At 42.1% G+C, this 144,179-nt stretch overlaps 3 protein-coding genes and 1 pseudogene across 5 annotated transcripts in view; 2 read left to right on the plus strand and 2 right to left on the minus strand.

Annotated features, from left to right (window-relative positions):
* The first annotated feature begins 5,356 nt into the window (after window positions 1-5,356).
* On the plus strand, window positions 5,357-64,503 carry LOC310815256 (cytochrome P450 3A27-like; annotated as a pseudogene). The gene is made up of 9 exons: window positions 5,357-5,523; window positions 11,861-11,960; window positions 12,094-12,207; window positions 12,706-12,794; window positions 12,905-13,053; window positions 46,840-47,000; window positions 49,775-49,994; window positions 50,198-50,289; window positions 64,499-64,503. The product of its transcript is annotated as a cytochrome P450 3A27-like (transcript).
* A 1,480-nt stretch (window positions 64,504-65,983) lies between these two features.
* On the minus strand, window positions 65,984-67,523 carry LOC310815257 (uncharacterized protein; the record flags this gene model as incomplete). Its single annotated transcript, XM_083684994.1, has 2 exons — window positions 65,984-67,112; window positions 67,322-67,523. The coding sequence occupies 2 exons, from the start codon at window positions 67,521-67,523 to the stop codon at window positions 66,676-66,678; spliced, it is 639 nt and encodes a 212-aa protein (XP_083541120.1). The 3' UTR covers window positions 65,984-66,675.
* A 43,460-nt stretch (window positions 67,524-110,983) lies between these two features.
* rnf5 (ring finger protein 5) lies at window positions 110,984-132,761 on the minus strand. The gene is made up of 6 exons (XM_083684757.1): window positions 132,472-132,761; window positions 124,773-124,791; window positions 124,148-124,260; window positions 124,015-124,069; window positions 113,432-113,543; window positions 110,984-113,319 (listed from the first exon to the last, which is right to left on the minus strand). The coding sequence occupies exons 1-6, from the start codon at window positions 132,678-132,680 to the stop codon at window positions 113,201-113,203; spliced, it is 627 nt and encodes a 208-aa protein (XP_083540883.1). The 5' UTR covers window positions 132,681-132,761; the 3' UTR covers window positions 110,984-113,200.
* A 3,265-nt stretch (window positions 132,762-136,026) lies between these two features.
* utp23 (UTP23 small subunit processome component) overlaps window positions 136,027-144,179 on the plus strand; it is an 8,969-nt gene continuing 816 nt past the window's right edge. For both annotated transcript variants that reach the window (XM_083685391.1, XM_083685392.1), the window contains exons 1-2: window positions 136,027-136,407; window positions 136,521-136,695. In XM_083685391.1, coding sequence (XP_083541517.1) covers window positions 136,220-136,407; window positions 136,521-136,695 — 363 coding nt within the window. In that variant the 5' untranslated portion in view covers window positions 136,027-136,219. The remainder of the gene's footprint in view (window positions 136,408-136,520; window positions 136,696-144,179) is intronic.

The following is a 144,179-nucleotide window of genomic DNA, read 5'->3' on the forward strand; positions in this document are numbered from 1 at the left end:
CGCAGATTTTGTTGCCGTCATTTAAAAAAAGAAAAGAAAAAAGCATCGCAAATGATGGTTAAAACTGTTTGTAAAACACCACATTTCCTGACTCATGGCTCATTCTGAGAACTGGAATCATATACTTGAGGGCAGTCTAATGACAGTGGAAGTTTGTTTTTACTATACCTGAAAACTTTGTTTTGATTATGTCATTGATTTTATTATAACATGTGAAAAAGAGCTACTTTGAACACACATCCATCAAATGCAGCCCTTACATTACTAATTAGAGAGACAATCTACACAACACAACTCCATAGGCTCAAACACATGTGTTACAGCTTGATATGATATCACAATTATGTGATGTTCCATACGATGACATCATACATGGGTTGCCATAGGGTAGTATTGGGTATGTGAACTTCCCGGGCATCAGGTAGATGGAGAAAGACTCAGCATTGGTAAGTCCTCTGTACAACATTTTACAAACATTTCAGTCAAAAGGCCTTAATTGTTATAAAAATGTTGTCTTTGGTGTGAATTTCCATAAGTAATTAATGGTGAGCAACATGTATTTCTCTTGTTTTTGGGGTTAGGGTAATATGCATGAATTTGAAAACAAAACCAAAAAGACACTATTCACCCTCTCTATCCTACTAATTCAATCAAAAGCAATCAAAGGATCAACACGTCTAGGTTTGAGATAGCACTAAATCAGGACAAGTGGTATATTTTACGAGTGGTGTATTTCCTTGGTGTATATATCACTTGTACAAATTATGAGAACTGAAATCATCAACCTGTGAGGTGGTCTTATGGCAGTGGTAAATGGTTTCTACAGTACCCCAAACTACTTTTGGATTTAATTTGCTAATGTAATAAAAGAGCTTTTGCATAAATACTGCAATGTGAGTTCCACCAATCTCAGCCCTTGGATTAATACAGTTACAGTAACTACAGAGAAAATACCCAAACTGCATCTTTACAGGCACAAGTACAGTTTGATGTGATGTCACAATGATATGATGTCACAAACAATGCCATAGGGATAGAGTCATGGGTATGTGAACATCCTGGTAGTCAGGTAGTTGGAGAAAGACTGACCATTGACCAAATGTTCCAAATGTTTCATTGAAAAAGCAATGATTGTTATCAAAATGATATAATGTCCTGCTAAGTTGTACAGTATTGTGCACAGAAAATATTCAAGTTTTGTCTTGGTGTGCATTAACATTAATAAATCAATTAATTGGTAAGAAGCATGTATTTAACCATTGTTAGATTTGATGCAATCTGGAATTTGTAATCATTGTTTCTGAACAACTTGCGTTAATATGCTTTTTTGAAAAAAATATCTCTAAAAAGACTTACGAGTGTTCCATGAACATTTTGTTTGCTATATAATACATTGGTAGTACAAAGAGAAAGCTGGAAAAGTGTTTGCTAACAGACAGTTGTAGATAGGGTGTGTATTTGTTTTGGGCTGACTTATGGTAAGATCTATCAATATGTGTTTGCCACTAAAATGTCAGCATTACTGAGGGCATTGGAGGTGGTTTTATTGAAGGCCGATGCAGGCCCAGCCTAGTGCATGGTTGTATACATGGCTATAGTAATTTAAAATGTTCAGCGTGGAATGAACCTGCGTGCCACTGTTACATTTCATGATGTCACAGTGACATCATCAGAGGTGCCATGGTTATTATTGCTAGGAGATGCGAGATACAGATGAGATGCGAGATACAACAAATATGACAGAATATGTTGTAACACAGTGATATCACACAAGTGGTGACCATTTGACGCCGGCTACCATGGTAACCTACTGTAGGTAAAATTTTAAATGGCATTACACATATAGCACACTGCTTTTACACATGCAGTTCACTATAATACTGTAGGGAATAAGCTGTTATTGGAGATGTAAATTGTTACATTGAAAGTCATATTTTCATACCTAATATTAGAGAAAAGGTACTGGGCAAATGCATGGAATGTAGACCTACACATTTTTCATTCACATTCTGAGCTGATCATCAGTTCAATGGTGCTCGTAGAGTGAGTTGCAGGTCAAACTCTTTATTATTTAGCTACTTTATTGTAGTGGGTTGATGTAAATGTACTGCTTTTGACTATGTACTGTATTTTGGAGATGTAATGTACCGTTACTTTATGCAATGTTAATGTGCTTAAATGTGTCTGATTAATATTGCCTTTATGCACTTGACACCATAAACAAAGTACCTTCTGGAAAAATAAACTTCTTCTAATCCAAGCCAGCTCTGCGATATTCTAGAAGGTCAGAGTTGAGCAGTTAGCACAGCAACATTGTTGCGAAGAGGTTAGATGAGTAAGTAAGATATCTTTGAATGCTTTCATATGTATCAGGCCGAAAAAAAGTATACATATGATCAGTCTTTTTTCTGATAAAATAGTTGTTGTTTTTTTGTTTAACAGTACCACTTTGTCTGTTTTTCCATTTTCTTGAAGCATCTGCACTCGATTTCCAGCCAGCATCATAGTCATGACAGTGAAAGTATCCAAACAGGTGACATGAAAAAATATCAAAAGGGGGATGAGGAGAAGAAAGCGGATCTCCACACTGATGAAACATGGGCAGATGAGGAAGATACTAGCGAAAGAAAACAAAAACATGGAGAGTATAAGGCAGCTATTAAAGAGATTGACAACATTTGGATGAACTTTCGTTCATCTTGGTCTAATAATGGAAATAGTCTAGTCGTGGTGTGGGCCAGGAGTGACTGCAACCTATAATAAGCCTTCTTTACTTTGCTACAGCCATCACTGGCTGACATTGTCATTCACTGCCATCAACGGAAATCAATGTTTCCCACATTATATTTCATGCCAACGTCAATCAAAAGTAACCTCAAACCAAGTACTGTAACAAAGTGATGAAGGCTTATCAAAGGTTACAGATGCATAGTCTTGAACCAAAATAAGAAAAACATACAATAATGATTGAATGGGTGGACTATGGCTTTAAAAGACCCAGAAAACAACCAAAATATCGTATGATGAAAAGAAAGAGATTCCCCAGACTGATGAAGAATAATGGACAGATGCCAAAAATAGAAATGAGACATTTTTTTTAATATACTGTGAAGAGGAGGTGAAAGTAATAAAGGGAGTGGAGAAAACAAGGGAACAAAGCTTTAGTCACAGTGAAAAGGTAATTAGTGAACAGGAGAGAAGTGCCATCACACTTACTTGAGATTTTTTGATCATTTTGAGTTATAATTCTAGTGTTTCTTTTTTGTTCATCTGGTTCACTTTCTTACCTCTGTATCTATCTACAGTTTTCCCGTCTTTTCCAAGGGTAAACAGACCCGAGTTCAATACCCAACAGCCACACTTGGCAGAGTAGACAGCGAACACAATGCAAAGGTGGGCTAATGGAAAACTGTTTTGATAGATTCAACAGTTTAGATTGTAGATTCATTGATAGGTTGGTTGATTGATTTACATTGAGCAGGACCTCTCTCTTTATGTTCCTTCCTCAGATGTCTATCCACAGCTGGACAATGGTAATTTGCTGAAATGAACTGTGTATTAACAGTCAGGAGAATTCAAAAGGTAAGAGGAGACTAACAGCAAAAATATGTATAAAAAGTAGCTTGAGTAGAAAAAATGTGAAACAATAAGCCTACAACAAAAACCAAGTCACCAGCGTGGCTGAAGCCATATTTATTTTGAATGGCCATACCTGAATAAAGTATTCATGCAGTAAGTTATGGTTTATAATGTTTGTAGAGCGCACACATACACTCACCGGCCTCTTTATTAGGTACACCTTGCTAGTACCGGGTTGGAATCCCTTTTGCCTTCAGAACTGCCTTAATTCTTTGTGGCATAGATTCAACAAGGTGCTGGAAACATTCCTCAGAGATTTTGGTCCATATTGACATGATAGCATCACGCAGTTGCTGCAGATTTGTAGGCTGCACCTCCATGATGTGAATCTCCCGTTTCACCACATCCCAAAGGTGCTCGATTGAATTGAGATCTGGTGGCTGTGGAGGCCATTGGAGTACAGTGTCACTCATTGTCATTTGCCAGTTTGAGATGATTTGAGCTTTGTGACATGGCACGTTATCCTGCTGGAAGTAGCCATCAGAAGATGGGTACACTGTGGTCATAAAGGGATGGACATGGTCAGCAGCAATACTCAGGTAGGCTGTGGCGACAAAGAAAGAAACATCTGTTAATACTTATAGACACCTGTTCTGTCCTCATACATAGCTGAACACCTCTAAACACCTCCCAAGAGTCTGGAGACAGAATGTCAGTCTGACTTCAGGTTTATTGACTTAGAAAGAGTGAAACTGAGAAAGAGAAACAATAATCAATGATATGGTTTCACATCCACACATTGCCTTGCCATACATCACAGAGATGATCTAACAAAGAAATAGCGACATATAGCTACAATGTGTTGTATTAACATTGAAATATAGTATCCTCTCTTAGCTAACATAACCAAGAATACCCAATGTGTTCTTATATAATGCTAGTATGGTCTCACATGAAGAAATAAAAGGTAAGTTTACATAATCACCATGAAAGCCAATAGTACAAGCTAAACTAGCATCTTCCACAACACAAACACTTGTCTACAGTGGGATATTACTGATAGTCCTTTCGGTCCCTGCACTGATGGACACTATAAAGAATTATGGAGAACTCTCTGGTTATCAAATCAACCAATCAAAATCAGAGGCAATGATGTTAGTTGGACAATGGCCAATTCAAATGTCAGGAAGGCTTGATTTCCACTGGTCTCAAGGATTTAGATACTTGGGAATTACTATAACAACTGACCTATCAAAATTGTTTAAAGCCAACTATGGGAAATTGATGGGCCACATAAAAGGGGACCTTACAAGATGGGAAATTCTACCTAAGAATAGAAACGATAAGAATGAAGATTTTGCCAAGATTGCTTTTTCTCTTCCAATCACTACCTATCTATGTTCCTGCTTCCACCTTTACTATATTGGATAAATGGCTGTCCAAGTTTATTTGGCAAAGCAAGCGACCCAGACTTAAATTTAAAAGACTACTCTGCCCAAAAGACTGGGGAGGCCTGGACTTACCTAGCCTGAAAAAATATTATTGGGCAGCCCAACTCAGATCAATGATTGCTTGGATATCCCAAGACACTGACACTATATGGGTGGGAATGGAACAGAGTGAATGCCCAAATTTGCCTTTAGATTCAATACCATTCTTAAACCAAGACATATGGGGGAAAAAGAAAATTGCTAATGTATGGAGCAAGAACACCTTAAAAATATGGTCAATCTTGAGGAAAAAACTACAACTTCCCATGACCATTTCCAGAGCTATAATGATAGCAAACAACTGTGAGTTCTCTCCATCTAGGCTGGACAAGGGATTCCTAAAATGGAAGGAAAGGGGTTTAGTGGTTTTGGACCAGCTGTTTGACGGAGCAGTCCTAAAATCATTTGAACAGCTCAAAGAGGAATATGATTTACCAAACCAAGACTTCTTTAGGTACTTACAAATTAGACACTATCTACAAAGTCATAAAGAATGGGAACAGCTCTGTTCCTTACCAACAAAATTGGAACACCTCTTCATATCAACAACTAAAGGAATAGTGAAGACAAAGTTCATATCACATATTTACAAGATATTGCAGGAAGAGTTAAAAGAAGATATCTTAGATATTAAAGAAAAATGGGAACTAGAAATGAACACAATAATCCCAGATGAGCAATGGGAGACTTCATGCAGACAGGGACATAGGATATCCAGTAGTCCAAACTGGAAGGAATTTGGATGGAAAATGAAAATGAGATACTTTAGAACTCCACTTATAACATCAAAATGGAGCAACACCTCAGATCATTGCTGGAGGGGTTGTGACCTGGTGGGAGATCACACACATATATTTTGGGACTGCCCAAAGATATCAGAATACTGGCAAAATGTACAAAAAGAAATAAAAAAATGTCTCCATATAGATTTACCTCTTAAACCATTACACTTTATACTAGGGGTACTGCCAACTGATCTTGAAGAGAACAGTCAAACATACTTGCTGAGAATCCTCTTTTTAATAGCGAATAAGGTAATCACAGCCTCCTGGCTGAGGCCACACCCTCCAACAATTACACAATGGAGGGAAAGAATCCAAAACGTTTACAACATGGAATATACAACAGCATTATTACAACTGAAAGTAGATGTATTCCTAAATAAATGGTCATCCATTGCCCTACATTTTCATTTGATATGATTGAAATGCAGATTATTATTATATATTTTTTTAAAGATTATTGTTACTGTTATTATTATTGTTGTTATTGTTATTATTATTGTTGTTGTTATTGTTATTGTTGATGATGATAATGGTGATAATGTTGTTGAACATTACCTTATAATTTACCAAATGTAATCTATACTGTATGTATGTGGTATTGCTGAGATAATGATCATACCTCACATATATATTGGTTAAGATGAAAGATATCCATGGACTGTTAACCTTTCTGTGGACTTACCCGCGGCACCTTACTGTACCATCAAAAAGATTTGTTGTGACATACTGTATGACTGCAATTTATAAAAGGAAATGATAATAAAAAGTTAAAAAAATAAATAAAAAAATAAAAGTGTACTGTAGTAGTATTGTTGTAGTTGGCTACACCTCAGCCTATGATTCTCATGGGGCGTTAGATTGTCTCTGATAGAATCCTACGGTTCAGCTCGACATTCAACGACGATTTTCACCTTCTGAGCTAGCAGGCTAACCTGTGAGCTCTCAATTCTTTGTTATTGTTGAACCCTAGCTCAACAATAATTCCTCAGGTTATTATTATAACTTGCTAGGTCACATGTGTAGGCTACAGCTAGCACTTGGGACAGTCGGCTAACTAAGTTACTTGTTGTTTCCGGACAGCTGAGAACCTTGGCTAGCTTTGACAAGCTAATATTGAGAAATATTAGCACCCTGTTTGCAGGAGGGTTGGCCACCTTGTGTTTGTAGCCCTAGGACTACTGAGCACTTTCTAGTTTGACATAATTCCTAGCTAGTTACCTCGTATAATGATCTAGAACATGCCAGTTCTCTCTAGTGTGGGACCAGTGCCATATCTAACTATGCGGGTACCAGTTCCCTGTGGTAGCACGATGGTATAGCAATGCTGAGGTGTATTGTACCTGCTTGTTGCATCGTGCGCTGTATCTAAACTAACCCCACAACTAAGTCAACTAATAAACATGGGTTACGCATATCTTAAACATGCCTGTGTGTGTGTGTTTGTGTGTGTGTGTGTGTGTGTGTGTGTTTGCATACATGTGTTTTTTCGGGGATGCAGAGAAAGTCTTCCAGCTGTTCCAATGAGAACATCCATCCATCCATCCATACATAGACCTATGCATTTAATTCTGGTTTGTTTATAACTAAGAGGAAGACACAGTTATCATCAAAAACCACTAGTTATCATCAAAAATGATGGTCACAGTTTGCTAAAAAAAGTACCTAAAAAGCCTGCAGAGGTCTGCCTAAGTTTGGGGAAAAAAGGATCTGCCCAAGATTTACAGCATACCACCTCATCTGTGAAACATGGTGCAGGGGGTGTTAGGTTTGGGCATGTATAGTTGCCATTAGAACTTGTTAACTTGTCTTAATTGATGATTGTACCTGCTGACGGCAGCAGCAGAATGTATTCTGAAGTGCACAGAAACATCTTGTCTACTTGAGTGCAAGCAAATGCGTCCAAATGCATTGGATGGCGCCACACCATACAATAAAACAATGCCATAGCCAAAACACTGCCATAGCAACGAGTGGAAAGATCTTGATTGGCCAAGTCAATCTTCAGATTAAAATTCAATTGAACATGCATTACATTTCCCTAATGATAAGAATTTAGGCAAAAAGACCTCAAAACAAACAACAACTGAAGATGGCTGCAGTACAGGCCTAGCAGAGCATCACCAAAGAAGATGCTCAGCGTCTGGTAGGGTTAGTGGGTTGCAGACTTCAGGCAGTTATTGTCCACTAAATACTAGTGGATTGTCCACTAAATACTAAACATGACTGCTTCTTTTGGACATTTGATAAGTCTGTACCATTACTTTTGGGTACACTGAAATAGGGGGACTATGCATAAAAAGTGAGGTAATTTTTGAATGGTGAAACCAATGTGTACACAAATACCATCAAATAAAAGCTAAAAATCTCTACTTTAACCTTGTAGTAATTGTTTAATTTCAAATCCAAACGTTTGGAGTATAGAGCCGAAAGAACAAAAAATGTTTTGTTGTCTCATTACTTACACAGGCAGGGGTTTGGGAAAGTGAACAACATTTGACGGTGAATACATACTGTATGTCAAACCCCAGCCTGACCACTCCGTTCTTCCACCTCGGCTGGCCGCCTCTAAGAGGATGCAGTGGTCGCGCTCGTTGGTCACGGCTTTTCACTGTCTTGGTGCCCCGGTGGTGGAACGAGCTTCCCAGTGCGGTCAGGACTGCCAATGGCCCCTGGTCCTAGCATAGTTTTGTTTTTCTTATTGTAGTGGTGTCCGTGTACACAGAGGCAGACGCAGCGGTGTAGTGAGGGAAAGGTCCCGTTTATTCATACAGTCAGTAATCGTTCAATCAGAGTTCGCTTTCCAGCCTCGTCAGAGCGTCTCTCTCTCTCCACTGTCCGCTCTCCTCGCCTTTCTCGCCGTTTCCAGCCTAGCTACCGAAATGGCAGAAGCACACACATTTTAAACATTCGCCGACGAGACTTAATTCGCAGCAGGTGTGCAACAAAAGTCTCGCCGACACAACCCCGGCCACGGTCCTGTAGCTCCCTCTACAGGCCGAACGCTGCATGTCCCCCCACACTTATGATGACTGATGTATAGATGATTCACTTACTTGAGACAAATGTACTTGTTGTAAGTTGCTTTGGATAAAAACATCTACTAAATGTCAAAAATGTAAATGTAAATGTGATGAAAATGGGTGAAGTGTCTAGCCCCAAATTTACAAAAAATGGTTAGGGCATAAACCCAATATTTTCATGTTTTATTAATTTTTCCAGAGAACAGATTGGTGTTGAATTGTGGGATATATGAAGGATTGCCCCTTTTAAAAGGCTACCCATTTTTAATTGGCAATTATGGCACTTGAAAGTAGCCAAATATCCCTCTGATAAAAAAAACAACCTAAAAACTTGACATCAAAGATGAGCATGGAAATTAACAGGCCATGTAGCAATTAAGTTTGTTTTATTTTCTAGTGCATGAGGTTATTCGCAGGTTACCTAAATGTTAACCTCGTCCCCAGGCTATTGCTCACAGCGCATATAAGTCTGGAATAACGACGACTCAAACCTGGCCGTAGGGTGGTTACTGATTAAAGTATTTGTTATTATTTGATTTCAGCTAATCACACGGCTGCAAGGTGTAGCTTTTTATCAGAAATGTGTGGAATGTGCTGTGGAAGATGATTGATGCGAGGTAAAGCCCATGGCTATGCCCCGTCCCCATTTTTGACGCTCTTGCTCTTGGCTTAATGAAGGCCAATGAAGTTTAACGCATTGGTCCAACAGACCTTTTGGACATTTGGGCAGAAGTGTCTGGGAACGAGACTACTTAAATCTTAACATAATATTAACATAATCTTCAGCAGTACATGCTAAGCACAGTGTATCTATGAGAAGATATTCAGCACTTTGCTCGTACAAAAGTCCTACAATTCCGAAGCGAGTATAAACCAAGGCAATAATTAATATTAAATACATTTAACTACATTCATAAAGTTCTTCATAACCAACATCAGGGAGATGTGACCAGAGAGGTGGTGAGTGGATCCTGGCTATAAGGGCACACTCTTGCCAACACACATTCTGGTGTGACATGTGCGATGTCTTATTGATCTATGTTGCTTTGGCTGTCTCCACGTGTGGATCATTGTAATCAGGGGTGGGGCTGGCCTTTTAAACACCTGTGCTTTGTTTCATTCAGGGAAAACAAAGAGATTTTTAACATTTCTTTTAAAGAGACAACACACATTTTCTGCCATGCCTCTATCAATTGATTTGGCTTTAATCAATGGTTTCTTCTTGATGTTGTGTACATGTTTTCATGCCTATGTCACCTTTCAGAGGAAATCAAGGAACCTATCCAGATCTGATGTCGTATTAGATGAGTCAAACCCTGTCAGAACATAGTTTGCTTTTGCTAGATTATTTTCTTTTCTTTTGTCTAGTATTGGTATACATGGTCGAAATTATGCACTCATATTTAGTATTTGGTCGACACTACTTTGTATGCAAACCGTCTGGGACCCATTGACCCCACCAGGTGCTGGGTATTTTTTCTGGTGATATTCTGCCAGGCCAGCCATCTTCAGTTTTTGAGGTCTTTTTGCCCATAATCTTACCATCAGAAAATGAAATGCATGTTCAATAGGATTTAAATCCAAAGATTGACATGGCCAGTCAAGAACTTTCCACTTTTTCGCCCTGAAAATCTCCCTAGCTCCAATGGCAGTATGTTTTGGGTCATTGTCTTACTGTTTGATGAAGCGCCATCCAATGAATTTGGAAGCATTGCTTTTACTCGACCAGACAAGATGTTTCTGTACACTTCAGAATACATTCTGCTGCTGCTGTCAGCAGTAACATCATCAATTATGATAAGTTAGCAAGTTCTAGTGGCAGCTATACATGCCCAAACCATAGCATCCCCTCCACCATGTTTCACAGATGAGATGGTATGCTGTAAACCTTGGGCAGATCCTTTTTTCTCCAAACTTTCCTCTTGCAATCACTCTGATAATATTCACCTTATCTGTCCACAAGACTTTTTTCCACACCTCTGCAGGCTTTTTAGGTACTTCTTAGCAAACTCTAACCTGACTATCCTTTTTAAGGATAACTAGTGGTTTGCATCTTGCAGTAAAGCCTCAGCCATTTGCGATTGCTGAGCTCATCAGTGCTTGATTTTGGCAAGCCTAAGGTTTTGACTATGTTTCAGATTTTTCAGCTTTCACCATTTGTCAATTGCTTTGCTATTGTAATGTATCTCACACCTTGTCCTTTGTTGGGAATGATATTTAAGGAGAGGGACAGCGAGATATTCTTTGAGTTTTGGGTTAGGCCCATCACGGGCATCATTCTCCCGCGTTGGGGAAAAATAAAAAAGTTTTTATTTCAAATCCAAAAAGAAGAAAAAATGCTTCACTGTCCCATTACTTACGCACGGTACTGTATAACCTTTTGTGGAAAGGGTTCTACATGGAACCCAAAAGGTTTCTTCAAAGGGACAGTGGAAGAAGAACCCTTTTTGGTTCTATGTAGCACTTTTTTTCTAAGAGTGCAGGATCTGTGATGGGTCTGTCTGTCTATATCCACGGTATATTTGCTTGAATGCCACAGCCTATTTAAGTATTGTTGCTGACCATGTGCATCCCTTCATGGCCACAATTGACCCATCTTCTAATGGCTACTGCCAGCATGATAATGCACCATGTCACAAAGCAAAAGTCATCTTAAACTGGTTTCATGAACATGACAATGAGTTCAGTGTTCTTCAGTGGCCTTCCCAGGATCTGAATCCAATAGAACACCTTTGGGATGTGGTAGAACAGGAGATTCACATCTTGAAAGTGAACCTGAAAAATCTGCAGGAATTGAGTAATGCAATCATGTCATCATGGACTAGAATCTCAAAGGAATGTTTCCAACATCTTGTGGAATCAATGCCATGAAGAATTTAGGCTGTTTTGAGAGCAAAGGGAGGCCCTACCCAGTATTAGTATAGTGTTCCTCATAAAGTGCTCTGTGAGTGTATATCTAACTATCTTTGTTTTTGCTGGTCTGTAGGATCTATGATGGCCGTCAGCCCATCCTGTGTATCATGGACACAGCCATGATCAAAACCATCCTCATCAAGGAATGCTACTCCCTTTTCACTAACAGGAGGGTAATACGCTAAATTGAAGTTGTTGTATGGGGAAAAAAACATAAGGGCTCCTTAAATAGATAATATCATTGTTATTATAGCATTATTAATATTAGGTTAATCTTGCAGTATATAATTATTATTATTTTTCTAGAATTTCTATCTCAACGGGCCTCTGTATGACGCCGTGTTTATCGCTGAGGATGATGCATGGAGACGGATCCGCAGTGTCCTGTCTCCCTCCTTCACCAGTGGGCGGATCAAAGAGGTACAGTCCCATCTCTCCTCTCCTTCTTTCATTCATTCCTTTATACAACACAAATAAATGAATGACTAACAACTCTGACGCGTGTGTGTGTGTGTGTGTGTGTGTGTGTGTGTGTGTGTGTGTGTGTGTGTGTGTGTGAGAGAGTGTGTGTGTGATTTGTACTATGTGTATAGTGTGTATTCATTGTTGTTTGTTGTTGTGTGAAGCAGCAACTTTAATTAATTAATCCAAGAAAAATTTTCATCCCGGACAATAAAGTATATTTGATCTTATCTTCGATAAGTTCAATGGTCAGATGACAGAGTATAGAATAATAGTTCATCTTTGGAGTCACTTATTCCTTGACTATATACATAATGTATCCTGTATGAATGTATATTCTCAGGCAATATAAACATTTAAATAATTCCTGTTTCAAACATGATATTAACCCATGTTTTGCACATATTAATCCATGTATCAATCATGATATTTTTCCATGTATCCTTCCCAACTCAGATGTTCGGGATCATGAAGCAGCACTCTGGTAATTTGGTCAGCAATCTGAAGAAGACGACCGATAACGATGAGCCCATTGAACTAAAAGAGTGAGTATTTATCTCCGAGACGATAAGGTGAATTTGTCATTTCAGTGAACTCCCCCTTTAATTTTGTGGTTGTGGTTCTGGTGGTCAGAGATTGTGTGGTTGTGTTCCAGGTTCTTTGGACCATACAGTATGGATGTGGTCGTCAGCACTTCATTCAGTGTTGACATCGACTCCCTCCACAACCCCTCCTACCCCTTTGTGACCAACATCAAGAAAATGCTCAAGTTTGACATCTTCAGCCCACTGTTCCTCACAGTCGGTACAACTGCCCCCATATAGCTTTCAGTCATTTTGTGCTTAATAAATGAAGCTATTGATTTCATTGATTAGACTGACATAAACCCCACTGCCAATGGTTTGCGCTCTACTCATTTGACAAACACATGGGCCCTGTCCAGAACCAACCTCTAGTTCCTAAATGCTGGACACTTGGAGATCTGAGTGGATTGGATACAGACGTGTCTAGGGATAGAGCCTAGGAGTTCTTTCTGGACAGGGCTGTGCATTGAATAGGATTGGAGTCACGTATCATGGTATTTCCTGTTCCTGTTTGTAACTGTGGCATTTCCTGTCCGTCCAGCATTCTTCCCCTTCATGGGTCCTGTTATGGCAAACATGGAGGTATCCCTATTCCCTGCCTCAGTCACAGATTTCTTCTACGCTGTCTTTCAGAAGATCAAGTCCAATCGCGTGGCTAGCACCAGGAAGGTATGTAAATATAACTGATCAAATATACGATCTTCAGCCAGTATTGTGTAATACAATTGTAGAGATTTGGTAGCATCTGGTAGTTCTCATGTGATTTTGATCTGACGTAAGCCTGCTTCCAGAGTCGGGTAGATTTCCTGCAGCTGATGATAGACTCGCAGAAAGACAGCAACTCAAAGGGAGAGGAGCAGAGTAAAGGTGCCTGCCTTAAACACACACACACACACACACACACACACACACACACACACACACACACACACACACACACACACACACACACACACACACACACACACTGTATACTAGCATCTAACACACACACATACAGTACCTGCCTCAAACACCTATACCTACAAACACACCTACCACCCCATTTCTCCCATCATCATAGGATTGAGTGACCATGAGATCTTGTCCCAGGCAATGATGTTCATCTTTGCTGGCTATGAGACCACCAGGAGCTCTCTGTCCTTCCTGGCCTACAATCTGGCAACCAACCCTCACATCATGACCAAGCTGCAGGAGGAGATAGACACTGTGTTTCCCAACAAGGTAACCGCTCTGCAGACTCCTATATAGTACTATTCATGTGGAACAGGTGATAGTGACAGTGACAGTGTGATAGTGACATGATAGTGACAGTGTTTTAGAGGGTACTGATGAGTGTGTAACTGCTGTGCACTGCAGACTCCTACAGATGGTTAGATAGGTGACAGTATTTTGCAGTGTGCTAATGTGTCTGTAGCATCCCTGTGCAGACTTCTGCCCAGTATTATTCATTTGAAACAGGAAGTAGATAGGTGTTGTTGGAATCTTCAGAATAGTTAAAAGGCCAGTACCTGAGGACCTGAGGGATCTACAGGGTATATACCTTAAAAGCATGTCTGACATGCAGTGGTGTGCATGACCATAGAGTGATTTCTAAACTAATACAATTATCTTAAAATAAATTATAAAACTAACAGGTAATCAGTGCAGAGACTTGTGTGATATGTGCTCTCCATCTGACTCGTGCTGCTGCATTTTGTATCATTTGCCAAGAGCTTTCTTTGGTCGACCAGACAGGAGAGTGTTACAGTAATCAAGGCTGCTAGTAATACAAGCATGCATTCGTCTCTCAGTGTCAGCCTGGGAGAGGAAAGGTTGCACCTTTACAGCTGTGTTCTGTAAAGGTCCATGTAATATTCAAGCTTTATAAAAGCTTCCTAACGGTTGTAATGACTATCTTTAATCGGTAGCGATCAGGGAACAAGATCCCTTATAATAAATCCCTTATGAATAAATATTTCATTTACGAACGCTGTTTTGGTTCGGAAAACACGCTTTTTAAAATGCAGTGTCCTACCTGACATTCGGTTTGCATATAAACATGTTGTGAGTGCCAGGGGTGTTCTCGGGGAGTAGACTGACCTTTCTCTGGTGGCTGCCTCTCCCAATCGTGTGCGCATGTAGAAACACAACAGCTAATGTCCAACACTGCAAGTTCATTTCGGGGGGATATATTATTATTAGGGAGGATGTTGTTGTTTGGACAACTTCCGACAGAATTTCTCCACGATGGCAGATTTCCGGCAAACTTACTTACTCTTCTTTAAGTGATACAAATATGTTTTAGTCACATTCTTGATATGGGTTTCAAAATTAAGATCTGAGTCAATGGTAACACCTTGTTTTTTTGCCTGGTGCTTAGTGTAAGTAGTGTCTTTAAGTGTGCAGACAGTTTGACCAGGACAAGGACAAAGAGCATTTTGGCATCAGCATTAATTAATTAATTCTAAGGTCATTAAGAACCTCGTTAATAACTTAACAACATAGTGCTATCTCAGTGCTATGATTGGCACAAAAGCCAGATTGGAACATGTCAAAGGTACAGTTGGGAAGAAGGAGATTATTTAACAGTTTGAACACCTTTTTTTCAAGAATTATTATTTTTTTGCTTAAAAAGGGAAGGTTGGAGATTGGCCTAAAATCGCTAAGGACTGAAGAGTCGAAGTTACTTTTCTTCAGGAGGGGTTTCACCATGGTAGTTTTAGGTGCAGATGAACAGACCCCCACTTTGCTGAGCATTTCTGTATGACCACTGCAAAAGAGTTCATAGTGCTTCCATGTGGTGGAAGGTGGGGTAACAAGTCATCAAACACATCTTCAGGTCTTGCCTGAGTGATCCTCCTCACCTAATATTGGTTCTCTTATCTCAGAAGTATGTTGCAAATTCCTCACATTTGTAGGTGGAGAGCAGATCACCAGGTGTCTTGTGGGCGGGATTTATAAGGCTGTCAATCGTTGAAAAGAGCACTGTAATGATATATTCAAAAGCACCATGGTAATGTTCTCTGGGCTGTTCGGTGCTGCCCGGCCACAGTTAATGGAATGGATACCAAGTTATTCACATTTGAACCACCTGACAGTTTTCTTGTAGTCTGTCGACTGTGATAGGAAATAATAGACTATAGCACATTCAGTATTCCAAGCAGTCAATCCACTAAAAGCAGCCCAGTTTAGTGGCATTTTGACTTCTGATTGATCCTTGTGTACATCTATCATTTACATTGTTCAGTGGAATCTAAATGTATTTTCTTCTAACTATCAAGATAACATTATTTAGCGATTTTTTTGTTTATTCATGTACAACAAAAAAGCAAGTCACTATTACACACGTACATTGAAAGTAATGGCGTTCTGTATGCGGGTGTCATGAAATTAGGCTATGCAGATTAGAATAAGTACAGTACTGTGTTCATTTCCCAAAAAAAGAACACAAAAAACTAACAGCTCTTCAGATTTGCAACGAAAAATAGTTAGTTCTGGGTTTCGGCTACGTGAACGACCAATCACTAGTGCTCATGTGAGTGTAATATCCCTGTGCAGGCTCCTATCCAGTACGAGGCTCTGATGCAGATGGACTATCTAGACAGCGTGATCAACTAGTCTCTCAGGTTGTACCCCATCGACTTGAAAGAGTCGCCAAGAAATCTGTTGAGATCAGCGGCATCACCATCCCCAAGGGTATGGTTGTCATGATACCCATCTGGACCTTGCACCGTGACCCCGATGTGTGGGAAGACCCAGAGGAGTTCAAACCAGAGAGGTAATGGGCCACATCTTAACCACAACCACAATATCAATCACAACAGCAACGATAAGAGCAGTGTTCCACAAACAACCATAAAACAAACCTAAATGCGACGACCAAACACAAACAGGTTTCTTCAACCATGTATAACCATCATATTACTGTGATTTAATTGATATGTTCTTTAACCCCTCCTCCTCTGAACTCTCCGAGTGTAGGTTCAGTAAGGAGAACAAGGAGAGCATCGACCCATACACCTACATGCTGTTCGGGTTGGGCCCACGGAACTGTATCCGTGCGATTCGCTCTGGTATTGATGAAACTGGCGATGGTGGAGATTCTACAGAGGTTCAACTTCACCGTCTGCAAAGAGACAGATGTGAGACAAAATAATGATACAATGATTGTAAATATAATTTTGTACCTATGACTTTGTTGCGTTTCGATATGTAGCAGAGGTGATTTTGGAATCACACTCGCGTGATGAGGTAGCCCTGCCTGAGACATGTAAACTGAAGTGTCGCCCTCAGACCTTGAGGATGTCCTCTTGGCTTAATAGTAGCGTTTGTGTCTTCCACATGGGAGACCCGGGTTTGAACCCCCATACTACAATTCTGTACTTGCGTACTGCATGAGTATGTACTCCCCATTTAATTTCCCAGATTGCATTTTTCAGTACTAGGCGCCAATCATCCTCAGTATAGGCTACCTACTAAATGATGGAAGTGTGAGATTTAAAAAAAAAGCTATTTGTATTTCTGCAAAACTCCCTCGAGACTTCATAGGGCCATTTTAATGTATGTCGACCCAAGAGAGGTTGTCCAGGAGTTTGAGTTTATTTGAATTTATAGTGCAATGCTACCCGAACGTAACAGTGACACTGTATTAGGTAACATTCATAGTGTAACGCTGACATCTATTTTACTCGTTCCTTCATACTTTAACTGTGTGTCAACTCTCACCAGATCCCCATTGAGATGGACCTACAGAACACTCTGATGCCCATACGGCCCATCAAACTCAAGCTGCTGTCCCGCTGCCAGGAGTCCGACCACAACCAGCTCAAAGCAGACAGCCAGTGATGAGGACCTGCCCTGCTGCAGGTCTCTCAGTTATTATGTTACACATAGATCTAGGATCAGCCCCAACACTGGCTACTTTCAAAAATGGGCTTAAAAAAAAAAGGGCTTCGCTTTTGCCTTAAATTGAAACTAAATTGGCGCTAATAATTGCACTGTGACCCTAAAATGCACTGTGACTTTTATTCTTTTTTTATGTCTTTTATGCGTTTTTATTCTAATCTTTTTTTCATGCTCTTTCCTTTTTATCTATTTTACGTAAAGCACTTTGAATTGCCTCTGTGTATGAAATGTGCTATATAAATAAACTTGCCTTGCCTTGCCTTGCCTCGCCTCGCCTCTGGGCTCTGCTGCTACTGTATGCTGCTCTCTTTGTATCTGTCTATTAGTGGAGGTCCAGGACTAGTTGTACAGAGACAGTTGTTGTCTGTCGTCTGCAGTGCAGGGATTTGCATGTGACTTGTGTATGTTTTGTACTTGTCTGGTAGTGGGTCTCTATCATCACGCTAAAAACGTGTGTATAATCACAAACTAAATCATAACATGAGAATGAACAACATGCCATCAAAACATGACAATAAATAGGTGTTAGATTAGATTCAACTTTATTGTCATTGTGCAGAGTACAAGTACAAAGATAACGAAATGCAGTTAGCGTCTAACCAGAAGTGCAAAAAAGCAGAAAAGCAATATATGAGCAGTATAAGTAGTGCAGTATAAGCAGTATATGAGCAGTATAAGTAGTGCAGTATAAGCAGTATATGAGCAGTATAAGCAATATATGAGCAGTATAAGTAGTGCAGTATAAGCAGTATATGAGCAGTATAAGCAGTATATGAGCAGTATAAGTAGTGCAGTATAAGCAATATATGTATTAACAGTAACATTATAAGCAGAATAAATATAGAATGCAGTATGAACAGTATAAGCAGTATATGAGCTGTATAAGTAGTGCAGTTACCAATGTATTGGTTCTATCTATGGGTATCGTAGTGCAGCAGTAGTCAAAATGTACCTGCATTTTATCGGTTGAAGTGCCATCTCATCTGTCATAAGATTTGACTTGTAAAACTGAAAAGTAGGATACAACTAATAGCCTAAATGTATAAACACAGACCACAACCAAAAAACAACATGGGAAAATCGTTTATGCATCCTCTGCAGCAGGAACAGTGCAGAGAAAAAGTATGTACAGTAAACCCCATAACTGAATACACTTCATACGCTTCAGCGCGACACAGAACGCCTATACTGCAACAAAGTAAAAAGATGAGACAGACACGTGTCTTCAATAACTTGCATGTTTAATCAAAATACAAGCATTCGGCACATCGTTAACTTGTAGGAAAGTTTAATCAGGTTTTATCAATTGTATTATTTTAAATGTGAAATAAATATCATCAGTGCAGAGGCTATAACACACTACAAAAGTCACATTAAATCACGGAAAGTAGGCTAGGCTAATTAACGGAACTATATGATTATACAGCCCGAGCCCAGTCCAGGGTTCTGAAAGCGACAAGTAACAAGTGTGCCCATCAACGGTCTAGATATTAGGCCTATACGTAACATTTAGTCCTCCACTTTATATCACAGCCAGTATAACGTTTAAAATGACTACAAAACAAAAGCAATATAGTCTACAGTGAACGGCGCATTGTCCATTTGTCATACATGTCCAAACAGACCTGCACACTTGAATAGGAAAGTAGCGCGGCGGTTCGTTGCTTCAGCAAACCTCTCGATGACTTTACTGTTGAAATCCATCTGTCCCTGGATCAATGCATTTTCAATGGAAATCATGTCAAGGCCGTTCAGTCGCTGGTGTCTGTTCTGTTCTGACAGATGTATAATGTCTTTGAATCCAGCCGATGCCCAAATAGTCTCCACCAAAAATCATACATGGGAAACAGAACAGCGCATGTTTCGAGGTGGTAGCGGTTAGCCATCTCTTTTTGTCAAACCATTCCTGTTGGCCCTAAACGTTTTATCTCCAACTTCTCTTCCAAAGGCAATGTACTGAACCGCATGGTCAACAAATAATCTACACGATTCATTGTGAAAACTTTAGCTAGCTAGCATTAGCGATAGACGTACAGTAGATGAACTGAATTGCTTTGTGATTATTTCCTGTCATGTCAGACCACGTTAACGACATTAGCGTTTAATAGTTTTTCGCCACCTGTTGCTAGGCAGAATTCATACCCAATATAATTTGCGTGAGGTTTTCCCTGCTTACGCCAATCACGCTCACGTTGTTCCCCTCGCAACGATGGGGCAGAGTGCTCCGCTGCCCCACAGCAGAAAGACGGGACAGAGAGCGCAGTCCGCACACACTAGTAATTACTAGTAATTAGTAATTACTCCAAAAACAGCACTATACGGATTATGAGTCAAGTTTATTATATTTATACACACCAATTTCACCATTTAATCTATTTTGTATTAAATATAAAAGACTTAAAAAAAAAAAAATAGGACTAATAATTGTTTCGTATTTGTAATGTACTTTATGAGACTTTATGTTTGTAATGTACTTTATAAAGAAAAAAAACCTGTATATCCCCAAATTTGATTCTATGCAATATGTTTTTTCAAATGTTGTATTTGTCTTGTAGGCTACTTTTGTGTAAGCCGTATATTGTGGGTAAAATGCACTATAAATTCAAATGAACTTAAACTTAAATGTGTATTGCAGTGGAATCCTAACTCGAGATCCGCGTGTAAATCGAATCAATTTCCCATTGACATGAATGCAAGATTTACGCGCGCGGATTTGGAGTTAGGATTCCACCCAAAATGCGTTGCTATTGGTATCATTATGACGTTGATATGTACACAGAATTGAGAATGTTCTGCAATAATACACAAAGTTCTTGAACTTTTAGTTTAGTGGCATAACGAGCTAAGACGCAACCTGAACCTGTGCAATCAGTATTACCAGAGTGAGATATAAAGAGATTATAACCGGAAGATTCGGCGCTTATACACAGCCTACTGACTGAGGTAGGCTAATGTAGGCCAGAGATGTAGTATAGTTGACATATAGTATAGTTTTATAACACTTGTATTTGTAAATACTTGAGACGGCATAGGCCGACTACCTTTACAGCATTTGGACAAGGGACGCGTAAAAATGTCACTGAGAGATATCTGTCACTAGGAGATGATATTCCCATTAAGTCGAATTCAGCGTTGGATATTTCTATATGCCTAAAAACTCACATCTTTAGAAAGGCCTTCCTTTAGGTCCTGTCCTCTTGTTGTTGTTAGTGTTTTGTTTGTGTTTTTGTTTGTGTGTCTATTGCACTCAACTGCACAGGATTTGAAATTGTCGGCTACAAATGAAAAACACATTCCAAATAAAATATATTTTTTATTATTATTATGAGAGACCTAAATGCATGAATTGAATTAGGGCTATTTTAATTTTGCCGAGGTCTTCTGCTTATTAGCCTATAGGCTCCTACCTGTACCAGGCCGATTCCAGTTAATAAAATGTGCCCATTATATGGCCACTGATATTTGACCTGTTGGCCACAATTGTAGGCTATATTTCAAGGCGTGTCAACAAACATAGCCAGCCAACCCACACTGGAAGCTTTTGCTGACTCTAACATAGGCCTCTGACAGGACCAAGTCACTTCGAACCATTGCATCGAACGCTGATAAGAGTTGTTAGGCAGTGAATTACCATGATAGTCATTCCAAACCCATTATGACGCCAGCCGAACGCACATTATAGATAATAACATTTCTTTGCTGCCAATCGGTGTACTGGTATTTGTTGACTGATTCAGAAGGGCAAACTCAAAGATTGTTATACCATTCTCATTTGGGGAATCTTTCTGACATTCCTGTTGCATTATAGTATGGGTGTGTGGAGATTATTTCAATCATTTTTGTTTGTGTTCTATCTACTGTAGGTGCATAAAAACAATGGAGGTGAAAATATATATGAGTATTGAGGATATCAGGAAGGAGCATGAGAGGATTAAGACAGAGAAGGCAGAGTTTGAGAAAAAGATAGAGGAATATGAGAAACAAAAGAGAAGGGACCAAAAAGTTAGGCAGAGGGAGGAGGAGATCCTGGCCAGAAAGGCAGAAAGACTGCAGGAGGACAGGAATGAGTTCAATAGGGAGAGGGAGGAGATGGACAGTGGGATCAAGATCCTCATGATGGAGATTGAGAAAGAGAAGGAGTCCTCAAAGGAGATACTTAGAAAGGCTGAGAAGGCAGAGGCAGAGTTAAATATGATGAGGAAGGAGAGCGTGAAAATCCAAAGAGACGGACAGAAGGTGGAGCAAGAAATGCTCAGGATGTGGAAGGAGAAGGAGACATTTCTCAAGGCCAAGAAACAGATGGAGAAAGAGATGGAGAAAAATATGGTGGCAGTCAAGAGGAGAGAGGCCCTGGTGATGGAGGCCGAAGAAAGACTTAAACTGAGCCAGGAAAAGGAGAAGCTAGAGCAGGAAAAAGAGACCTCAATGGAGATGCTTAGAAAGACAGAGAAGGTCGGAGCAGAGTTGCAAATGATAAAGAAGGAGTGGATGAAAATCAAAAGAGACGGGCAGGATGTGGAGCGAGAAATGCTCAAGATGTGGAAGGAGAAGGAGACATTTAAAAAGGATAAGAAACAGATGGAGAAAGAGATAGAGGCCATCAAGAGGAGAGAGGCCCTGGTGATGGTGGCTGAAGAAAGAGCGAAACAGAGTCTGGAAAAAGAGAAGCTAGAACAGGAGAGGGAGACATTGAAGAAGGTGAGCATGGTGACGATTAGAGAGATGGTAGAGAACCTATAGACTAAGTAGATGAAGGTGATTGTTGCTAGTTTTACTATAGCATTTAGTCCATGACCTTCAACTCTCAGTTGAATTTGTCCAATTCTTGTCTCACCTTGCACTCCCCTCTGATGTTACTTTTTGAATTTCAGATGAACGATGGCTCCAGATATGCAGATATGCCCCAACCCTCATGTTCTCTGATGGCTCAGCTGGTACACAATCAGGCAAACCAGGGGACGAGCCTTTCTGTCAAAAGCCTTGTTGATGTGGCCCTGGCTGAGAGCGTGTGGGGGTGCAGAGATAAGACAGGGGACTGCACATGCCGACACCGTTAGCCTGGAAACCTCAACACAATTGGCCGCTATTTAGGGATACATAGCAAATCAATTTATATAGTTGTCTTAAGTTCAATAAATTAAGTTGAACATTAAATTAAATTGACTTCCTTTCTCTACCACTGTGACTGCTTGTGGCATTTATTATTATAGAAAGTCTTACTTGTGATGACCGTGATGTATGTAGCTGAAGATGAATGTAGCTATTTATTTTAAGTCGCTCTGGATAAGAGCTTCTGCTAAATTACTCAAACGTAGGCCTAAAGTACATCCGTAAAATAATGTATCCATTTCCTGTTAACCATCTCTAAACCCTAGATGGCAGTATTTACTCTTACACCAGAAACGTGACCAGTTGCACGTGTGGATGCAGAATAAATAGCCCTCCCAGTCTGTTTCTGCAAGGAACTTCTAATTTATGGATTCTCTACATATGTTGAGAGTCTTGTCAAGTCTGAATATGTTAGAGTTGGGGTTTGTCCTCTACCTCCAAATATAAACGAGGACAATCACTTTGTTTTTCATACAGGTACCACTAATGTATGTATTTCTATTATCAAGGTTTCTATTACTTTACCATACTATGAAACTAATTGAATATGTTTTTAAGCGTCCAAAAAGCATTGATACCATTTCCAAGCACTCCAAGAATCATTTTGCGTTGCTGCTACAGCAGCCGCGCAATGTCAACACTTTACACACGCACTGGTGTAGCATGTAACATTAAAATCCATCAACTTCATATCAAACCATTGATGATTGGTGAACTTGTTGGATCAGTTAAGGCCTGTGCCAGAAATCAGTACACACACCAATCACACAATGGGACTATAACAGACACATACAGTGCATTCTGAAAGTATTCAGACCCCTTCACTTTTTCCGCATTATGTTATGTTACAGCCTTATTTTAAAATAGATTAAATTATTAATCTAATCATTAATCTACACACAATACGCAATAATGACAAAGGTGCTTCAACAAAGAACTGAGTAAAGGGTCTGAATACTTATGTAAAGGTGATATTTCAGTTTTTTATTTTGAATAAATTAGCAACAATTTCTAAAAACCTGTTTTCACTTTGTCATTATGGGGTATTGTGTGTAGATTGATGAGGAATTTTTTTTTTTGAATCCATTTTAGAATAAGGCTGTAACATCACAAAATGTGGAAAAAGTTAAAGGGTCTGAATACTTTCCGAGAGCACTGTATTTACATCTTGATTCACAGAATCACGCCTTGTACACACTTGCAAGTGATAGCAACGCCCATCACCTGTCCCAATAAAGAGATGCTCCAAGCGCACCATTTCATCCTTTCCACTCTTCACTCTCTGACTGTCTGAAGTGTACTGTAGTTGTGTTGTTGTAGCTGGCTACACCTCAGCCTATGATTTTCACGGGGCGTTAGATTGTCTCTGATAGAATCCTACGGTTCAGCTCGACATTCAACGACGATTTACACCTTCTGAGCACCTGTTAACTCTCTGAGCTAGCAGGCTGACCTGTGAGCTCTCAATTCTTTGTTATTGTTGAACCCTAGCTCAACAATAATTCCTCAGGTTATTATTATAACTTGCTAGGTCATATGTGTAGGCTACAGCTAGCACTTGGGACGGTCGGCTAACTAAGTTACTTGTTGTTTCCGGACAGCTGAGAACCTTGGCTAGCTTTGACAAGCTAATATTGAGAAATATTAGCACCCTGTTTGCAGGAGGGTTGGCCAGCTTGTGTTTGTAGCCCTGGGACTACTGAGCACTTTCTAGTTTGACATAATTCCTAGTTAGTTACCTCGTATAATGATCTAGAATATGCCAGTTCTCTCTAGTGTGAGACCAGTGCCATATCTAACTATGCGGGTACCAGTTCCCTGTGGTAGCACGTGGGTGTAGTAATGCTGAGGTGTGCTGATATTGTACCTGCTTGTTGCTTCGTGCGCTGTATCTAAACTAGTCAACTACACTATCTACAACTACACTGTCTATCACAACTAAGTCAACTAATAAACATGGGCTACGCATATCTTAAACATGCCTGTGTCTGTGTGTTTGTGTGTGTGTGTGTGTGTGTGTGTGTGTGTGTGTGTGTGTGTGTGTGTGTGTGTGTGTGTGTGTGTGTGTGTGTGTGTGTGTGTGTGTGTGTGTGTGTTGCATACATGTGTTTTTTCGGGGATGCATAGAAAGTCTTCCAGCTGTTCCAATGAGAACATCCATCCATAGACCTATGCATTTAATTCTGGTTTGTTTATAACTAAGAGGAAGACACGGTTATCATCAAAAACCACTAGTTATCATCAAAAATGATGGTCACAGTTTGCTAAAAAAAAGTACCTAAAAAGCCTGCAGAGGTCTCGTAAAAATGAAAGTTTGGAGAAAAAAGGATCTGCCCAAGATTTACAGCATACCACCTCATCTGTGAAACATGGTGCAGGGGGTGTTAGGTTTGGGCATGTATAGTTGCCATTAGAACTTGTTAACTTGTCTTAATTGATGATTGTACCTGCTGACGGCAGCAGCAGAATGTATTCTGAAGTGCACAGAAACATCTTGTCTGCTTGAGTGCAAGCAAATGCGTCCAAATGCATTGGATGGTGCCACACCATACAATAAAACAATGCCATAGCCAAAACACTGCCATAGCAACTAGTGGAAAGATCTTGATTGGCCAAGTCAATCTTCAGATTAAAATTCAATTGAACATGCATTACATTTCCCTAATGATAAGAATTTAGGCAAAAAGACCTCAAAACAAACAACAACTGAAGATGGCTGCAGTACAGGCCTAGCAGAGCATCACCAAAGAAGATGCCCAGCGTCTGGTAGGGTTAGTGGGTTGCAGACTTCAGGCAGTTATTGTCCACTAAATACTAGTGGATTGTCCACTAAATACTAAACATGACTGCTTCATATGGACATTTGATAAGTCTGTCCCATTACTTTTGGGTACACTGAAATAGGGGGACTATGCATAAAAAGTGGGGTAATTTTTGAATGGTGAAACCAATGTGTACACAAATACCGTCAAATAAAAGCTGAGAATCTCTACTTGTAATAATTGTTTAATTTCAAATCTAAACGTTTGGAGTATAGAGCCGAAAGAACCAACAAAAAATGTTTTGTTGTCCCATTACTTACACAGGCAGGGGTTTGGGAAAGTGAACAACATTTGATGGTGAATACATACTGTATGTCAAACCCCAGCCTGACCACTCCGTTCTTCCACCTCGGCTGGCCGCCTCTAAGAGGATGGAGTGGTTGCGCTAGTTGGTCACGGCTTTTCACTGTCTTGGCGCCCCGGTGGTGGAACGAGCTTCCCAGTGCGGTCAGGACTGCAGAGTCACTACCTATCTTCCGCCGTAGATAGAAGACCCATCTCTTCAGGCTACATCTTGACTGTCCCTCCTAAAGACCTCTTCACCTTCCACTACCCACCTGTACAGTACCTCTAATGTAAAGCATTTTTAAAAAGCATTGTGACTACCAATGGCCCATCTGCTAAATGTCAAAAATGTAAATGTAAATGTGGTGAAAATGGGTGAAGTGTCTAGCCCCAAATTTACAAAAAATGGTTAGGGCATAAACCCAATATTTTCATGTTTTATTCATTTTTCCAGAGAACAGATTGGTGTTGAATTGTGGGATATATGAAGGATTGCCCAAAAAAGGCTACCCATTTTTAATTGGCAATTAGGGCACTTGAAATTAGCCAAATAAGCCACCTTTTTGGAGTGGTAGGGTCTCTCTCTGATAACCCCCCCCCCCCCCCCCCTAAAAAGTACCACATAGGTTCTTGACATCAAAGATGAGCATGGAAATTAACAGGCCATGTAGCAATTAAGCTTATTTTATTTTCTCGTGCATGAGGTTATTCGCAGGTTACCTAAATGTTAACCTCGTCCTCAGGCTATCGCTCACAGCGCATATAAGTCTGGAATAACGACTCAAACCTGGCCGTAGGGTGATTACTGATTAAAGTATTTGTTATTATTTGATTTCAGCTAATCACACGGCTGCAAGGTGTAGCTTCTTATCAGAAATGTGTGGAATGTGCTGTGGAAGATGATTGATCCGAGGTAAAGCCAATGGCTATGCCCCGTCCCTGTTTTTGACGCTCTTGCTCTTGGCTTAATGAAAGCCAATGAAGTTTAACGCATTGGTCCAACAGACCTTTCGGGCATTTGGGCGGAAGTGTCTGGGAACGAGACTACTTAAATCTTAACATAATATTAACATAATCTTCAGCAGTACATGCTAAGCACAGTGTATCTATGAGAAGATATTCAGCAGTTTGCTCGTACAAAAGTCCTACAATTCCGAAGCGAGTATAAACCAAGGCAATAATTAATATTAAATACATTTAAATACATTCATAAAGTTCTTCAGGGAGATGTGACCAGAGAGGTGGTTGAGTGGATCCTGGCTATAAGGGCACACTCTTGCCAACACACATTCTGGTGTGACATGTGCGATGTCTTATTGATCTATGTTGCTTTGGCTGTCTCCATGTGTGGATCATTGTAATCAGGGGTGGGGCTGGCCTTTTAAACACCTGTGCTTTGTTTCATTCAGGGAAAACAAAGAGATTTTTAACATTTCTTTTAAAGAGACAACACACATTTTCTGCCATGCCTCTGTCAATTGATTTGGCTTTAATCAATGGTTTCTTCTTGATGTTGTGTACATGTTTTCATGCCTATGTCACCTTTCAGAGGAAATCAAGGAACCTATCCAGATCTGATGTCGTATTAGATGAGTCAAACCCTGTCAGAACATAGTTTGCTTTTGCTAGATTCTTTTCTTTTCTTTTGTCTAGTATTGGTATACATGGTCGAAATGATGCACTCATGTTTAGTATTTGGTCGACAATACTTTGTATGCAATAACCGTCTGGGACCCATTGACCCCACCAGGTGCTGGGTATCTTCTCTGGTGATATTCTGCCAGGCCAGCCATCTTTTTGCCAGGTCTTTTTGCCCAAAATCTTACCATCAGAAAATGAAATGCATGTTCAATAGAATTTAAATCCAAACATTGACATGGCCAGTCAAGAACTTTCCACTTTTTCGCCCTGAAAATCTCCCTAGCTCCAATGGCAGTATGTTTTGGGTCATTGTCTTACTGTATGATGAAGCGCCATCCAATGAATTTGGAAGCATTGCTTTTACTCGACCAGACAAGATATTTCTGTACACTTCAGAATACATTCTGCTGCTACTGTCAGCAGTAACATCATCAATTATGATAAGTTAGCAAGTTCTAGTGGCAGCTATACATGCCCAAACCATAGCATCCCCTCCACCATGTTTCACAGATGAGATGGTATGCTGTAAACCTTGGGCAGATCCTTTTTTCTCCAAACTTTCCTCTTGCAATCACTCTGATAATATTCATCTTATCTGTCCACAAGACTTTTTTCCACACCTCTGCAGGCTTTTTAGGTACTTCTTAGCAAACTGTAACCCGACTATCCTTTTTAAGAATAACTAGTGGTTTGCATCTTGCAGTGAAGCCTCAGCCATTTGCGATTGCTGAGCTCATCAGTGCTTGATTTTGGCAAGTCTAAGGTTTTGACTATGTTTCAGATTTTTCAGCTTTCACCATTTGTCAATTCCTTTGCTATTGTAATGTATCTAACACCTTGTCCTTTGTTGGGAATGATATTTAAGGAGAGGGACAGCGAGATATTCTTTGAGTTTTGGGTTAGGCCCATCACGGGCATCATTCTCCCGCGTTGTCCTTGACGCACGTTAACGTATGGTTAAAACTTACAGACGTATGTTGTTTTAAATTGTGTTAAATTGGTTATTTTGTTGATACTCTATTCTCATTCTTCCTATGGGCATTAATGTGATGTTGTGCGCTCGATAAAGGTTCTGTTAATCAGGGCTGGCTCTAGCCATTTTGGTGCCCAAGCATTTTTCCTTCTTTTGCATTATCAAATGTCTAAATTAAGCACTCATGTTTAGTATTTGGTCCCCAATCCTTTGTATGCAAAAGTGCAAAAGTCTGTGACCCATTGACCCAACCAGACGCTGGGTATCTTCTCTGGTAATGCTATGTTGCAGCGACTGTTGTTGTTTTTTTAGGATGTTTTGCCCTAAGTCTCCTCTTGAGCAAATGAAATGCATGTTCTATAGGATTTAAATCTGGAGACTGACTTGCCCAGTCAACAACTTTCCACTTTTTGGCCCTGAAAAATTCCCTAGTTCCTATGGCAGTATGTTTTGGGTCATTGTCCTGCTGTATGATGAAATGCTGTCCAATGAGTTTGGAGCCATTTACTTGTACTTGGACTGACAAGATGTAAATAAATGATTCTCAATTATGGTGAGCATTCTTTGGTTATCCACTGGAAGTCTTCCTTGGCCTACTAGGTAATTTGCGATTTCTGAGCTCACCAGTGCTTTCTTTCCTTTTAATGAAGTTAAATGAAGTTCCAAACTGTTGATTTTGGTAGGTTTAAGGTTTTGGCTATGTTTATTTTTTTTCTGATATTTCAGCATCATAATGGCTTCCCTGACTTTCAATAACATCTCTTTGGTCCTCATGTTGACAAGACACCAATAGCAGACTGCACAAATTATGTGACGGAACACACCTGACGAACACACTTGTCAAGCCAATTGTCCTATCACTTTTGTGTAGCCTGAAATAGGGGGATTATGCATAAAAGTGTTGGAATTTCTGAATGATAAACCAATATGTACATTATATAAAAAATAAAAATCTCTACGTTTTTATTTCAAATCCAAACAGAAGAAAAAATGCTTCACTGTCCCATTACTTACGCACGGTACTGTATAACCTTCTGTGGAAAGGGTTTTACATGGAACCCAAAAGGTTTCTTCAAAGGGACAGTGGAAGAAGAACCCTTTTTGGTTCTAGATAGCACTTTTTCAAAGAGTGCAGGATCTGTGATGGGTCTGTCTGTCTCTATCTACGGTATATTTGCTTGAATGCCACAGCCTATTTAAGTATTGTTGCTGACCATGTGCATCCCTTCATGGCCACAATTTACCCACCTTCTAATGGCTACTTCCAGCATGATAATGCACCATGTCACAAAGCAAAAGTCGTCTTAAACTGGTTTCATGAACATGACAATGAGTTCAGTGTTCTTCAGTGGCCTTCCTTGTCACCGGATCTGAATCCAATAGAACATCTTTGGGATGTGGCACAACGGGAGATTCACATCTTGAAAGTGCACCTGAAAAATGTGCAGGAATTGCGTGATGCAATCATGTCATCATTGACCAGAATCTCAAAGGAATCAATGTCACGAAGAATTGAGGCTGTTTTGAGAGCAAAGGGAGGCTCTACTTAGTATTAGTATAGTGTTCCTAATAAAGTGTTGGGTGAGTGTATATCTAACTATCTTTGTTTTTGCTGGTCTGTAGGATCTATGATGGCCGTCAGCCCGTCCTGTGTATCATGGACACAGCCATGATCAAAACCATCCTCATCAAGGAATGCTACTCCCTTTTCACTAACAGGAGGGTAATACGCTAAATTGAAGTTGTTGTATGTGGAAAAAAACATAAGGGCTCATTAAATAGATAATATCATTGTTATTATAGCATTATTAATATTCGGTTAATTTTGCAGTATATAATCATTGTTATTTTTCTAGAATTTCTATCTCAACGGGCCTCTGTATGACGCCGTGTTTATCGCTGAGGATGATGCATGGAGACGGATCCGCAGTGTCCTGTCTCCCTCCTTCACCAGTGGGCGGATCAAAGAGGTACAGTCCCATCTCTCCTCTCCTTCTTTTATTCATTCCAACAACACAAATAAATGAATGACTAACAACTCTGACGTGTGTGTGTGTGTTTATGTGATTTGTACTATGTGTATAGTGTGTATTCATTGTTGTTTGTTGTTGTGTGAAGCAGCAACTTTAATTGTCTAAGACAAATTTCCATCCGGGACAACAAAGTATATTTAATCTTATCTTAGATAAGTTCAGTGGTCAGATGACAGAGTTTAGAATAATAGTTCATCTTTGGAGTCACTTATTCCTTGACTATATACATAATGTATCCTGTATGAATGTATATTCTCAGGCTATATAAACATTAAAATAATTCCTGTTTCAAACATGATATTAACCCATGTTTTGCACATATTAATCCATGTATCAATCATCATATTTTTCCATGTATCCTTCCCAACTCAGATGTTCGGGATCATGAAGCAGCACTCTGGTAATTTGGTCAGCAATCTGAAGAAGACGGCCGATAACGAAGAGCCCATTGAACTAAAAGAGTGAGTATTTCTCTCCGAGAAGATAAGGTGAATTTGTAATTTCAGTGAACTCCCCCTTTAATTTTGTGGTTGTGGTTCTGGTGGTCAAAGATTTTGTGGTTGTGTTCCAGGTTCTTTGGACCATACAGTATGGATGTGGTCGTCAGCACTTCATTTCAGTCTCAATCATTTTGTGCTTAATAAATGATGCTATCGATTTCATTACACTGTGGAAACACTCTATGAGACCACCAGTAGCTCTCTGTCCTTCCTGGCCTACAATCTGGCAACCAGCCCTCACATTATGACCAAGCTGCAGGAGGAGATAGACACTGTTTCCCAACAAGGTAACCCCTCTGCAGACTCCTATATAGTACTATTCATGTGGAACAGGAAATATGATAGTGACAGTATTTTAGAGGGTACTGATGAGTGTGTAACCCCTGTGCACTGCAGACTCCTACAGTATCTATTACTATTGCTTTGGAACAGATGGTTAGATAGGTGACAGTATTTTGCAGTGTACTAATGTGTCTGTAGCATCCCTGTGCAGACTTCTGCCCAGTATTATTCATTTGAAACAGGAAGTAGATAGGTGTTGTTGGAATCTTCAGAATAGTTAAAAGGCCAGTACCTGAGGACCTGAGGGATCTACAGGGTATATACCTTAAAAGCATGTCTGACATGCAGTGGTGTGCGTGACCATAGAGTGATTTCTAAACTAATACAATTATCTTAAAATAAATTATAAAACGAACAGGTTATCAGTGCAGAGACTTGTATGATGTGCTCTCCATCTGACTCGTGCTGCTGCATTCTGTATCATTTGCCAATAGCTTTCTTTGGTCGACCAGACAGGAGAGTGTTACAGTAATCAAGGCTGCTAGTAATACAAGCATGCATTTGTCATTCAGTGTCAGCCTGGGAGAGGAAAGGTTGCACCTTTACAGCTGTGTTCTGTAAAGGTCCATGTAATATTCAACCTTTTTAAAAGCTTCCTAAAGGTTGTAATGACTATCTTTAATCGGTAGCGATCAGGGAACGAGATCCCTTGAAATAAATATGTCATTTACAAACGCTGTTTTGGTTCGGAAAACACGCTTTTTAAAATGGAGTGTCCTACCTGGTTTTTGCTCGAATGACTAGTTCTGTGACATCCATATGTCCGCAATGCATTTCACCAGGAAATCAATCAAACTGTTTGACTGGTGCTACAGAGTCGATAGTTGCCCTTAGTTTGGTGTTGAAGCTGGTTACTAAATCATTATCACAGGAGGAAGCTGTTGATGGTGTACTATTCATATTCATCATCATGAATCTCATCTGCTCAGCGACATGGCTAGATAAATAATAGAGGATGCAACAGGAGTAAGACCCTTTGTAATCACTAGGTCCAGGGTGTGGCAGTGGTTATGGGTGAGCCCAGTAACTCGCTGAATAAAGTCCGTAGAATTCAAGAGATTCATCAAATCCATGGCTGTCGAGTCAGTCTCATTGTCCACATGTAGGTTAAAATCACCAATGATAATAATCTTAGCATAATTTGAATGAAAGGTAGATGGGCCTTGGATGAAACCGTGATCTTTACATTTCTCATCCTTGTCATCAGGTGTCTTTATCACTCATTACTGTGCAACAGGAGGCTGATGGAGGTAGAAATGGGAGGACAGCTCATTGTAATTAGAGCTTGACAGACATATCTGATATTGGCCTTAAAGAAATATCAGGGAGTTATTCACCATGTTATATATAATATAGAGGAAACTGGACAGCACTTATTATGGATCATTTAACACAATTACACATGACACAACTGTGTTAACAGACACAATACGTCCTGCTCCTGTACATGTTTGTATATACTGTACATTTTCCCCTATGTCTGCTAAGGGCTTCACTGCTTTTTCCACTGTTTATGTGGCACATAATATATTTATATGTAATTGGCCACTTACGTAAATGTGTTATTTTATATGTATGCACTTTATCTTGCATGTTTACAGACTCCCCCCATTCAATTTCACGCATTTCTATTTGGAGTATAAAAGGCACTAGATCACCTGCGGGTATATAAGCTGTGGCTTGCGCTGCGTTCTTCAGTTGGCAGTTAATACCTGAACCAGTAAAGACTGAGGACCAGACGACTCACTAGTGTGTTTTCCATTTATTCTTAAGCATAAGCATTAATACAGTTTGTCATTAATGTAGGCTTTCTATTTAGTGTACCGTTAGGCATAGTAGCATATGAAGTTTGTAGTTTGTTAGCGGTAATTGCGCTAGCTTGGTATCCTAAACGAGGACGAGTTAGCACTAGCTTGCCGTTTACGATGAGTGGTTGTTGTCAAATGACACCTGACAAAACATGTCGAAGGGAGTCTGGTGTAAAGTTTGCCTGACTCCACTGATACAGATGTATGTGTAGGATTTAATGTTAGAGTGTTTTGTAGTTTAATTTTCTTTGTTTTTCTTCGTTTTCTCCTAACGGTTAAGAGAAGGTAGACGGTTAGAACCAGAGCCCGAACCGCTGATGAACAGCGCTGTAGTTTACCGTTGCCAAGGCAACCAGGCAGCTCACAGGTTGTACCATATTTCTAAATCATTATTTTGATATAATACTGAAATGTTGATATTATATTGTTATTGTTTTACATTGTAATTTGTATTGTTCCAACTAAGTTCATTGGCAGTTAATACCTGAACCACGAGTATGTTTTCCATTTATCCCCCCCCCCTCCCCCTTTACTAACCCTAACCCCAACCCCACCCAGAGACCTCTTCATCCCCGCTACCCCCCTTGTACAAGTTCTCTCCTGCTAATACAAATAAAATGAAATAGCCGACTGCCTATGGCCCCCGGTGTGAGCATTGATTACTTTGTCTTATGATGACTGTTGGATAGATGATTCAATTACTTAAACAAATGTATTGTTGTAAGTCGGTTTGGATAAAGGCGTCTGCTAAATGCCATGAATGTAAATGTAAATTACAATGGAGGGCCATGTCCAGAAACGACCCCGAGCCCCTACCACTGATCTATATACCTATATCTATGTCTGTGTTTTGTCTATTAATTAATAATATGATGATGATTAATCCCAACGACGTATATTTTCCAAGAAACAACATGAGCATATCTGTAATCAAATAAATATCTCCTGCGTCATAATGCTGTTGTCTTGATGACGCTGCTAGCAATGACGTAAATTTATGTAAAAGTCACTTTGGTCACTTGAACCTCCAGTTGTTGTCAAATAGCCTTTGCTGATTGTCATTTGTAATGTGGTACGCTCATTAGTGGAAATAGATTCAATTACATTTCAACACAATGGAGAAAAACTGGTGGGACCCGCCGCAGGTAAGTTTGCCTTGCTCTATTTTAGTTTAAATAAACGGGAATACTTTACATTAAATTGCCCCAATACTTGGGCCAAATGTCCAAGGACGTAGGATGTATCTTTCGAGAGGGGGTGCTGCCTAAATGTTGTGTAAAGGGCTGTGCCATGGCTGCTGGTGGGCCGGTCGATCTGTGGGCTGCGGGGCCGGTGAGCGACACGATGTGTGGGCTTCGCGCAGATCCCCCCTACCTTAATCGAATAAGCACTAGGGCGACAAGCTCCTGTATATTTTCAGCCTACCTCAAGTCCGTGAACTGCCTTCAAGTAAACGCAAAGCTGTAAGAAGCAGGGCTGAAAATTAATCAAATTTAATCAAATCAAGCTCTATCATCCGTGGTGACAACATGTTACTGTACACTTGTTTGTATTCGTATGTTATCGTCCAGTCAAAGTAGCCTACAATTCAAAGCAACATTTCCCCCACAATCAGGACCTAGACCTACTGCAAAGAAATACCCTTAATTGGCTACACTTTGTTGTTAGATCGCTGTGAAGTAATTCATCCGACTCGGCAGACAGTTTGATCCCAACATCAAGTCAAATCGCGGTAATTTCGGTGAGCGCGCAATTCCAAAAACAGCTGTTTGTCAGTGAAAGAGCAGCGTAACAGCCTAAAAAGTGAAACGGGACGAGCTCAATCGTTATTACAGAGAGAAATGTGGCTGCAAAATCAACCATTTTAAAGATCAACATTAAAACGAGACAGCTTTATAAATAACCTATAGAGGATGGACTATCGAAGAAAGATGATTGACAGAACAATATCAAAATGGTTAATTTGATGTTTTCAGGTAGGCCCTATCTAAAATATAACCAAACATAGTTGGCACTAATAGGTCTTAATCGACAGGACCTTTCCTTAAGTAAGTCGTAAGTTGACTTTGCAAAGGGCCTACAATTACTTACTGTACAGGCCTACATGATTTGCAATATAAATTGTGTCGGATATGTTGAATACAAGGTAGATGTAGGCCTTTTTTAAAGGCAAAACTAGAGAGCCCCTTTTGGGAAATTGGGAACGCAACAGCCTATTCTTGAGAACATTGTGAGGTACCGCAATCTCTTTGCGAGGGAAGCCTGTTATCTAACGCAATCATATTTCTTGACGTTTCCCTGTCATTGTGTCTGTCATCTCCATCAGGAAGTTTCAAAGCACTATGCTACTGTATTTGATAACTACCCACTCACCCCATTCAGGATGGCTAAACATAGACAATATGTAAAGATCACTGGAGACAACTGAATGGTTTTATACTCAGAAAAGACAAATACATTCATAGAGACATTCTCGAGACTGCACCTGTAGTGTGTTCACTGTATGTCCACAGGAGTGTAAAGAGGATCAGGCTGCCCTGATGATGGAGGCAGCAGGACCGGCAGCTTTCGCAGCCTACACCCCACTCCCACAGAGGACATCAAGACGGGCCAGGCACACGAGAGAGAGGGCCAGAGTGGCTAAAGAAAGAAAGGAAGAGAAGGAGGGTTGGAGGAGGGAGATGGAGGAGAGAGCGGAAGAGGTGGAGGGAGCCCAAAACCTTCTGCATAAGGTGAAGGAGCACACCGATGCAGAGAAGGAGAGGCTGAAGGAGGAGAGAGAGAGGGTGGACAAGGACAGAGAAATGGTGGACAAGGACAGAGAAATGGTGGAGAGGAAGAGGAAGATAGTCAACCATCTTAAAGATAATATGGAGAGGAAGAGGAAAGTGTGATCCTTTTGGCTTCTCAAATCACCTCAAAATAATTTAGATTTTATCTATACAAATGATAAGACAATTTTTCTCTTTCAGATATTTCAACACAGAGACAATTCTGGAAATCCACAACTATCCCGAACTTACTACCACAATAACTACCCTGCATACTACCACTATAACTACACTTGCCGTTTCAATTCTCTTTCATTAAAGTCATATTCAAAGGCAAACTGTGTGTCATGTTTGAAATGCTGTATTTTACAAGTTGCATAGCTGTAAACTATGTTGAGTGATGATGAGTTTAGGAAGAAAAGGTATGTAAAAAATGAATACTCCTGCACACACGATTGTTACCTCTGCTTATTTATTGTGTCGACGTTTCGGTTTATGACCTTTATCAAAACATTTTTATCTGTGAGGTCTGTATTCCTAACACCACAAAAAGACAAAGTGGTGGTGTTTGTGTTTTTTACATTTACAAGTTGAGGAAGAAAAAACATGGCACATGTATGCACATGGGTTAGATTAGAAACAATCTGGGTAAACCTTAATTTGAAGAGGTATGCATGAGGTCTGTTATGTTTTTCTCTATATCCCATAATATTGATTACAATGATCAACATATTTGTACCCTGAAAAGAACCCAAACTGAACAAGTTCCCCATTATAAGTACCTGGGCATTTAGATAGATGATACACTTTTAAAATACATGTTGAAAAAGTGATCAAGAGTTTGCGAGTTAGACTTGTACTTGTTTTGTAAAGAAATGTCTTGCTTCACCTTTGATAATAGGAGGAAGATTGTCTTGGCAACGCTCCTCCCTGTCCGTGATTATGGTGACACAATTTAAAATCACACGACAGCCTCAATTCTTAAACCACTAGACCCGATTTATCACTTCATTTATCAGTTCATTTGTAGGCATGTTTTCTGTACCCACCATTGTCTTTTGTATCAGTCTGTGGGTTGGGATTCTTTGACGTTGAGAAGGGCTTATCATTGGATTTCATCTGTATATAAAGCAGTTCTTTTAAAACTCCCATTTTACCTCACATCATTGCTTTTATGGCGACTTAGTGGCGATCAAACTTGCAGCTTGTTACTATTTAATGTCCTTCAAGTGATTACAGAATTGAGAAGAACTTTTTAACTGCTGTGCTCCTTAGATATGGAATGATCTTCAGGCTAGACTGAGGTTGGAGCACTTGGTCCCTTACACTTGTACCATCATCTGCTTTTTAGTGGACAATATATGCAATAAATACCTTTTTTACACAAACATCTTGAATCAGAATGGGTCAGCCCTAGCCTCTTACACAAACAGGGTCACAGTCAATGGGTACAAAACTGGAGCAAACGTGTGTATACCAAGATACTGTACCTCGACTCCTTTCCATTCCAAAAGAAATGTGTGCTTCCCTTTCCCTTCACTCAAATGTTGTGGATGACATGTACATAAAGCTATACACTGGTGCAGGTGTGATGTTATGAGAGCTTTAGCATTTAGCATTTCCTGTGTCCAGGCGTTCTATTCACTTCTAATAGGACAAATGAAGGTACACTTGCCTCATAAGGCTCATTCTTGTTTCATTTGTCCTATTAGCTCCTACTGACCTCACTTTACACAGACACAGAGGAGGAGAGACTCAGACTCAGACTCAAACAAAACAAAACTGCATGGAGCGTACAGTACAGCAGAGCTTGGAGTACCAGACATGAACACACACCTCACATGCACACACACATCGGAGCTGTCACAGTGGTATACCTTGGATCACACACAGACACACACACACACACACACACACACACACACACACACACACACACACACACACACACACACACACACTCACTCTCTCTCAGGGCTGCATGCGGATAGCTCCATCCAGTTTGTTGACCTCTCCATTGATCATGGGGTTCTCGACCAGTGATGTCACCAGGTGGGCAAACTCTGCAGGGTCTCCCAGGCGCGAGGGGAAGAGCACTTGGCGGGCCAGGAATGAACGCACCTTCTCAGGTTAACCCGCCAGGAGAGGAGTGGAGAACAGACCTAAGGAGAGGGAGAGAGAGGTTGTCTGATATGGAGAGGAAGGGGGGGGGGGAGGAGTGTGTGAAAGAGTGCGTATGTATGTGTGTGTGTTTACTGACTGGGTGCGATGGTGACCACACGGATGTCCATGGGTGCCAGGTCTCGGGCGATGGGTAGAGTCATCCCAACAATACCCCCCTTAGAGGCTGAATACGCAGCCTGACCCACCTACATAGAGAGAGAGTGAGAGTGAAGGAAGGGGCTGTTGAGACAGTGTTTGTGTGTGTGTGTGTGTGTGTGTGTGTGTGTGTGTGTGTATGTGTGTGTGTGTGTGTGTGTGTGTGTGTGTGTGTGTGTGTGTGTGTGTGTGTGTGCGTGCGTGCATGGTGCAATGGAGGCGATCTGTTGGTTCTTGTGTGTGATTGGCTGACGGTACTGCAGCATGTTGACCTCTTCCTCACTGCAGGGTCTACTACAGTTGGAGCAGTCAGAGAGCACAGCCTGGGCCCCTGCAACCAAACATACACCCTGAAATATGGTTTGGACAAAGGATCCCAATGTCAAGATAATATTGCTGTAGGGAGGCTAGTCTATGACACAATACCATGTGGAAATGTCAATGATTTTCTAAAGATGAGTGGATAGTGGATAGTGGATAGTGGATAGTGCCTGGTGAGGTCGCAGACTTCAGGCAGATTGTTGACCTAATACGAAACATTAGTATTTTATTTGGACATTATATGATACTTTTGAAGCCCTGAAATAGTGGGAGTATGTTTTCAAATGTTTTTTTAAAAACCCATTGAATTAAAGTTGAGAATCTCTACTTTGACCCCATAATAATTGTTTGATTTCAAATCCAAGTGTAGAGCTAAAAGAACAGAAAATGCTTCCTCTTTCCAATACTTATGAAGAGCACTGTATTCATGTTAATCAGTTGCTTCATTACTGTAATATGTGATGTGTTTTGAACTAGTATTTTGAAATACTGTTTTTAGGAGCCAATGATATAAAACAAGTGCATACATGTAAAGAACATAACACATTTTTAGAGGAGTTCAAATATGTAAAATTCAGTATTACTCGAAAGAAAATATTTGCCCAAAAATATTTGCCCCATAGTCCTTCTTGAATCAATGGGTCTGCAAACTATTAAAACCCGATAGGGATCAAACAGGCAGCAACTATTAGCAGGATGTTAAGATAAAGGCCGACAATAACATCACTGAGTTTTGCCCTCTGCGCAGGGATCCCCTTTCAATCATTCACTAGCCATGGCTTCAACTTCACCTCTCACATACTCTTTCGCCTGTGTTTCATGATCTGAAACACAGGTGTCATGACGGGATAAAATAATCACTTCAGCAGACGTGTCCGGGGTTACTCAGAAGAAGCGATTGAACCTGTAAAGATGGGTTACCTTCCGTACTTCTCCACCGAGACATGGACTCTCCTTGCCTTACTCATCTCTCTGATCGTAGTGTAAGAAGTTTTAATAAAAAATATTATTTGTTAGTTAGTTAGTTAGTTGTGATAATACATACAAATGATAGTATTGATAATTACTGTTATCTAACAGTTTCAATGATACCTATGACTTGATCGTTTTGCTTTTGTTTCAAGTCAGATTGTTGATTTATATTTATTCTGACCAGGTATGGATACTGGCCATATGGAATATTAAAAAAACTAGGCATTCCTAGTCCTAAACCCATCCCTTTCCTCGGGACGATAATGGGATATAAGAAGGTTTGTAGAGATTAAGCCCATAAACAACAACATTGTAGACTCATCCATGATGTGTGTTGTTGTGGTGAAAGCCATGGGAGCTGAATATGAATTGTTTTACCCAGAAAAATGGGCAATAAAGCTTTTGAACGAAAACGAAAAGAGAGGAGTGAGAGCCGGTCTGTAGTGGAAAAGGGCCATCATAGTCTAAGCCACAGTTCAGGTTTATGACAAGCATTTATGAACTGGCTATTTTTTTTTTTTTTTTTTTTGTTTCCAGGGTGGTTTCACCAATTTTGACACAGAGAGCTTCCAGAAATATGGGAAACTGTGGGGGTGAGTCTGCTAAACTGATCCTGGTTATTGTTAACTATGATGGATATATATATCTCTCAGTGTCTACAGTATACACTCTTAAACCAGGCGGACACCGTGCGATTTTCACAAACACAGACGATCCAACCGACGAAATGGTCTCATACACCAAGACAAATGATCTGTCTTGATGCAAGTACACTGTCCAAGCAACAATTTCATGCTTCCACATTAATAATTTGAATCTGTTATTGAGCGATTTAAGTTTTAAGCTTTTAAGTATTCTGTAGTATGGTCCCAAACACAACTTGTGCGTTGCCAATGTTTGACAACATCCTGGATTCTCATTGGTTGAGGCTCCTATATTGCCTCTGAGCACGTCTCAAACTGCATGAATAAAGAGGAGCCACGACATGTCAGAATTCAAATCGGAAGTGATTGTGTCTTCCCTCCATGTCATTGAAAGGGCAAAAATGTAATTAAAAAAATAAAGAAAAAAAGGGTTCTAAAAGGATTCTTTGGTTGAATAACTCTTATGGGTTCCATTTCAGGGGATCAGGGGATGCTCGGGCCTATAGCTCATCCAGGGCTAATCTGCAGAGGGGCATCAAAAAGGCCAAGCACAACCACAAGCTGAGGATAGAGGATCACTTCAGAAACAACTCTGACCCCCGACGCATGTGGCAGGGCATCCAGGCCATCACAGACTACAAAACAACTAACACCTCACCCCTCTCCGTTGACGCCTCCCTCCCTGATGAGCTGAACCACTTCTACGGCCGCTTTGACAGGGACAACAAGGAGGTGGCCATCAAGGCTGTGCTCCCTGCGGATCACCAGCCCCTCACTCTATCTCCCACCGACGTGTGTGCGGCACTGAGCAGGACTAACGCACGCAAGGCTGCTGGTCCTGATGGGATTCCCGGACGCGTCCTCAGGGCCTGCGCTGTGCAGCTGACTAAGGTTTGGACTGACATATTCAACCTGTCCCTAGCCCAAGCAGCTGTCCCCGCGTGCTTCAAAACCACCTCCATCGTGCCGGTGCCAAAACACTCCACTGCAACGAGCTTAAATGACTTCCGACCAGTGGCACTCACGCCCATCATCATGAAGTGCTTCGAGAGGCTGGTCTTAGCCCAACTCAAGACCTGCCTACCACCCACACTGGACCCCTTTCAATTCGCCTACCGGCAGAACAGGAGTACAGAGGATGCCATTTCGACGGCACTTCACTCCGCCCTGTCCCACCTCGACAAGACTAACTCTTATGTGAGAATGCTGTTTATTGACTTCAGCTCAGCATTCAACACCATCATCCCCTCCAAACTGATCTCCAAACTCAGGCAACTGGGCATCAACCCCTCCCTCTGCAACTGGATTCTAGACTTCCTGACCAACAGGCCGCAGTCTGTTAGGCTTCACAACCACACCTCCTCAACCCTCATCCTGAACACCGGCGTTCCACAAGGCTGTGTGCTGAGCCCCCTCCTTTACTCCCTCTTCACCTACGACTGCACACCTGTACATGGCTCAAACACCATTGTTAAGTTTGCAGACGACACAACGGTGATCGGTCTCATCAGCAACAACGATGAGTCGGCCTACAGGGAGGAGGTACAGCACCTAACAGTGTGGTGCAACGACAATAACCTGGCTCTCAACACCAAGAAGACCAAAGAACTCATTGTGGACTTCAGGAAGTCTAAAGCTGGCGCACACACCCCCATCCTCATCAACGAGACTGAGGTGGAGCGAGTCACCAGCTTCAAGTTTCTGGGTGTCCACATCTCTGAGGACCTCTCCTGGACCCTCAACACCTCCACCCTGATAAAGAAGGCTCACCAGCGTCTCTTCTTCCTGAGGAGACTAAAGAAGGTCCATCTGTCTCCTCAGATCCTGGTGAATTTCTACCACTGCACCATCGAGAGTATCCTTACCTACTGTGTCACAGTATGGTATGGCAACTGCTCGGCATCGGACCGGAAAGCACTGCAGAGGGTGGTGAAAACTGCCCAACGCATCACCGGTTCCTCACTCCCCTCCATCGAGGCTGTCCAGGGCAAGCGATGCTTGCGTAAGGCACGCAGCATCGTCAAGGACATCTCTCACCCCAACCATAGACTTTTCACCCCACTCCCCTCCGGGAGGCGCTACAGGTCTCTCCGCACCCGAACCAGTAGGTTCAGAGGCAGCTTCTTCCCTGCGGCTGTCACCCTACTGAACTCGAACACTGCACCGACCTGACAACCTACTACCCCTGCAACCCCCCCCCCCCCCCCCCCCCCGGACAATTGCACTATTGCACTATTACTCCCCTCCCCTCCCCTGCTCTTACTCATACCACTGCTCTACTGTACATACCTGTCCATACTGTTCATACTGCACATAATGCACATATCCTTATATTTTCTTTAATACTACTGCACATACTGTACATACCTGTTTATACTGTTTATACGGCATTCCATATTCATATTTATATTTATTCTGCTATCTACCTCATGCTACTGTTAATACATATATACTGCTAGACTGCATTACCCATACAGCTCATATGCTGCTACACTGTTCATACTGTAACTATTTATTCTGCTATAATGCTACTGTACTCATATACTGCTATACTGCACTGCATATTATACTGCACTACTACTGATCATATATTGCACTACCTGTAAATACTGTTCATTGCACTTTCTGCTATTTTGCACTTCTGGTTAGACGCTAACTGCATTTCGTTGTCTCTGTACTTGTACTCTGCACAATGACAATAAAGTTGAATCTAATCTAATCTAATCTAATCATTTGCAGTGCCCTGCGTAAGTAATGGGCCAAGCATTTTTTCTTCTTTTGCATTATGCAAATGTCCAAATTAAGCACTCATGTTCAGTATTTGGTCCCCAATCCTTTGTATGCGAAAGTGCAAAAGTCTGTGACCCATTGATCCAACCAGACGCTGGGTATCTTCTCTGGTAATGCTCTGCCAGACCTATATTGCAGCGATTGTTGTTTGTTTTTTTAGGATGTTTTGCCCTCCTCTTCAGCAAATTAAATGCATGTTCTATAGGATTCTATAGGATTCTCTTTTTGGCCCTGAATAATTTCCTAGTTGCTATGGCAGTATGTTTTGGGTCATTGTCCTGCTGTATGGTGAAATGCCGTCCAATGAGTTTGGAGCAATTAACTTGTACTTGGACTGACAAGATGTTTCTGAACACTTCTGAATTCATCCTCATCAAAGGAGACAAGTGAGCCAGTTACAGTGGAAGCCATACATGCCCAAGCCATAACACCCCCTCCCCCATATTTCACAGATGATGTGGGATGCTGTGGATATTGGGCAGTTCCTTTTTTTCTCCACACTTTACACTTGCCATCACTCTGGTACATGTTTTTCCAGAACTCTGCAGGCTCTTTTAGGTACTTTTTAGCAAACCGTAACCTGGCCAGCCTGTTTTTGTGGCTAAGTAGTGGTTTGCACCTTGCAGTGTAGCCTCTGTAGTTCTGCTGGTGAAGTCTTCTGCGGATGGTAGTCTCTGACTCATTGACGCCTACCTCCTGGAGAGTGTTCCTAATCTATGGGGCAGTTTTTTTTATTTTAATTTTTTTATTATGGTGAGCATTTTTTGGTTATCCACTGGAAGTCTTCCTTGCCATTTGCGATTTCTTAGCTCACCAGTGCTTTCTTTCCTTTTAATGAAGTTCCAAACTGTTGATTTTGGTAGGTTTAAGGTTTTGGCTATGTTTCATTTTTTTCTGATATTTCAGCATCATAATGGCTTCCCTGACTTTCAATAACATCTCTTTGGTCCTCATGTTGACAAGACACCAATAGCAGACTGCACAAATTATGTGATGGAACACACCTGACGAACACACCTGTCAAGCCAATTGTCCCATCACTTTAGTGTAGCCTGAAATAGGGGAATTATGCATAAAAATGTTGTAATTTCTGAATGATAAACCAATATGTACACAAATAACATCAAATAAAAGATGAGAATCTCTACGTTCTCATTTCAACTCCAAAAAGAAGAAAAAATGCTTCACTGTCCCATTACTTTCGCACGGTACTGTATAACCTTCTGTGGAAAAGGGTTCTACATGGAACCCAAAAGGTTTCTTCAAAGGGAGAGTGGAAGAAGAACCCTTTTTGGTTCTAGGTAGCACTTTTTTTCTAAGAGTGCAGGATCTGTGATGGGTCTGTCTGTCTCTATCTACGGTATATTCGCTTGAATGCCACAGCCTATTTGAGTATTGTTGCTGACCATGTGCATCCCTTCATGGCCACAATTGACCCATCTTCTAATGGCTACTTCCAGCATGATAATGCACCATGTCACAAAGCAAAAGTTGTCTTAAACTGGTTTCATGAACATGACAATGAGTTCAGTGTTCTTCAGTGGCCTTCCCAGGATCTGAATCCAATAGAACACCTTTGGGATGTGGTAGAACGGGAGATTCACATCTTGAAAGTGAACCTGAAAAATCTGCAGGAATTGAGTGATGCAATCATGTCATCATGGACCAGAATCTCAAAGGAATGTTTCCAACATCTTGTGGAATCAATGCCACGAAGAATTGAGGCTATCTTTGTTTTTGCTGGTCTGTAGGATCTATGATGGCCGTCAGCCCATCCTGTGTATCATGGACACAGCCATGATCAAAACCATCCTCATCAAGGAATGCAACTCCCTTTTCACTAACAGGAGGGTAATACGCTGAATTGAAGTTGTTGTATGGGGAAAAAAACATAAGGACTCCTTAAATAGATAATATCATTGTTATTATAGCATTATTAATAGTAGGTTAATCTTGCAGTATATAATTATTATTATTTTTCTAGAATATCTATCTCAACGGGCCTCTGTATGACGCCGTGTTTATCGCTGAGGATGATGCATGGAGACGGATCCGCAGTGTCCTGTCTCCCTCCTTCACCAGTGGGCGGATCAAAGAGGTACAGTCCCATCTCTCCTCTCCTTCTTTCATTCATTCCTTTATACAACACAAATAAATGAATGACTAACAACTCTGATGCGCGCGTGTGTGTGTGTGTGTGTGTGTGTGTGTGTGTGTGTGTGTGTGTGTGTGAGAGTGTGTGTGTGTGATTTGTACTATGTGTATAGTGTGTATTCATTGTTGTTTGTTGTTGTGTGAAGCAGCAACTTTAATTAATTAATCCAAGACAAATTTTCATCCGGGACAATAAAGTATATTTGATCTTATCTTCGATAAGTTCAGTGGTCAGATGACAGAGTATAGAATAATAGTTCATCTTTGGAGTCACTTATTCTTTGACTATATACATAATGTATCCTGTATGGATGTATATTCTCAGGCTATATAAACATTAAAATAATTCCTGTTTCAAACATGATATTAATATATGTTTTGCACATATTAATCCACGTATCAATCATGATATTTTTCCATGTATCCTTCCCAACTCAGATGCTCAGGATCATGAAGCAGCACTCTGGTAACTTGGTCAGCAATCTGAAGAAGACGGCTGATAACGATGAGCCCATTGAACTAAAGGAGTGAGTATTTATCTCCGAGACGATAAGGTGAATTTGTAATTTCAGTGAACTCCCCCTTTAATTTTGTGGTTGTGGTTCTGGTAGTCAGAGATTGTGTGGTTGTGTTCCAGGGTCTTTGGACCATACAGTATGGATGTGGTCGTCAGTACTTCATTCAGTGTCGACATCGACTCCCTCCACAACCCCTCCGACCCCTTTGTGACCAACATCAAGAAAATGCTCAAGTTTGACATCTTCAGCCCACTGTTCCTCACAGTCGGTACAACTGCCCCCATATAGCTTTCAGTCATTTTGTGCTTAATAAATGAAGCTATCGATTTCATTGATTAGACTGACATAAACCACACTGCCAATGGTTTGCGCTCTACTCATTTGACAAACACATGGGCCCTGTCCAGAACCAACCTCTAGTTCCTAAATGCTGGACACTTGGAGATCTGAGTGGATTGGATACAGAAGTGTCTAGGGATAGAGCCTAGGAGTTGTTTCTGGACAGGGCTGTGCATTGAATAGGATTGGAGTCACGTATCATGGTATTTCCTGTTCCTGTTTGTAACCGTGGCATTTCCTGTCCGTCCAGCATTCTTCCCCTTCATGGGTCCTGTTATGGCAAACAAGGAGGTATCCCTATTCCCTGCCTCGGTCACAGATTTCTTCTACGCTGTCTTTCAGAAGATCAAGTCCAATCGCGTGGCTAGCACCAGGAAGGTATGTAAATATATCTGATCAAATATACGATCTTCAGCCAGTATTGTGTAATACAATTGTAGAGATTTGGTAGCATCTGGTAGTTCTCATGTGATTTTGATCTGACGTAAGCCTGCTTCCAGAGTCGGGTAGATTTCCTGCAGCTGATGATAGACTCGCAGAAAGACAGCAACTCAAAGGGAGAGGAGCAGAGTAAAGGTGCCTACCTTAAACACACACACACACACACACACACACACACACACACACACACACACACACACACACACACACACACACACACACACACACACACACACACACACTGTATACTAGCATCTAACACACACACATACAGTACCTGCCTCAAACACCTATACCTACAAACACACCTACCACCCCATTTCTCCCATCATCATAGGATTGAGTGACCATGAGATCTTGTCCCAGGCAATGATGTTCATCTTTGCTGGCTATGAGACCACCAGTAGCTCTCTGTCCTTCCTGGCCTACAATCTGGCAACCAACCCTCACATCATGACCAAGCTGCAGGAGGAGATAGACACTGTGTTTCCCAACAAGGTAACCGCTCTGCAGACTCCTATATAGTACTATTCATGTGGAACAGGTGATAGTGACAGTGACAGTGTGATAGTGACATGATAGTGACAGTGTTTTAGAGGGTACTGATGAGTGTGTAACCCCTGTGCACTGCAGACTCCTACAGATGGTTAGATAGGTGACAGTATTTTGCAGTGTGCTAATGTGTCTGTAGCATCCCTGTGCAGACTTCTGCCCAGTATTATTCATTTGAAACAGGAAGTAGATAGGTGTTGTTGGAATCTTCAGAATAGTTAAAAGGCCAGTACCTGAGGACCTGAGGGATCTACAGGGTATATACCTTAAAAGCATGTCTGACATGCAGTGGTGTGCATGACCATAGAGTGATTTCTAAACTAATACAATTATCTTAAAATAAATTATAAAACTAACAGGTAATCAGTGCAGAGACTTGTGTGATATGTGCTCTCCATCTGACTCGTGCTGCTGCATTTTGTATCATTTGCCAAGAGCTTTCTTTGGTCGACCAGACAGGAGAGTGTTACAGTAATCAAGGCTGCTAGTAATACAAGCATGCATTCGTCTCTCAGTGTCAGCCTGCGAGAGGAAAGGTTGCACCTTTACAGCTGTGTTCTGTAAAGGTCCATGTAATATTCAAGCGTTCTAAAAGCTTCCTAGCGGTTGTAATGACTATCTTTAATCGGTAGCGATCAGGGAACAAGATCCCTTATAATAAATCCCTTATGAATAAATATTTCATTTACGAACGCTGTTTTGGTTCGGAAAACACGCTTTTTAAAATGCAGTGTCCTACCTGACATTCGGTTTGCATATAAACATGTTGTGAGTGCCAGGGGTGTTCTAGGGGAGTAGACTGACCTTTCTCTGGTGGCTGCCTCTCCCAATCGTGTGCGCATGTAGAAACACAACAGCTAATGTCCAACACTGCAAGTTCATTTCGGGGGATATATTATTATTAGGGAGGATGTTATTGTTTGGACAACTTCAGACAGAATTTCTCCACGATGGCAGATTTCCGGCAAACTTACTTACTCTTCTTTAAGTGATACAAATATGTTTTAGTCACATTCTTGATATGGGTTTCAAAATTAAGATCTGAGTCAATGGTAACACCTTGTTTTTTTGCCTGGTGCTTAGTGTAAGTAGTGTCTTTAAGTGTGCAGACAGTTTGACCAGGACAAGGACAAAGAGCATTTTGGCATCAGCATTAATTAATTAATTCTAAGGTCATTAAGAACCTCGTTAATAACTTAACAACATAGTGCTATCTCAGTGCTATGATTGGCACAAAAGCCAGATTGGAACATGTCAAAGGTACAGTTGGGAAGAAGGAGATTATTTAACAGTTTGAACACCTTTTTTTCAAGAATTATTATTTTTTTGCTTAAAAAGGGAAGGTTGGAGATTGGCCTAAAATCGCTAAGGACTGAAGAGTCGAAGTTACTTTTCTTCAGGAGGGGTTTCACCATGGTAGTTTTAGGTGCAGATGAACAGACCCCCACTTTGCTGAGCATTTCTGTATGACCACTGCAAAAGAGTTCATAGTGCTTCCATGTGGTGGAAGGTGGGGTAACAAGTCATCAAACACATCTTCAGGTCTTGCCTGAGTGATCCTCCTCACCTAATATTGGTTCTCTTATCTCAGAAGTATGTTGCAAATTCCTCACATTTGTAGGTGGAGAGCAGATCACCAGGTGTCTTGTGGGCGGGATTTATAAGGCTGTCAATCGTTGAAAAGAGCACTGTTTGAGTTGTTATGATTCATTATCAATTTTGAGAAATGATCCCGTCTTGGCGTTTTTTTATTGCCTTATTAAAAGCAGAAAGATGCTCTCGAAGAATATCAAGGTGGACCTGCAGTTTTATCAGCTCAGACTTTCTGCAAATTCTTTTAAATTTGGCCACAGCCTTTTTCAGTTTGACTGGTGCTACAGAGTCGATAGTTGCCCTTAGTTTGGTGTTGAAGCTGGTTACTAAATCATTATCACAAGAGGAAGCTGTTGATGGTGTACTATTCATATTCATATTCATCATGAAATTCTCATCTGCTCAGCGACATGGCTAGATAAATAATAGAGCGAAAATATATTTTTTCCCCACTTCTAATAGACTGACATGCATTCATGTTTAGCCAGGTTTCAGATAAAAACATTACAGTGCAGCTTTCGCTCTGAGATAAGATCAATAAAGGTTTTGCCAGATAGGGACCTAATATTCAAAAGCACCATGGTAATGTTCTCTGGGCTGTTCGGTGCTGCCCGGCCACAGTTAATGGAATGGATACCAAGTTATTCACATTTGAACCACCTGACAGTTTTCTTGTAGTCTGTCGACTGTGATAGGAAATAATAGACTATAGCACATTCAGTATTCCAAGCAGTCAATCCACTAAAAGCAGCCCAGTTTAGTGGCATTTTGACTTCTGATTGATCCTTGTGTACATCTATCATTTACATTGTTCAGTGGAATCTAAATGTATTTTCTTCTAACTATCAAGATAACATTATTTAGCGATTTTTTTGTTTATTCATGTACAACAAAAAAGCAAGTCACTATTACACACGTACATTGAAAGTAATGGCGTTCTGTATGCGGGTGTCATGAAATTAGGCTATGCAGATTAGAATAAGTACAGTACTGTGTTCATTTCCCAAAAAAAGAACACAAAAAACTAACAGCTCTTCAGATTTGCAACGAAAAATAGTTAGTTCTGGGTTTCGGCTACGTGAACGACCAATCACTAGTGCTCATGTGAGTGTAATATCCCTGTGCAGGCTCCTATCCAGTACGAGGCTCTGATGCAGATGGACTATCTAGACAGCGTGATCAACTAGTCTCTCAGGTTGTACCCCATCGACTTGAAAGAGTCGCCAAGAAATCTGTTGAGATCAGCGGCATCACCATCCCCAAGGGTATGGTTGTCATGATACCCATCTGGACCTTGCACCGTGACCCCGATGTGTGGGAAGACCCAGAGGAGTTCAAACCAGAGAGGTAATGGGCCACATCTTAACCACAACCACAATATCAATCACAACAGCAACGATAAGAGCAGTGTTCCACAAACAACCATAAAACAAACCTAAATGCGACGACCAAACACAAACAGGTTTCTTCAACCATGTATAACCATCATATTACTGTGATTTAATTGATATGTTCTTTAACCCCTCCTCCTCTGAACTCTCCGAGTGTAGGTTCAGTAAGGAGAACAAGGAGAGCATCGACCCATACACCTACATGCTGTTCGGGTTGGGCCCACGGAACTGTATCCGTGCGATTCGCTCTGGTATTGATGAAACTGGCGATGGTGGAGATTCTACAGAGGTTCAACTTCACCGTCTGCAAAGAGACAGATGTGAGACAAAATAATGATACAATGATTGTAAATATAATTTTGTACCTATGACTTTGTTGCGTTTCGATATGTAGCAGAGGTGATTTTGGAATCACACTCGCGTGATGAGGTAGCCCTGCCTGAGACATGTAAACTGAAGTGTCGCCCTCAGACCTTGAGGATGTCCTCTTGGCTTAATAGTAGCGTTTGTGTCTTCCACATGGGAGACCCGGGTTTGAACCCCCATACTACAATTCTGTACTTGCGTACTGCATGAGTATGTACTCCCCATTTAATTTCCCAGATTGCATTTTTCAGTACTAGGCGCCAATCATCCTCAGTATAGGCTACCTACTAAATGATGGAAGTGTGAGATTTAAAAAAAAAGCTATTTGTATTTCTGCAAAACTCCCTCGAGACTTCATAGGGCCATTTTAATGTATGTCGACCCAAGAGAGGTTGTCCAGGAGTTTGAGTTTATTTGAATTTATAGTGCAATGCTACCCGAACGTAACAGTGACACTGTATTAGGTAACATTCATAGTGTAACGCTGACATCTATTTTACTCGTTCCTTCATACTTTAACTGTGTGTCAACTCTCACCAGATCCCCATTGAGATGGACCTACAGAACACTCTGATGCCCATACGGCCCATCAAACTCAAGCTGCTGTCCCGCTGCCAGGAGTCCGACCACAACCAGCTCAAAGCAGACAGCCAGTGATGAGGACCTGCCCTGCTGCAGGTCTCTCAGTTATTATGTTACACATAGATCTAGGATCAGCCCCAACACTGGCTACTTTCAAAAATGGGCTTAAAAAAAAAAGGGCTTCGCTTTTGCCTTAAATTGAAACTAAATTGGCGCTAATAATTGCACTGTGACCCTAAAATGCACTGTGACTTTTATTCTTTTTTTATGTCTTTTATGCGTTTTTATTCTAATTTTTTTTTCATGCTCTTTCCTTTTTATCTATTTTACGTAAAGCACTTTGAATTGCCTCTGTGTATGAAATGTGCTATATAAATAAACTTGCCTTGCCTTGCCTTGCCTCGCCTCGCCTCTGGGCTCTGCTGCTACTGTATGCTGCTCTCTTTGTATCTGTCTATTAGTGGAGGTCCAGGACTAGTTGTACAGAGACAGTTGTTGTCTGTCGTCTGCAGTGCAGGGATTTGCATGTGACTTGTGTATGTTTTGTACTTGTCTGGTAGTGGGTCTCTATCATCACGCTAAAAACGTGTGTATAATCACAAACTAAATCATAACATGAGAATGAACAACATGCCATCAAAACATGACAATAAATAGGTGTTAGATTAGATTCAACTTTATTGTCATTGTGCAGAGTACAAGTACAAAGATAACGAAATGCAGTTAGCGTCTAACCAGAAGTGCAAAAAAGCAGAAAAGCAATATATGAGCAGTATAAGTAGTGCAGTATAAGCAGTATATGAGCAGTATAAGTAGTGCAGTATAAGCAGTATATGAGCAGTATAAGCAATATATGAGCAGTATAAGTAGTGCAGTATAAGCAGTATATGAGCAGTATAAGCAGTATATGAGCAGTATAAGTAGTGCAGTATAAGCAATATATGTATTAACAGTAACATTATAAGCAGAATAAATATAGAATGCAGTATGAACAGTATAAGCAGTATATGAGCTGTATAAGTAGTGCAGTTACCAATGTATTGGTTCTATCTATGGGTATCGTAGTGCAGCAGTAGTCAAAATGTACCTGCATTTTATCGGTTGAAGTGCCATCTCATCTGTCATAAGATTTGACTTGTAAAACTGAAAAGTAGGATACAACTAATAGCCTAAATGTATAAACACAGACCACAACCAAAAAACAACATGGGAAAATCGTTTATGCATCCTCTGCAGCAGGAACAGTGCAGAGAAAAAGTATGTACAGTAAACCCCATAACTGAATACACTTCATACGCTTCAGCGCGACACAGAACGCCTATACTGCAACAAAGTAAAAAGATGAGACAGACACGTGTCTTCAATAACTTGCATGTTTAATCAAAATACAAGCATTCGGCACATCGTTAACTTGTAGGAAAGTTTAATCAGGTTTTATCAATTGTATTATTTTAAATGTGAAATAAATATCATCAGTGCAGAGGCTATAACACACTACAAAAGTCACATTAAATCACGGAAAGTAGGCTAGGCTAATTAACGGAACTATATGATTATACAGCCCGAGCCCAGTCCAGGGTTCTGAAAGCGACAAGTAACAAGTGTGCCCATCAACGGTCTAGATATTAGGCCTATACGTAACATTTAGTCCTCCACTTTATATCACAGCCAGTATAACGTTTAAAATGACTACAAAACAAAAGCAATATAGTCTACAGTGAACGGCGCATTGTCCATTTGTCATACATGTCCAAACAGACCTGCACACTTGAATAGGAAAGTAGCGCGGCGGTTCGTTGCTTCAGCAAACCTCTCGATGACTTTACTGTTGAAATCCATCTGTCCCTGGATCAATGCATTTTCAATGGAAATCATGTCAAGGCCGTTCAGTCGCTGGTGTCTGTTCTGTTCTGACAGATGTATAATGTCTTTGAATCCAGCCGATGCCCAAATAGTCTCCACCAAAAATCATACATGGGAAACAGAACAGCGCATGTTTCGAGGTGGTAGCGGTTAGCCATCTCTTTTTGTCAAACCATTCCTGTTGGCCCTAAACGTTTTATCTCCAACTTCTCTTCCAAAGGCAATGTACTGAACCGCATGGTCAACAAATAATCTACACGATTCATTGTGAAAACTTTAGCTAGCTAGCATTAGCGATAGACGTACAGTAGATGAACTGAATTGCTTTGTGATTATTTCCTGTCATGTCAGACCACGTTAACGACATTAGCGTTTAATAGTTTTTCGCCACCTGTTGCTAGGCAGAATTCATACCCAATATAATTTGCGTGAGGTTTTCCCTGCTTACGCCAATCACGCTCACGTTGTTCCCCTCGCAACGATGGGGCAGAGTGCTCCGCTGCCCCACAGCAGAAAGACGGGACAGAGAGCGCAGTCCGCACACACTAGTAATTACTAGTAATTAGTAATTACTCCAAAAACAGCACTATACGGATTATGAGTCAAGTTTATTATATTTATACACACCAATTTCACCATTTAATCTATTTTGTATTAAATATAAAAGACTTAAAAAAAAAAAAATAGGACTAATAATTGTTTCGTATTTGTAATGTACTTTATGAGACTTTATGTTTGTAATGTACTTTATAAAGAAAAAAAACCTGTATATCCCCAAATTTGATTCTATGCAATATGTTTTTTCAAATGTTGTATTTGTCTTGTAGGCTACTTTTGTGTAAGCCGTATATTGTGGGTAAAATGCACTATAAATTCAAATGAACTTAAACTTAAATGTGTATTGCAGTGGAATCCTAACTCGAGATCCGCGTGTAAATCGAATCAATTTCCCATTGACATGAATGCAAGATTTACGCGCGCGGATTTGGAGTTAGGATTCCACCCAAAATGCGTTGCTATTGGTATCATTATGACGTTGATATGTACACAGAATTGAGAATGTTCTGCAATAATACACAAAGTTCTTGAACTTTTAGTTTAGTGGCATAACGAGCTAAGACGCAACCTGAACCTGTGCAATCAGTATTACCAGAGTGAGATATAAAGAGATTATAACCGGAAGATTCGGCGCTTATACACAGCCTACTGACTGAGGTAGGCTAATGTAGGCCAGAGATGTAGTATAGTTGACATATAGTATAGTTTTATAACACTTGTATTTGTAAATACTTGAGACGGCATAGGCCGACTACCTTTACAGCATTTGGACAAGGGACGCGTAAAAATGTCACTGAGAGATATCTGTCACTAGGAGATGATATTCCCATTAAGTCGAATTCAGCGTTGGATATTTCTATATGCCTAAAAACTCACATCTTTAGAAAGGCCTTCCTTTAGGTCCTGTCCTCTTGTTGTTGTTAGTGTTTTGTTTGTGTTTTTGTTTGTGTGTCTATTGCACTCAACTGCACAGGATTTGAAATTGTCGGCTACAAATGAAAAACACATTCCAAATAAAATATATTTTTTATTATTATTATGAGAGACCTAAATGCATGAATTGAATTAGGGCTATTTTAATTTTGCCGAGGTCTTCTGCTTATTAGCCTATATGCTCCTACCTGTACCAGGCCGATTCCAGTTAATAAAATGTGCCCATTATATGGCCACTGATATTTGACCTGTTGGCCACAATTGTAGGCTATATTTCAAGGCGTGTCAACAAACATAGCCAGCCAACCCATACTGGAAGCTTTTGCTGACTCTAACATAGGCCTCTGACAGGACCAAGTCACTTCGAACCATTGCATCGAACGCTGATAAGAGTTGTTAGGCAGTGAATTACCATGATAGTCATTCCAAACCCATTATGACGCCAGCCGAACGCACATTATAGATAATAACATTTCTTTGCTGCCAATCGGTGTACTGGTATTTGTTGACTGATTCAGTAGGGCAAACTCAAAGATTGTTATCCCTTTCTCATTTGGGGAATCTTTCTGACATTCCTGTTGCATTATAGTATGGGTGTGTGGAGATTATTTCAATCATTTTTGTTTGTGTTCTATCTACTGTAGGTGCATAAAAACAATGGAGGTGAAAATATATATGAGTATTGAGGATTAAGACAGAGAAGGCAGAGTTTGAGAAAAAGATAGAGGAATATGAGAAACAAAAGAGAAGGGACCAAAACGTTAGGCAGAGGGAGGAGGAGATCCTGGCCAGAAAGGCAGAAAGACTGCAGGAGGACAGGAATGAGTTCAATAGGGAGAGGGAGGAGATGGACAGTGGGATCAAGATCCTCATGATGGAGATTGAGAAAGAGAAGGAGTCCTCAAAGGAGATACTTAGAAAGGCTGAGAAGGCAGAGGCAGAGTTAAATATGATGAGGAAGGAGAGCGTGAAAATCCAAAGAGACGGACAGAAGGTGGAGCAAGAAATGCTCAGGATGTGGAAGGAGAAGGAGACATTTCTCAAGGCCAAGAAACAGATGGAGAAAGAGATGGAGAAAAATATGGTGGCAGTCAAAAGGAGAGAGGCCCTGGTGATGGAGGCCGAAGAAAGACTTAAACTGAGCAAGGAAAAAGAGAAGGAAGAGCAGGAGAAGGAGACCTCAAAGGAGATGCTTAGAAAGACAGAGAAGGTCGGAGCAGAGTTGCAAATGATAAAGAAGGAGTGGATGAAAATCAAAAGAGACGGGCAGAAGGTGGAGCAAGAAATGCTTGGGATGTGGAAGGAGAAGGAGACATTTCTCAAGGCCAAGAAACAGATGGAAAAAGAAATGGAGGCAGTCAAGAGGAGAGAGGCCCTGGTGATGGAGGCCGAAGAAAGACTTAAACTGAGCCAGGAAAAGGAGAAGCTAGAGCAGGAAAAAGAGACCTCAATGGAGATGCTTAGAAAGACAGAGAAGGTCGGAGCAGAGTTGCAAATGATAAAGAAGGAGTGGATGAAAATCAAAAGAGACGGGCAGGATGTGGAGCGAGAAATGCTCAAGATGTGGAAGGAGAAGGAGACATTTAAAAAGGATAAGAAACAGATGGAGAAAGAGATAGAGGCCATCAAGAGGAGAGAGGCCCTGGTGATGGTGGCTGAAGAAAGAGCGAAACAGAGTCTGGAAAAAGAGAAGCTAGAACAGGAGAGGGAGACATTGAAGAAGGTGAGCATGGTGACGATTAGAGAGATGGTAGAGAACCTATAGACTAAGTAGATGAAGGTGATTGTTGCTAGTTTTACTATTGCATTTAGTCCATGACCTTCAACTCTCAGTTGAATTTGTCCAATTCTTGTCTCACCTTGCACTCCCCTCTGATGTTACTTTTTGAATTTCAGATGAACGATGGCTCCAGATATGCCCCAACCCTCATGTTCTCGTTGAAAGCGACTCCTCTGATGGCTCAGCTGGTACACAATCAGGCAAACCAGGGGACGAGCCTTTCTGTCAAAAGCCTTGTTGATGTGGCCCTGGCTGAGAGCGTGTGGGGGTGCAGAGATAAGACAGGGGACTGCACATGCCGACACCGTTAGCCTGGAAACCTCAACACAATTGGCCGCTATTTAGGGATACATAGCAAATCAATTTATATAGTTGTCTTAAGTTCAATAAATTAAGTTGAACATTAAATTAAATTGACTTCCTTTCTCTACCACTGTGACTGCTTGTGGCATTTATTATTATAGAAAGTCTTACTTGTGATGACCGTGATGTATGTAGCTGAAGATGAATGTAGCTATTTATTTTAAGTCGCTCTGGATAAGAGCTTCTGCTAAATTACTCAAACGTAGGCCTAAAGTACATCCGTAAAATAATGTATCCATTTCCTGTTAACCATCTCTAAACCCTAGATGGCAGTATTTACTCTTACACCAGAAACGTGACCAGTTGCACGTGTGGATGCAGAAGAAATAGCCTCCCAGTCTGTTTCTGCAAGGAACTTCTAATTTATGGATTCTGTACATTGTTTTATGTTGAGAGCCTTGTCAAGTCTGAATATGTTAGAGTTGGGGTTTGTCCTCTACCTCCAAATATAAATGAGGACAATCACTTTGTTTTTCATACAGGTACCACTATTGTATGTATTTCTATAATCTATGTTTCTATTACTTTACCATACTATGAAACTAATTGAATATGTTTTTAAGCGTCCAAAAAGCATTGATACCATTTCCAAGCACTCCAAGAATCATTTTGCGTTGCTGCTGCAGCAGCCACGCAATGTCAACACTTTACACACGCACTGGTGTAGCATGTAACATTAAAATCCATCAACTTCATATCACACCATTGATGATTGGTGAACTTGTTGGATCAGTTAAGGCCTGTGCCAGAAAACAGTACACACACCAATCACACAATGGGACTATAACAGGCACATACAGTGCATTCTGAAAGTATTCAAAAATAGATGAAATTATTCAAAAATAGATGAAATTATTTTTTTTCCTCATTAATCTACACACAATACGCAATAATGACAAAGGTGCTTCAACAAAAAACGTAAAGGGTCTGAATATTTATGTAAAGGTGATATTTCAGTTTTTTATTTTGAATAAATGAGCAACAATTTCTAAAAACCTGTTTTTGCTTTGTCATTATGGGGTATTGTGTGTAGATTGATGAGGAAAAAGGCTGTAACATCACAAAATGTGGCAAAAGTGAAGGGGTCTGAATACTTTCAGAGAGCACTGTATTTACATCTTGATTCACAGAATCACACCTCGTACACACTTGCAAGTGATAGCAACGCCTATCACCTGTCCCAATAAAGGGATGCTACAAGCGCACCATTTCATCCTTTCCACTCTTCACTCTCTGACTGTCTGAAGTGTACTGTAGTTGTGTTGTTGTAGCTGGGTACACCTCAGCCTATGATTCTCATGGGGCGTTAGGTTGAAAAGTGTACTGTAGTTGTGTTGTTGTAGCTGGCTACACCTCAGCCTATGATTCTCATGGGGCTTTAGGTTGAAAAGTGTACTGTAGTTGTGTTGTTGTAGCTGGCTACACCTCAGCCTTTGATTCTCACGGGGCGTTAGATTGTCTCTGATAGAATCCTACGGTTCAGCTCAACGACGATTTTCATCTTCTGAGCACCTGTTAACTCTCTGAGCTAGCAAGCTAACCTGTGAGCTCTCAATTCTTTGTTATTGTTGAACCCTAGCTCGATGATAATTCCTCAGGTTATTATTAGAACTTGCAAGGTCACATGTGTAGGCTACAGCTAGCACTTGGGACGGACGGCTAACTAAGTTACTTGTTGTTTCCGGATAGCTGAGAACCTTGGCTAGCTTTGACAAGGTAATATTGAGAAATATTAGCACCCTGTTTGCAGGAGGGTTGGTCAGCTTGTGTTTGTAGCCCTAGGACTACTGAGCACTTTCTAGTAATTAATAATTTACTAGCTAGTTACCTCGTATAATGATCTGGAACATACCAGTTCTCTCTGGTGTGGGACCAGCACCATATCTAACTATGCGGGTACCAGTTCCCTGTGGTAGCACGTGGGTGTAGCAATGCTGAGGTGTGCTGATATTGTACCTGTTTGTTGCATCGTGCAATGTATCTAAACTAACCCCACAACTAAGTCAACTAATAAACATGGGCTACGCATAACTTAAACATGCCTGTGTGTGTGTGTGTGTGTGTGTGCGTGCGTGCGTGTGTGTGTTTGTGCGTGCTTGCGTACATGTGTTTTTTCGGGGATGCAGAGAAAGTCTTCCAGCTGTTCCAATGAGAACATCCATCCATCCATCCATACATAGACCTATGCATTTAATTCTGGTTTGTTTATAACTAAGAGGAAGACGCATTTATCATCAAAAACCACTAGTTATCATCAAAAAGGATGGTCACAGTTTGCTAAAAAAGAGTCCCTAAAAAGCCTGCAGAGGTCTCGTAAAAGGTATTGTGGACAGATAAGATGAATATTATCATGGACTAGAGTGACAAAAGTTTGGAGAAAAAAGGATCTGCCCAAGATTTACAGCATACCACCTCATCTGTGAAACATGGTGCAGGGGGTGTTAGGTGTGGGCATGTATAGTTGCCATTAGAACTTGCTAACTTGTCTTAATTGATGATTGTACCTGCTGACGGCAGCAGCAGAATGTATTCTGAAGTGCACAGAAACATCTTGTCTGCTTGAGTGCAAGCAAATGCCTCCAAATGCATTGGATGGAGCCACACCATACAATAAAACAATGACCCAAAACACTGCCATAGCAACTAGTGGAAAGATCTTGATTGGCCAAGTCAATCTTCAGATTAAAATTCAATTGAATATGCATTACATTTCCCTAATGATAAGAATTTAGGCAAAAAGACCTCAAAACAAACAACAACTAAAGATGGCTGCAGTACAGGCCTAGCAGAGCATCACCAAAGAAGATGCCCAGCGTTTGGTGGGGTTAGTGGGTTGCAGACTTCAGGCAGTTATTGTCCACTAAATACTAGTGGATTGTCCACTAAATACTAAACATGACTGCTTCATTTGGACATTTGATAAGTCTGTCCCGTTACTTTTGGGTACACTGAAATAGGGGGATTATGCATAAAAAGTGGGGTAATTTCTAAATGGTGAAACCAATGTGTATACAAATACCATCAAATAAAAGCTGAGAATCTCTACTTTAACCTTGTAGTAATTGTTTAATTTCAAATCCAAACGTTTGATAAAGTTCTTCATAACCAACATCAGGGAGATGTGACCAGAGAGGTGGTGAGTGGATCCTGGCTATAAGGGCACACTCTTGCCAACACACATTCTGGTGTGACATGTGCGATGTCTTATTGATCTATGTTGCTTTGGCTGTCTCCATGTGTGGATCATTGTAATCAGGGGTGGGGCTGGCCTTTTAAACACCTGTGCTTTGTTTCATTCAGGGAAAACAAAGAGATTTTTAACATTTCTTTTAAAGAGACAACACACATTTTCTGCCATGCCTCTGTCAATTGATTTGGCTTTAATCAATGGTTTCTTCTTGATGTTGTGTACATGTTTTCATGCCTATGTCACCTTTCAGAGGAAATCAAGGAACCTATCCAGATCTGATGTCGTATTAGATGAGTCAAACCCTGTCAGAACATAGTTTGCTTTTGCTAGATTCTTTTCTTTTCTTTTGTCTAGTATTGGTATACATGCTCGAAATTATGCACTCATATTTAGTATTTGATCGACAATACTTTGTATGCAATAACCGTCTGGGACCCATTGACCCCACCAGGTGCTGCGTATCTTCTCTGGTGATTTTCTGCCAGGCCAGCCATCTTCAGTTTTTGAGGTCTTTTTGCCCATAATCTTACCATCAGAAAATGAAATGCATGTTCAATAGGATTTAAATCCAAACATTGACATGGCCAGTGAAGAACTTTCCACTTTTTCGCCCTGAAAATCTCCCTAGCTCCAATGGCAGTATGTTTTGGTTCATTGTCTTACTGTATGATGAAGCGCCATCCAATGAATTTGGAAGCATTGCTTTTACTCGACCAGACAAGATATTTCTGTACACTTCAGAATACATTCTGCTGCTGCTGTCAGCAGTAACATCATCAATTATGATAAGTTAGCAAGTTCTAGTGGCAGCTATACATGCCCAAACCATAGCATCCCCTCCACCATGTTTCACAGATGAGATGGTATGCTGTAAACCTTGGGCAGATCCTTTTTTCTCCAAACTTTCCTCTTGCAATCACTCTGATAATATTCATCTTATCTGTCCACAAGACTTTTTTCCACACCTCTGCAGGCTTTTTAGGTACTTCTTAGCAAACTGTAACCTGACTATCCTTTTTAAGAATAACTAGTGGTTTGCATCTTGCAGTGAAGCCTCAGCCATTTGCAATTGCTGAGCTCATCAGTGCTTGATTTTGGCAAGTCTAAGGTTTTGACTATGTTTCAGATTTTTCAGCTTTCACCATTTGTCAATTCCTTTGCTATTGTAATGTATCTAACACCTTGTCCTTTGTTGGGAATGATATTTAAGGAGAGGGACAGCGAGATATTCTTTGAGTTTTGGGTTAGGCCCATCACGGGCATCATTCTCCCGCGTTGTCCTTGACGCACGTTAACGTATGGTTAAAACTTACAGACGTATGTTGTTTTAAATTGTGTTAAATTGGTTATTTTGTTGATACTCTATTCTCATTCTTCCTATGGGCATTAATGTGATGTTGTGCGCTCGATAAAGGTTCTGTTAATCAGGGCTGGCTCTAGCCATTTTGGTGCCCAAGCATTTTTCCTTCTTTTGCATTATCAAATGTCTAAATTAAGCACTCATGTTTAGTATTTGGTCCCCAATCCTTTGTATGCAAAAGTGCAAAAGTCTGTGACCCATTGACCCAACCAGACGCTGGGTATCTTCTCTGGTAATGCTCTGCCAGACCTATGTTGCAGTGACTGTTGTTGTTTTTTTAGGATGTTTTGCCCTAAGTCTCCTCTTAAACTATGGGAGCCTTTGCCTCCGAGAACTGTGCGCCCGAATGAAGGAAAGAAAGCAGCTATGGAGTCTAGAGAGGCGACCCATACACCCACGCTAGACGAAACGGCTAGCTGGCGAGGTGGAATACCTATAACTCCCCCACCCCAAATGTCTGACTCGATGGTGTTAATGGTAACTGAGGAGGAGAAGAGTGACAGTGGGTCTGAGGAGGAAATGTTGATGGGAAAGGGAATGAGAAAGAGGGCATTTGTAGGACAACCGAACAAAATGGCCAGCTGGCAGAAAATCAAAGAAAGGAGGAAAGGAAAAAAGAAAAGATGATGTTGAAAATGACATACACTTTAATTCACTTGTTTATGATGGTCACGTTTGCCTCACTTAATGTCAATGGTTTGAATGACATGGAGAAAGTAGAGGAAGTCCTGGCAAGATTTACAACAGACATTTTGTTAATACAAGAAACAAAGTGGTCAACAGAAAAAATCACAGAAGTCAAAGGAAAATGGAGGGGTTTGTTGTTTGTAAATTGTGGATTGGGGAAATCATGTGGGGTTGCAATATTTGTAAAAGAAAATGTGGTGCAAAATATAACAGAGGTTTTGAATGATGGGAAAGGGAGAGTGCTAGGTGTAGAGTTTGATGTCAATAATGTAAAGTATAGATTGATAAATGTGTATGCACCAAATAGGGAGATTGAAAAGAGAGAGTTTTTTGTTTCACTGGGTGTGCACTGTAAGGGTAATTGTATTCTGGTGGGGGATTTCAATGTATGTTGCACCAAGTTAGATACATATAGGGTAGATAGTTTTAGGCAGGATTCAGGGAGGAGGGGCTTATTAGAAATGATTGAGGTTAGGAATTTGATAGATGTATGGAGGGAGGGAAATGCGAGTAAAAGGGAATTTTCAAGGAGGCAGATAGTTAATGGGGTTTTGAAACAGAGTAGGATAGATTTAGTTTTAGCTTTTCAAGAAATCACAAAAGAAATAACTAATATACAGTACACATTTACAGGATATAGCGATCATGCAGTAATCACATTTCAATTAGGAAACAGGCAGAAAGGGAAAGGGGGGGGAGTGTGGTGTTTGAATGCGAGTGTGTTAGCAGAAAAGGAGTATAGAGAGATGGTGATGAAGTGTGTTGTGGAGCAAAGTATGTGTGAAAAGTATGAGGAGGATGTGTGTGAATGGTGGGAATGTGTAAAAAAGCAAGTGAAAAGTTTAAGTATGAGGTATTGTAGGAAAAGGAATCAAGCAAGAAAGAGAAAAGAATGGGTATTGAGAGAAAGAATGGCTGAAGAACTAGGACAAATAGATAGGAATCCGAATAGAAACATAGTAGAATATATAGGTATCAAAGGAGAATTAGAAGCACATGAAAAAGAAAAATGTAAAGGAGCAATAGTTAGGAGTAGGGCACAATATGCGGTGGAAGGGGAAAAATGCGTCCGTTTTTGGGGTTAGAGAAACGGACACAGTGTAGGAGTTATATAGAAGAAATAGAGAATGAAAGAGGAGAGATAGTGAATGATTATGTAGGGATATTGGAAACAGTACAGGGGTTTTATAGCGATTTATTTAAGAAAGGTAGTGTAGATAAAGATAGTGTAGATGAGGTATTAGGGACAGTTGAGCATAGGTTATCAGATAGTGATAGGGGAGTGTGTGAGAGTGAGTTGTCAGAATTTGAAGTGAATGCGGCCATCAGAAGTCTATCTAACAACAAAAGCCCAGGCTCTGATGGCCTGCCAGGTGAGTTTTAAAAATGTTTTAGCGAGTTATTTAGTCCAATTTTGTTAAAGGTATATAGGGAAATGGAAAGGATAGGGAAGGTTAGTGAAACAATGTCAACAGGTTTAATTACAATATTATATAAGAATAAGGGTAGCAAGTTGCAGTTAGGGAATTACAGAGGGATTAGCTTATTAAATACGGATTACAAAATATTAGCAAAAGTATTAGCAAATAGAATTAAGTCAGTAGTAGGGTCCATAGTCTCATCAACACAAGCATACAGTATTCCAGGGAGAGATATAGCAGATACGATAGGGTCAGTCAGGGATGTAGTGAGGCATATGAAGGAAGAGGGAGGTATAGTTTTGAGTGTAGACTTCAACAAGGCATTTGATAGAGTAGAACATGAGTTTATGTTTAGGACATTAGAGAGATTTGGGTTTGGAAATAGATTAGTGAATTGGATTAGATTATTGTATAGTAGTGCAAAGAGTAGGGTGAAGTGTAATGGGGTAGTGACAGATAGTTTTAGTTTAGAAAGATCAGTTAGGCAGGGGTGTCCATTATCATCTTTATTATACAGCATAACAGCAGAACCATTAGCCACCATGTTAAAAAAAGATCAACACATACAAAGCATCAATATTCCAGGGGGAGGGAGGAGTTTAATTCATCAATATGCAGATGACACAAACATAACAGTGAAAAATGTAGGCAGTTTAAATAGGGTTATGTATTTATTAGAGGAATATGGGAAAGCATCAGGGGCGAGAATGAACATAGAGAAATCAGAAATTATGTGTGTAGGGAATGTAGATATGAGGGAATTTGAGGTACCAATGAAAGTTGCGAAAGGAATGATAAAAGTGTTAGGAGTGAATGTAGGTGAGAATGAAAAGGAAGCAAGAGATGTTACATGGGCAGGGGTAGTGAATAAGGTAAAGCAGAATTTGAATTTATGGAAAATGAGGAAGTTAAAGTTGAGGGGCAGGGTTATAGTAGTAAATTGTTTAATTTTATCACGGGTGAATCACGTGTTGAGTGCACTAGAGCTGCCGTTGTGGGTTGTGAATGAGTTAAATAGGGCCATTAATAGTTTTTTGTGGGATGGGAAGCAGGCAAAAATTAGGCACAAGGTATTAATGAATGGGTTTAAGGATGGAGGGTTAAAATTGATAGATGTAGAGGTGAAAAAAAGGGCTTTGAGGGTTAAAACGATTAAAAAATATTTATATAGTAGGGATGAGTATTGTTGGATGGTTTTTTTGAGGATTATTTGCACAGGTGTGGTGGATGTGGTGTGAATGGTCTTTTAATGGTTTTTAACAAACCAAGGTGTGAGGGAATGTCAGATTTTTATAAGGAGGTTTTTGAAGCGTGGGGAAAATATCTGAAACATGTGAAGTATGAGTGTGTGGACAAGGGTGAGGTGTTAAATCAGCCAATCTTTCACAACACAAAAATAACTCATAACAATGCAATTCTGGTAAATAAACATTTTGAAAAAGCAGGAATAAAACAGGTCAAACATTTAATATCCAAAAGCAATAACAATTTTAAATCAGAACAGGAAATCATACAGGGAATAAGAAGAGTAGATAAGGATGTAAGAAAGCAGGTTATTATAGGAATGTACAAGAGAATTAGGGACAGCATTAGTAATGGGTGGAAAATATTAATGTTAGGACAGGGAGAGGTAGGTGAATCAAACAGGATGGTAGAGTTGAGTGTAGAGAGGAAGGGTTTTAGGGTTAAATTTGAAAATGTCACAACTAAATGTATATACATGGATTTACTGGGTGATGGGATGGAGAGGCCAGCATCGGAAAAGGTGTGGGAAAAGGTTTTTGAGGGGTTAAATGTCAAAGAAGTATGGGGAAACTTGAATGTAAAATATAATAGTATTGACTGTGAGCACAATGATTTTAAAATTAGGCACAATCGGGTTTTCACAAATGTTGTTTTGCACCAAATAGATAGGAATGTATGTAGGAAATGTGATGTATGTAAAAGGGAAGATGAAAATTTTGATCACTTATTTTTTGAATGTTCAATATTGTCTGTACTGTTTGAGAATGTGAAAAATTTGTTGAACGTACACTGTGGGGTGAAAGTCGGAAATGAAAGGGAATGGAAGAAACTATTGTTGTTTGGAATGTGTGGAATAAAGAAAAATGTTAATGTTAATTTGGTGAATGTAATTATGAGCAATGTAAGGTATGCTATTGTATGTAGGAGGAATGTAGCACATTATGAGGTGAGAGTTATGAGGGTGTGGGATCTGTTTGTGTCACTTTTTAAAAAGAATATTAGATTAGTGTACACTTTTGGGAGGGTGGATTTTGAAAAACACTTTGTAAAAAACAGCACGCTGATATCAGCAACCGGATCTGGGGATTTAGGTTTTAATGTGTAGCATTGGGCACTTTTTTTTAGTTCTTTGATTTGTTTTGGGTGTTGAATACAATTTCACAAATGTTCTGTGTGTGTTATGTCCGTCACGTTTAATGTAGTGTGTTTATGTCATGTCCATGTTAGATGTATTGAACACCTGTTGTAAATAATGTAAAATATGCTTTGTAATATGTATTTTTGATAATAAAAAGAAACCATACCATTTCTGAATGCTTGCACCTCGTGTTATGATGTGTGACATGAGATATGCCCCACCATCCTACTTACCATGCAGCCCATAATTAATAAACTGGGTGTTGGTAAAAGTATTTTCTTAGAGCTTATACTCTAGGTGTTTGACCTACAATCATTTTTGACATGTCCCACCCTCCTCTTTTTTTCTGAAACCCAAGCATACAGAGACTCCAAAATACTTGAAATACTTTTATAAAACTTTTATTTATATTATTACTTAAAAATGTTATTCACAAATTACCAAATAGTATTACAGTTTTATTCTTTAACTAGAATGTGTTTCGTCCCAACGAACTGCGAGAGTGTGGTTGCTAAAATGCCGCAGATGGTCACCAACAGTTACTGAATAAGACATGAGAACAGTGCATTTTGTGAAACGAAAATGCATTCAAAATGTACAAAGAACCCAATGTAAAGGTTTCAACATGCACATCTTTCCATTTACTACATATGCACTCAGATTCCATGTATGGGGCACAGATATATTATTTTTATGACACACAAACACAAGTAGGCAGACCTGTTTAGTTGAAAGCCCACTCACCACGTCAAGGTACAGGCCATGAGTGAGATGACGAGAGACAACCATTTACAAACATTTAGTTAAACATGGAGCTGACATACAAACATCACAAGGACATGCACACAAAAAAACGGCACGAGGACACGCGTGACAAAAACACCGATTAATTGAACATAAACTAACAATAAAGGGTATGTAAATGAATTGTGTTAGATTGAAACAGAGGTTAGATTGGACCGGATATTGGACATAGACCAGAACATGTTTGTATAAAAAAATACTACAAAGTGCATTTTTAACTACAATATAAATAATAAAAAAAGACAAGAACATTCTTTAATTAAACTACAAAGTGCATTTTTAACTACAATGTAAATAAATAGGCTGACTGTATTGCTCTACTTGCTAAAACACTTTGAAACACTGACTCAAACAAGGCACCGACCAAACAAGGTGTAGCCCCACCTGGACTCATACTGTTTGACGAATAGGGCGGCGGTCTTGTCATGCTCGTGAAGAGAGCTGGCGGCGGTGGTGATCTTCTGCCTGAGGTCGGCTGGCACTAGGTGGAGGTCGCTGTTGTCTGCCAGTTCTAGAAGCAGCAAGGCCAGTGTCTCCACTTCCTCTATTCCTGGCAGATGCAGATGTCTCTGGCTCATGAGCACATCTTGCAGAGCAGGACTATCCTCCTCCTCCACCTGTTCTGCCTGGGTTAGGATGGCATGCTTCCTACAGACGCTGTCGATAGGATCCTCCTCTGACTCTGCAGACATGCCAAGACCCTCGTCTGCCATCTCCTCATCTTCACCTTGTTCCTGTTCAACCGACTCCGACTCCGACTCCTCACGAGACTGCTCTTCCTCAACTGCAAATATGGAATTGTACTAATCACAAATGTGTCTGCGTAGTTACAACAACCACTTGTGGATTCATTCAATAATATGCACGGTTTCTTTGCTTCTTTGCTTTTAAAACTTAACTTTATACCATGTTTGTCGTCATTGCTAGAATATGCATGAAAAACTATGAATAACTAAGGATAACCTTGCGTAAGTGTGTGATTAAGTACTGTACCTTTCTGGACATAGTAGTCCCTAGCAGTGAAGCTGGTGGACTGGCACATGGCATACTCCACGCCAAGGAGCTCCTCCTCGTCTGGGTGCTCATACGCATCAGGGACGGGCATTGGAGCAGCAAAGTTGGGCTCCAGGATGTGATCCTTGCCGAAGATAACCTCGGCCTGCTGATTGATGCGCTGGATCTGTCGCACGTCCATGCACGACGTCTGCCGACCCTGACCACCAGCAACCCGGAGTGATGCCATGCGGTTGTTCCACTGCACAGCAAAGGCCATCAGGTATACCTGAAACACATGACCATTTTGACTGTTATTGTATATGCTTAGAAGCGATGACTAAAGCTGTGAAATAAAATGCATCATTGAAACTACGCTATATCGAAGTGTTTTTTTTTTTTTTTAATTACTCACTTGGAATGGCATAATCCCACATCTCTGTGAAGGAATGGCATTGTACAGGTGTGCGTGCAACCCCTCCAAAGAGTTACTGCCTCGCCGGCACCTGTGCTTGTTCAGCCGAACGCCATTCAGCACCACCACCTTCACAGAAACATACAGCTGTATGCCAGGGGGATCCTGTAAAGCATAACGAATTGCAAGTTCCTTATTTATTCTGGTGTCCTTTGAAATTTTGCCATACAAGTTTGAATGGTTTTATAATGACACACGATGACTGCAAAGACATTAACCCACCTGCATGCAACTGAGATGCTTGCTTGCAGTTGCCCAGTGAGCATCAACTGCCTCTGTCGACTTGAACAGGTGGATTCCGTCAATGTCAAGGCCTGCTGGTCCCCTGAACTCGGCAATGATGGACTCAATCACCAAAGCGGTCTCCTGTAACATATATATTCTCAGCTTTGAGTGTTGTCACAACAAGAATGAGTGTAACACAACTGATGGACGGAGTAGGTTTTACCAATAACAAAACTGGCTTTATTTTCCCATATGGTGCAATTATCAAACAAACAAATGGGCAAAACGTCTGCACCAAATCCAAATGACAAAGACAAAAGATAGCAAAGGCAAAACAAAGGAAACAGCATGACACAGGTAGAGTCTGCACACCTGGAACACTCACAGAAACAACGAGGACAAACAGAGGGATAAATATGGTGAAGGGAAAGGCACAGGCACAGTGTTAAATCAGTCGTTACTCCTAATGATCTTACATTTATTTTCAAAACTAGATCTGAGTGACACCTTAGTCCAGTACAGTTGAATCCATATTGACAAATAAGCAAGTATGTTTGCTTCTTATTCATGAAATTCATACATGGATCAATATCACACTTACCACAACCCCACGGGTAATGCGCCTGACATACAACCTGACCTGGTGAGGCTTGAGGAACGCCATCATCTCCTCGTCCGAATACCTGGCGTACAGCTCTTGGTTGCCACTCCTGACCGCCTGGACTAGGAGCATCATGTCCGCCTTGTTGTAGGCGAGCACCGCACCTGCCAAGGCACTCATGAACACCCCGTACTTGGCGTGGCTCTGTTTGATGACAACAGCATCCCAGCGGTGCAGCCAGTGTCGGATGTCCAGTCTGACCACAGTACCCCTCTGCACCCAGTCACCAAACAGATTCTCCAGGAAGGATGAACCGCTGTCACTGAAATTATATCAACATTTTGTGTACATGTGTTACATGTTTTTATAACTGTGTTATCCATGTGTGTCTTGCAAAAAAATTATATGAAGTTAACTGATATGTACATCACTTGGATTATCAATTTCATCATAGGTTTCAATGGAATTGTTATTAAACTTACCGACAGCAGTTGTCTGCAAGACTTTTGGCGCAGGAGCATTGGCACGTCGAAACCGGGCAATGAGACCTCTCGCCATGCGCGCGTAGCACCCCTCGGACTCAGCTGCCACCACCACTGTCGTCAAGAACTGGCCTCACTCGTTCAGCACACTGGTGACGGGGAGGGGGGCGGATGACACGGCTTGGGGGGGCGGATGAACCATGACAGAAAACTTTGTTGATAGCCCCCAACTCAAAATAATTGCAACGTATTATGGATTATTCCTTTAAGAAAGCGTTGTTCTAAGTGTGTGGGTACACTTTTTATGGGATGTTTGTTCGTTCTCAACTCCGTGTCACCAGACCCGTTAGCTGTTAGCGCTAGCCAGCTAGCCTACTGACAGGTTGTCAATACGTTGTCATTACACATTAACAAGCCAAATCCCGCAAACGATGGTATGGTCAGTTGCTGATTTCCAGACAATATTTTATCTTTTGACAAAATCGGCACAGCTTTATACATGCCTAACAAATGTCTAACTAGCAAAGGATGAAGAGGATGAAACTTACCTGAGTAACAGGGACGTCGTAAATGAGATTCACCGATAGTGGCCGCCGGAGCCGTATAAATTAGATGACGTTTGAAATTCCTCGCATAATGATTGGTGGGTTAGAGATCATTTTTACTAAACGGCGCATAACCACTGCATCAACTTTACTAAACGGCGCATAACCATTGGTCGGTTGAGGATCGGATAGGGACTTGGAGGAGCATTTGCCTGGGAACACCCGGTGCAGTAAGCTTTTCCTTATTTCGACCAGTAGGGTGTACTATTGTATCACCACTGTAGTTTGAACAGTTTCATATTGTTAGTACAGCTCCAGTTTCATATTGCTGTTTTGAACAGTTTATACAGTTTGCTCCAAAACCACCTGCTAAGAATTGGTGACTCACTCAGCCTTCTCTTGAGCTCGATTCTAGACTGACAACTATGAACTATGAGCTGTGGAGTGGTAAAGCAATGTTAATTGCAGTTTTGGTCTTTTCCCCAGATAACTCCCAGCCTTCTGCGTATCAACTGCAGTATTGTTTGTGTTGTCAAGTGGCGGGCGTCTCCTTTCCTTGACGTTATATATACAGTGCAGATGGCTGGGAATCTCGCTTACGGCCATACCACCCTGAACACAGCTGTGAGCGATTGCCAATCACAGTGTTTGGAGTGAGTGTGCGTGGAGTGTGAGAGAGAAGAGAGTAGCTAGTGAGAGCGTTTAGGAAAGTGAAATCTTTATTTACTTGTTTTTTTCTAAGTTTAAGTGAGTTCCCCGACAGCCTTGTGCTGTTCGGGGATCGGAGATTGAAAAATGGATAACATGGCGTCGACCGGCGTGATTGAACCGACTATGAGAAAGGATAATAGACAAACGGGAAATGAAGAGAAAAAGTACGAGAAAAAGCTAACGGTGGCGGTGGAGATTCAGGGGAAACAGAAGATTTCGATGATGGAGCTATTGAGAGGAATAACGGTGGTGTGTGGGAAGGTGGAGGGGTGTCGCTTCAAGGGAGACCAGAAGTATGAGGTGACCCTGACTTCGATGAGAGGGAAGGAGAAGTTGTTGGATGGATTTAAGATAAAGGAGGCAAACATTCTGGCAAAGGATTTGGTGGTGGACGAGATGGTGGTCTCCTTTTTAAATCTGCCAGTTTATATGAATGATGGAGTCATATTGGAGAGGCTGAAGGAGTGGGGAGTGTCAGCGGCGTCTCCAATAAAGAGAAGGATGTGGCCGGGGACGGACATTGCAGACGGAACACGGTTTCTAAAGGTGAAATTCACGGAGACGGTGAGGTCGCTGCCCTACTCTACGAAGTTTATAACCCTTGAAGGAGTGGAGCACTTCAGGGTGATCCACGATAAGCAGGAGAGAGTATGCAGACTATGTATCAGGCCCGGACATGTTCTTAGAGATTGTCCTGATTTCGTTTGCTACAAATGTCACATGCAGGGGCATTACGCCAGGGAGTGCCATGAGAGGAGGGAGGACGGTGCTGGAGTGAGAAGGAGAGGAGAGGGCGAGGATAAGACGGTGAACGAGATGGAGGTGGAGGGAGATGGAGATGGAGAGAGAGAAGACGAGGAGGACAGCGAGGAGGACGAGGAGGAGTTGGAGGAGGGTGGGGAGGAATGCGAGCTGATCGTGGAGGAGACCCAGGGGGAGGAAGAGGTAGCTGGATCACAGCCGCTGACTGGATCGCTGGGGGACAAGGAGATTCTTGGTGCTAGCCTGGATGCGGCAGGGAGAGATGGGCAACTGGATGGTGTGGAGGTCGGTGTGAGAGACGATGGTGTGGATTTGGGAGTAGCTGCGGAGGGGCTTCCAAGGGTTGGAGAGGCGAAAGCGGTGGAACCTGGGGGAGATGAGAGGGGGGATGCGGCAGGAGATCGGGCGATGGATGACAAGCGGAAGAGGCAAGAGGGTGAGGACGATGTAAGTATTGTTGAAGTGGAGAGGGTGAGGGCTAAGCCGTGGAGTAATACAGTGGAGAATGCAGGGAAAGGGAAGGGGAAGAGGCATGGCAGCGGACGGAGATGACGCACTTGATCTTACTTTGGCAATTGTTTATGGCTACGGTCTCTGTAGTTACAATCAATGCTAATGGTCTCAGGTCAATGGGCAAACTGGAGACGGTGTTGGCAGCATGTGAAGAGGACATTGTGTGCCTACAAGAGACACACTGGACTGAGGGCATGATGGAAGGAGTGAGGAGGAGGTGGGAAGGGCAGGTTTTTGTCAGCACTGGGACTGTGAGGGCTTGTGGGGTGGCGGTTATGATTAAGACAGGGGTGGTTGAGAATGAACGGTTTTTATTTAATGATAATGATGGAAGGGTGGTGGGAGTGGGATTTGAGCACCAAGCAATTGCTTATACACTGTTCTCTATTTATGCTCCGAATGAGGAGGGGGAGAGGAGTTTTTTTTTTGAGTCCATTAAGCAACACTGTGTGGGGAATTGTATTATGTTGGGTGATTACAATGTTAAGTTGGATAGGTTGGACGTGTCAAGGGGGATGAGTTTTAGGGCGGATACATCCAGGACAGTACTGATGGACTTGATGGGTAATAGGGGAATGGTAGACGTGTGGAGGGAGGGGAATCCTGGGGTTCAAGGGTTTTCCAGACGGCAGAGTGTGATGGGGGTGTTAAAACAATCACGGATTGATTTATGCTTGGTGAAGAGGGAGGTAATGCACCTGGTGGGAGAGGCAGGATATCGGTTGGTGGCATTTAGCGACCATGATGCGCTGTCTTTCCGGCTGGGGGCAGCACAGACAGGGGGAAGGGGTGGGTCATGGTGTTTTAATGCTAGTTTACTTAAGGAGGAGGGGTTTGGGGAGGGGGTGAGGGAATGTGTGAGGTTGGCTATGTTAGATCGGGCATATGAGAGTGATGTGTGTGAGTGGTGGGAGGGTCTGAAGGCTAAATTGAAATTGGTTATTGTAGCCTATGCAAAGCGGTTAGGGAGAGAGAAGGTGAGGGTGCAGAGGGAGTTGAGGATGAGGTTAGGGAGGGAACAGGAAAGGGTTGATAATATACCTGGGTATGATATTTCTGAGTTTCTGAGGGTGAGGGAGGAGTTGAGGGGTTTAGAGAGGGAAAGGTGTGAGGGGGCTGCGGTAAGGAGTAGAGCTCAGTATGTGGTAGAGGGGGAAAGGAACACAGCATATTTTTGGGGGTTAGAGAAGAGAAGGAAGGAGAAAGGTAGAATTGTGGAATTGATAAATGAGGAAGAATGGTAATGGTAAATGATTTGGTGGGGATTATGGAAACGGTGGAATCGTTTTATAGGGATTTGTATACTTCAGAGGGAGTGAATCAGGACTGCATGGACCAGGTGTTAGGTGTGTTAGAAGCCAGGGTGTCAGCAGATGATGCAGAGATGTGTGACTCAGGCTTGAGGGTGGAGGAGATAAAGATAGCGATAATGGGGTTGAATTTAAATAAGAGTCCAGGTTCGGATGGGCTGACAGCTGAGTTTTACAGGGGTTTTGTTGACATCCTGGCTCCAATACTGTATAAGGTTTATGTATGTATGGAGAGCACGAGGGTGATGCCGGATTCTATGGGCCTGGGGGTGCTTACGTTGCTATATAAAGGTAAAGGAGAGAAAACCAGGTTACAGAATTATAGGGCACTGTCTGTGATGAACAGTGATTATAAGGTATTAGCAAAAGTTTTGGCAAATAGATTAAGGTTATGGCGAGCATAATAGCACCTACACAGGCCTATGGAGTCCCGGGGAGGGATGTGGCGGATACATTGGCTACACTGAGAGATGTGTTAAAGGATATGAGGGGGAGGGGGGGAGTGGTGTTATGTTTAGACTTTAATAAAGCCTTTGATAGGGTGGAGCATTCTTTTTTGTTGAGAGCAATGGAGAGGTTTGGGATTGGGGTTGGTATGAGGGAATGGATACGTCTGTTATATGGAAATGCTAGGAGCAGGGTAAAATGTGGGGGGTTGCTCACTGACTCCTTCCCCCTGGGCAGATCTATACGGCAGGGTTGTCCTTTATCAGCTCTGTTGTACAGTATGTCAGTGGAACCTTTGTCAGCTTATATCAAAGCACAGAAGGATATTAGGGGTGTGGATATGCCGGGGGGAGGAGTCAGTGTAATTCACCAGTATGCGGATGATACAACCTGTACGGTGCTTGATATGGGGAGTGTAAATGGAATTATGGGGTGTGTGAATGTGTTTGGGAGGGCCTCAGGGGCCAAGGTAAATGTGGAAAAGTCGGAAATGATGGTGTTGGGTCGGGTGGAGGTTGGGAATTGCACTTTTGATTTGAAAACTGTCAACGACAGGATGAAGGTTTTGGGGGTTTATTTTGGGAGGGATGAGCGGGAGGCGTGTGAGTTTACATGGACTGAGGTGATGAATAAAATCAAAACCACTTTGAATTTTTGGAAGATGAGAGCTTTGAAACTGAGGGGAAAAGTGGTGGTGGTGAATGCCTTGTTGATGTCAAAGTTTGTGTATGTGTTAAGTGTTTTGAATGTGCCAGAGTGGGTATTAAAGGAATGTAGGAGGATAGTGTCTGATTTTCTGTGGGGGGGGAAAGGTGTGAAAATTGCTTATGATGTGTTGATAGCGGATTATGAGAGAGGAGGGTTGAGGTTGGCGGATTAGGAGGTGAAGATGAGGGCTTTGAGGGTGAGGACAGTGAAAAGATTTCTATATGGGGAGGAAGGGCATGGGTGGAAAGGGTATTTTAGGGAGTGGGTGGAAAGGTGTGGGGGGTGTGGCGATTTCGGGTTATTGATGTGTATGAAGGCAGGTATGTATGAGGGAGTGCCAGATTTTTACAAAGAGGTGTTTGGGGCGTGGGGGGAGTTTTTGGTTAAGGTAAGATATAAGTGTGTGAGGAGTGGAGAGATGTTGAATATTCCGGTTTTATTGAATCCGGTTTTGAGAAGTGAAGGGAGGATGATGGATATGGTTTGTTTCAGAAGGGCAGGTCTGATTAAATTGAGGGATTATAGATATGAGGTGGTGCCTGTTTTTTTGCCAGAACAGGCAATTGTCGACCTGGTTTAGGAGAAGGATGAGGGGGTTAGAAGAGGAATGATAGTAAATATGTATAGGAAGATTAAACTGAGTGTACCGGAGGAGTGGAATAGGAGGATGGATAGGGAGGTAGGTGTAGTGGAACAGGCTAGTTTTCCAAAGCTACGGGTAGGGCAAGGGGAGACAGAGAGGGATTTTTCAGGGGTAAAGGTGAGGGAGTTTTATTGGAATTTATTAGAAAGCAGAGTGAGGGAGCCGGCAGCTGAGAGGGTGTGGGTGCAGGTGTTTCAGGGGTTAGACGTGAAGAAAATTTGGAGGAATGTAGCGGTTAAATACAATAGCATAGAGTGCACTCATTTTGATTTCATGCTTAGGCACAATAGGGTGTTCACGAAGGTAGTGTTGCACCAGGTGGATCGGTTAGTGTCAAGGGTGTGTGATGTGTGTGGTGTGAGTGATGAAAATTTGATGCACTTGTTATTTGATTGTATAGAGGTGGTGGGTTTTCATGATAGGTTGAGGGGATTGGTGGAGGAGCACTGGGGGGTGGAGTTGGTGGCGAGGCAGGAGTGGAGGAGGTTTTTGTTATTCGGTTTATGTGATAGAAAGAGGGGATTGAATGTGGGGTGTTTGAATTTTGTGTTGTCGAATGCAAGGTATGCAATCTATGTGAGGAGGAATATGGCGAGGTTTGAGGGGAAGAGGGTTAATGTATGGGTGGTCTTTGAGAATTTAGTAAGGAAGAATGTGGGAGTCATGTTTAGGACAGGGCAGGAAGATTTTGAGAAGGTGTTTGTAAGGGATTGTGGGTTTGTGAGGGTGGATGAGGGAGGAGGGTTGGAGTTTTCGTTCTGATGGTTTCAAGCGTGGAGGTTTTGATGTTATGGTCTCTTTGATTTGCTGGGGGGCAGTGCTTACCCGTTTTTTTGTGTTTGTATTGTATTAGTGTTTGTGTGCAGTTATGTGAATGTAAAATGTATGATTGTATCTGTATATATTTTTGATAATAAAAAGAAAAGAAAAAAAGAAAAATCAGCAGACAGCCGTGTGTTCTTTAGTCATGAGCCTGTTGTCAAAACGGCAGAAAGAATTTGGTCACAAACGAAATATTGTTTCTACACTTAAAATGAACAAAGAAAAAATGAGCTAGCCTGATATAAGTCATGTTCATGACGATGCAAATGTAACGAGATTTCGAACTGTTCTGTTGCACACGTTGGGACTCATTTTATTTTTCTACAAAAATCATTTGCCATGACGGGAATCGAACGCGGGCCGCCCTGCGTTACAAGGCAGATTCCTATCCGCTAGACCATTTGGGAAGACTTGATATGTACACCCTAAGATATCTAAGTGTCATTTCGATGAGGTCTGTAGCAGAGGCCATAGAGCACACCAAACAAATAATCATGTGTTTAAATATCCTTGTCGTTTTGAAAAATTACCATTGTCACCTGCACAGGAATGCCATGCGGCCAACATTGAAGAAATGTGCTTCTCAAATCTGTCATTAACACTGTTTTCCACACGCTTTTTTCATTGCATTGCCATATAATCAATTGGTCATTGATGCGTCACGAATAACGACAATGCGTCGAAAATTAAAGAAATGTAAACATGAATTATGTTATTACTGTCTAAGCATCGCAAAGCTGTATGCGTAAAGGCGTCTGACGTCACAGTGGCTTGCCTGAAACAAAGGAATTAGAGAAACATGTGCTTACAGGGGCGTCGAACCGGCGTCTCCCCGTGATGGAGCAAAGTTGTTACATTGACAAAGACAAGCTCCGCGCTCATGGGCAATTTATATGGGGCAACTGTGCTGCGAGTATGACATCATACATGGGTTGCCATAGGGATAAAGTATTGGGTATGTGAACTTCCCGGGCATCAGGTAGATGGAGAAAGACTCAGCATTGGTAAGTCCTCTGTACAACATTTTACAAACATTTCAGTCAAAAGTCCTTAATTGTTATAAAAATGTTGTCTTTGGTGTGAATTTCCATAAGTAATTAATGGTGAGCAACATGTATTTCTCTTGTTTTTGGGTTAGGGTAATATGCATGAATTTGATAACAAAACAAAAAAGACACTATTCAACCTTCTCTATCCTACTAATTCAATCAAAAGCAATCAAAGGATCAACACGTCTAAGGTTTGAGATAGCACTAAATCAGGACAAGTGGTATATGTTACGAGTGGTGTATTTCCTCGGTGTACGTATATATCACTTGTACAAATTATGAGAACTGAAATCATCAATCTGTGAGGTGGTCTTATGGCAGTGGTAAATGATTTCTACAGTACCCCAAACTACTTTTGGATTTAATTTGCAAATGTAATAAAAGAGCTTTTGCATAAATACGGCAATGTGAGTTCCACCAATTTCAGCCCTTGGATTAATACAGTTACAGTAACTACAGAGAAAATACCCAAACTGCATCTTTACAGGCACAAGTACAGTTTGATGTGATGTCACAATGATATGTCACAAACAATGCCATAGGGATAGACTCGAGAGTCTACACACTGTTCACCCACGACTGTGTCGCCTCCCACAAGGACAACATCATCCTAAAGTTTGCATCTGGTAGCATGGTGTGAGGACAACAACCTCACCCTCAATACGGACAAGACAAAGGAGATGATAGTGGACATGAGGAAGAAGAGGGGACCTCATCGGCCACTGTACACCCAGGAACTCGAAGTAGAGAGGGTGAGCAGCTTCAAATACCTGGGCGTCCACATCAGCGAGGACCTCACCTGGACACTTAACACCACACAGCTGGTTAAGAAGGCCCAACAGCGGCTGTACTTTCTGAGGAGGCTGAGGAAGTTTGGCATGTCGCCCATGATCCTCAGCAACTTCTACAGCTGCATTGTTGAGAGCATCCTAACCAGCTGTATCACTGTGTGGTACGGCAGCACTACTGCTATGGACCGCAGATGCCTGCAGAGAGTGGTGAAGACCGCTGAGAAAATCACCAGGACTCCACTGCCCTCTCTGCAGAGCATCTAAGACCGCAGAGTCCACAGGAGAGCCGCCTCCATCCTCAAGGACCCCACCCACCCCCAGCACGGACTGTTCACACTTTTACCCTCAGGCCGGAGGTACAGAAGTGTTAAATGCAGGACCACCAGACTAAAGAACTCGTTCTTTCCCACTGCCATCAGGCTCCTAAACAACGCATAGGAGATTATAATCACGGACTACCTCAAATAACTGTACTACCTCATATAACTGAACCCGACTGTTAAATTTTCAGTTTGCACATGCATAATTGCACTGCTTACATTTGCACTGTTTTATTATTATTATTGTTGCTTTTTTATTATCACATGCTGTCTTATATTTTGTTATCTTGTACATTTTGTTTAGTATATATTGTATATTTTTCAGTGTTGTACATTTTACATTGGTTGGCATTCTGCGGACAGCAAAGCAAGAATTTCATTGTACAGGGAAACATGTTTTCTACTGTGCATATGATAATAAACGCTTTGAATCTTGAATTGAATCTTGTTTGGCAAATATTCAACACAGCGCCAGCTCCAATACTAAGGAGAAGAAAGCGGATCTCCACACTGATGAAACATGGGCAGATGAAGAAGATGCTAGCGAAAGAAAACAAAAACATGGAGAGGAAAAACTGTCTGTGGAGTATAAGGCAGCTATTAAAGAGAACGACAACATTTGGATGAACTTTCGTTCATCTTGGTCTAATAATGGAAATAGTCTAGTCGTGGTGTGGGCCAGGAATGACTGCAACCTATAATAAGCCTTCTTTACTTTGCTACAGCCATCGCTGGCTGACATTGTCATTCACTGCCAACGGAAATCAATGTTTCCCACATTATATTTCATGCCAACGTCAATCAAAAGTAACCTCAAACCAAGTACTGTAACAAAGTGATGAAGGCTTATCAAAGGTTACAGATGCATAGTCTTGAACCAAAATAAGAAAAACATACAACAATGATTGAATGGGTGGACTATGGCTTTAAAAGACCCAGAAAACAACCAAAATATCGTATGATGAAAAGAAAGAGATTCCCCAGACTGATGAAGAATAATGGACAGATGCCAAAAATAGAAATGAGACATTTTGTTTAATATACTGTGAAGAGGAGGATCAGGTGAAAGTAATAACAGGAGTGGAGAAAACAAGGGAACAAAGCTTTAGTCACAGTGAAAAGGTAATTAGTGAACAGGAGAGAAGTGCCATCACACTTACTTGAGATTTTTTGATCATTTTGAGTTACAATTCTAGTGTTTCTTTTTTGTTCATTTGGTTCACTTTCTTACCTCTGTATCTATCTACAGTTTTCCCGTCTTTTCCAAGGGTAAACAGACCCGAGTTCAATACCCAACAGCCACACTTGGCAGAGTAGACAGCGAACACAATGCAAAGGTGGGCTAATGGAAAACTGTTTTGATAGATTCAACAGTTTAGATTGTAGATTCATTGATAGGTTGGTTGATTGATTTACATTGAGCAGGACCTCTCCCTTTATGTTCCTTCCTCAGATGTCTATCCACAGCTGGACAATGGTAATTTGCTGAAATGAACTGTGGATTAACAGTCAGGAGAATTCAAAAGGTAAAAAACCAAGTCACCAGCGTGGCTGCGGGGCTGAAGCCATATTTATTTTGAATGGCCATACCTGAATAAAGTATTCATTCAGTAAGACGAGTTATGGTTTAGAATGTTTGTAGAGCACACACATACACTCACCGGCCACTTTATTAGGTACACCTTGCTAGTACCGGGTTGGACCCCCTTTTGCCTTCAGAACTGCCTCAATTCTTTGTGGCATAGATTCAACAAGGTGCTGGAAAACATTCCTCAGAGACTTTGGTCCATATTGACATGATAGCATCACGCAGTTGCTGCAGATTTGTAGGCTGCACCTCCATGATGTGAATCTCCCGTTCTACCACATCCTGCTGGAAGTAGCCATCAGAAGATGGGTACACTGTGGTCATAAAGGGATGGACATGGTCAGCAGCAATACTCAGGTAGGCTGTGGCGACAAAGAAACAAACATCTGTTAATACTTATAGACACCTGCTCTGTCCTCATACATAGCTGAACACCTCTAAACACCTCCCAAGAGTCTGGAGACAGAATGTCAGTCTGACTTCAGGTTTATTGATTTAGAAAGAGTGAAACTGAGAAAGAGAAACAATAATCAATGATATGGTTTCACATCCACACATTGCCTTGCCATACATCACAGAGATGATCTAACAAAGAAATAGCGACATATAGCTACAATGTGTTGTATTAACATTGAAATATAGTATCCTCTCTTAGCTAACATAACCAAGAATACCCAATGTGTTCTTATATAATGCTAGTATGGTCTCACATGAAGAAATAAAAGGTAAGTTTACATAATCACCATGAAAGCCAATAGTACAAGCCAAACTAGCATCTTCCACAACACAAACACTTGTCTACAGTGGGATATTACTGATATCCTCGCCACAGATGTAGTATGATGCAACAATACACAGGTAAAGATCATTTTATGCCACGTCCTACACATTTGGGGTAGTCAATAGTCCTAGGAGAAGCACACCTGTTAACCATCTCAATTCCATCTCTCCTTTCAGTCATAGGGTGAGGGTTAGGGTAGGAGTTTCTCATAGAAGTCTGTCTGTGTGTGGTAATGCTGATCTGCACTGTGACTGCAGCCTTTTAGGAAGTGAATAGGTTGGTTTCACATACACTAAAATATGTGTACTTCAAGTAATCTTGTCTGTCTACAAGAGGGCAGCATATCATCATTTCAGATCTGCGATCAATGAAGGGGCTCAACAGTTTAAATAAATCATATTAATATCTATTGTTAAAGTTGAAGGGTTCTCCCTCGACAGACTCTCTCTCAATGTGAAGAATTACTTTGATGTATTTGAAAATAATCTTCTACATGCAGATGCATCATTTACTACTATGTAGTAGTTGTCATTCACTCATGGCCTGTCTGAAGGTGTTGAGCAGGACAGGTCTCAGCACTCATCCACTCAAGGTCTCTGATCCAGCACTCCTGTCTTCCTTTCTTTCTCTCTATCTTTAGGATCGATCCCCATTAGCTGCCGCCATTAACAACCACATATACACTCACTGGGCTCTTCATTAGGAACACTATAATAATACTGGGTAGGGCCTCCCTTTGCTCTTAAAACAGCCTCAATTCTTCGTGGCATTGATTCCACAAGATGTTTGAAACATTCCTTTGAGATTCTGGTCCATGATGACATGATTGCATCACGCAATACCTATAGATTTTTCAGGTGCACTTTCAAGCTGTGAATCTCCCGTTCTACCACTTCCCAAAGGTGTTCTATTGGATTCAGATCCAGTGACTGGGAAGGCCACTGAAGAAAACTGAAGCACTTACACATGGCCACATTATTATGGGGGTTATACATCCTGTCATCTATAATTGTCTTATCATTATTCTTATTACTAATTTATTACATGTCCCCAGCATTTTCTTTTTATCTTGTAATTGTTATTATCTATTTATATAGGCAGGCCTGCTATGATTTTAAAATCAACACCTTACTTTGCACTTTCGCCCACGTAGCACTTCTCCTAAAGCATTCACACCCTGATGGTTCAATAGCGCTCCAACAAATTCTTCTTGACTTCCCTCTAGTGTCCATTTTTTGGCAGCAGCACACACAGTCCACCCTTCAGACCCACTCAGGCCTAAATAAATGCACCACAATAACATACAATAAAAAAAGGGTTAATGGGCCCTGTAGTGGCCGAAGGAAGAATAGAGGGGGGAGGGGGGGGACTCTGTGGGACTAGCTCTGATGGGGGTGGGTGTGTCCAGGCTGTGGACTACTGTAAATGTAGCTGTGCACACCAGTTCTTATATAAATATGTTGTCTGCTGTGGTGCTGGTCCAGTGTGTGTTGTCTGGTGCAGTGAAGAATGTGTCATGGGGTATTTCTAATGGGTTGGAGAGGTGTGTAGTGATGTATCTGGACTTCCAACCAGTGGCACTCACGCCCATCATCATGAAGTGCTTCGAGAGGCTGGTCTTAGCTCAACTCAAGACCTGCCTACCACCCACACTGGACCCCTTTCAATTCGCCTACCGGCAGAACAGGAGTACAGAGGATGCCATTTCAACAGCACTTCACTCCGCCCTGTCCCACCTCGACAAGACTAACTCTTATGTGAGAATGCTGTTTATTGACTTCAGTTCAGCATTCAACACCATCATCCCCTCCAAACTGATCTCCAAACTCAGGCAACTGGGCATCAACTCCTCCCTCTGCAACTGGATTCTGGACTTCCTAACCAACAGGCCGCAGTCTGTTAGGCTTCACAACCACACCTCCTCAACCCTCACCCTGAACACCGGCGTTCCACAAGGCTGTGTGCTGAGCCCCCTCCTTTACTCCCTCTTCACCTACGAACTGCACACCTGTACATGGCTCAAACACCATTGTTAAGTTTGCAGACGACACAACGGTGATCGGTCTCATCAGCAACAACGATGAGTCGGCCTACAGGGAGGAGGTCCAGCACCTAACAGTGTGGTGCAACGAAAATAACCTGGCTCTCAACACCAGGAAGACCAAAGAGCTCATTGTGGACTTCAGGAAGTCTAAAGCTGGCGCACACACCCCCATCCTCATCAACAGGACTGAGGTGGAGCGAGTCACCAGCTTCAAGTTTCTGGGTGTCCACATCTCTGAGGACCTCTCCTGGACCCTCAACACCTCCACCCTGATAAAGAAGGCTCACCAGCGTCTCTTCTTCCTGAGGAGACTAAAGAAGGTACATCTGTCTCCTCAGATCCTGGTGAACTTCTACCGCTGCACCAATGAGAGTATCCTTACCAACTGTGTCACAGTGTGGTATGGCAACTGCTCGGCATCTGACCGGAAAGCACTGCAGAGGGTGGTGAAAACTGCCCAACGCATCACCGGTTCCTCACTCCCCTCCATCGAAGCTGTCCAGGGCAAACGATGCTTGCGTAAGGCACGCAGCATCGTCAAGGACATTTCTCACCCCAACCACAGACTTTTCACCCCACTCCCCTCCGGGAGGCGCTACAGGTCTCTCCGCACCCGAACCAGCAGGTTCAGAGGCAGCTTCTTCCCTGCGGCTGTCACCCTGCTGAACTCGAACACTGCACCTACCTGACAACCTACTACCCCTGCAGCCCCTGCAACCCCCCCCCCCACCCAGACAATTGCACTGTCACTCCCCTCCCCTGCTCTTACTCAATACCACTGCTCTTCTGTACATATCTGTCCATACTGTTCATAATGCACATATCTTTATACTTTTCTTAATACTACTGTTAATACTCTGCACATACTGTACATACCAGTTTATACTGTTCATACGGCATTCCATATTTATATTTATTCTGCTATCTACCTCATGTACTGTTAATACATATATACTGCATTACTATACAGTTCATATGCTGCTACACTGTCCATACTGTAACTTATTTACTCTGCTATAATGCTAATGCTTACTCATATACTGCTCACACTGCACTACTTATATTATACTGCACTACTTACTGCTCATATATTGCACTACCTGTAAATACTGTTCATTGCACTTTCTGCTATTTTGCACTTCTGGTTAGACGCTAACTGCATTTCGTTGTCTCTGTACTTGTACTCTGCACAATGACAATAAAGTTGAATCTAATCTAATCTAAAAATGTAGCTGTTTAGGATCCTGAGGTTGTGCTGTCCTTGCTGGCTAAGTTGGTGTGAAAAATTGATAACTGGAATGTAAATGTTTGCATTGGGGTATGTCTCTGTGGCCTGTTTGTGAATGGTTGCTAATTGTTTCAGTGATGTCTGTGGCATGGGTCATGGTCTCTGTTATTGATGTCCACCGAGAGAACCACTATGCGGGCATGGGGTGGGTGGGGGGCCTTTTCCAAAACATTGGTGAAATGGTAGAAGCAGGCCCCAGGGTAACTGTCAATTTATATGTTGGGGTTGGTGAAAGGAGGAATTTGGTTCAGGTTACAATCCCCCAATATCAGTGTCGGTTTGTGGCCTTCAAAATTCCAATCTGTTTGATGATGTCTGATTTTTCCTTCACACCGGCGTCACCTGTTGATGAAAGGGGGAAAGGTGGAATGACATCATCAGTGTGTATGGAGATGTGACTCTGTGTAGCTGAAGGGTGCACATGGTTGTTAAAGGGATAGAGATGGCTGCTACAGAGGCCCGAGGTTGACGCCTCGCAGGACGGCAACAGGAAGGACTGCAGGGGGAAGATAAAGACATCAGGAGATTTACGAGAATATGTGTTATGTATTATAATATATTAAGATAATACATCATAATTATCATTATTATAGAATTATAATTATATAATATAATTCCAGGAGATTGTCCCTCTCCTTCTCCTGACTGCACACACACAATCTCTATTTTCATCCTGAGAATGAGTGTGTTCGAGTCAAATTTCTAAGAATGTGTCTTCGATGGAGTGATACTGTCCGTCCACTAGAGCAGTGTTTCCCAACCGCTGTGCCGCGGCACACTAGTGTGCCGTGAGAGATCGTTGGGTGTGCCGTGAGAAATTATCCAATTTCACTTTTTTTTTTAAATTAACATTTATTAATTATTATCTGCAAATAAAATGCCATTGTCGAGTGTCTGTGCTGTAATATAGTGACTAGCAGAGTAATGTAATATTCGTCCGGGTGGCAGCAGGTAGCTAATTGCCTCGTTCCTTCTTAGAGACAAGAGAATTAGTGACGCATGCGACAGGTCGTGGTGACAGTGATGGAGAAGTTTTTAAAAAGGAAAAATGTAAACTCCGAACTGGGCCCTGGACAAGATTCTGACCCAGGTGAAGGCCCTAGTATGAGTGGTGGTAAAAAGAAAGCAAAGACGGTGAGCTCGAGGCAATACAGCGAAAGTTATCTTCCAACAGCGCCATGGTGCCAAGCAAGCTTAAACGCCATCTCCAAACGAAACACCCGTCGCTTCAAAACAAGCCGATGGACTATTTTGTTCGCCTGCGTGAAAACACAGAGAAACAGGCAACTTTTATGAGAAAAACCACAAAGGTAAATGAGAAAGCCCTCAAAGCTAGTTACCTAGTTGCTGAACTCGTAGCTAAATCAAAAAAGTCCCACTCTGTGGCAGAGACATTAATACTACCTGCCTGCAAAGCCATTGTCAACGAGATGCTCGGCCCTGACGCGGTTAAAGACATAGCTAAAGTCCAGCTCTCAGATAACACAATTGCCAGGCGTATTGATGACATGTGTACAGACATCGAAAGTCATGTTTTGGGAAAGATACGCATCAGTAGGAAATTTGCGTTGCAACTTGATGAGTCTACGGATATTAGTGGACATTCTCAGCTCTTGGCCAATGTGCGTTTTGTGGATGGAGATGCCATTAGAGAAAACTTCCTATTTTGCAAGGCACTGCCAGAAAAAACAACAGGAGAGGAAATTTATATAATATTGTAATTATATATACTGTATCAGGCTACAGAGTGTCATTTTGTAAAATTTTTGGTTGGTGGTGTGCCGCAAGATTCTTCCAATGTAAAAAATGTGCCGTGGCTCAAAAAAGGTTGAAAAACACTGCACTAGAGGGCAGTCCAATGCAACTCATCTCATCTCATAGGGTCATTCAGATCAACACTCCATTCAAAAGCAAGTGGTGACCGTGAGGAAATCAAATAAGCATTACACCATGTATGTGTGGGGGGACATGCAGCGTTCGGCCTGTAGAGGGAGCTACAGGACCGTGGCCAGGGTTATGTCGGCGAGGCTCCGTTGCACACCTGTTGCAAATGAAGCCTCGTTGACTAGATGCTTAAGATGTGTGTGCCTCTGCTTTTTCAGGAGGCGGGCTGGGAACGAAGGAGCAGGTTCCGAGAGAGAGAGAGACGACTGGAAAGTCACTGAACTTTGAAACGGGCTGAAAAGCCAAATTGACCACTGTGCTAATAAACGGAAGCTACATTCCCTCACTACCATACTGCGTCTGCCTCTGTACGAACAAACATTATTACAGTATGTATATGTATTTCTATCATATCTTGCTACAGTGAAAATACTAGGTTTGTAGGTTTGTTTCGTTTGTTTAATCTGGTCCGGGTCCTTATCGTGTAAAAACATTACTCTACATACTTTTAGACATTATTAAACAATAACAACACCGAGCCCATGGTACTTCTGCACATCTGTATCTGGTGGAAGACCTTGTTGACGAAGATGATGTTGTCCCGCCAGTTGGACAGCGTGCTGCTGTTGGAATGGCTCTTCTCTGTCTCGGCAGGCCTGTTGGGCTCCCCCTCCTCCCCAGTCCTTCTCCTTCCTGAGAATTGCACATAACTTGATTTATAGATTGGAGTGTTACAATTTCTATTGTGGCTTCTTTTAACAACATAACGAAATAACAAAAACACTCCTTTCAAATAGCCACTGTCGAAGCTGGAGCGGGGTTAATAACACACAATCCAAGATAGAGAAAAAAGCGGAGATCAAAAGTTAGAATTCAAACCAAAATAGCATTTATTATGCATTAACGTTTGTTACGTCCCCACATTTGTGTGCGTGTGGTGTCGTTTGTCTGTTTGTTTTTCCCTCTGTCTCTCTCCCAGGTATTGGTTCATCCCCCTGTCAATCATCGTTTCGTCCGTCACTCCCTCTGTTGCCCTTCGACCAATGGGTTCACCTGGCGGCCTCCATCCACGTATCAGACCATCGTCCGTCTCTGTTTAAAAGTCCCGCGCACTCTTCAGGAAGAGAGAGGGGTGTGGTAGCATCGTAGCGGTTTTTCATCTGTCAATTGTAATTCTCGTATCCGACTGTTCTGTTAGTGTCTGTCCTACCATTGTGTCCGCGGCCACACCTGTAGTTAGCCCCAAAGGAGGGCGAGTTAGGCAGGTACATCTCCATCACGCAAGTTGGTCTTGTTATATACATTAGGTTAGTTTCCCCAGGCGGGCGTCTATGTTTCCCCCGTGTTGTCTGGTTGTTTGTTGTATATATTTCTAATAAATCTGTCTTATTTTCATTTTATACTCAGTAGTTGTGTGTGTTGCACTACCACCGCACCAGCGGGTCTCAGCCGCATACACAGATACAGTATGTTACGTTTCTCCCCCCTTTTATATCCCTAGACGTAGTATCTGGGGGGGGGGGGGTTCGTAACAACGTTCAACAAAAATATTCTCTGTGGCTCTTCAATGCCATAAACAAAATATATTGATCCCAAATTGTTTCTTTCAATTTGTGACAATAACTTTTGTTAGTTTGCAGTAGCTTGTGGTGATTGTTTGTGGTCAAAAAGCTGTTCCACTTCCCTGTCTAACTCGGATTCTCTCCAAAAACAGGTGCCGCGGCTTTCCACCAATTAAATAGACACCTCCCATAGTGGACCCAGAATCGAAGAGAAAAAAAAGAAAGAAAATAATACAAAAAATAATTCACAGGTTCTTGACAGAACAAAAGCATAGATGTAGAGTAGTAGACCGTACATGAAGAGTTTGACTGTAAGACATGGTTATGGTACAGTATAGCACCGTGCTTTGTTAGTCTACTGGGGTAGGCCAGGGCAGTGAACTCACAGGTCCTCAGGGCCTCCTCTGCGTCAGGTTCCTGATGGTTGACGGCGATGCCCTGGTGTGACCTCTCCTGGAGGAAGGGTCGTCTATCTACCAGCTCGCCCTCTAGGAAGGCTCCTTCTTCCACCTCCTCCTCCTCCTTTTCCTCCACCTCCTTCAAATCTTCCTCCTCTCCCCTATCTGGCAATGGCAACTCTTCCTCCTCCTCTGATTTTGGAATGGATTGGACCCTGTGGGCGGGGCTTGCAGACCCAGAGAGGAAGTGACTTCTTTTTCTAAGGGACACAAAGATGTTGGTGGAATCTATGTTCTTTCAGAAGTCAGAATTAAAGCTCATACCTTCAGAGAGGGGTTCACAACTTTAAAACATTGTAAAATGTAAAAATCTAAATGAGAAGTGTACGGTACAATGAATTAATTAATTCAAATGCAGTATTTTCTCTCTGCGCTAAAACACATTTCATTCATGTCAACGTACCGATTGTCTTGTCTTTGTTGACCTTCCAGGAGAGAGGTCCCTCATGCACCATCTTCCTCTTGGTGAGATCCGTATTCGACAGGAGAATGTGAATCATCAAAACTTTAGTTTCTTCTTTTCTTTTTCTGAACATTTTTGGCTTTTACAGAGTAGAAAACAATCATAATGCCAAACAAGAATACAAGGCTACGGATAACAGACGCAAGGGAATAACTTACAGAAATTCAAAATAATCAAACAGGAACCTTAAAGGGAAACTTTCTGATTAGAAGTGAATGGGAGAGTAGTGGAGCGCCTCCTCACCTTGAACTATGAGATCATGGGGTTCTCACTCTGCTTCAGTAAGGACAGGTCTAACCGTCTCTGGTAGTCCTCTAGTCCCTGTAAGGATAGGAACGTGCGCACACACACACACACACACACACACTTATGAGCACTGAACAATCACACGTTGTCCTGTGGTAAATCATGAATCATTATATTACTAACCAAAACATTGAACATACCACATAAATAATGACAGGTGCTTGCTAATATGCATTCTGACCAACTTGTGCAGCTCAGTGGCATTCTAAACGACCTGCTCCTTCATTTTAAGCATTTAAATCACAGTCCTGGTTGTCCGATCACAAGTATTATCCGATTACCAGTATCAAGTCCTAATTTACGGAAACAAGTAATATGAGATCGGCACACCCCTCATCGGCATGTGACCACCAATGTTGGGTCTAATCAATGGCGTCTATTCACACGGTCCTGGTTACCTGTTTGTTCTCTGCCTCTTTGACGGCCTGGTTAACATAGTTGAGTATCTTCCTGCAGCAGTCTCCTGTCCTCTTCACCTTGTCCCTCTCCATCTCCTCTAGGGGTCAAATCCAACAACCAAACGTCAACCAGTCATCCATCAACTCATCATCTCATTGTTAATGTGGGCCGATAAGTGCACTACACCAGAAAGTGAGCAAGTGTTTTGAGCTGGAGGGGGTTGGTTGGGGGGTGTTAGGTAAAGGGGGCGGAGGTGCAAAAAAGGGAGGTGAAAGAGAAAGCAGTTTTAAAAAGACAAGGTTTAAAAAGTGTGCAGGTGAGGCGAAAAACACATAGGGGGCTTGTAGGAGAACCTCACCACAGGAACATACATGAATTGTAGTCGTTGTGAAATCGTAGTAGTCTATGGTACGTGTGTACTTGGCTATGCTCTGAAGCAGTAGAGGATACTTGGTCAGCCTCTGCATCTCCACAGGAATGATGTCCTTCAGCTGCAGTCGGCGACACTGGCGGTTACTCTCGGTTATTCTCCGCCGTACCGTGGTGGGCGGTCGAAATCCACATCAACCTGCTCAGACAATAAAACTATAGGACACTGGTTAGAAGACCCTAGCCTACCTAACTTGCGGTTACTTTCCTGATTCAACTTTGTGTCTACCTTCTTGATTCAACTTGCTTTACCTTCCCTGGCTCCCCCTTCCCCCTTCCTCTTTCATCGTTAGCTGCTCCGCCTTTTTCTTGTTGTGACCGTCTAATTGTCACCTCCGATTTCCATCCCCAAACCTTCCAATCTACCTTCCGCGACCCGTTCCGTAACTTCTTTATCTTACCAGCAGCATGGTACAAACAGTCGACCTTTTAAAACATTTTCGAAAACATTTTATTGTATTAGTACATGCTGAGTAAAAGTGATTCTTAATTGAAGTGTTTCATGTTTAGGCTCAGACTGATTCATTTCACATTCTAGGGTTCCATATACACTCATACACACATCACACACACACCTTACACACTCACACATAATCATACAAATATAGACAGCCACTCATTCTTACATTCTCACACATACAAATACACTCTCAAGCACACATACATACATGCAAATACACACAGTTGTTGGTTATACCTACGTTTGATTCCCAGGGTATAAGACACCAATTGTGATTAGGATATCTCAAGCTGATTCCAAAGCTGCTTCCTAACATATTTCTTTAATCTTACAGTGATATCCTAGATAACCAATAATACAATATTGTTCTCTTTTGACAAATTGCAGAAAAGAGTGAAAATGAAGACATTTTACAATAACCCTAAAAACAATTACTGCAAAAGGAAAGACAAAAGGGAAAATGGAGAAAGGGATTACCATAGTAACTCCAGTAGAAATATTAGAGAATATTTCAAAACCCTCTTTTGAATAACCAAATAAAAGAGATGTCAGAAAAATGGGAAAAACGAACCAGTAAGAATTATACTAAGTGGCCTAAGGAAGGGACATTTGATGTTGCAGTGTGTAAGGAAATGGGAACACTGATAAAAAACCACAAACCTTGAGTTAATTCAAAAAAGAGACAGAAGAAAAGAAGTGAGAAATAGACTTTTAGATTTTAAAATTGTTAAAACAGTAGGATTCTCGGGACAAGCGCAGTTACTTCCAATGGCAACTCCAGTAAGTCTGAAGATAGGAGACAGAGCCCACAACCCTGCCCATACTGATCTCTGACCAGACACCGGTGAATCTCTTGGGGAGGGATGCATTATGCATGCTGGGGATGAAAATATGGTGTTCCCCAGAAGGTGTATATGTAGATAATACGGCAATAAAGACACAAGAAATACCAATAAATGCAAGCGGAAATGTTTACTGGTTAGGGGAAATAAACCAAGAAATAGAGCAAACTTGGTTAAAATGGAGAAAATTTATTGAAGCCCAATTGCCAGATGCACGAAAACCACGATTTGACTACCACTGCACTATGCAGTTTGACTCAAATTGCGACTCCTACCAAGAACAAACTAAAAATGTGGTTGTCCCATTAATGTCACAATACATCATAGTGGGAAAACAGGGAGCAGCTATGCAAATAGATGAATCAGAATTTGTACAAAAATGGTATAATATACCTAATGCTGCTCCTCATGTGTCATTAATGGTAAATAAAGGGTATAGAGCAAGAGACTTGGGACCAATGATGAGAACCGCATTCAAAAGTGATTGGAAAAAAACAAGTAACCCATTGGTAAAACATTCTGCAGACAAGGAATTCATAAAAATAATATGTGCCACGCCTATGAATGGTATACCACAGGAAGTAGCCATATTGGTTAAACAACAAGTTCAGATGAAAGAAAAATCAGATAATCAATTGAGAGATGACATGGAAAAACAGATTCCAGAAAGTCTCTGGTCAAAACATGACACTGACGTGGGCTTAGTAAAATCAGCAAGCCCTATAATTATAAGAACAAAACAGGGCAGTGTATTACCAAGAAAAGCCCAATATCCTATGAAACCTGAAGCTGAGGAAGGAATAAGCGAAACAATAGAGGGTTTGATAGCAGCGGGAGTTTTAGAAAGAATAAACAGCCCGTGCAATACCCCCCTTCTTCCAATTCTAAAAGCAGATAAGTCAAAATGGTGATTGGTGCATGACTTAAGAGCAGTAAATGAGGTGGTACAGGATTGGCCAGCAGAAGTACCAAATCCTCATACACTGTTAACAAATGTTCCTCCGACAGCCAAATACTATACAGTGATAGATTTATGCTCAGCTTTTTTCAGTGTACCGTTAGCAGAAGAAAGTTGGTACTTGTTTGCATTTACCTACAGAGGACAACAATACACATACACTAGAATACCTCAAGGGTTCAAACATTCGCCTCATGTGTTCAACCAGGTGCTAAAAGCAGATCTAGAAGACCTGGAGATAAACAGCACAGTAATCCAATACGTGGATGATTTGCTCATTTGTGCAACCACATTGGAACAATGTCATGAGGACTCCATAAGAGTTCTCCAAAAATTGGCAAAGGGGGGACACAAAGTGTCAAAAACTAAATTGCAGTATTGCTTACCTCAGGTTGACTATCTGGGAAGAACTATAGCGCATGGGTCAAAAGCAATATCACCAGGACAATTAGAAGGCATAAGTAAAACACCAAAACCAGTAAATGTGGGCCAAATGATGACATTCTTGGGAATGACAGGATTCAGAGGAGATTGGATAGAGGACTATGCGATAAAAACAGCAGCTCTGAGGGTGCTGATGAAAACAGCGGGTCAGCAGAACTTAAGAGCCCCTTTAATATGGACAACAGAAGCTACAATAGCATTTGAAATGTTGAAAAAAGAAATGCAACGGGCACCAGCATTGGCTGTGCCCGATTATAACAAACCATTCCTATTGTATGTGGCAAACAGAAGGAGTGGGTATGCTTCAGCAGTGTTAGTACAGGAAACGTGTAGTGGTAGGAAAAAGCAAGCGTTAGCCTACTATAGCACCAAACTAGACAGTGTTGCCCAGGGGTACCTGCCCTGTTTTCAGTAGCTATGCACTATGCCTATGAGAAGGCCTCGTCAATCACAACGGGCTACCCAATAACAATATACACACATCACAAGACAGTGGAACTGTTAGAACAAGGAAGGTTTGTTCTAACACAAGCTAGGAACCTGTCATATTTGTCGTTATTAACATACCCAGACATCACTATCAAGAGATGTAGCACAGTAAATCCAGCTGAGTTAATACCACTGGCAGATGAAGGGGAAGAACATGATTGTATAGCACACTCGCTAACATTCACCAGGTTAAGACCAGATTTAGAATCAACACCCTTACTATATGCAGAAGAGACATATTTTGTAGATGGTTCATGTTATAGAGATCATTTAGGAAATCATGCAGGGTACGGCATAGTCAAACAAATAGGGCAGACATTCAGCTGTCCACAACCGTGTTCTGCCCAGTTGGCAGAACTAAGGGCACTGACAGAAGCCTGTAAAATGGGGGAAGGCAAATCAGTGAACATTTTTACTGACTCAGCGTATGCGCATGGAGTCTGTCATCTGTTTGGGGCAGTATGGAAACAGAGAGGCTTTTTGAAAAGTGATGGGTCACCCATACAGCATTGTGAGCAAATTAAGGAATTGATGTCGACTATGATGAAACCAAAACGGTTAGCGATCATCAAATGTCAGGCGCACCAGAAAGGCAATGATTACATTATTCAGGGCAATAATGCTGCTGATGAAGCGGCAAAGCGAGCCTCGAAGTGTGAGGTGGCCGTGTTGGCCCCAATGGTATTAATAGAACCAATAACGCAGCTAGAGGATATAATACTGTGGGGGGACATGCAGCGTTCGGCCTATAGAGGGAGCTACAGGACCGTGGCCAGGGTTGTGTCGGCGAGGCTCCGTTGCACACCTGTTGCAAATGAAGCCTCGTTGACTAGATGCTTAAGATGTGTGTGCCTCTGCTTTTTCAGTAGGTGGGCTGGGAACGAAGGAGCAGGTTCCGAGAGAGAGAGAGAGAGAGAGAGAGAGAGACGACTGGAAAGTCGCTGAACTTTGAAACGGGCTGAAAAGCCAAATTGACGTACTGTGCTAATAAACGGGAGCAACATTCCCTCACTACCATACTGCGTCTGCCTCTGTACGAACAAACATTATTACAAATACGCATGCAACAGATTGCAGGGCCGTATGAGCAATCCATGTGGCTCCAAAGGGGGGCAAAAGGAGACTCTACAGGATTGTGGAGATCGCATGAGGGTACTATAGTGGCACCTACGGTGCTACTGGGGATTTTGATCGCTGATGCGCATGGTTTTGACCATTGCGCAAGGGGGGAAGTTGTGAGAAAGATAAAACTCCAAGGGTATTGGTCACCCTATTTACAGGCAATGGTAGAAAATGCATTGGCAGAATGCACAGTATGCGCACAAAACAATGTGAGAAAGGGAATCAAAACACCCTTAGGACACATACCGGTTCCAGACGGACCATTTAAACATTTGGTAATGGACTATGTAGACAGGATAAAAAAGGTCAATGGAAAAGATACATGCTTGTTGTCATAGATAGATTTAGCAGATGGGTAGAAGCAACGCCATCGGCAGAATTAGGGGCAGGAACAGTGGTTAAATTTCTAACAAGAGAAGTAATACCCAGATTTGGAATACCTAATGAGCTCAGATAATGGTGCAGCATTTATTCAGAAAACTGTGAAACAAGTCATATAGCAGTTAAGGATAAAGCAAAGATTGAGTTGTGTCTACCATCCACAATCACAGGGAATGGTAGAAAGAATAAATGGTACCCTCAAAACAAAGCTGAATAAGTTATGTGCCTTATAATATATACCTTACAAAGGACCACCACTGGAACAACTCCAGATGGAACTAAAGCAGTACATGAAACAACCAACTGAGATACATAAAGTTATATATTCACAGGAAAAAGACAAGCAGCCGGAGCCGGAGCAACCCCTGCCCAATCCGATAACTCCAGGAGACCAGGTGTACATCAAAGTCTTCCGGAGGAAGTGGAACGAGCCAAGGAGAGAGGGACCGTACGAGGTAGTGCGAGCCACCCCCACTGCAATACAAGTCCGAGGAGTCTAACCTGGTACCACTTGAACCACTGCACCAGGGTCCCGAGGCAAGAAGAAAAAGCAAACCAGAGAAGAAGACGAAGGAACGGGTAAGATCGTACAGGAGCACAGAGGAAATGAAGGAACAGGTACAGAGGCTGAACAGGGGCCGGAAATCCAGCCCCCAGCCGAACGGGAAGGACAGTAGAGCCTGGGGGATCCTGGGGAAGTGACTAGTGATATATAAAGTAATAATACTAATCTATATGCTGTCCCAAATAGAACAGGCCCTGCCTAGAGAATTGAGTCAGGAAGTGAAGCAAACACAGGTTGAAACCAAAAGAGATAGGGACAGAGAATATAAGGTACATACATTATGGGAACAGGCAAAGCAAAATTATTGGTATAAATGGGAAGAGTTTACAGCCCAGTCAGTAACAGAAGGAGATTGCCTCATGTGTAGTCCATCACCACTTAAAAAACTACGAGTTGTACCTAACCCACACACATACCAGGCATGTGCACAGTTATATAAAAAGTCCTGTCCCATAGAAGAATCAAAACGACCATATTGTCCAGCCGAATGTTTGGGTATCTTAAGCAACACCAGATACCATCCGTTTTATGATCAAACTTTTAGAGACCAATGCAGAAAAATAGATGTGAGAATAGATGCGAAAAAGAGGGAGATTCAATTGATTGGAAGCAAAAGTTTGAATGCTTCGACAAACCACTTAACATAACATATGGCACCGCAAACCTGGGGAAATGTAAAGGGGGCTGTCACGTCACGTGGCGTATTGTACCTTGGAATATGGAACAACCTAAGCCAAAAGTACCTTATAACCAAGCAATATACGAATGCGACCCGTAAGGTAGTACTAAAGTAGCCCTAACATGTTTGAGACAGAAGAAGAAGTATCCAATGAGAGGCGCAGGATAAAACAAGATAGGCAAAGAAACTGTTCTGGACCACTGGTACTGAGATTAGGGGCTCCTGGGGCACCAGGAGGCATACCTCTAATCGATATATATCTTAGCCAGAATGAGCCAGTGGCAGATTACTAGTGGGTATGTGGAGAAGGAAGGCTAATGGCGGCATTACCCGCTGATTGGTCAGGAATATGTGCTAGGGTTCAGAATCGGAATAAATATCATGACTTTAAAATACCTCTCCGCACGTTTTAAAGTTTGATTAGTCTAAATAGCTTGAACGCTGTAGGAGGGGTAGCATACCAAAAAATCGGAAGAATTGGAATAATAATGATAAGAAAAAGAAGAATAAGTATGAGCAATAACAATAGTTAGACTCTCTCTGAACCACTCAATATTTGTTGTGAAACAACACAGCACAAGTCCAAAATGCATGTAGGTGACTAGCAAGCTAGCTAGTTCAAGCTAAAGCTAACAATGCTACCATTGCTACTAACTGACAAATAGTCATGCCATTACCCAGATACATTTGTTGACTGTGTCTACTACTGTAAAATGTAATTAAACGTCACAAACCCGCTTCGAAGTCGCTCTCGCTGTCCTCCCAACGGGAGCCCTGCAAAAAAGAAAACAACAACAACAACCTGTCGTAGTAACGGCTGCCCCAGTCCACGCACAGCCAATCCTGAAAAACACGAAGGCATTTTTCAGGCCTTCCTTGCTAATGCTAGTGTCGTAGAATTTAAGTTATAATACTTAAAATAAAATACCGTTAACCAGAGCTGTTGATTCATTCAAAGACTTTATTCCCGCAGAACATGAGAGCCGACCCCGTTATCTCCTCAGTCACCTGTCTTTATAGATTTCACACAGGTTAACGCCTTCTATTCAACGTATTTCTGATTCCTGTCTACATACACCAATAACATTCAAGAACTACATTTCGTCATCAAGTTGTCTAATCAGGCCTTTTGTTCTGACTGTTTGACTTTGTTTATTACTTAATAGTCTTAGTCTTGAAAGTTAGTCTTGGTTGCGATAAAAGTTTCCTCTGCACAGCCTCAGCTTTTAACCCACTAACAAAACGGTCACGGAGTGCATCATTAAGATGTGCACCAAACTCACAATGAGTTGAACGTTGCTTCAAAGCTACTATGTAATCAGACAGACTCACCGTCTTGTTGATTTTTTTTTTTGAAAACGGAAACGTTCCGCGATGACAAGCGGTTTCGACTTGTAATGCTCACTGAGCGACTCGCTTAGCTCCTCGTAGGTTTGTGTGCTAGGTTTTTCAGGACTGACTAAATTCTTTGCTAAGTCTGTAGGCATCCGCTCCGATTACCGACAGAAACACGCTGACCTTTTTGTCAGTGTCCACCTCGTTTGCGATCATCCACTGTTCCAGTCTTTCCAAGTAAGATTCGAAATCTTCCTGTCCTTCTTTGTATTCAGCTAACGCACCGATTTGGAAACTAGCTATCTTGCTAGCTTGTAGTCGCCTTTAGCTACTTAGCTTCCGTTTGTTAGCCTCTTTCTTTCGAGCTACAAAGTTCGTTTATTGCGTTCTACTTGCTGCAAAGTTGTCTCTCGTCACTGGGATCATCTTTCATTAGATATCCCATCCTCGTCGCCAAATTGTAATATATTTAGAGTTATATATATTCACGGTTTCAATAACGGAGACCGAACATTACGTGGATGCTCGTTTACTGATCAATTTTAAGACAGAGTACAGCGCATGTGCACAACAGCTAAGGACTCTTACACAGCCAATAGGGAAAGCCCTTATTAATACATTGGAAACACAAAGTTGTAATAATGCCAATACATTACAGTGACGTATTTTTGAAAAGTGTTGAAAATACATGTCATGCATCATTATTACAGAATAATTAGTGCTACTGACAATAGTCGTTGCTAGGATTGCGTCTTTCTTGTGCCATTTCCCCAGCAACGTGTGTGTAAGACTAGAGTGGTAGGTTAGAACAGAGCCAAATAAGGTGTAATTAAGCCATTACAACAACAACAATCAAATGACCACACAAACCTGACATCACTGTCCTGCCCTCCCATCAGGCAGAATATCTAGCATGTGTGTGTGAGTGTTGTACATAGTCAGAAGGTAGTCCTAGATGATGTACCAGGAAGAACGAAACCCAGATAACAATTCCCAAACCTATCACTAGGTAACATAGAGTAGGCCATGAGAACACAAATCCAATAAGTGTTGTTCAATATGCTTAAGCTGGGTAGTTGAGACCTAGTGACTTTGGAGTCTGCTATTGATGTCTGTCAACATGAAATCTGTCAAGAAATCTGCCTTATTTCACTCTATGGGAAATCCCATAGGAATGATTTTCGTCCAGTGGAGAGATAGAAATAGAAATGTAGTAAAGTGTCTTATTGGTCAATAATGGTCTGTAATGAGAGTTGGTGTCATTACAGATTCACACAAAACAAACTCAAGCAGTAGTCAGTCACCATTTCAAGTTATATTTAATAGTCTAGGACAGTTCAGATTAAAATACATGTTCATCTGGGTTTAAAGGTGAGAGCATAAAACCTCTTCTGATAGAGAGGGACTTCAGAAATGTAATTAGATATAGGGCCATCGCAGATTTTGTCCACAGCCACTCCCATGGCAGTCATAAAAAACAATTCAAAAAAACATTGCTAATGCTTATATGTGAAACACCAAATTTCCTGATTCATGGCTCATTCTGAGAATTGGAATCATATACCAGCTATATACTAACTATGTATAACTTTGGTTTGTGGTCTCACTGAGGTCCAGCTCTCCACCCAGGGCACTGCAGAGGGACACAGCACGCCTCACCGCCCCCCTCTCACCGGGACCAGGTACAGGAGCTGCAGGAGGAGGGCTTTGCTGGAGCTGAGGGGAGACAGAGGAGGGAGCATACATTGTACAATGAGAAATCCTCCTCATCAGATATCAGTGTGTCTGTCCTTACGCCAGACGGACTGTGTCTAAGTGGAATAGCTGGTCTAGTCTGGCCTCCTCCACCTCACAGTCTTAGTTAAAGCTAAAGCTAACAATGCTACCACCGTTGCTACTGACGGACTAACAGTCATGCCATTACACAGATGCATTTGTTTACTATGTGTCTACTGTAAAATGTAATGAAACGTGACATACCTACCACCGAGGCATTTCTCAGTACCTTTCGTTGTTAATGCAAATGGCGTAGTAATGCTAGCGCTCAGAATACCATATCTGAACGATAGTTAGACAACCACTCGATACGTGTTGCTAAAACAACACAGCACAAGTCGAACATGCATGTTAGTGACGAGCAAGCGAGCTAGTTCAAGCTAAAGCTAACAATGCTACCACCGTGACAATTAAACGTGACATACCTGCTTCGAAGTCGCTTTACTCTCAAAAAGAAACAGTCCGTTATCCATGCACTCCCGCAGCCAAACCTGAAAAACACCGAGGCATTTCTCAGTACCTTTCGTTGCTAATGGCGTAGTAATGCTAGCGCTCAGAAGACCAGCTGGGCCTAGTCAATGTCAACATCGCAGTCGCTGCCGCATGCACTCCCGCAGCCAATCGTGAAAAACACCGAGGCATTTTTCAGTACCTTTCGTTGCTAATGCTCATGGCTTAGTTATGCTAGCTCTCAGAAAACCAGCGGGGTCTCTTCAATGTAAACATCAACAGAAGTGTGTTCCTGCGTAGCGCTGGATCAACCATTCCATAGAATGCTGCTCATGTTCTATTTCTAGAGGTCACATGGTAACGCATTTTTGAAAAGTCTTTATGATGCATGTCATCTATGATTATTATGAATTATTTTCAAAATGGTGTGTTGCTATGCAACCTTTCAATATAGAACATTAGCATCATTCTATGGAATGTTCAATCCGCTCCAGATAACAACAAACTTGAGTTGATGTTTACATCGACACAAACCAGCTGATTTTCGGAGCAAAACGGGCTGAAAAATGCCTCAGTGTTTTTCAGGTTTTGACTGCGGCCTGCCGTTTTTACTTCCGTGTTTTCTTTTTTGCTGGGTCCGCGATGGTGACGAGCAAGCGAGCTAGTTCAAGCTAAAGCTAACAATGCTACCATCGTTGCTACTGACGGACTAACAGTCATGCCATTACACAGATGCATTTGTTTACCACGTGTCTACTGTAAAATGTAATTAAACGTGACATACCTGCTTCGAAGTCGCTGTACTCTCAAAAAGAAAACAGGAACAACAACCTGTCGTAGAAATGGCAGTCCGCTATCCATGCACTCCCGCAGCCAAACCTGCGTTTCTCAGTACCTTTCGTTGCTAATGCTAGTGGCGTAGTAATGCTAGCGCTCAGAAGACTAGCTGGGTCTCGTCAATGTCAACATCATCAGAGGTGTGTTGCTGCGTAGCGCTGGATCAAACATAGAAGGCTGCTCACGTTCTATTGCTAGAGGTCACATGGTAACGCATTTTTGAAAAGTGTTCATGATACATGTCATGCATCATTATTACTCATTATTTTCAAAACGGTGTGTTGCTATGCAACCTTTCAATATAGAACATTAGCAACATTCTATGGAATGTTCAGTCAGCTATAATAAATAATATAAATAATCAATTATAAATAATCAATGCTCGGACCAGCGGTGTGAGAACGTGTTCTTTATTTGAAGGAGAAGACAAACTACTATTTACTTTTAGCTATTTATTTATATGTCAGAATTCTAGGCTTGTACAAGGACCACTTTTGGCGAAGAAAATCACAGTCAGCAAGCTGTTAATCTGTAACCAACCCTCCAAAAATGGATGCATTCAAACAGTCAAACAAAGCATTTACAGAATACAAAATGATTATGATTGGCTATTTGTTTGGGGAGGAACCGCGGTTTAGACTTGGCATCCCTTGTTGTTCACGGGCTGGTCACACCATTCATCCCATCTGCGGAGTCAGCACCCTGTAAGAGATAAGATACCTACTCTGGTATGTCCTCCCTAGCCTGTCCTCCCTAGCCTGGTATTATTCCACTATAGCTCTTTGTGTAAGCGTGTGTTGCAACATCTTTCTTGATGACCTGGCTTAACCTCTCCATGTATTAATCCAATGTACCATGGGACTAATGCTTGATTCATCTCTCATTTATCAACAGGCCATCACATTAGCAAATTTAGCACACTGTAGTAATGTATTTTTATTATAGCAATAATAAACTGTTTTTATAAAAAATAATTTCTAAACAGCGGCCATGGGCAGTCACAATGCTAGAAGAATTTTTTTTTTATTAACAGGAGAGAAGGGGGTAGTGGGGGTGAAGAGGTCTTTAGGATGGACCGTTAAGATGTAGCCTGAAGAGATGGGTCTTCAATCTATGGCGGAAGATTGGTAGTGACTCTGCAGTCATGACAGCAATGGGAAGTTCAAGTCATGAGTATCTTTATTCTTATCTGTCTATAGCGTTCATATAGACTTCCTGTTTACAATCCTGCTTATGTTGTAGGTTGTATGTTGTATGTGTATGTTATGTGTGATGTCTCTATGTCTTTAAGCTACTTGGAACCTGAATTTCCCCTAGGGATAAATAAAGTTTCTATCTATCTATCTATGACCGAGTAGTGCGGCTGCTGCATCCACGTAGAGGCAGCAGTGCAAGGTTGCCAGCCGAGGTGGAAGAGCGAAGTGATCGGGCAGGGGTTTCAGGGCTGACCATTGCTTGAAAGTAGGGAGAGACTGTTCCGTTTCCCAGAGACATTGACAAGCTATTAGAAGTGTTTGTGAGACATGAGAGACACTTCCATGTTTTCTTGCCTTCTTGTGTTATTTAGAGGCTGAAATGAACAAAGGAGCAATGAAAAATGAATCAGTTCCCAAACCACATGTGAGGCTTAAAACATCATGAAAACAGTGTTTTACATTAGTTTGCCTGTCTTTATTCTTGTTTTAAGACATTGACAAGCTATTAGAAGTGTTTGTGGGACATTTGAGACACTTCCATTTTTTTATTGCGTCATTGTCTCATTTAGATGCTAAAATGAACAAAAAGGAGCATTAAAAAAAAAATCCAAATTAAGCATTCATGTTTAATATTTGGTTGACAATCCTTTGCATGCAATAACTGCCTGAAGTCTGCAACCCCAATGACCCCACCAGACGCTGGGTATCTTCTCTGGTGATGCTCTGCCAGGCCTGTAATGCAACCATCTTCAGTTGTTGTTTATTTTGAGGTATTCTTGCATTTCATTTCCTGATGATAAGATTTTAGGCATGTTAAATTGGATTTAAATCTTAAGATTGACTTGGCCAGTCTTAACTTTACACTTTTTTGACCCTGGAAAACTCTGTAGTTGCTATGGCAGTATGTTTTGGGTCATTGTCTTACTGTATGATGAAGCGCCATCCAATACGTTTGGAGGCATTTACTTGTACTTGAGCAGACAAGATGTTTCTGTACACTTCAATGAACACACATTCTGCTGTACATCATCAATTCAGACCAGCAATACAACATTAACACCCCCTCCACCATATTTCACAGATGAGGTGGTATGCTTTAATTCGTTGTGGTCCTCTGTGGCTCAGTTGGTAGAGCATGGTGCTAACAACGCTTAGGTTGTGGGTTTGATTCCCGCTAGGACCATATATACTGAAATATATGCACTCACTGCAATGTCGCTTCAGATAAAAGTGTCAGCTAAATGGCATATATTATATACAGTACCAGTCAAAAGTTTGGACACACCTTGCCAAGAGTGTGCAAAGCAAAAGGTGGCTACTTTGAAGAATCTAAAATATAAAACATATTCTGGTTTGTTTAACCCTTTTTTGTTTACTACATAATTCCATGTGTTCCTTCATAGTTTTGATGTCTTCAATATTAATCTCTAATGTAGAAAATAATAGAAATAAAGAAAAACCATTGAATGAGAAGGTGTCCAAACTTTTGACTGGTACTGTATATATTGGCCAGATATTTTTTTCTCCAAACGTTCCACTTGCAATCACTCTGGTACATGATCATATTCATTGTATCTGTCCACAAGTCCTTTTTCCAGACCTCTGCAGGCTTTTTAGGTACTTTTTAGCAAACTATAAGTGACCATCCTTTTTTATAACTGGTGGTTTACACCTTGCAGTGAAGCCTCTGTAGTTTGGCTGGGTGACGTATTCTGCGGATGGCAGTCTCTGACACATTCACACCTATCTCCTGGAGAGTGTTCCTGGTCTGTGGGAGAGTTTTTTTTTTTTTTTTTGGAATCATGGTGAGCATTTTAATGTCATCCACTGTAGAAGTCTGCCTTGGCCTTCCAGCCCGTTTGCGATTGCTGAGGTCACCAGTGCTTTTTTTCTTTTTAATTATGTTCCAAACTGTTGATTTTGGCAGGTTTTGCCTATGTTTTTGATTTCCAGATTGTTCAGCCTAATAAAGGCTTCCTTGACTTTCATTGACACCGCTTTGGCCCTTATGTTGACAGGCACCAATAGCAGACTCTAAAGGCAAACGCGAAGCCTAGAATCAATACAAGACATTGTCAGCTCTCTTACAGTTGGCTGGGGTTTAATCCCTGCACACCGCCACTGCAGCGGGGTAAACTTCAAAGACGCCGGTACACTGTACACATTGTGTGAAGTGCTGCCAAAAGCCACCACAAGGTGGTGAGAAGAGCTGTGAAGAGTATTTGAAAAGAGAATGGTTTGCCTTAACAGACACAGTTGAATAATAATATGTAATAATAATAATGATGCATTTATTTTGTATTGCACTTTCTGAGGGATTGTTTGAAGGGGGAGAGTGTGCTGGGTAAATTGTCACGCCTTTGTTTGTTAATCAGAAAAGATTACCCATCTTCTAAAACGAAGGATTGTGTGGTTTAATGAGGCAAATTGAGTGATGATATTTCATATGAGTATGACAACCAAAGAGTCAACACTAAGGTAAAAAATGTAGGTCAACAATTAGCAATACAATTTCCATTGTACCTTTACCCCCGAAATAATGCATGATCATCTGTAATTAGCCACATACCTTCACTCCAGCCGATACACCAAGACACTCCCTGTACACCCACGACTGCGTGGCCACTCATGGCTCCAACTCCGTGATCAAATTCACTGATGACACCACAGTGATTGGCCTGATCACAGACGGCGATGAGACGGCCTACAGGAGAGAGGTCGACCGCCTGGCCCAGTACAGCCAGGAGAACAACCTCTCTCTTAACACCGACAAGACCAAGGAGCAGGTGGTGGACTTCAGGAAGAAAGGCCGGGAACAGGACCCTATCACCATCAACGGGTCCACAGTAGAGAGGGTCAACAGCTTCAAGTTCCTTGGCGTCCATATTTCCGACGAGCACACCAATCAGGTAGTGAAAAAGGCTCAGCAGCGCCTCTTCCACCTCAGGCGGCTGAGAAAGTTGGCATGGGGCCCAAGATCCTGCGTACCTTCTACAGGGGCACTACAGAGAGCATCCTGACGGGATGCATCACTGCCTGGCACGGCAACTGCACCGCCCTCAACCGCAAGGCGCTGCAGAAGGTGGTGCGGACAGCTGAGCGCATCAGTGGATGTGAGTTTCCCTCCATCCAGGACATATACAGCAAACGATGTGTCAGCAAAGCCCGGAGGATCATCAGAGACTCCAGCCACCCCAATCACAGCCTGTTTGAACTGTTGCCGTCCAAAAGACGGAGCCTCCTCCGGAGCCTTAGGGCCAAAACTCAGAGGGTCTCCAACAGCTACTTTCCCCAGGCCATCAGGCTCATGAACAAGCCTACTCTGAACCCATGACTTTACCCCCAGCACTCCCACAGAGTGGACTCTACCAGCACATAGTCACTTTAACAACACCTCTTACACCAACGGCACAGTGCAATAATAATGACATTCCACTGAACCACTTTACTTTTTTTACTCTACTATTTATACTGGAATTGTGTCATGTCTACTGTCTTGTGTCCCCAACAATCGTCACTGTCCAACCGTCTCACTTATCTTGCACTATGTCACTTATTGTCTTGTCCTACCTCATTGCACTACTGCGTATTGTATTATTTGTATTGTATGCTGCATTGTCAAGGAACCGAGCCCAAGAATTTTCCTCCCTGCACTCGTGTATGAGACGTAACAAATAAACTTGAACTTAAACTTGAACTTTTGAAAGTCCTCATCCAGGTTATTTAGCCACTTGCACTTCCACATTTCCAATATAATTAAAGTGAATGGGGTCCACCTAAAGGCCAAGTGAATGTGTATTGACTGGAGTGAAGGAATGTTCTTGATCACAGTACACTTTGTTTTAGAGTTATCTACCCCTGAAGAATCGGAAATAAAAACACTGAAGAGTAGAGGACGGTTTAAGAATAAAAACACACATTTATTCCCAAGTACAACTTCAGACCGTTATGGACATGATGAAGCGAACTCAACACAAGTGATCACATTACCAACTAACACAAGTTAACATTACGTTATACACTGTATATCTGACTCCAAAAGATATTTAATGGTTAATAATGATTGATAATGCTTTGCACATCCCTGCGTGACAGACAATCGATCATATTGGATCCTAGATTCCATTAAGAATACCCAAAATGCTATTTTACCATGCCCTCAAGTTAAGATAAATCGCGAGGAGTTTAGGCCCAAGCCCATATCTGAAGCTGATGACTCGACTCTACGTGTCGTTAACGTTGCATGTGAACATTAGACATTAAATGGGAGAACCTGGTCACGATTATGTCGTGCTGTATTAACAGAACCTTTATCTAGTGCATAACATCACATTAATGCACATAGGAAGAATGAGAATAGAGTATCAACAAATTAACCAATTGAACAGTTTCAAAGCAACATATGACTAAGTTTAACCATACGTTTAATGTGTCAAGGACAACATGGGAGACCGGTGGCCATGGGCAGTGTGAGATTCATTACAATGGCAAAAGAATTGACATGGTAAAGCGCGATTTCTTCAGGAAGGCATGCTCATTAGGGGGCCATTGAAAACCATTCGCTGCCTTTGTCTCAGCCGCATTTAAACACATTTAAATCAAATAGCTGTAGCCACCAAATCCGTCTACACCTCTTTAAGGTAATGCAAGGTAATTCACACAGGGAAAATAACACAAACCAGACGGATCTTGTATTAAACAGCTATTTATTCAGATAGCAGGAAAACAGCTTTCATCTCCTTGACCATTTGGTTTTGCACAATGTTTCCATAGATCATCGATCAAAAGACTTGCAATACAAATGTCACCGCCATAGTTTTTCCTAGCTTGATCAGACAGTGACATGCAAGAAATGACTAGCCCCCATCACCTGTACACTATATCAAAAAGACAGACTCCTGCATGAACCACTTTGAGCTATATTTTAACAGTGTAAAAAACAGTCTGAGCGCAAATGTGGGCGGTGGCGCTAGGGTGTGTGTCTGAAATATTAGTGGTATTTTCAAGGCTTAGAATTTTTCAGCACAACTGATGACACTTGACCTGCTCATTGTTGTGAACGTGCCTCTTTTACCTCTACTCCACCCATTTGAGCGCAGACGAGACAGCATTCCAGCGCTGTGGTAATTTCACCGGTTATCGCAGACACAAATTGCCATTACGCCTGAATTTAGACTTGGGTCCGTTTTACGCCGGCTGAAAATAGAGCCCATGGTGTCCTCATAGACCTTCCCCAACCCTTGCATGAACGCTTCTGTTGTTGTTTATTTAAGTGCTACAGAGTTGCTTGACACTCTTGACCTTCAGCCATTTAATTTACTTCTCAGGAGTACTTGGTACTGAAATGGGAAAGGTAGGAGTTACTGTTTCCATTTCAGAATTCTGCTCACTTGACCCTGGTTGGTTCATATGTATCAGACAGACCGTACCAGTTATTAAGAGGTTGGTCAGTGTTTCCTCTTTCTTTGAGTGTAAGGGGGGGACTTGTGTGCAAAATGACAGCTGCTTGTCAGATCAGATCTCCTCTCCTGTCTCCTCTCATTTCCACTGCTGGTCGTAAGGACACACATAAAAACAGCATTTACAATATTTATATATACACACTCAAACACACACACACACACCTTCACACCCACATATACACAAACACTCACAATCAGGAGAACACTCATTGCAATAAAATCAGAATATTCCATATTGTCGTCACACCGGGCACAGGTCATGTTGCTCATCCGTTATATTCTTAGTTGCTGATAATGACATCATACTCAAACTGACTTAAATGAAGAAGGATTCAACTCAGACTGTGATGACTTCTATTCCTGATGTCACCTTATGATGTGTAGCACTGTGCCCAACTACAAACCCAGAATACTGACAGATGTGCTAGGCCTGTATGCTCATTTGTGGCTAACCCTCCACAGAGAAGTGCTGCACAATACTGCCCATACCAGCCCTTTCCACATACTACTACCATGACTCTTTATAATAGTGTTGAGTCTATGAACTCTTATGATGTGATAGAGAACTCTTAAAAGTGGTTATCCACTCTGTGTGGCTCCAATCCACATTATTAGGTCTGTCGACATGACTTCACAGTGCAATGGCAGTTTGTAAACAGGACTATCCACATGTACAGTGCATTCGGAAAGCATTCAGACCCCTTCACTTTTTCCACATTTTGTTGTGTCATAGACTCATTTTTAAAATGGATTAAATTCAAAGAATTTGCCATCAATCCACACACAATACCCCAGAATGACAAAGTGAAAACATGTTTTTTGACATTTCAGTAAATGTATTAAAATTGAAATACAGAAATACCTCATGTACATAAGTATTCAGACCCTTTGCTATGACACTCTTAAAATTAGCTAAAATGCAAAAAATGTCATCAACAAATCACTCAATAAGTTGAATTGAGTCCATCTTAATGCAAGGATAATAGTTAATGTAACTTTGGAATTAATATCTTTTTTTTATAGGCTCTCTGATTTGCATAGGAATCAATTACACACTGTGTAGATTAGGATGTCACTACCAACTCAGTATATTTCATAATTTTCTCTTGATCCTGACAAACTCCCCAGTCCCTGCCAGTGACAAACACATCCATAACTTGATGCAGTTACCACTATGCAGTTACACTTCACACGAGAGATGGTGTCGAAACTGCATTGCATGTGCTGGATTTGCACCAAACTTAATGCTTTGCAGTAAAACCAAATAAACACATTTCCAGCCACTTAATTTGCTGTATCACTTGAATTCATTGTTGCAAACACAATTATGGATATGAGATAGATTATTTTCCATTAAGGGAATCTTTTTGGCCACTTGGTTATAGACCAATTTTGTATTTTGAGTGACTGAGATGATGTTGTCCCATTGACTGTGCTTTTTCCTCTCCACCATTCAACTTTTTAGATTTTTGTAAGTCTCCCCAGGCCTCAGGATCGCATTCCTGAGCAGTTTTGTTCCTCTCCATTTGCTCAGTTTGTAATGACAACCTTATCCACACAGTGTGTAATTAATTCCTATGCAAATCAGAGACCCTATAAAAACAAAATATATTAATTCCAAAATTACATGAACTATTATGCTTGCATTAAGATGGACTCAATTCAACTTATTGAGTGATTTGTTGATGACATTTCTGCATTTTAGCTAATTTTACATGTACATGAGGTATTTCTGTATTTCAATTTTAATATATTTTCTGAAAATTCTAAACCTGTTTTTGCTTTCTCATTCTGGGGTATTGTGGATTGTGTATTGTGGTGGATTGATGGCAAATTATTTTAATTTAATCAATTTTAAATTGAGTCTATAACACAACAAAATGTGGAAAAAGTGAAGGGGTCTGAATACTTTCCGAAGGCACTCTATTTTCCCAAAATGTGCTTGACGGTGATAAGCTCCTCTTTAGCCTTTGGAAAAAGTGGCTACAGCAACAACAATATAAAAGCAGGTTTCATTCCCCCTTTCAGCCTTCCCTTTTTAATTCCATCCCACTAGAATGTTTGGGGAATAAACCTGAAATTCCTTCAAGGGACGAAAAACTGAATGAGTCATTGTCCCTTCAATTCGTCTTGTAAGTATCTCTGTGTTGACCACAAACTATTTATTTTAGTACAGTGCATTGATCTACTAGTTCCTCAAAATGTATCATCATCGAACTGCCACAATTTCCAATAAACTCACTCCAATAATTTAATACTGACTCTATTCACCGCTCAAAACTGATTCCAGTATACCCACTCCTGCTTCTATTGTGAGTGTGCGGCACATGGGCCAAATTCCGATTTCCTTGCACTCCACACCTTTTACACATTCTTCTAGCTGTGCAGTTTCCAAGATTTGGTATTCTTATTTGGAAAAGGCACGTGCCTATATCTCACAAAATAGACATTGCAGACATGACTTTTTCCTTTACTTTACACACTTGAAAAATCACAACCTCTGCTTGAAAATCACACCCCTCTAGTGGCCAGCAGAAATCAACTCCGAGTTCAAATCTAGATAGGAATTCCATAGGAAAATCCATGTCATATGGCTATAAAACCTATATTTACAGTAAATTAAGGCAGTCCTTCTGTAGAGTAGTAAAATATAAAAACTGAAATATCATCATTATCATATTAATTACAACTAAATAGCCTAACATCTTTTGCCATATCTGCTTTGGAATGGAATTGAATTGTGGAGAACAATTTGGCAAGTTTGCCACAGTAAACCTTTGATGTGGGTATTAATTGTGCTTGGGGATCTTCAAAGCCGTGCGGAATGTGGGTGTCCTCGCTATGATTTTGATGTCAATTAAATTATCTAAACAAAAGCCATAGAAAGATGTACAGTTCAAAATCTAAAATTACGTCTAGGTTTAGTGGCTTGAAATCCAATGGTAGCCGTTGTCCACCCCTAGAAACTAGCATCGTAGCCACAAGTCCTAAAATTCTGGCTGCAATTCAAGTGTTGTGTTTAATGAGGCAAGATGAAATTAGCATCACCAAAGATGGAAAATGTATATTATTGCTGTCCATTGAGCTTTATCTGAAAGTAGAAGGATGTGTCTTGAGTCTGAATCGGTCAGATTCTTTTTAGACGAGTGTGACCTGAAGTCACATCATCGTCGTTCATTAACATCTGCCAATAATGTGTTGATCTCAGTTTTCTAATCCCTCCCTTGACTACCACAAAAAAAGGCTAGGATTTTCTCAAGGTGGATCAACACAATTTAAGAGATACATTCAAAATGCTCACTCAGGTTAAAACAAGCAGCTTTGAAAAGAAGCATATATTGTAATAAGTGAAATTGTGATTGTGATCAACTCATCATTAGTACGCATTGCGGATCAGTTTAATTAGTTACTGGAAGGCATAGGGCGAGACGGTAATTAGTTTTGATCTGGGTACTTGAAAATCTTGGAACTTGAGTCAAGATTGGGGAAAACTTTGGGACACTTCCATAGCAGCTTGGTCAAAGTTGTCACAGAATACAATGATTTTGTTCAAATACGTTCTTTGTGACACCCAAAACAACATAGCAGGCCAATGATGAAACAACATCAGTGTCAGTTTTAAGAGAACAGGGTATTTTTGCTGGGTGTCAATGGCAAGACCCTGCAGCCTTCCCAAAGTGAGGGGCGTGGTCTTATGGATTCCCATTTGTTGCATATAGCCATCTCACCCTATGAATGTAATGGAATGTTGACATGGAATGTTTCCACTCCCGGGATTAGTCAGGCCCATATTAACAATCGGAAACTCGCCATCTGTGCATTAAAAAAAGAAGCAATGGAAATAGATTGGTGCTTCAACAGGGGACTGCATCAAAGGTAGGATTTGTGACAATTGAAAGCTAGCAATCCCCATCAATGGTCGATTTGAGGAGCGACGCATGACGTTTTTGCAAAGTGCAGCTGCTATCTAGCTAGCTAATGTTAGCTAGGTATACATCTAACAAGCATTTTGCTCACATAGAGGTAGAGAGGTAATATGACAGCTAGCTTACTTTGTTTTGTATTGCACTGGGACCATTTTTACAAGAAATAATATCGCATAGCAGTTTGTTGTTACCTCGGGATAGTGTGTAGCTGAAATCACACCAATTGGAGTTGGCTGGACTGCCACTTTAATAGCTTATGTCCCCGAAATACAAATCACAAGCTTGCAAGCTACACAGTTGATTCAGTTAGCCCTGATATGGCTAGCCTATAGCTGTACTAGACACAGTAAGTCTAACGTGAGCCATTAGGGGTTGACTGCGTCAAAAGTGTTCGAGCACATTTCACTCTGGCTCTGACTGAAATTAAAAAATATGTCTGAGCGAATTTCACTCAAACTCCTATGACTCTTTCCATCTCGCCTTCCCATTGCCCTGGCATGTGTGGTAACAACACTTGTGTGTTTATCAACAGTGTAAATCTATTGTGTAATGTATGTTGTGTCTTTTTGTTTCTGTTGGTGGCTTTCCTACAGTATGAGCAAGGCTCTTTAGTGTCATTCCTTCACAAGTCACAGCAATAAATTACTTCCTCCTCATATCCTGATCTCTCTTCCTACCCCTCTTCCCTGCAGGTGAGCTGTCCGTCAGAGTTATTGATAGTCTTTTGGGGACCCTGCCAGCTGTTGGACTTCAGTGGGAAGACATTATCATGAGGGGCTGTGGTAGCAGACAGAAGTACACATTACTCAGGGATCATTGGTTTCAAGTATGGTATGATCAGGACAGGATTTAGTTTTGGGGGTGAACAATGTTTAAGAGCTTTTTTAGTTGGAAATGGTGATTGAAATAATGAAATTAGTTTAGACGTATTTCTGAATCATCATGTGATGTTACCGTTTGTAGTCATTTTTTTCCATAATGTTTATGTTGCTAATATGTAGGTTGATTTTTGGTAATACATTGATTGCTTTCGACAGAGCTGTCTTTTAACTTTGATCCTAGCTACACAGCCTCTCTCAAAGCGACAACATTGTCTGAATCTTGCTCTCAGGAATGAAATGACTTCATTGGGGCTGGTATGACAACACAAATTTTAATAAGCAATTAACTGTAGCAGGACCTGCCTCTGCTGCAAAGCACAGTTAAAACACTGTTAGATTCAGACTCTTCTCTCCTCTCTTTCACATTTTCTCCCTCTCCAGGTAAGCCACTCATTGCAGGGTCTTTCTGGCCTTCTGTTACCCACACACTGCCGAGCACCACTGGCTATCCTTCCATCATGAACGCTACTGCCCTGCCCTAAGACAGATGAGGCCTTAAAAGGTGCAATCTGTAATTCAAACAACAACAAAGCTGGCTCCCCACCACTTTTTTGTTAAACAGCTGAGAGAGGCTGGGGAAATGTAACCACTCAATTTCATTGACAGAGCTATGGATGCAAGGACCGACTGAGATCAAAATTATAGTTTTTACCATGTTTTTAAGCTATACAGTGTGATGTTTACAATTGCATTGTTTGCAAACAGTGGTGTAAAACAAGCTTATATTTTGGGTTCTGATGGGGTAAAACAGTTGATCTAAGCTCATGAGGCATTTATTATGTTATATTCTTCAAAAATCAATGGCTATATATAATTCTTTTAAAAGTCCAAAAATGTGTATGTAGCGATTACAGATTGTCCCATTAAATGAGAAAGCATTAACTCCTATAATGATGGCTGTTGAGCACATTCATGTTTTATTATTCAAATTGTATGGTGCTACAAAATAAATATTCAACCGCTATTGTGAATGGAAGTTTCAGCTCTGAATGTAACTCACCAATTTTAATGGTAGCTGGATATTGGGATAGTGGTGTAGACATGGGTTGATTTTCAGTGACCATTTGCTATTAATCTGGAAACAGTCACTGTTTAAGTTTCCAGTCCAATTATACCTTTAATACACAGAAACTAAGAACATAACTCACATGTAAAAAATATGGTAGGTACGTAATGTTAGTCATCTAAATGTCTATATAGGTGTTGAGTATTCTACCAGTACTTAACTTCCACTACTTGGTATAACTGATATTGTAACAGATCAGTGCATGTACTTACAGGGTAAATTCTTAGTAGTTACTATCGTTAAAGGTAGACTCTAGGATATGACGTGTCACATATGCTGTCATAGCAAAATGAGCGGGCAACAGTGCCAGACACTTTCAAAAACAGACTAGAGAATAGAGTGTGTTGTGACAGCGAAAATCCAAAGTTAAAAATCCAAATCAAACCAAAGACATTTCAGAGAAGGGAGGAAAAGATTACACTGTACAGTTGAATGCCACTGGCTCATGCGCTCTGCCATCATGTCAGTAGGCAGTGATGCTCTTGTTCACTGTAATATCTTAGATGAAAGTTGCTGTTTTCTGTCATATCCCAGAGTCTACCTTTGTATTTGTACCCAATAATTGTTTACCCTCTACTTTCCTGAAAAATACCTTGTTCTGGGACTGTAAAATAAAGGATTACCGAAACAACTAACTTAGAAACGTTAATTTTCCCAAGTGGTTGATGTTATTTTTTCAAAGGATGTAATGCATCATCAAATCTACATTATGATTTAAATTTTCAATCTAATTTAAATTGTTTTGCATCATGTGTCATCCATAGACAGTCACGCAAATAAAATAAAAAAATAGATGGAAACACAAAAGTCTGGGCTTTGGGCTAAGCACCAGTGCCAATAGTGACGGTGGAAAAGCTCCATTACATGACCTGATTACTGTTGAATCAACTGTCATTCATAAAACACTGATAGCAAAAGGACATGGAGATTTTTCACAAAAATATCAGATGAGAATGCACATGTCTATGATATTCATGACATCCCTCAAACGTGAGTTTCTCTGCCCCAATGGTTCCTACTGGACTGACATTAGAATCCGCACTGGAGATCTGCACCCACATTTGGTGCATAAACCACAGATCCATATAGTGGCGTGCAAGGAAATGAGAAAAGACCCCATATGTACAAGTAGTTCTATCACCTTGGTATACCATCTCTCTGTCCAAGTAAGCCTCACAAATTTAGACTGGCTTATGTTTCTTGCATTGGATCACTCTTGCTACAAGTGATCAACCCAGTAATCCCATCACCCATCTCAACACCACTAGAGTCTCCCAGACACTATTGAGTGAAAGTTTGTCCTGATTCAGTCTGTCCTGATGTGTGTGTGTGTGTGTCTGTATGAGTGTGTGTGAGTGTGAGCCTTTCCCCATCCTTTCTCCCTCCCTCCAATTGTCTTCTTCCTCACACACTCAGCAGCCAGAAGAAGAAAAAGATGGCCACAAAGAGGAAGAGGGAGTCCTGCCAGTTATTGCCATTGGCAGGATTTCCGTTGCCTTGGTGATCAGCTGCATACTGAGGATCTGGGGTAGCAGTCACAAAAACCAATGATCAGTACATACAGTCAATGCATAATAAAGTACAACATGTTGTGTGAGTGTGCTTGTGATTGTGTTAGGCATGTGTGTACTGTACCTGCTCTGTGGAAGGGGTCGTTGGTGTTGAAGACTGTGGTGAAAAAGCCAAAGGGAAAAGCACCAATTCCGAAGGACATGTGGAAGCCAGTGTCCCCAAACCCCTGGAAGGGCTGGAGGAGAAAGGAGGGAAGGGATGGCAGTCATGCACAAACAAACATTCAAAACATGATCACACTCATACACAGTCCATCACTATCAAATAGTGTCAACTGCTATTTTTACATATAGTTTAAAAGGAAACAAACAGTCCTGTTTGAATGAGGACTCAGTTGTCTTGCTGGTCCACTTCAGAGAATGTTCAGGGTATCTTCACTCTTGGTCCCTTTCAGAAATGTTTTGTGAACCCAGATAATTATCGACATAATCGACAGAAGTTTGCCCAATAAATCACTTGTTTGTCTTTCATAACAGTGTTATGCTCAAGCTTGGCACACCTGTATTTGGGGAGTTTTTCCCATTATTCTCTGCAGACCCTCTCAAGCTCTGTCAGGTTGGATGGGGAACATTGGTGCACAGCTATTTTCAGGTCTCAAGTTTTGGTGGTGCCAAACTTCTTCCTTTAAGAATGATGAAGGCTACTGTGTTCTTGGGGACCTTCAATACTGCAGAATTTGTTTTGCACCCTTCCCCAAATCTGTGCCTCAACACAATCCTGTCTCTGAGGTCTACAGACAATTCCTTCAACCTCATGGCCTGGTTTTTGCTCTGACATGCACTGTCAACTGCGGGACCTTATATAGACAGGTGTTCCAAATCATGTCCAATCAATTGAATTTGCCACAGGTGGACTCCAATCAAGTCGTAGAAACATCTCAGGGATGATCAATGGAAACAGGATGCACCTGATCTTAACTTCAAATGTCATAGCAAAGGGTCTGAATACTTACGTAAATGTGATATCAGTTTTTTTATTTTCAATCAATTAGCAAACATTTCTAAAAACCTGTTTTTTTATTTGTTGTTATGGGGTATTGTGTGTAGATTGATGAGGAAAACAAATTATTGAATCCATTTTAGAATAAGGCTGTAACATAACAAAATGTGGAAAAAGTGAAGGGGTCTGAATACTTTCCGAATGCACTATATTGGTTAGCTAGCTAACCGGTCCCAAGCCATGATATTAGCATAAACGTGACAATTGTGTCATGCTAGCCCTTGCTGTAAGACTCCACTCACCACATACAGTTGAACTTGAACCAGGTTTTACTCCACAGTACTTGAGTATTTCCCATTCTTCATGTTTTCACTGTACAGTAAACCACTTATGGCATTTTGGCCACCAATCTGCACATTCTTTAAAATGTCCTGATCTTTTGAGAACAAACATTTTGCAACTACTTGTATCCATTCAGTATGGGAGGGTCTCGTCATTCTCGTTACTACCTTGAGGATGGCGCGGCTTGAACTGTGGTTCATGAACCGATTACCTTAATCAACTACAACTCATCAATGGTGCATGTTTTCCAGACCCTCCTGTAAATCCGAGACCTATAATGGGTATTGGACATGACCAAATGGCCAGACATAATACAGTTGCCTTTTGACCCAGGTATGCGCACACATTTTTGACTTGACGTCGCCGACCCACCTGTCACACTTGGTCTCTTTCCGCCAATTTTTGTGAACTGTGGTATTTTCACATAAAAGGTTTCTCTTTAAAAATAATTGCACATGGGCTTATTTAGGTGAACCAGGAGGTGAAAAAAAGTTCAAGAAGTTATTTTTGTATGAGGACATTTGTTTTTTTTGGCTGGTCCATGTTAGCAGTGACGCGGTCAAAGTCTACTTGGTTTTCACAGTACCATCTTTCTTTGGAACTTGAAAATGATGGCAAACCGCTCTGATCTCACAAACATGTGCTAAAAGGGACCAAATGTGAAAAATTAACAAACAAGACAATAGAGTCCTTATTCAAACAGAGGGCAGTGTCAGTACAAAAGGATTTTTGTCTTTTTTTCACCTCCTGGTTCACTTAGAAATGACAGAGTAATGGGACAGTGAAGCAATTGTTGTTCTTTTGCCTCTACTCTCCAAAAGTTTGGATTTGAAATCAAACATTAACATTACTACGGTTAAAGTAGAGATTCTCAGCTTTTATTTGATGGTATTTGTGTACATATTGGTTTCACCATTCAGAAATGATTAAAAACACTTGCACAGTACCCATATTTCAGGGTACCCAAAAGTGATGGGACAGATTTATGAAATGTCCAAATTAAGCACTCATGTTTAGCATTTGGTCGACAATCCTTTGCATGCAATAACTGCTTGAAGTCTGCAACCCATTGACCGCACCAGACGCTGGGTGTCTTCTCTGGTGATGCTCTGCTAGGCCTTTACTGCAGCCACCTACAGTTTGTATTGAGGTATTTTTGCATAAAACCTAGCAAATCTGAATATTGACTTGGCAAGTCAAGAACTTTCCACTTTTCGGCCTTGAAAAACTCCCTAGGCAGTATGTTTCGTCATTGTCTTGTTGTATGATGAAGTGCCATCCAATGAATTTGGAGCTATTTTCTTGTACTTGAGCAGACAAGATGTTTCTGTACATCATCAATTAAGACAAGTTAGCCAGTTCTAGTGGCAGCTATACAGTCATGAGAAAAAGTTAGGACACCCCCCAAAATATTAAGTTATTCTCTTAAAAATATGGACATATCAATATGTTATCTTCTTTCTAACAATGTCTATAGATAAAGGGGATGTAATTGAACAAAAAACTATGAAAATGTAACTTTGTAATCATTTATTTAACGAAAAATTAACAATAATGCCAATTCCTACTGAGGAAAAAGTTAGGACACCCTATGCCCTAATAGCTAGTATTGCCCCCCTTGGCTGAAATAACCTCAATTAGACGTTTCTTATAACTGTCTAAAGGTCTCTGACATCAATTGGGAGAAAGTTTTTCCCACTCCTCCTTGCAGAATTCTTTCAGCTGTGTGATGTTCGAGGGGTGTCTTGCATGCACAGCCAGTTTCAAATCAATCCACAGCATCTCAATAAGATTAAGATCCGGGCTTTGACTTGACCATTCCAGAACTCTCAATTTATTTTTCTTGAGCCATTCCTTGGTAGATTTACTGGAATGTTTTGGGTCATTGTCATGTTGCATGGTCCACATCTGCTTCAGCTTCAACTTTCGAACAGATGGTCTCACATTTTCCTCAAGCACCCTCTGATACAATACAAAATTCATAGTGGATTCTATGATGGTGAGCTGACCAGGCCCTGCTGCAGAAAAGCAGCCCCAAACCATGACATTTCCACCCCCATGCTTCACAGTTGGTATGAGGTTCTTGTTCTCAAATGCTGTCTTGGTTTTGCGCCAAACATGTCTACTCTTACTGTGCCCAAATAGTTCAACTTTGGATTCATCTGTCCAAAGCACATTGTTCCAGAAGTTCTGGTCTTTCTCTAGGTGTTCTCTGGCAAACTTTAGTCTTGCCCTGATGTTTTTTTTTGACAGCAGGGGTTTCCTCCTTGCACACCTCCCATGTAATGCAAACTTGTTCAGTCTCTTTCTTATGGTGGATGCATGTACTTTGACATCAATTGTGGCAAGAGATACCTGTAGGTCTCGTGATGACATTCTGGGATTGTTGGAGACTTCTTTAAGCATCTTTCGGTCAGCTCTTAGGCTGAACTTGCTTGGGCGGCCTGACCTGGCCATGTTGGTGGTGGTTTTAAATGTTCTCCACTTGTAAATTATTTTCCGGACAGTGGAATGGCCAATTTCGAATAGTTTGGAGATCTTTTTATATCCCTTCCCAGACTCATATGCATCTACAATTTTTCTTCTGAAGGCCTCAGAGAGCTCTTTTGATCTCGCCATGGTGATGCAACTCACTTCAACAATCAAGAGCAAACCAAACTAAATATCTGAGGTTTAAATAGGACAGGCTCCTCCAAAATCCTCTGTAACGCTGTTCTAATCATTTGCACCTGATGTGGTGCTCTTTATTATAATTTTAGGCATTTTAAGTGGAACTAAATGTGGGGGTGTCCTAACTTTTTCCTCACAAGAAGATTGCATTTCTATTAATTACATTTTACCAATCATTTTTTAAATAATTTGTTTCAGTTGTATTTGTTTAGTTATATTACCTCAATTTTTCAATATTGTTCAAATGAATATCAAATGTCCATATGTTTGAATATGTTGAAGAAGACAAAATTTTCATAGGGTGTCCTAATTTTTTCTCATGACTGTACATGGTGTGGCGCACGCCCCGTGCCTAAGCCCATGCGCGAGTGTGGGACGGTGGTAAATGGAGTATATATCTCGCCTCGCTTTGTCTCTGCTGTTTCTGCTGTCCCTCTCTTGCCCCGTGTTGTCTTTGGCAGGACCATGTATGGAGTTCCTGCGCCCCAAGGGGCCACAGCTGCAACCCGTGGAGATAATCACTGTATGCCCATACATGGAGTTCCTGCTCATCAAGGCACAGCTGAAGGGCATCAGCAGGAGCAGCAGAGACCGTACAAAAGGAGCCAACGGAGCACCCAGTGGAGAGGAGTTGCTACGGCGAACCACGGAGCAGTTGATGAGAGAGAGAGTAAGCCAAGTCACCGTTGTCCTGTGTTTGATCCCTGACCATAGGAGAGCCCCCTTTGAAGCCCGACCCCGAGAACGTCCGAGAGCCCGCTACGTTGCCAACCTTCGCCTGTCTGACTACCCCGCTGCCGCCCCGACCTGGAACGTAAGAGGACCACCCACCGTGTACCGAACCCCCTGCTATCTTCCCGACGACGGATCTCCTGCGAAGCCCTTGAACGACACGACGCCTTCTCACCCCCACCCTCTCTCTATCATTTCCCTCTCCCCGCTAATCGAATAAATATCTTCGACTGTAATTCTGGTGTGGACCTCTCTGCTTACACTGTGTTTGGGTCCGTGACGCGCCCGCACACCCCGGCGGCCGTCACAGTTGGTGGAGAAGGCGGGCATAGCGACCCGGGACCCAAACTCAGTGAACCGCAGAGACACCAGGGGGCCAAGCACCGGGAAACCAGTCCAGACCCCGCCATGGCCACTGGTACGGATTTCCAGGCGCTGATAGCGCAGCTCGTGGACCTCAATGTCAAGCAGCAAGCCCGCCATGAGGAGCTCGTCGCCGGCCTGCTGGCCAAGGGCCAGCACAAGTCCGCCACTCCGGCCCAATTCCTGGTCAAACAAACGGGGGACGACGACGTGGAGGCGTACCTCCAGATGTTCGAGAGGACAGCACAGAGGGAAGGCTGGGCCCCCGATCAATGGACAGGCCTGGTGGCGCCATTTCTGTCGGGCATGGCCCAAAGTTGCTATCAGGACCTCTGCGCGGGCGGGCTTGTGCCATACCCAACCTTGAAGACGGAGATCGTCAAGCGGCTCGGCCACACCCTTTTGACCCGGGCCCAACAGCTCCACGAGTGGACCTTCGACCCGGCCGCTTCCCCCCGGGCCCAGATGCACGAACTGACTCGGGTGGCCAACAAGTGGTTGGTATCTGACCCCCCTTCCCTGGGGCCGGTGGAGAGGGTGGTCATGGACCGATATATGAGGGCGCTGCCCCATGAGGCCCGGAGGTATGCGTGCCAGAACAACCCCCAGAGCGCCGAGCAGCTGGTATCCCTGGTGGAAGGCTACCAGGCCGCCCAGGGCGTGATGAGGGTGGTCCGGACACTGAAAAGAATCCCGCCCCTTTTACCGACGAGTCGCCCGGAGGCGACGGCCGACCGGAGACGCTGTTTCTCCTGTGGTGAGGTGGGTCATCTGTCCTGGGCCTGCCCCCACGCCCAGGAGGCGTCCATGCCCTCGGCGAGCGACCCCGGACGTCCCTGCGGGCTCCTGACGGCCTGTTGGGCTCAGCCAACGGGAACACCCCCGATCACCCCGGTGCGCATCAATGGGCAGGACGCCACGGCGCTCCTGGACTCGGGTAGCGCGGTGACGCTCGCCCGGCCCCAGTACACCCAACGGCCCTACCTACCCGAAACCCTCGCCGTAACCTGCATCCATGGGGAGACCAGGCATTACCCCACTGCCCACGTCCGGCTCCAAACCACCCGGGGCGTCTTCCAGGGGACGGTCGGAGTCGTCCCGGAGCTGCCCGTGGAGGTGCTGATCGGGAGGGACACTCCCCTATTCCAGGAACTGTGGAGCCACATGACCCGAGAAGACCCGGCCCGGGGGGCCCACCGAGGGAAGAGAACCCCACGACCGCCCAAACTGTGCGCCATGAACGAGGAGGGAGCGGGAGACTCCATGGACCCCATCTCCGAGGGCGCTGGCAGCGCCGCCGCAGAACGGGCCTTCGCTGAGACCCAAGCTGTCGTCACGGACAGCGACTCACCCTCCCCTGACAATGGCGCCGACTTAATGGGGATGTTCCTGGAGGATTCCGACGCCGCCCCACTGCCCGCCCGCCTGAAGGGGAGGTTCGGGACAGCTCAGATGGAGGACCGCAACCTAGCCAGCGTGCTGCAGCAGGTGAGCGTGGTTGATGGGCAGCGGATGGACGGGGTAAGGGACTTGCCAAACCCACATTTTGCCATTAAGAACAGTCTAATGTATCGTATGAACATGACTAACGGGGCCAGACAGGAACAGCTAGTGGTGCCCAAAGCCTATATTCCCTCAGTTCTCCAGATGGCCCACACCCACCTCCTGGGAGCACACCTGGGGGTAGCGAAAACCCTGGATCGGATTCAGGCCCGGTTCTACTGGCCCGGAGTGAAGAAAGCGGTGGAGACTCACTGTCGGCAGTGCCCCGAGTGCCAAATGGTGGCGCCCCGTCCCCATGTACGAAGCCCCTTAATCCCCCTCCCTATTATCTCTGTTCCTTTCAGCCGCATTGTGATGGACCTGGTCGGGCCCCTCCCCAAGAGCAGCAGTGAGTACCAGTACATCTTGGTGATAGTGGACTACGCAACCCGGTACCCCGAGGCCATTCCCCTCCGCACCATGGCCACCAAGGGTATCGCCAAGGAGCTGGTGGTAATGTTCACGCGGGTCGGCATCCCCGACGAGATCTTAACTGACCAGGGCACCCCCTTTATGTCAAAGATTATGAAGGATGTGTGTCGACTCCTGCGCATAAAGCAAATTCGCACTTCAGTATACCACCCCCAAACAGACGGCTTAGTGGAAAGGTTCAATCAGACACTAAAACAGATGTTAAAAAAGGTGATGGAGTTGGATGGGAGGAATTGGGACCAGCTCCTCCCATTCCTGATGTTTTCCATACGTGAGGTGCCCCAGGCTTCCATGGGGTTTTCACCCTTCGAGCTGCTGTACGGGAGACGGCCCCGAGGACTGCTAGACCTGGCTAAGGAGGCCTGGGAGCGCCAGCCATCCCCCCACCGCACGATGGTCGAGCACGTGGAGGAGCTCCGGGAACGGATGGCCACCCTGTGGCCCCTGGTAAGGGAACACATGGAGGCGGCCCAGACCGCGTGGCCCCCGCCGCCATGCTGTCTGTGTCAAACCCCCTCTCCACACAGAAACCCAAGTCGGAGGACGTGCCATTCGGGGAGCAGCTGACCGAACGACAACGACACGACCTGACCGAGGTGGTCGCCAGGCACCGCGACGTCTTCTCCTCCACCGCCGGGCGCACCACCCTGATCACCCACCCCATCATAACAACCCCAGGGAAAACGGTAAAACTCAGGCCCTACCGTATCCCCGAGGCCCGAAGGACGGCCATAAACCAGGAGGTGCAGGCGATGCTGGAGGCTGGCATCATAGAGCGGTCGCGGAGCGCCTGGAGCAGCCCCATCGTGCTGGTGCCCAAGCCCGACGGGAGCATTCGCTTCTGTAATGACTTTCGCCAGCTCAACGCGATCTCGCAATTTGATGCCTACCCAATGCCACGGGTCGACGAGCTGATCGAGAGGCTGGGCAGGGCCCGGTACATCACCACCCTGGACCTCACTAAAGGGTATTGGCAGGTGCCCCTCGCACCTGAGGCAAGAGAGAAAACGGCGTTCTCCACCCCGGACGGACTATTTCAGTTCGTACAGCTACCGTTCGGGCTTCACAGGGCGCCGGCCACGTTCCAGAGGCTCATGGATCACGTGCTCCGTCCCCACCGCGAATATGCGGCCGCCTACATCGACGACATCATCATCCACGGAGAGGAGTGGGGGGCCCACCTGAAACAGATGGAGGCTGTGCTGCAAGCCCTACGAGAGGCGGGGCTCACCGCAAACCCAGCCAAATGTCGGCTCGGCCTCCAAGAAGCAAACTACCTGGGGTTCACGATCGGGAGAGGGTGTGTCAAGCCCCAGGTAGGGAAAGTCGAGGCGATCCGCGGGTGGCCCCGCCCCCAGACAAAGAAACAGGTACGGGTTTTCGTAGGGCTTGCCAGCTTTTATCGGCGCTTTGTTCCCCACTTCTCTTCCCTGGCAGGACCCCTCACCGACCTCACCCGCGCGCGCATGCCGGATCGGGTCGAATGGACGCCGGAGGCGGAACAGGCGTTCGCAGGGCTGAAGGAGGCACTCTGCACGGACCCAGTGTTGGTGACCCCGGACTTCCAACAACCGCTAGTGGTACAGACGGACGCATCGGAGACCGGGGTGGGTGCCGTCCTTTCCCAGCTAAGAGAAGGCGAGGAACATCCCATCATGTATATCAGCCGTAAATTGTTCCCAAGAGAGAAAAATTACTCAACTATAGAGAAAGAATGCCTGGCCATTAAATGGGCACTGGAGTCCCTCCGGTATTACCTACTGGGGCGGCAGTTCACCCTGGTCACCGATCACGCACCACTGGTCTGGATGGCGAGGAACAAAGACAGCAACGCCCGGGTCACCCGCTGGTTCCTCTCCCTTCAGCCCTACTCCTTCGACGTGGTCCACCGAGCCGGGGCCGCGCATGGGAACGCCGACGCTCTCTCACGGCGGGACGCACTAGGAGGCTGGGCCGCCCCTCCCGCGAGGTCGGAGCTCAGGAGGGGGATATGTGGCACCCGCCCCGTGCCTAAGCCCATGCGCGAGTGTGGGACGGTGGTAAATGGAGTATATATCTCGCCTCGCTTTGTCTCTGCTGTTTCTGCTGTCCCTCTCTTGCCCCGTGTTGTCTTTGGCAGGACCATGTATGGAGTTCCTGCGCCCCAAGGGGCCACAGCTGCAACCCGTGGAGATAATCACTGTATGCCCATACATGGAGTTCCTGCTCATCAAGGCACAGCTGAAGGGCATCAGCAGGAGCAGCAGAGACCGTACAAAAGGAGCCAACGGAGCACCCAGTGGAGAGGAGTTGCTACGGCGAACCACGGAGCAGTTGATGAGAGAGAGAGTAAGCCAAGTCACCGTTGTCCTGTGTTTGATCCCTGACCATAGGAGAGCCCCCTTTGAAGCCCGACCCCGAGAACGTCCGAGAGCCCGCTACGTTGCCAACCTTCGCCTGTCTGACTACCCCGCTGCCGCCCCGACCTGGAACGTAAGAGGACCACCCACCGTGTACCGAACCCCCTGCTATCTTCCCGACGACGGATCTCCTGCGAGGCCCTTGAACGACACGACGCCTTCTCACCCCCACCCTCTCTCTATCATTTCCCTCTCCCCGCTAATCGAATAAATATCTTTGACTGTAATTCTGGTGTGGACCTCTCTGCTTACACTGTGTTTGGGTCCGTGAGGCGCCCGCACACCCCGGCGGCCGTCACAATGGCATGACATTAACACCCCCTCCACCATGTTTCACAGATGATGTGGTATGCTTTAAATCTTGGGCAGGTGCTTTTTTCTCCAAACTTTCCACTTGCAATCACTCAGGACATGATAATATTAATCTTAAGCAAGGCCTTTTTTCCAGATCTCTGCAGGCTTTTTAGGTGCTTTTTTTTTAGCAAACTGTAAGTGACCATCCTTTTTGAGGATAACTAGTGGTTTGCACCTTGCAGTGACACTTCTATAGCTTCTTTCTTTTTTAATGATGTTACAAACTGTTGATTTTGGTTGGCTATGTTTCTGATTGATTGTTCTGATATTACAGCCTCATAATGGCTTCCTAGACTTTCATTGGCGTCTCTTTGGTCCTCATGTTGACAGACATCAAAAGCAGACTCTAAAGGCAAACGCAGGGCCTAGAATCAATACTAGACATTGACAGCTCTTTTATGCCAGCTATTTTGGTGCCCTAAATAGGGGGACTATGTATAACAAATGTTGTCATTTCTAAATGGTGAAACCAATATGTACACAAATACCATCAAATAAAAGATGAGAATCTCACACCCTCCCAAAAGCTGTAATTTCACCAGCATTATAATTTAACTAATAGCAAGCCACTGTAAATTTGTGTGAAACTTTATTCCCTGCGGTTCGCAGAAATTCAGGTTTCTTCTCAATATCACTGTATAATCCGGTAAAATGAGTGTCACACGCTACATTTGGGTATTGGAACATAATATTGCTATTGCTAAAACACTAAGATTATCCTCGCTTCGAAAGTGGCCTTTATAAAATGTATTTGGGAGACACCAATCAGAGGGGAGGGTCAGCCTAAGACAGGCAAAGCCTATTTAAGCAATAATACATGAGAGGCCATGTGTTATGACATTTTTATCATGGCTGTGATCACCACAGACTCACCCCTCTACTCTCTGGCTCTGTTCTTTGACCCTGAGGTCGGGGCGGGGTTTTCAATCTGGAAGAAGGAAGAGAACAGTCAGAAAAATATCTGCCCAATTCTCTCTCTCTCTCTGTCTCTCTCTCTCTCTCTCACCTGGGGTCCTCTTGGCTGGAGGTGCCTCTGCCATAGATGGGGATGACTTTCTCTCTGCTGATGCCTGCTTTACACACAGGACACTGCTGTCTGCTGGGCCGCGTCTCCAACCACTGAGAAAGAGTTTATCCAAAGTTCAAAGAATCAATGCAATATAACTCATTTTATTCAGTATTAAAAAACTCCACCTCTTTGTTGGGCTAAGCCATGTTGTATTGGCTAAGTGCTAATTCTGAGGCGGTTTTGTACAGAACAAAACACTATCAATACACACAAGGCTTAGTGTTGACAGTATGTCAGCAGTCAGCTGTCAGCAACCAATGAGAGGGCTCCATTCCCAGACATAGCATAGAAGGGAGGGGAGTGTGCAGTGCAATGAACACATATTGGATATTATCTATAGCATATTAAGAGAGAAAGGGGGAAGGGGTATTTTACAGTAAACACTGAAGCAGTGAGACCTTAAGCACATTAGCAACTTTAAGCTGCACTAAGTCAACAGCCAAAAGGTGTCTCTGGTTACATCACAAGGATAGGCTGGTTTCAACAGTACACATTACATTCAAAATGTAATGTTTACCTGTGCTGCAAAACTAAAGATACATAAACAAAAGGGAATACTTACTTGATGAAGGCAGGGCCAGCTATGAAGGAGAGAGAAGGAGAAATAAATTAATGGGCTATTCTGAATGGCATTCATTTTCCAACTACTATGTCAAAAAGAAACATAGTGACTTTTTCAGAGAGCAACTTGTACCTCAAAATGCCACAATTGGCATAGGACTACTTAGTGGGGTAGGTTTTTGAATTCGTATTTTCCTTCATTACCAGTAGCCCCCCCCCCCAAGCCAGGAGGGAGAGCAAAAGTGGCAACTGTATTTCAAACTAGGGCTTCAGCAAGTCCAAATAGTGTTCAACTACCAAAATCTGACTTTGCAAGGCCACAAACTTTCTTCCGGTATTTATTTTTCTAGTTATTAGTGGGCTTGCTTCAGCAAGTCCAACTATTGTTATTGCTCATACTTATTCTTATTACGTGGGCTTGGTTCAGCAATATTACTATTATTATTCCAATTCTTCCACCTGCTACTCCCACAACTTTTAAGCTATTCACACCAATCCAACTTTAAAACGTGCAGAGAGGTCTAACTTGTGTTGCTATGACTCTTTTGATACTTTTTAAAAACTTTTTAAATGTTTTGTTTTTTTTAACTTTTTAAATGTTACAAACTTGAAAGTGCACTTTTTAACAGAGGTCTATGGAAACAAAAAGATGCAATTTGCAATGGATGCAAACCACTGCCGATCTCACACCTTTTTAAGCTATTAACACAATTTTAACTGTAAAATGTTACGCTTTTTGTAACTCCAAAACCTCCTCTCACTAACATGGTGGAATGTTGATTTAGATCAATATTCTGAGAGCCCAATTGTTACTGCAACTGCTTTGGAACATTCACAACTCTTGAATAAAAACAACAGGAGACCTGCAGAACACATTCTAAGAATGATTACACAACAATGTACTCTCTTGGCTACCAGTTCTACCCCACTGACACCACTCTCAACCACTTAACCAAGCAACCCTCTACCCACTCCACTGAAATACCCCAGGCTTACCCTACCTACCTATGACCTTCTAACACACTATCAATCTAACCTTCTATCTTTCTAACCTTCAACTACCTACCATCCTTTCTTCCTTTCACCAGTCACTACTGCTTCAACACTCAGTATAACCCACACTGGTTTAACCTCTAATTTGTTTTAATCTTTCTATACCTTCCCTCTCTCAACTGTCCATCCTCTTTCATCTATCCATTCATCAATCCAATAAACCAACCAACCAACCTCTCACTTTCATTCAGCTACCCAAAATCTTCATCAACCCCGATACCTATTGAACTTTTTAAACTATTAAGCCTTTTGTAACTCCAAAAACTCACCCGGTTAACCAATCAACTCTATACCCACTCCACTGAATTACTCCTGGCTCATCGTATCTATCTATCTATAACTTTGTCTGCTACCATAATAAGACAATCTCTTTGCTCACACTCCCAGCAAATCTACCTACCTATCAACCTTTAACGTGGTGGAATGTTGATTTAGGCCAACATGCTGCTCAGAAAATCCTCATTAACCCTGATGACTTTCTGATACCTATTAAATCTTTAAAACTATTAAGCTTTTTGTAACTCCAAAAACTCTCAATCCACTTAACCAACCAACTCTACCACCTCTCAACCCACTCCACTGAAGTACCCCTGGCTCACCCTATCTACAGTGCATTCGGAAAGTATTCAGACCCCTTCTCTTCTTCCACATTTTGTTATGTTACAGCATTATTCTAAAATGGATTCAATTATTTTTTTTCCCCTCATCAATCTACACACAATACCCCATATTGACAAAGCCAAAACAGGTTTTTAGAAATGTTTGCTAATTGATTAAGAATAAAAAACTGATATCACATTTACATAAGTATTCAGTACTTTGTTGAAGCACCTTTGGCAGTGATTACAGCCTCAAGTCTTCTTGGGTATGACGCTACAAGCTTGGCACACCTGTATTTGGGGAGTTTCTCCCATTCTTCTCTGCAGGTTGGATGGGGAGCGTCAATGCACAGCTATTTTCAGGTCTCTCCAGAGATGTTCGATCGGGTTCAAGTCCGGGCTCTGGCTGGGCCACTCAAGGACATTCAGAGACTTGTCCCAAAGCCACACCTGCATTGTCTTAGCTGTGTACTTAAGGTCGTTGTCCTGTTGGAAGGTGAAGATTCGCCCCACTCTGAGGTCCTGAGCGCTCTGAAGCAGGTTTCCATCAAGGACCTCTCTGTACTTTGCTCCGTTCATCTTTCCCTCGATCCTGACTAGTCTTCCAGTCCCTGCCGCTGAAAACATCCCCACAGCATGATGCTGCCACCACCACGCTTCACCGTAGGGATAGTATTGGCCAGGTGATGAGCAGTGCCTGATTTCCTGCAGACGTGACTGGTTTTTGCTCTGACATGCACTGTCAACTGTGGGACCTTATATAGATAGGTGTGTGCCATTCCAAATCATGTCCAATCAATTGAATTTACCACAGGTGGACTCCAATGAAGTTGTAGAAACATCTCAAGGATGATCAATGGAAACAGGATGCGCCTGAGCTCAATTTCGAGTGCCATAGCAAAGGGTCTAAATACTTATGTAAATGTGATATCAGTTTTTTATTCTTAATCAATTATCAAACATTTCTAAAAACCTGTTTTCACTTTGTCAATATGGGGTATTGTGTGTAGATTGATGAGGAAAAAAATAATTGAATCCGTTTTAGAATAAGGCTGAAACATAACAAAATGTGGAAAAAGAGAAGGGATCGGAATACTTTCCGAATGCACTGTATCTAACATACTATCCAACCAACCAAACCTGATAAGACTAATAAGACTCTCACTTGTTTTCAATTACCGAGCAAATCTATATATTGAAACATCTTTAAACCTTTTCCACTACCAAAACACAACTTTGCAAGCCCACAAAGTTTCTTCTGGAACTTATTTTTCTAGTTATTATTATTATTCAAATTCTTCCAGTTTTTCTGCATGATACTCGTCGATTCACACCAATCCAGCTTTGAGTGTGCAGAGACCCCTAACTTGCGTTGCTTACATTTCGATTTTTCTAACTTATACTTTTACTATTAAAAGTCGAAAGTCCAAATTTTAACAGAGGTCTATTTATGGACCACCACTGCTCTTACACCTTTCAAGCTATTCACACCAATCCAACTGTAAAATGTGGCAAATAATCAACCCCGATAAAAGTGTGATACCTATTAAACTTTTTAAACTATTAAGCTTTTTGTAACTCCAAAAACTCTCATCCAGTTAACATGGTGGAATGTGGATTTTGGCCAACATTATGTAAGCTCCTTTGTTACTGCAACTGCCATGGAGCTTTCAGGATTCTTAAATAAAAACAACAGGAGACCTGCAGAATGCATTCTTAGAATGATTACAAAACAATGCACTTTCTTGGCAACCAGTTTTCTCTCTCTATCTCACTTTCTTTCAACTACCTAGCTAATCTGTCTATTGTCCACAGTTAACCATCTTTAAACTTTACCCACTACAATCAGAAAGAGTTCCGTTTCTCTAACTCTGTAGCTGTTGAATGGCTGAGAATCTTAGCTTTCTAACCACGCCAAATTATTGTCTCAACTCCCAATAATGAGTGAGAAAGAGCCGGTTACACTTGGAGTATAACTAAACACTGATTTGGAGAACTCTACTCCTGAAGATCACTATTTTTTTTGCGCATTCACTCGCACCGGAGCTCAATGAAGACAGGCATTTTTTGCCTGAATTTAAGCAAATCACATAGCTGAACTGTGAACCGAGCCACAAGGAGTTAGCAACTCCATCTAGAACTGAAAGCTCTATCCACGTTATCATAAGACATGAAAAGTATATTTACATTTGCTTTTAAAACTAAGTGAAAGTTGCAAAAATTCCACAACAGCATATCCTATTTAAATCCTGTGGGACTCAATTAATTTATAACAAGACTAGGCTTAAAGGTGCAATATGTAACATTCAAGCTTAGGCTAAATTACTTATGTTGACGACGTTTAAAATCGGTAGTGATCAGGGAATGAGATGCCTTGAAATAAATATTTCATTTACCAATGCTGTTTTGGTCCCAAAAAGTGCTTTCTAAAATGGAGTGTTGGGTGCAACACTTGGTTTGTTTACAATTGGCTAGGGGTGTTACAGGGCAGTGGACTCACTGACGTCTGTCTCTGGTGGCTACCTCTTCAAATCGTGCGTGCATGCAGAAACACACTACACCCCCTTCCCTTACTCTGATTAGGTGAGATGGCTAAACATAACAAATGGTAATTCAAAAGACCTCGCCCCTCACTTGAGAAAGCTGCAGGGCCTTGCCATTGACACCTAGTAAAAATAAGCCTTTCTCTTAAACTTGACACTAATGTTGTTTCATCATTAGCCTGCTATGTTGTTTTGACTGTCACAAATGAACTACATTATCCAGGTCTGGCTGCAGTCATTGTCTGTGGGCAGGGGGTGCCCTGCGCCGGTGGACGGGTCGAAGCTGGTTCGGCAGCATCTGCTGCCTGGGCCGATCTCGGGTCCTTCTTCCCTTTCAGTGGTGGGTGGGCAGGTTTGGGTTGGCTGGGGCCTCTGCCAGGGCCCGCCCAGTGCAGGCTTACAGCCCAGCTAACATGCTGATGTCCCTCCAGCAGGCCAGCCCGTGACAGAGTGGATGCGGTGTAAGCGGGTGCTGGCCTTGGATGTATTTTAGATGTCCCTTAGATGTTCCGGGGGCCTCAGGCCACCTGCTTTATTCTGATTCTCTCCTACAGTGTAATGTATCCATTTTTTTCAGTTTGCAACAGCCTCTAATCTTGTGTTGTGCTCTGAGACCCTCAAAGTTCCAGTTCCTAAATTAGTCCAGACTGAGTCTACCCCACCCTATATCCTGGTCCTTGCCGCTGCACCCGGGTCCCACCAGAAAACTGCCCTTTGCTATGGACCCCTGAACTCTTGCACCACACCATATTCCACATTAGTTAACTGTTCAGCACTTGATCTGCCAGAGGAGGATGGGTCACCCTGGAGTCTGGTTCCTCTCAAGATTTCCTTGCCACTGTGCCCTATATTTTTCTCCCCGGCTTACTTTTGGGGGTCTATGGTTTGGTGTTAGTTCATATTGTTTGTATTGTTTAGTATTGTTTTTGTTGTGAAGCACTTTGTGACATTTGTCTATGTAAAAAGTGCTACACAAATACATTTGATTGATACACCATCTGCCACCACAAGCGTGACTTCAGGCTACTTTGACCAGGTTGCTATGGAAGTGTCCCAATGTTTTCCCCAATCTTGACTCAAGTTCCGGGATTTTTTGACAAAAAGAATAGTTTGATGACATCTCTGTGAGTGAACTCTACCTGAAAGAAGACAAGTATGAAACAGCGACCACTGACGGCTGTTCAGGTGTGTTGAATGAATTGCAATGAATTGTTGGATACCCTTTGTGCCGAAGGGATGTTTTTTGTTGACTTGGTGAAGGGGATATTTGGAGGGGACATAATTCCCCCTTCCCTTGCTTACAACATAATGAAATCGCACCCTGCTGTTTGCCGCCATCTTACATCTGGATAAAACAGGGATTCCCCCCTTGAGTGAAGAGAAGGGAATGCACTGAACTGAATATCACCTCTGTGGCCAGAGGTGGCAGATTTCAAACAAACGTACACACTACTCCTTAAATTACCTTATTGTACATCATATACTTAATCATGAGTGATGAAATAAGTGATCAATCATCAAAAGCGTAAAGCAATCACTTATTCTAAACAACATGTACATAATATTAGTCTGGATATTATCTGGAAAACCAGTGTTGAGGTTAGAGTCCCTGAATATAATACAGGAGCCCCCGGTTACTGGCTAGTAGCCTCTGTCCAACAAATCCATTGAATGTTTGAATAGTAAAGAAGACTTGCCTGTGCCTGCCCATAATAACAAACGTTAGGTATCAGGAGGAATCTCAATAGTTCAGTAACATCCCCTCATCACTACGCTGGTATCAAAGAACTGGACATTGTGGAAGCAAATTCCTTATATATAAGCATCCACCGTGCATTCTAGTTCTCAACTAGCTTGTGTTTTCAGCTCAGTGGAAAGGAGAGGGGACCAAGAAAGGATGCCACCTCTAGACTATTGAGATTTTCCTCTAGTCAAATGAGTGTCTGTAGTTCATGTGACCACTATCCCCAGCTGTTCCATAGGTTTCTCCCCAGCTGTCCCACCGGTCCCTCCCCAGCTGTCCCATGGGTCTCTATTAATATGTAGACTTTGACACTGGGAATGAGCGCTCCCACCTCCTTATCATCCTCAGTGAGCTCCTTCCACTGCAGAAGTCATAGCACTCCCTCTGTACATAATGCACATCAGAATAAAAAAATACTATTTTTTACATTTTCAGTGGGGGCAGTTCATGTGAATGTTAATCCAACTCGTTGTGCTCATCAACTGGAGAGAGTATTTGCTGTCAACGACACTGTGTTTCTATTCTTACTCATCCACTACTGACAGTGCCTTTGACCCCAATCCCACTCTAGCCCCTAATCTCACATTAACCCCACAGACCTGACTGAACATTCAACATGACATGAATGTGAGACTCATGAATGAGAGACCCACTTAACATGCAAAAACTACACTTGTTTACATTTCCAACAAGCTAGTTGGCCAAGTGCAGCCTAATCTGGAAGAAAATGAACCAGGTGTGACCTGACTAGTATCTAGTAACTAAGTATCTTGTGTCTGGATTTCACTACCTGTGAGTATAAGTTAGTTATTGATACACCAAATGTAAAGGTTCAAAAGAGTAAATGTTAATATTCCATTGTGCACCACTATGCATGCAGAGGGTTCACTGTCAGGTTGTTGTTGTTAAGTTACACACAGGACAAGGCTAGAGGACCAGGGTCAGGGATGTAGTGGCAAAATCAATTGGTGAGTAAACATGCCTGGATAAAAAGTTACACCCTAATGCAGAAAATACAACATTTGCTTAGCATAATATTGGTGGGTAACCCATTCTCAAAAACGTACCCCGCACTTCATCACAGGGGTATCAAGTTCCAATCGACTGGAATCAGATTTTGAGAAAATCCCTCATTCAATTTGGCAAGCCAAACTTTTGTCACAAGTCAGGCTACAATAGACATTAGCTGCATGGCTAAATAGCACAATAAAAACAACAAGAAAATGCTTTAGCTAGCTGAGAAAAAAAGCTAAAGCCGGGTTATGGCCAGGATTTGGTTTCGGTTAGGTTTTCTGGTTAGGGTCAATTTTAAGTTGACCTCAGGGTATCAATGGCTGGGATGCTGCGCTGGTCAGAAGGTCCCTTAATCTCTCCCCTACCAGCCTACATATATTCATCTTGGCTGGCATTACATGAATGGAATTTATTTGAACTTGTCAAAAAATAATCCACATTACTGATGTGTGCTGCTGACTATGAAACCAACACCCTATTCAGAAGAAACCCGTGGGTTTTACAAGCTATCTAGCTTTCTTCCTTACTATATTTCATATAAAAATAGAAACCCTTACTCATAAATTGTTGTCATATCTTGCTCGGTAGCAGAGACAACCCCCCCCCCCCCCTCGAAAACAAGACATTTTATCCTTACACGATAAAATAGATCTGATTCGAAAAGTCAGCTCGCTAGCTAGCTAGCAGCTAATGCTACGAAAACATTCCCCCATTTGGTGATTGATCAAAAGTATCCACGCCTCGTACCAGAACAAGTGGCCGCACAGACTGATGACTGCATCCCTCGCCGTGTCCAAACAAATATTGCATTCCAATGTGGCCCGGTCTCGCTCGCGTTCCCCCTCTCCGCTGCCACCTCCAGGGCCATCACGCTCATTGTTGCTCTCCCCAGGCGGCAATCCTCCTCTGCTGGCAGGGCCGCCGTCACTCGAGGATCGGGGATCCGCGGCCGCCATAATTGTTGACTGAAAAAAAAAAAAGTAATAAACTCACAGCCAGACGTGAGCTACGACACTTGTCTGTACCTGTCCACTGCCACTTCCGTTTCCGTAATAACAAAGAGGAAAGGAGTGAAGGGGCGGTACCTCGTAGACGGAAGTGGAGGCGAGCCAAAGAGGATGCACAGATGCACAAACTTTCTCGCGCTCCTCCCGCTCCACAACTCGCTTTGCAGTTGATTTGGAGGTACAGCAGCTGTCATGCTGTTTTAGGCAAGCCCACACAAGCAACTACTGCAACAATACCAATATCTCGTATATATTTTAGAATAATGCAGGCATGCAACAAGCGTCGTGAAAATGTTTGTTATATTATTGCCCAGTTGATAGCCAACGAAATGCCTCATAATGCATACCACCAATAACTACCTAAATGTCCAGTTCACTGTAAGCATGTATGAATTTCCCCTAATAATATGAAGTTGTTATTATTGAGAGATGAATTACAAAATGAATTCAAAATAAACACTGAAAGTAAACAGACACTTCAGCTTCAAATGAGTACCATACCATATGACATAACGTTTTTTTTTTTTTTTTTTTACATTTATGGCATTTGTCAGACGCCTTTATCCAAAGCGACTTACAACAAATACATTTGTTTCAGTAAGTGAATAATCTATCCATCAGCACATTTTACAATAACATAATTTGCAACCTTAAATGTACACTTAATAACTACTAAGTTCACTGACATTTGTGTTCTACAATTCAATGTTATGTTACTCCAATGTATGTAACTTAGATATCCATTTGGTAAAGCTACCTTGCATGGATGATTGCCTACTATTCTGAAAGGACATACATTTTTGTAAAGGAATACTTTTTTTTAAATTCAAACACCTGTATGCCTTGGTGGGCTAAATGGTTTTTTTTTCTTACCCATTCCAAAGATTCTCATGATAATCTTTATCTTCTCCTTTCTTTTCTTTTATTGCGAAAAATATACAATAAATGAAGGCGTATCAATACAAAGTCATATTTCACAGTACAACCAGAGAGGCTTTGGTACAACCAAAGAGGGTACTTCCCTTAGAAATATTATTTATGGATACAACCCATACTGTAGCTGTAGAACACTGTATCCTCTAGCTATGGTACAACCCAGTTGCTCTTTACATTACAACCAACCAAGCATGAGCAGCACGCACACACACTACAGCCCTTTTTCTCTGCGTGCACATACACACACACACACACACACACACACACACACACACACACATACTTTAGAGGGGAACAACTGCAAATTTGGGAAATTTGTCTATGAGCCTTAAAAGTAGACTCTGGAATATGATGTCATTGGGAAAAGGGCGGGGCAAGGTTACCAGAGGTAATTTCAAAACAGAAACGATCAGGAAACGAGAGGAGACAATCAACTCCGGTACGCAATCCGGCATGAATATCGCGTGCATATGCCGACATCTAATATGTGCCTACCATTGATTACATATTTACTTACTCTAAAAATCTTTGGTAAAAGTTGCTGTGACTTCCTGGCATGGTGTCATATCCCAGAGTATACCTTGACCTTCTCTGGGTCCTACTAATCACCCCAAATAACCCAAAACAGGTACCCAAAAGTACCCCTAACAGGTACCCAAAAGTACCAAAAAGTACCCCAAACAACCACAAACAGGTACCCAAAAGTACCTTAAACAACCCTAAACAACCATGAACAGGAACCCAAAAGTACCCTAAAGATCCACAAACTGTCAGCCAATACAACACAAAACCACCCAAATTATCAGTTCAGGTTGAATCAGTACTACACATTGACAGCTCTCTTATGTGAACCTTCGCCCCACTCTGAGGTCCTGATGCTGCCAGCACCACGCTTCACTGTTGGGATGGTATTGGCCAGGTGATGAGCGGTGCCTGGTTTCCTCCAGACGTGACGCTTGGCATTCAGGCCAAAGAGTTCAATCTTGGTTTCATCAGACCAGAGAATCTTGTTTCTGCCTGCACAAATGTGATGGAACATACCTGACAAACCAGAAGCACCTGTCAAGCACTTGTCCCATTACTTTTAGGTACCCTAAAATAGAGGAACTATGCATACAAAGTGTTGTACACAATATGCACACAAATACAGTCAAATAAAAGTTGAGAATCTCTACTTTAACCTCATCGTAATTGTTTGTAAATTCAAACTTTTGGAGAGTAGAGCCGAAAGAAGAAAAAAAGCTTCACTGTCCCATTACTTAAGAAGGGCACTGTATATACTGTACATGCTGATATAAATTATTTGTGTTTGTATTTTCAATGCTCCACACATGCATGTGTGCATGAACTTTGTTTATTATTATTTGAATGATAGTGTCTTAGAAGCCGATGTGGGCTGGGCATCTTGAATACCTACATACCGACTCTGCCATTGGAATTAATTGGGAATTGTCTTTTTGGGCAGAACTACAAGTGAGAACTACAACGGTGTGCAGACGGCCGATTGATCCCCTGGGTAACCATGTGGCTTTGCTCTTGTTTTTAATCTAGTTCCGCTCTCCCTGAGTGAGAGAGGTGCGCACGTTGAAAAGACAGTCCTCTACTGAGTCAGATAGATTAAGGCACATTTCCTGTTGCAGTTGTTCCCCTTTAACATGTTCTCCTTTCTAGACAACAAGCCGTCATATATATATACTGTACCGTACAGTGTTTGAGTTGAAAAGCCAACCCAACCAGTCAAGGACAGATGAGAACAGGCAGTGTATCTGTGCAGTTTGAAATTGGACAATGTAGTGAAATTCTGACAGCGTGTCTTGAAAACATAGCAGTGACAACATGGCTGCTATTGTTTATAAAATCTTCAGTAGAACGTCCTAGGAATAACCACCACATAACACAACCATCAACTGGACATAGCCTATATGCAATCAGTAGATCTCTCATCATGGCATATAGGTATTTTCCTCATTCAGGTACAAATGTGTCAAGAAAACATTCCCAGATTGGTCATGAAAAGTGCCTCCCACAATGAAGGCGGGTGCTGCCCCCTGCATTTGCACAGTGCCTTCGAAAAGCTGCGTGAGCCTTGTTCTAGTGACTTGTACATCTCAAGCAGTCTTTTTTTTTTTTTTTTGCAAATTGTACAAATTGTATCTCCAACACGTAACAGGTATTGAAAGGCGTTGACCGAGGCTTTCGAACCAACCAACATTGGTTTCCACACGGACATATTTTCTATCTGGCACACACTCTAGCCCAGTAGATGGGGTAATGCACTAGTCGCGTCGGATGCCAACCGCCATAAAACAGTGAAGAAGAAACAGAGGAAGAGGAACATATTTTATAGTAACACAAGCTTCAGCAAGGAAGCATGTTTCTCACTGGGTCAACGTCAACATTGATATCAGCGACACTTTTTATGGAATAAACCTTACGTTCTTGATACGCAAGTCCATTAAATTCAACGTGGGCAACATAGATGGTTAGCAATAGCAACGGATTTCTGAGGAAACAACAAGACAAGCTGGCAAGCTAAAGATAGTATATTCAAGATGAAGATCAAACGTCAAAAGCAAGCTAAGAAAACCATAAGCTTCTACAAGTACAACTTCAATTTAAGAGAACCTTTCCAAATTCTCATCGATGGGACATTTTGCCAAGCGGCATTAAGGAACAAGATTCAGATCAAAGAACAAATGCCGAAGTATCTCATGGGGGAGGTGCAACTTTGTACTACGAAGTGAGTTAGTTCGGTTCACTGTTATCATAGTTGTCATAATTAGTTGCGGTGAAGTTCCTCAATCATTAACCTACCTTCTGCACGGTAACTTAATGCGTGTTTTTATTCTACAGTTGTGCGCTGAAGGAACTTGAATCTTTTGGCAATGATCTGTATGGAGCCAAAATCATCTTGCAGCGGTTTCAGATCCGGAAATGCAAGCATTTCAAGAACCCTGTTCCTGCTGCTCAATGCCTGCTGTCCATGTTGGAGGAAACCAATCCTCACCACTACTTTATTGCCACACAGGTATGTATTCCATCCTATCACACCTGAGTCTGTGTATACCTAGCTCTGGTCCAGGGCTAGCCGGATAGCATCCTACTCGACACAGTCCTATGGATAGCCGGATAGCATCCTATGGACAGATCGAGTCAGAGACTTACCCCGCCAAGACAAGTAATAAAATCCTTCTTTCACTGACTCTGATGGTTCATCGGGTGGCTGTCCCCTTTGACGGCCATAAAGCTTGCCAACTTTCTCCTGCATAGTCATTTAATAGCAAGTAAAGAGAGTTAGCGAGCTAACTTTGACCAAATCCCTTGAGTTGCAGCTAAAGTTAGCTCGCTAGCTCTCTTACCTCGCTAAGTAGTATACTTGAGTAGTTAAGTGTGTTTATTTATGTTTTGCAAGGCACATTTGGCTAGCTTGATGTCCTTCAAAGGGGGCAACCACAAGATGAACCATCAGTCAGTGAAAGAAGGATTTTATTACAAACTGTCTTGGCGGGTTTTTTTTTAATCTTTTTTTTTTAATCTACATTGCATTCGGAAAGTATTCAGACCCCTTCACTTTTTCCACATTATGTTATGTTACAGCCTTCTAAAATGGATCATCAATCTACACACAATACCCCATAATGACAAAGCCAAAACACGTTTTTAGAAATGTTTGCAAATTTACTAAAAAATAAGACTCATATTTACATAAGTATTCAGACCCTTTACTTTTTGTTTACTTAGAAGCACCTTTGGCAGCGATTACAGCCTCAAGTCTTCTTGGGTATGCCGCTACAAGCTTGGCACACCTGTATATGGGGAGTTTCTCCCATTCTCCTCTGCAGACCCTCTCAAGCTCTGTCAGGTTGGATGGGGAGTGTCGGTGCACAGCTATTTTCAGGTTTCTCCAGAGATGTTTGATCGATAGAGGGTTCTGGCTGGTTCGATCGAAGTCCGGGCTCTGGCTGGGCCACTCAAGGACGTTCAGAGACTTGTCCCGAAGCCACTCCTGCGTTGTCTTGGCTGTGTGCTTAGGGTCATTGTCCTGTTGGAAGGTGAACCTTCACCCCACTCTGAGGTCCTGATGCTGCCAGCACCACGCTTCACCGTTGGGATGGTATTGGCCAGGTGATGAGCGGTGCCTGGTTTCGTCCAGATGTGACGCTTGGCATTCAGGCCAAAGAGTTCAATCTTGGTTTCATCAGACCAGAGAATCTTGTTTCTCATGGTCTGAGAGTCCTTTAGATGCCTTTTGGCAAACTCCAAGCGGACTCTTATGTGCTTTTTACTGAGGAGTGGCTTCCGTCTGGCCACTCTACCATAAAGGCCTGATGGGTGGAGTGCTGCAGAGATGGTTGTCCTTCTGGAAGGCTCTCCCATCGCCACAGAGGAACTTGGGAGCTCTGTCAGAGTGACCATTGGGTTCTTGGTCACCTCCCTGACTATGGCCCTTCTCCCCCTATTGCTCAGTTTGGCCGGGTGGCCAGCTCTAGGAAGAGTAATTTTAGAATAAGGCTGTAATATAGCAAAATGTGGAAAAAGTGAAGGGGTCTGAATACCTTCCGAATGCACTGTATGTGACCTGGAAAGAGTATCCTCCATTCCTGAACCTGAGTTGGCTCTTCATTACTTCTCAAATGTTTGTAACACTGTTGCAGATAAACATGCTCCATGTAAGAGGTTACGGGTGACTGATAGTTCAGGTGTAAACCAAAGATTTGCTCTATCTGAAACTATTAAAAAAACTAATGGGGCCTGGGCCAAAGCTAGAAAGACTGATTCCTCTGATTGGCTGCTTTTAGACAACTGAGAAATAGGTGCATAGCTATGATCAGGAAGGCTAAATCTACCCACTATACAAGCTTACTATCTGACAATACTGGAGACCCAGCTACATTTTGGAAAACTGTTAAATCTCCTATAGTCCTGTCCCCACACTGCCCCATCAAATCATGACTGCAGCTGGTCCTATTACTGGCAAAAGGGAAATAGGTGATGCTTTTAATCTACATTTAATTTCTGCTGGATATATCTTTGTCGACTTGCCTGGATCACATAGTCGTAGTTTGTTGGATAGTGGATGTCAAAGGTTTTCTTTTAAACAGTTCACATGTCATGCAATGGCGCCGCCACCTTTTTTTTTGTGCGGCTCTAGTTTGCGATTCGTGGACCGAATTTTGAGTTGGGTGCCATGTTTTGAGTTGCGCACCTATGGTCTCAGATCAGTTTTTAATTTGTGTATGTCCCCCCCTTTCCCCTCTCTTTGAAGCTGTGACACACTGGTCATTTTGTTTGAAGTCGTACTATGAGTTCTGATAGTAGGGGGCTGAGCATTTGTACTTTTAATGTGAAGGGAATGAGTCGGTTGGTAAAGACTAGTAAATCTCGGAGATGGAGGCTGAACTTTAGTTTACTAATGGACATACATTTCAGATTATCATTGAAAGATCAAATCAGTCTAGTCTGTTCATTGCACTTTCTGCTATTTTGCACTTCTGGTTAGACGCTAACTGCATTTTGTTGTCTCTGTACTTGTACTCTGCACAATGACAATGAAGTTGAATCTAATCTAATCTAATCTAATCTATTCAAGGAGACTAATGTGCCCTCTGCCCCTTCTCTAGGAGTGGCTTGAGAAGCTCTTAAAGCGTTCCTTAGAGGTTTTATAATCCAGCATGCTACCTTTAAAAAGAGAGAAAGGGCAGCTAAACAAGTGGAGCTGGAGAGAGACATTAAAATAGCGGAAACAAACTTTAAGTCCGAAATGTCCAGCGGTGACCTGAGAAGGTTGACCCAGCTGAAGTACAACTTTAACACTCTCCTAAGAATAGAATTTTCACTGTTCAGAGCAAGGCAAAAGTTTTTTGAGGAGGGGGATAAAGTAGGAAGATTATTGGCCAATTATATTAAATAGAGGGAGTCCTTGAATACCATAGCCGCAATCAGAAATCACAAAGCGGTACTGTTAACCAGCGCAACCGATATCAATAAAGGCTTTGAGTCTGAATCTAATGTGGTGAGAGTAGATACTGAGTCCTTCCTGATACTGAGTCACTCGACATCCCCATAACAGTCGAAGAAATTCTAGAAGTGATTAAGAAACTACCCTCAGGGAAATCCCCAGGTCCAAATGGCTACACAGCTGAATTCTACAAGCACTATGCTATCGAGCTTGCTCCTATGCTGCTAGACATGTATTTGGGCTCTCTAGAAACTGGATCCCTCCCACCAACGCATTCCCAGACACTTGTCTCCCTTATCCTCAAAAAGAATAAATAGCCAATGGATTGTATAAGCTATAGACCAATTTCTGTGACAAATTGTGATGGAAAAATCCTCTCTAAAATACTAGCTAACGGATTAGACAAGGTTACTTCCACCCTGGTTCACCCAGATCAAGTGGGGTTCATACGCAATTGATATTCCACAGATAATATCAGGCGACTGGTCAATATTATGTGGCACGTACGGGATGATAACTCTCCCACAGCTGCCCTATCCCTTGATGCTGAAAAGGCATTTGATAGAGTCGAGTGGGAGTCCTTATACAGTGGGGGAAATAATTATTTGATCCCCTGCTGATTTTGTTAGTTTGCCCGATTACAAAGAAATGAGCGGTCTATAATTTTTATGGTACTTTTATTTTAACAAATAGACACAGAATATTAAAAAAAAAAGTCCAGAAAAACATATTATATAAAGTTATAAATTAATTTGCATTTGATCGAAGGAAATAAGTATTTGATCCCCAAGCAAAACATGACTTAGTACTTGGTGGAGAAACCCTTGTTGGCAAGCACAGAAGTCAGACGTTTCTTGTAGTTGGTCACCAGGTTTGCACACATCTCAGGAGGGATTTTGGTCCACTCCTCTTTACAGATCCTCTCCAAATCCTGAAGGTTTCAAGGCTTTTGCTTGGCAACTCGAAGCTTCAGCTCCCTCCACAAATTTTCGATAGGATTAAGGTCTGGAGACTAGCTAGGCCACTCCATGACCTTAGTGTGCTTCTTCTTGAGCCACTCCTTTGTTGCCTTGGCTGTATGTTTTGGGTCATTGTCATGCAGGAAGACCCATCCACGACTCATCCTCAGTGCTCTGGCTGAGGGAAGGAGGTTCTCGTCCAAGATCTTATGGTACATGGCCCCGTCCATTGGCCCCTCAATGCAGTGAAGTCGTCCTGTACCCTTAGCAGAGAAACAACCCCAAAGCATAATGTTTCCACCTCCGTGTTTGACGGTGGGGATGGTGTTCTTGGGATTGTAGCATTCAGCATTTCTCTCCCTCCAAACACGAAGAGTCGAATTTATGCCAAAGAGTTCAATTTTGGTCTCATCTGACCACATCACCTTCTCCCAAGCCTTCTCTGAATCATTTAAGTGTTCATTGGCAAACTTCAGATGGGCCTGTACATGTGCCTTCTTGAGCAGGGGGACCTTGCGGGCACTGCAGGATTTCAATCCGTTACGGTGTAGTGTGTTACCAATGGTTTTCTTGGTGACTGTGGTCCCAGCTGCCTTAATATCATTACCAAGCTCCTCCCGTGTAGTTCTGGGCTGATCCCTCACCCTTCTCATGATCATCCTTACCCCATGAGGCGAGATCTTGCATGGATCTCCAGGCCGAGGGCGATTGATTCTTATTTTGTATTTCTTCCATTTTCTAATAATTGCACCAACAGTTGTCTCCTTCTCACCAAGCTTCTTGCTGATGGTCTTGTAGCCCATTCCAGCCTTGTGCAGGTCTACAACTCTTACCCTGATGTCCTTTGAATGTTCTTTGGTCTTGCCCATGGTGGTGGAGAGGTTGGAATGGAAGAGATTGATTCTATTGACAGGTGTCTTTTATACCCATAACAAGCAGAGATTAGGAGTACTTTCTTAAAGTGACAGGAGTAATCTATGTGCCTCATGGGCATATAACCGGTCTGTATGAGCCAGAATTCTTGCTGGTTTGTAGGGGATCAAATACTTATTTCCTTCGATCAAATGCAAATCAATTTATAACTTTATATAATGTGTTTTTTCTGGACTTCTTTGTTGATATTCTGTCTCTATTTGTTAAAATAGAAGTACCATAAAAATTATAGACCGCTCATTTCTTTGTAATCAGGCAAACTAACAAAATCAGCAGGGGATCAAATAATTATTTCCCCCACTGTATTTGACAAGCTTTTGGGTTTGGCAAGTCTATACTGGACTGGCTTCTCCGTATATATTGAGAATCAATGGCAGCAGTGGTCACTAATGGTCTTATTTCTCCATATTTCCAAATGTGCAGAGGTACAAGACAGGGGGACCCTCTGTCACCCTTGATTTTCACTCTCGCATTCGAGCCCCTAGCTGCGTCAGTCCGGCTAGATTTCATAAATTTCCCTGGAATTCAGATTGGCCAAACAACCCATAAATTGATGCTGTACACAGATTATATACTGACAGTGGTCACCGATCCAGAAAAGTCTGTTCCCTCATTACTCAACACAATTAATTAATTTAAAAAATGTTCTGGGTACAAAATTAATTGGTCTAAGTGTGGGGCTCTCCCTTTGACATCTTATTGCCCCAAAACTATGTTTCAGGCTGGAAATTTTAGCTGGCCGAAGGAGGGTATCGCTTATCTAGGGATAACATTTCCCCCTCAACTGCAAGACCTTAGCAGAGTTAATATGGAGCCCCTTCTTGACAAATTCAGGTCTGATATTGAAAGATGGTTGCCCCTATATCTCTCACTCAGAACGTGCTTAAGATGAATGTGGTACACATGAGTATCGTAGACTCTGTAATGTTTTCTTGTGGAACGGTAAATGTCCCAAAGTGCGCTTGAAAAGACTTCAGAAACGGGTGGACCAGGTTATGGATTGGGGATACCAAACCTCCTGCTCTATCACTATGCTTTCTGTCTGAGGCACTCAGCTCAACGGCGTCTCCCCCCACAGGGAGCTCCCCCTTGGTATGGTATAGAAGAACACCTCTGCTCCGCTCTCCCCCTTATTAGTTGTATTACTGCTTCCTTGTTGCCTCACTCAATCCCACCCCATTATACCACATCTTAAATGGATATGGCAAAGGGTGGCAAAGATATTACATTTTGACCCATTCCTGAATGTGAGTTATTGTGTCTGGGACAACCCCAAATTATGCATAGGTAATTCAAACTCCTTTTTCTTGGAAAGGTTGGCTACAGAAAGGCATTGAGGTTTTGGGTGACCTCTGTGTGGGTGGTAAAGTTGAAGCATGGACTGAGCTTCAAGAGGAATTTGAGTTTCTGGAGATACTTTCAAATTCAGAGTTTGCTTAGGAGTGTCTTCGGTCCTTCTGTGGCCCCTCAGAGTGCCCATGTCCCTTCTCGCATATTCTCTATTTATGGCAAGGGCCACAAAGTATCTTTGTACTATTCTATGATGCTAGTACACTAGAACACTACCACCTTAAAATACCTATGGGAAGTGGACTTGAGGGTGTCTTTCTCAGAGGCAGAATATATTGAGTAACTCAAATGTCAAGAGAAATCCGCAATAGACTTGTCCAGTTCAAAATCCTGAATAGGATGTATTGCACACCTTCTCAGCTCTACAGGGCTAAACTAAAAGACAACCCAGATTGCTGGAGATGCTCGTCAGAGGGTAGTACATGTCTAGTACATGTCCTTTGGGCCTGTCCCAAAGTTAAAGTGTTCTGGTTACATGAGAGTATTGAGAGGATCATTGGTCTACAAATTCCATTCCGTCTGCGACTATTCATTCTGGGGGACCCCTCCTCCTTGACCTCTTTTCTAACTCTGACTGGGTACAAACGCGGTCATGCTGGACAGAAGGTTGGTTATTCAGCAATGGAAATCAACACACACTCCTTCTCTTGGGGAGTGGCACCTTCTGCTCAGCAAGATTGCGGTGTATGAGAGGCTGTCCTTTTAGACTAATTCATAAATTAGATTGATTTTTGCTAAAGTAGGAAATGTATCTGGCCTATATTGAGGACCCTTAGAAAGGTTTACTTTTAAGCTCAGTTGCCCCTAACCCCCCATACACTTTTGTAATCTATTCTATTTCTCATGGTTTAAATATGTGAGTCTTCAACCCCCCTCCTTTTTTATTTTACATGCTATTGCTTGTGTGCTGTAACATGTACTCTACTTGTATGTATATCTTTTTTGTTGTTTTTATTTTTGTGTTGGGGTGGTTATTATTGTTTGTATCCCATTAGTTGAGTCAATTATTTGGAAACAAATGTGGAACTGGGACCTGTTAAGAATTGGCTGTGTTTGTGCGTGCACATGTCTAAAAGTGTCTATGTACGATTGCAGTGTATAGGCAAGCCTATGTATAATTAGTCTTGCATATATATTTCATCTGAGTACTCTACTTTCTTTATCGGAAGAAGTCCTTAAATAAAGTAGGAAACGGAATAGTCCAAGTGACGATTTTACCTATGATTGGCTATGGCAATTTTATACATGCATGCTCCCACTAGCACATTAAAATCATTGGATACTATATAGCAAGGATTAATAAATTAATAA

This window comes from Argentina silus (assembly GCF_951799395.1).
Source record: "Argentina silus genome assembly, chromosome: 14".
In the NCBI taxonomy this organism is placed as follows: Eukaryota; Metazoa; Chordata; class Actinopteri; order Argentiniformes; family Argentinidae; genus Argentina; species Argentina silus.

Excerpts from the sequence above, each read along its gene's own strand:
- rnf5 (XM_083684757.1), bottom strand. The coding sequence starts at position 132,680 with ATGGCGGCCGCGGATCCCCGATCCTCGAGTGACGGCGGCCCTGCCAGC. Across the intron at positions 124,070-124,147 it reads TCCAGCCAAGAGGACCCCAG|ATTGAAAACCCCGCCCCGAC; the intron begins GTGAGAGAGAGA and ends TCCTTCTTCCAG. Across the intron at positions 113,544-124,014 it reads CAGAGCCAGAGAGTAGAGGG|CCCTTCCAGGGGTTTGGGGA; the intron begins GTGAGTCTGTGG and ends TTTCTCCTCCAG.